The sequence below is a fragment of the Protopterus annectens genome, chromosome 2.part0 (genome assembly GCF_019279795.1).
Source record: "Protopterus annectens isolate FY-2018-M chromosome 2.part0, PAN1.0, whole genome shotgun sequence".
In the NCBI taxonomy this organism is placed as follows: Eukaryota; Metazoa; Chordata; order Ceratodontiformes; family Protopteridae; genus Protopterus; species Protopterus annectens.
Genome location: NC_056728.1, coordinates 1,069,283,636 through 1,069,427,814, shown reverse-complemented (window position 1 = coordinate 1,069,427,814; position 144,179 = coordinate 1,069,283,636).

Sequence of the window (144,179 nt, the reverse complement as noted above, 5' to 3'; positions counted from 1 at the left end):
GTTACAGGATATCACACTTATGTGTGAATCGATAAAACAATTTTAAAGGTCAACCTACTTATACCCTGAAATTTAAGAAACTCAGTAGTGATTTATTGAGTTTAGAAGAACAATTAAAAGAAAGGAAGAAAAATATATTTTTGAGGGATCTTGTTGATTATAAGAGTGGTGATCCATTCTCACAAAATCAGGCCAAACATGTTAGGTTTCAACAACCATTTAAATATGTGTCTAGGAAAAAGCGACCACGATCTATTCTAAAGAAAATGTCTCCTATGAGTCATGATTCTACTGGAGATTATCCATCTTCTCCCATTGAGTCTGATGCACAATGTACTACAGGATCCCCAACACCCAAAAGGAATAACAATGTCCCTTTAGAATTAAACAGAAGCAGAGGGGGCAGGAAGCACAAATGGGTTGAACAAAGGGTTATTGAAAATGTTAGCACAGAAATAACCAATTCAAATGTATTAAATATCTCTACATGTGAATTGTTTACTGCACATTTGAATATTTTGAATAAAGGATTAACCTTTATACCTGGCTTTTTTGTTGCTGAGGACAATTTTGCTAGTGACATTATTGCCTTTTGCAGAACTCTTAACCTATGTTTGTTTTTTCAGGATCATGATTCCCAAGGGGTTCAGGATGAATTCAGGTACCATAAGTCCACTTTTACACCACCTATGAATTCTACTGTTCAGTTGTTTCAGAACAGTGTACTTAGGGATATTCATTTTTACTCCAGGGAGTCTGTTGTCGGTTCGAATAACCTCTCAAAGATTGAACTTCAATGCATCAAGGAATTGGCTGATAATCATGATTTGGTTATTTTATCTGCCGATAAAGGAGGGGCCGTTGTAGTACAAGATTGGTCTCAATATAATGTTGAAGTATTGAGGCAACTTTTAGATGGGCATTATTACACGTGTTTACCTCTGAATCTGACCCTGACAGATTGATGCTTTCCTCTCTTTTGCTAAAGATGAGGGAATTATTTAAAATCATACATTCTATCATTTATCTGTGCCGGACCTCCTGTTTCAATATATTTATTTTCTCCCTAAGATACAAAAAATCTCACAGAATCCTCCCGGTAGGCCTATTGTTTCCAGAAGAGGCTCTTTGACGGAACCACTATCCCAATTTTTGACTAAATACCTTAAACCCCTCCTCAAGTTGGTACATACACATATACAAGATACCACTGAGTTTCTTCAGATTATTTCTGAATCACAACTAGAACTGGGATGGTTACTTTGTACCCTGGATGTAACTGCCCTATATACTAATATTCCTAATTGGGCAGGTATTGATGCTTTGGATTATTGGCTTTTGAAATCCATTTTATATCCACCGGGATTAAATATGTTATTATTAGGATTAGCTGAACATGTCCTTACCAAGAATGTATTTTTATATCGGGATGCTTGTTATTTACAAATCCAGGGAATGGCTATGGGGGCTTCTTTTGCCCCTATATATGCCAATCTGTTTATGGCTTATATTGAAGAGCAGATCATCTATGACAGCTCCCATAATATATTCTTGGAGGACATGGACATATGGAGGAGGTATATGGATGATTGCTGGTTGGTGTGGAGATTAGGTTCAGAATATCTTCATGAGTTTGTCAACTATTTAAATGAAAACAAGTGGGGGATTCATTTAATGGTAAACTACAGTTTTGACAGCATTACTTTTATGGATGTTGTAGTCATTAGACAAAGTGACAACACCCTGAGTTCTGAGGTTTACCGTAAATACCCTCAATATAATTCCTTTCTCCATGCCACCAGCTTTCATCCTCCTCACATATGTAAGAATATTCTAAAGTCTCAGTATATGAGGATAAAACATATTTGCTCCCAGGAAACATCATATGATACATACAGAGATGACCTCACCTCCCATTTTCTAGATAAGGGTTATAATTTAGGACATGTTGTACATGCCAGGAACACTGCGGATTCTATGTCTAGGGATTCTCTCTGGGAATATGAAAACAAGCCTCAGGAACAAGAGTCAGTTGTTCACTTTGTAACAACTTATAGTAGGAATTCAGCCCTTTTAACAAATAGTGTGCAATGACACTGGAACATTTTGATGGCAGATAGAAGATTATCTGATTTTTTTGGGAAACTGATGTTGGTTTTCTTTTAGGAAGAGCAAGAATATGGGCTCTATTTTCAGTCACTATAAACATGGACACCGTTATGACAAATCATTGGTCCAATCCTCTTTACTAGGGGATCAACTAATTGGTTGATATCCATGTGGTCATTGTATATACTGTCCCAAAGTTTGCAAGACCAAGGGATTTAGTAGCAGGAACACCAGTCAGGATGATCAAATCTCTTGTTTTGTTAATTGTCAAACAGACTGGGTTGTTTATTTAGCTACATGCAGTTGCTCTGCATTTTATATTGGGCAGACTTCATGTCCGGTTAAGTTTAGGATCACAGAGTACTTCAGTGATATTAAGCACCATAGAATAACCAATGCTCTTTACAAACATACTGTCACACATAATAAGGCGTCCTTTCACTTTACTATTATTGATTGGGTCAGGGGTAACAAATTAAATAAGTCTGGATGGCATCAGATTCTTAATAATATGGAAAAGAAATTAATTATTAAACTGGGGGGTTTATTCCCCCCCCCCCAGTTTGAATGAGCACTTTTAAGCTATGTATTAGCTAATAATCAGGTTGCGTTAATGAGCCTTAATTGCTGACGATATAAGGGAATTTGTTTATGCCACTTGGATGTTCTATGCACTGAAGAAGGCTATTTGTTTTTCAGCTGAAACAGGGTTGCTTTATATTCCCTTTGTTTTGTGCTTTTTAGCACAACATTAGTAAAGATTTTTCATATTTGCCACAGTCTGCTGGTCTGCGTTCTGGCATTACTGCAGAGTTACCAACCACTGATTGAGGCATTGACTGAGCCTACACAGTTGGCAAGGGCTCTTTGGTAAGTTGTGTTTTTTTCCTAGGTACTGTGGGATATGAATCCATTGGAGAAGGGTAAATATCCATGCTGTGACCAAGGAGGATGTCAAAAGTGGAATGATTTGTTGCAATGAGTCATTTGGAAGGTAAGTTGTCAAGCAGTGTTCACAAACAGCACTATTACACTTGCACTCACAAGCACAACCCCCCAACCCTCAAACACAGTAATATATAAGCAGCACATTAAATTCTTGTCAGAAACCTTATGTTTCAAAACTCAGCCTGACAGAAAAAAAATGGTAGATAAATTGTTGCACAATAAACACAGGCACTAATACACCCTGTAATAGTTTCTGCCCAAATAAAACCCTTCTCCACATTAAACTTTCCAATAAATTCATAAAGTTTAAACAAGCAGTACATTTTCTCAAAAAAATCTATCTATCTATATATATATATATATATATATATATATATATATATATATATATATATATATATGTATATATATCCCTCAGAATAGCTTAAAGCTAAAAATAGTGGTCCCTGACAGGAAACTTCTGATACTAGAAAGATACTGGGTTTCTTAAAAAGGAAATACTGCTAAAAAGCCCTGATAAAATAGCATTTATTTCTTAAAAGAGCAATATTCCATGTGAATGTGTTTCCCACTGGGGATTTATCTGCCAGAATTGAAGCTAAAGACTGACTGCTGCTCCTGTGAAGCCTCTAAACTGCTTCATCACAAGGTGGCAAGAAAGTACTGAAGAAATTTTCACTCTGACTGCTGATTTCCCTCTACAGGACTGTAACAACCCACCACTGGACCAGTAATCAAGGACCCTTAATCCTCACCACTAGCACCTGTGGAGGACGTACATTGGGAGTATGACAAGTACACACATAATATTTCGAGAGGCAGCTCTCTGCATCAACTGCAATTTCCCTTAAGGGCACACAGAGATCACAGTCAGTCCGCAACTGGTTTCTTCCTTTTTCTCCAGATCCCCAATAAGACTCTCCACTGGCACAGCTATAGATTTTAGATCTCAGCTGAGTGCCCAAGCCAAGACTGCCAGCATCCTCCCTGTCCAGCCAGTGCTTCATGTCCCTGCCCAAGTAGCTGACACATACACTCTTTGAGGTTTGATTTACACACACACACACACACACACACACACACGCGCACACACACACACACACACACACACACACACACACACACACACACACACACACACACACGCACACACACCTGTGAAAGACTAGTACAGGTTTACTAGCTATGCCCCCTTTTGCCCAGACTATAAGGTAGTTATCACTGCCAGCAGGCATCTCCTTATCAGCTACTTTAAGGCCCTTAACAAAGGGTGTCCAATCTTACTGTGTAATATTAATATTAGTACAAATGGTAGTTAACCCAAGAGCAAGGCTATTATGAGTGGTCCACAGTGTCATCAAATAAATGGGTCTATATCACATCATCGAATGTACTATTTAGCGAACACTTATTAGTCGAACACTAATAATCAAAAACACTAAATAGTGAATGTTCGTTTAAGGGAAATGTTTTGCTAGGGAAAACAACTGGTCAGCCATCATCTGGGATTTGCCCTCTTCCTCACTGTAGTGCGATCTCGGAGTTGGTATATTTAGTTGGGGGGTGGGGGACATAGCCCCCCACTACAATAGGTTTTGTTTGGTGATGGTTTTCTGTGGTTCTCTGGGTTGGCCAACTGGTTTTTAACCCAATTAAATGTTTAGCTTAAAAGAACATTCACTGTTTAGTGTTTTTGCTTATTAGTGCTCAACTAATAAGCGTTTGCTAAACAGTACATTCGATGATGTGATATAGACCCCAAACAAATATAAAAGTACTCTCAAAACCTAAATATGTCTCACAAAGATCAGCTACAATAAAAGGTTTAAATATATTTAATAATAAATAATAAAAGAACAAGAAAATACTCTGTATATATTCACAGTGACTTCAGAGTTCAAAATCATAGGAAATATTTAAAACAATATTGCAGGACAGTCTCAAATAAATAAAGAAAAACATCTAAACTATGCTTCACTATACTCCTGACTGAATCTAAGAGAATTACTATACCCTAGTTAACTTACTTAAGAACAAGGCAGATGTTGTGAATGGGTCTTTAATATACACATGGCATTCAGTTCTAATACAGCTGTAACACAAGCATCTTATATACATCATGTTAATATTCACAATGACATATACAGTAATTATTTACAAAATTCCAGATAGCTGGGCTGGTAGTATCTCCTTTCTTCACAAGGACTGCCCAATCAAGAGTCAGAGTGAATGTGGGGAAGGGAGCCAGAGATTTTGGATGCTTGCCAGTTGTGTCCAGGTCAGGAAGCAACTCAAATAGCCTAGAGGCTACTATAGTAGTGGAAATAAAGAACATGTTGTCCAACTGAATGAGAATGACCTGTTCTGGTAGGGAGTCCTGATAGGTCGACAGAGTCAACAGAACTGCCCTTTATTTCCAAGACCATCATGTACAGATGAGACTCTAAAGGTGACTAGGCATGCTGACCAATCTGTCTACTGTACTACCTCCCAACCAACCTTACCCTTAAGTAGGTACATTCAAGATGATTGTGGCCTGATGTGTCTGAAAAGGCTGGAAAGGGCTTCCTGAATGAAGGATTGTGAAATTCAACCATCACCGTACATATACTCAATAGACTGAAGATTTGAACTGCACAATAAAGAGGTAAATTCAGACTATGAACTGAAGAACCTGTATCTGGAATCTGTCATGACAGGGCATAAAAAACTGCAGCTACCATAATGCCTAAGGTTTTGAAATAAGTCTCTGTTAGAACAGACTGTGCTGCCTGAGAGAATAGAGGCAACTACTTGCTGAAGATTTAATGTCCTGTTCTGAAACAGAAAGCCTTGACATACTTTATTATCCAAGATGGTTCCTATAAAGTTAAGTGGCTGAACATTTTCATTGTGTGTGATGATAATGTAGTATTTCATATCTCAGTTCTTTATGTATTATATTATAATCCATGGCTAAACAACTTTGGAGAAGAAAGAAATCCCCCAAAAATGGTGCATAACTGTTTGGAGGAATCACTTGTTTCACTCTAATACAGTGGCGTAAATGTTTTCTGTTTATAAAAAAAGTTTCACTATGTATCTAATTTCTATTTAAAAATATCACTGTAATTCGATACTAAATGCGTTATTGTATTTTGATTGTTGTTTTTTTCTTTATGGACTACCTTTGAATAAGCTTAGCTGGCCTTTCCTGCTAAACAAAGACATTACAAATAAATAAATAGACAAATATGTCTGAGCCCTCACATGCTGGGAAGGCACATGGTAGCTGAGACTGAACTGGGAGTAAGAAAGACTTTGCCAGGTAACTGTTACTGCTTGAGTGGAGTCTCCTTTCTATATGTCAGATCCTCCACTAATGGAACAGCAAGGAGTCAGCCATCTAGCTGTAAACATATCCTGGCCATCTAGCTGTAAACATATCCTGGCCATCTAGCTGTAAACATACCCTATCACCCTCCAGTTTGGTGAGCGGCTACTAGTGATATGCATCCATTGAACACAAGGAGGGCAGAGATGAGAATGAATGGCAGGGTTCTGAAATGGTGATAACCTTCTCAAACTCAAAATTGTAGGAAAGTTCTTGATAACTTGGCAATCATAATGTGAAATTAGGTGCCTTGGTACAAACAGAAAATCCAATCTCCTTCTGATCACCATTGAACCCACACAAAATGTCTGTTTTGGAATGAAGGTGTCCTGACAAAACATAATGAATGTGGGGTTCATCTCCTTTGTTTTATTTTTACCAAGAAACATTCTGGAATAATATCGTAAGTATATAAATAAACATTTTTTGGCTCCTTCTAAAACTCAAATTTTTAAATTCACAAAGGAGCAACTCCCTCAGCTTACAACCTTCAAATGTTCTTGAATCTTGAGTAAAAGCCACATAGTTGTACTCCTCTACACAACCTATCAGTTCTGATTTAAAGACTTATACACCTCATAATTATATACACTGTCTATAATACCATTTCTGAGCTACCTATCCTTAATCATGTTCAAATAATCACATATGACTAATTAGATTAAATAAGTAATTATATGCATATACATGCATGCAATACTCCTACCTCATATAAATATTAAAGACCTAATTAAATATTAACTATAAAATGTAAGCATTAAATTCTAAACCTTAAAATATTAAAATGACTTATACGTAATAAATCTGTAATAAATACTTTATAACTAGTTCACTTTTTATACGTTTTGGTTGTGTGGTTGTGACATTTCAAACACAACAATAATCTATGCTTCTTTCTCTAACAATACCTCTGTAACATTAAAAATTATACGGGACAAGATAATGAAGAATTTTAACAAATCAGCATTCTGGCAATGACACTTAAAGTGCAGAGACACTCAACTTCTCACAGCTCTACTGTAGATGTCCCTAATGTGTTCCAGTCCCTTTTTTAATCTAGCATGTGATATGTCCAATGTAAAAGTTATTACAAGAAAACCCTAATCTATACACTCCTAGCTCCTGATAACAATTCTTATTATTTACTTGTCTAAACAAGTTGTCCATTAATATTAATAAATGAATCAGTTAATAAATAGGAACACACCAAATGCAGTTTGCATTCTCTAGTTATATGTTTACCCACATCTTCTAACAAATGTATTATTCTATCTCTATAATATCCTGTGTATCTCTGATTAGATGGGATCTCTTGTTTGGCTCTTTGTACAGAGAAGCCTTGAGACCTACTTCATTGCAGCTTGACTTTGATGGATTTTTTGATGTAGATGGATATCTGGCAATAGTAGTGACAGGAGGTTTGGAGAAAAGAGAAATGGTATTGTACAACCTCTGGATATTTTCTCATTTACCTGCCTATGATTTGCAATCCACCAGGTGTTCAGGTGAATGGAGAATCAACACCCAATTGTTTCTAAAGAGGGAGAGTCAGCAAAGGTCTCAGAACTGATGCTGTCTGCCATGGAGGTGACCATGGCCTCCTGGGGAGAACCAAGAACTCTGACTTAAGTAGGACATGTTAGAGAGACAGATATGTTTCTCATAGAATTCTCAAACTCTGGAACAGGCTCCCCATCCATGTGAATCAGAGTTCCTCCCTATACCTATTTAAGAGCAACTTGGACCAATAAATGGGTAATTTGAATTTCACCCCTGCTCTGGCGCCTATGTATGTCTGTGATGGATAGTGACAGTAAATCACCCCATATATAAATCAAATGTGTGGGTCACATTTGGGTTGTACAGCTAGGCTCATAGGGGCGCCAGTGTTTGTTAGTATAGTACACACCCATGAACCAATGTATTTTTATTTGTTATTTATTTATTGATAACTGGACAAGTGGAGGGGTGTAGCAACCTTTTAGTCATGGCATAGGACATCTGGCAATGCAATTAGTGTAACTCATCAACAACAGGAATAGGCAGTTGCAGGAACAATTACAGGGTAATACCATGAGAACACATCAGCAATAGTCAATACAATCATAACTTAGGAAATAGTGTTTAAACATGTACTACAAAACAAAATAGTAAGTTCAAATATTAAATACAGATGTACATAGTATAACAATTTTTAGAATATCAGGGTGCACTTAAAGTCAAAGAGAAAAAAATAACCCCCCCAGACATAATTATTCTTTGAATTGTTAGTGTAGCAGAAGTCTCTGATAAAAATAAATTTAAATGTTTTTGTTAGGTGATCTTTCAGCAAAGTTTTGAGTTTTAGAAAGTTATGTAAAGCTTATTTATCATTGGATAGACTGTTCAATATGGAAATACAAGCTTATATAATAATTATTCTTGTATATTGCTGGTCAGAATTGATGTCTGTTTAGTTGGATGGCTGTGCTGTTTCCCACTTGATAAGATGATTGTTGTATTTGTAATTTGTTTGCAAGTAGAGTTCAAAAGTTTTTATTGAGCAATTTAAAAGTGAAAGTGTTTGGCAAGAAACATGCTCTGGCATAACTAGGCAACAATTTTCCCTTTGGGTGAGAAAATATGATGTTCCTGGAGTTCGTGATTTTAAACATTCGACAATGTGGTCTCACTGTTATGAAAGTCAATGAAATGGTAAGTTGATGTTATGAAGTAGATCCCACAGCACATACAATCTGAGTATATTCCCTTTAGTCTAGATTGCATTACAGGGATCTCAACAGTGCTATAAATGGAGAAGTAAATTGTGCTGTAGTTTATTAGCAGAATCCTATGCGAGTCTCCCACAGAACGGGAGCTGTCCTATATACTTTATTACTGACTGTCCCTGAAGGGCTGAGTTGGATGGGTTCACCATAGGTATGAAAGGGAGGGAAAGGACTCTTCTTTTTTTTTTTTTCTTCTTGAAGCTTTAAAACTTCAGAAGTATGAGTGTTAGAGCTTGAATGCTGGTCAGGTTTAACTTTCATGCTGCCTCCCATGAAAGTTGTACCAGACAGCCTACTAAGAGAATGGTCCAGGATAGACCCTGGACAAGCAGGATGGAATACATTCCTAAACTCACTTGTTAATGCATGGGAATTATGCAGAATAGGCTAGATACTATTTCTGGGGATAAGAATATCTGCTATATACTGATCAGCTTGCTACCACTGTGATCTTTACCAAGATAGTGATTTAGAAAATCAATAGATATATGTTCAGGCAGATTTTGTTGTTTCATAACCATCATCTCCCAGACCAATGTGGTTTACAGTTACTCCTCTAATATTTGGAACCATCTCAGCCCAAGTGCCCGATGGGTAGCATTTAATGATTATAATCAAAATATGTTTAGCACTTTTTCCCTCCAAAACACTATTAGGTTTTCTTGTAGACTGAGAGTGTAAATTTAAGTTACAAGTCCAACAATTTCTACTCCTTGGATCACATAAAAATGAGGTGAGTGAGTATGTGTGAGTATGCGTGTGCATTTATGTGTGCATGTGCATGTGTGTGTGTGTGTGTGTGTGTGTGCATGTTCTTATGTTGATATGCTTTCATGCACATGCTCATGCCTGTGCTGTTTTTATATTTTTTCGCCCTGCAAATACTCATTGTAAACCAATAGTAAGCATATGCAATTTACATTAAAATTAAGTTCATTGCTTGTTACAGTAACTACCACCGCATTCCACAACACTGTACTTCAGTACCCAAAAACTGTGTTTTTCAGCAAATGTTCATATTCTTACCCATTCATTCATCTCTGAGTTTGACTATCTGTTTATTTATTTATTTGTATATTTACTTATTTGGCCCCCTGCATTTCAGAAGACACATAAATATATTCCTGTTTGCAGGGGAACACAGGAATGACATCCTATGAGGAGTAAATGGGGATTAGTTCTCATAAGTTAACACCTAAGACATTCAACAGATGACATGAATTTCCACAAACAAATCCCTAACAATATACATAGCTTTACCATCAGTAATGAAAGCATCATATGCTGTAGGAATAATGCAGACCTGCATGAAAGCATAGATTGTGATCAAACTGATCACATGCAGCAGCAGCGTGGAATGACACATACACAATGAAGTATATTAAAAATGCCATGCATTACGTAAGTAGGAGCAAATAATACATAAAGTATATGTGGGTTACACATTAGGATGGATAGACAGACAATAACCTTTAAACATTGTACCTAGTTCCTGGTGAAAACATATGATATCATTTACAGAAATCCATACACATCTTTAATTAATGCTTTAGACATCCATTATGGTCAAGGGCTGATTTAGTTTCATACCAAGTTCTTAGTAAGTTTACTGATGGGAAATGTACTTTTATAACATGACTTAATTTGATACATACAAAATTAATTAAGAAATAGTCAGTTTCAGATCCATAGCACCCTTAAATGAAGAATTTCCTTTGTTCATTTGTCCTTGCTGCAAAATTTTTACTTTGATGAGTAATAGCAAATGTGATCTTCCTTTTTATATTCAGTGTCAGGTTCACTAAACAGCCTTTGGTCTTGAGTTATATCTTCCATAATTATTTTTATCCCTGACTCATTCTGAGGTCCTTCATTCTGTCTTAGTAGGTTGTGATGTTAGTCACTGTTTTCTTTGCATGTCTACGTTCTCGTTTTTCTACGTTATTTACTTTTCTGACACGTGACAGCTCGGAATAGAAATGGTTTGCTGATTTAAATATGCTCTGCAAAAGGACATTTATAACTTTCAGTTTATTGATGTAAACTTGCTGAAAAATGCCCCAGTAACTTCAATAATTAAGAAAAAACTACCAGCACAAAGCCACTTTTGTTTAAATGTGGAAACTTATCAGCAGGTATGATACTGAGAGAAAAGTTATTCAGCACAACAGTGATGTATCTATATACTCTAGCTCAGAGTAGTTCATAATGCTTCTAATATGTATTGACCTATTATTTATGACAAGTTATTAGAACATTTTATTGTGTGCTGTTTTATCAAACACATGTTGATTACATGGTACTTGATAGAAAGACACAAATGAATAAAGAAAATATTTTAAATGGTGGATTGCTCTCCCCATTATGTTTGAGGTTATCTCTTTCATTCTCTCTTCTTAGTATAATCAGTTTCAAGACTGCAAAATCACAAGGGAAAGAATGCTTTCTTGATGTGGTCAGTTCAGCTAAAAGTGTAGTTGCTGAGAGATGTTTCATGAATTGCACAGTGTTGAACTTTGACTCTTCAAATACAAATACTACTTGAATGAAAGTACATTATGTGTTAGGAAATGGGCTCAAATCCAGCTGGCTGCCAACCATGTGTAAAGCACATACTATGAACTACAAACAAGTACAATATACAGCAGACCATGTTACCTGACTAGATGGCACCCCTCAGGTACAAGCTAAGGTCTGGCACTCCTAAGAAGCATGGTCTCATCCTTTCTTGGAAAAAAAAAAACTTGTAGTGATCATTTGTTACAGTTACACTAGATTCCACTAAGTGATTTAGTGCTCCAGCCCTGAAAGCAGTTACAGTACTAGAATTCATTTCTGAATGCCGTTACTGCAATAAAGGGCCATCAGCAATAACTGCAGATGAAGTGCCCAAACACCTTGTACCCATCAGCAATGAACTAGATTTAATAAGCTTAATCTGTACCAACTGTAGCCTCATACATATATGATCAGAAATGCAAACTCTAAAACAGTTATATAAATAAATAGAGCAGAACAGCAGGCAGCGATATAGTTCTATAACCATATAACCATAAACATAGGGCTTGTGTGGAAGGTGCTTCATTTGAGAGCATGAAGGCAGTGAGTGGAGTCCCCCACACCTTTGTGCTGGGACCCCTCCTTTTCAGCAATTACTTCACTGATCTCCCAACCAGGAACTAGGAAATCCGGTTAACTGAATTTGTGGATGAGTGCAAACTGGGTGTTATTGTCAAGATCCCATCTGACACTTATCCCCTTCAGAAAGAACTTATTCTAGTAAATGCCTAGTATACTGCAAAAGAGCACAAATTAAACACAGCAAAGGTCAGTATTATTATACTTGGCAAACAACCCCTATCCTCAGCTTTTAGTAAAGGCAATGCCACACTTTGTACTTTGGGATGACAATTCCCCCTCCTTCTATCATCACATATCAACTATAGTCAGTAAGTTCATCTACTTAGCACAACTTTCAGCAAATGGTATATCATCCAGACTATGATGGCAATTCACTGAAGAAAAGTATAATTTAAACATAACTCACCAATAAAGGTCACCAAAAACCCCATATACCAAAAATAAACATAAACACAGCCACTAAGTCAATTACATAGTACAGACTCAAGCAACAAAACTACCTAAAGCAATAAACCAGAAGTATACAAACCTAGGCATACCTTACAAACTAAATATCTGTACCACACACTCAAAACATAACTACTAACACACAGCAAATAACAAATACCTACAAAATAAAAATGCATCATTTTTTGCAGGTGGGCCAAACTCTGCAACTTATATATACTAACTCTAAGATCATACAACAGAAAGAAAAGGGAAACTATATCAGTCTCCAGTATATATCAGTCTCTGTCACTCACACACACACACACACACACACACACACACACACACACACACACACACACACACACACACACACACACACACACATACCAGCAAAAATAAATACTGACATACAGTGATCATCTCAATGCTATGCCACTAAAATAAAACATTCACAACCTAAAAACAACCCCTCACTTAATACTATATAAAATAACAGTTACACTGTAACTAACTGAAACACATCACATACTGAAAACCTTAGTTTGATAACTTGTCCATTTGCACACTGCAACATTCAAAAAATTTACGTCTGTCAAAACTTGGATATACGTGCAGTTTGACAAGCTAAAGGGGACAATCATTCTGATCCAAAGCAGCTATTATTCCCTCATATTCAGCATTAATTAGACCAATCATTGAGTGGTGCTCCCTGGGGTGGTACCACACTAAACATATAAAACAACTAGAGAAGACCTAAAAGGTCCTAACTGGAAGATTATGGGATTAAAGATCTTGCCCTACCAAAAAGGACTAGGAGCTCTGTCTTTTTCCTTAGTATCTTATAGACTCTTGAGGAATGTTTTGTGTTTTTACTTTGCAAACATTTCAAGCTTCTTGGATACATAGTTTTTTTTGTGAACAACTTATACACTCTAACTATTATTGTTCAAGCTACTGTTCAACAAGAAGGTACTTGATTAAAGAATTATGGCATCTTATTACACCTTGTAGTAACCAGGAAGTGATGTAACATGTTCATGTATTTATATGTTCAAAATGTTTTGGCGCCTTTTTGAACATTTTCTCTGAAGAAGCTTCTCTTGGTGAGCAGCGAAAACGCTAAGTCTATTTTAACTAATAAAACAGCGTTCAGGATACCTTTTGGCTTTCAGACTCTTTGCTGTTCCGAAGTGTGAATTTATAGACTCTTGAGGAATGATTTGTGCCTTGCATTCCATACCAGTAGAGACCTTGTTATGCTCGTATTTCTTTACAAGTCTAATAGCTCCACAGTTGTCAGAAACAGGGACTTATGTTTTCACCAGCAGATAATTAGAATGCAATGGAGAGAGAAATTTATTATGCAGCAACTCTCCATCTCTGGAATAAAAACTGGGTAAGCAGTTTGACATCAGCCTTCAAACAACATGATGATTAGATGGGTGGCCACAAATTTGCCCTGATACTGATTGGTATATCCATCTCCAATAAAGGGTGCACAGCCTGAAGGTGGATATTGGCAAGACATTAATGGTCATGAGACTGAACTGCCTTGAAATTCCTATGAATCCTATAAAATTGTACAACAGCACTTTCCATTCAGTATAAAAAAAAGTTTGAAATAACAATAGTCTGGAAAATCATGACTTATTCCTCTTGCTATTTGTGCAATAATTTCTGCTCTCCACTGTTAAACTTGGAACACTGATTCAGAGTTTTGACTCAACATCAAGGTAATAAATGCAAAGTCATTATAAGCCTCTATATTTTTATGGCATATAGACAGGCATAGAGACAGAAAGATAGATAGATAGATAGATAGATAGATAGATAGATAGATAGATAGATAGACAGATAGATAGATAGATCTGCACAGACAAGGTAAAAATCATGGCTTGCTAATTACAGCATAAGCATCATAAGGACCTGAATTGTATGCTAATCAACCAATCCAAGATGGAGTAGATATTCAACAAACTATAAAACAACTGTGTAGAGTCAGTGCTGGTTTTCCCTGCAAATTCCAAAACCTACTGGAATACAGCCACGGAAACTAGGGTACATGTAAAGAATGTTAGGGACTGCTGTTGCTTTAATTCATATGTGTGTGCAACAGGCTAAAGTTTGTGCTGCTGCTAATAGACCAAGGCCAAGAAGGACAAGGGTTTCCAGATCCTATTTACCTTATCATAACCTACATGATGACATGGCTGATAAAGTAGCTAGGCATCAGTCACTTCCTCTAGTTAAATTCTCTTCTCACATTTCTATTTCTATGCACTCTTCTAACATTATACTAAGCTACAGTTAACATAAACAATATAAAACATATGTACTGTTCCTATATTTCTACACTGAGATAGCGTTGGCATTCTTTTTCCATCCCGGTTGACTTATTTGTTGTATATTCTGCAAACTGTTTTATAGTATACTGCTAATACATCCTCAAATGTCTTCACAGAATTGTATTCTTACAGAACTATATACTCCCAGTGTAAATAATATAATACTAGGGCTTTCCCAAATTTATTTTAGAAATGTATACTTAGAATCTCTAGTGTGAATTTATGTTATGTTGTGATTCCTGTTTGTATTATCTGTATACATATTATTCATTGCGTGTTTTATTTGTAAGTTGGAGCTTTTCTTCCCGGGCCTCCGCTGAAAAAGGACATGTGTCCAGTTGGACTTTCCTGGTAAACAAATGTAAAATAAATAAATAAATGATGTGGAAGTTGTAGAGGACTAAAGGGTGGATAGAGATACACTACAGGAATTCTGCAACCTCTGTCATCCTCACCTCAGAACCAGGGCAAACCGACGGGAACCTATGCCAGTGGTGACAATGGTATGTGTATCACTTAGAATCTTAGCCACAGGTACCTTTCAGAGACCAACAAGGGACATGCTGGGGGTGTCACAGGCATCAGCATCCAGGATCCTCCATCAATACCTGAATGCTATGCTTCAACATGCCAGTGACCACATATATTTTCCCTGTGTTCATGAGGATAGGGCCAGAAATGTGCAGGGGTTCTACCATACATTGCACACATATAGAAATGAAGGCACCACCTGGTGGAATGAACCACATAGGCTCAATGCAAATAGAAAGGGCTTCCACTCTATTAACTGCAAAGTCATGTGTAATGCCAAAAGAATCATCTTGAAAGTGTCTGCTGGCATCCCTGGTAGTTGCCATGACTCACATATCTGGCACACCTCCCAATTGTATCAGATGTTCTTTAGGGGGAATATCCCACAGGATCATTTACTGGGGGATGCAGGTTATGCACTGGAACTTTGGCTGAAGACACTCATCAGAAATGCATACACACACACACACACACACACACACACACACACACACACACACACACACACACACACACACACACACACACAGAGACACTGAAGAATGTTATAATGAGACACACTCTCAAACTAGAAATATCATAGAGCATGTGTTTGGGCTGCTGAAGTTATAATTCCAGTGCCTAGATACATGTAGGGAGTCCTTCAATACAATCTACAGACATGTACTGAAACACTCACAGTATGTGCCATGCTACATAACATCATCCTGAGAAAACAGCTTCAGCACGATTAGGAAAGGGAAAGAGCACACATCCCACCAGCAGTGCTAAGGTCACCTCAGCTACATGCAGATGAGGAGTCAGAGGGGGAACCAGCAGCTGATGTGGATGTAGGCAGATGCAGGCATGCTCAATATGCCCTTGCATTGCATAAGAGACAATGCATAGCACACTCAGTCACCACCTAAGGGCCTAAAACCTTCCTCCTACACAAATACATATACTAACATCAATGCCAGGCAACTTTCATAACCTTTACCTATACATGTATTGGCTGTGTACTGCTTACATCAGACAGAGTCAGCCCTGAACTACTGCATTTACTAGGTAAGTATTGAACCTGGAGTGTACTGTGTAATAATATGAATGAGTGGCATTCCCTTGCATTTCATGACTTGGTACTGTAAGCAAGTAAAAGGTGGGAGATTTGCACAGAAATGACCTTAACATGTGACAGCAGAGACTTTTTTTACTTTTATTTGTCCTTTATTAAGTAGTAGGCCTCAGGCATCAAAGATTCACACAATCATACCTCTCAAAAGTACTGATGATCACTGTATGCCCTCAGTTTAGCACCATACATTTGTACTGGAAAATCATTAAAGAGACAAGTTTGAAAGTAATCATACTCATTACACTTTCAGACTTCACAACCCTCACAAGATCATTCTTAATAAAGTTTGGAAATTTTGATGCTATCGACTGTCTAACTTTTTAAGGCCAATATAAGTCAAAAATAAAGTTATCAGTTTAACATCACAAATACAGATATACTAAGCACTAAGTCAGCTATGCACCCTGAGCATCATACACAAAGCTTATGTATTCCTGAATCCAAAAGATACAAAACAAGGATATGGCACAGTTACCATCACTTGCACAGGGTGTTGTGTGAGGGGGCAGGAAGCTTAGGCTGACACAAAAGGTCAGTGAGTGTGTGTCTGTGAGTAAGAAAGAAAAGCAGGCAGAGATATGGATAAACCAACAAATGGCCAGGGAGACAAAATGAGTTTTAAGCTGCATGGCTGAGCCATGTAACTGATGTGTGTGTGTGTGTGTGTGTGTGTGTGTGTGTGTGTGTGTGTGTGTGTGTGTGTGTGTGTGTCAGTAGGGGACCTCCAGGTGAAATTAGTGTGTGAGTGTCTGCATGAACACATCAAAGCTCTGTGCCAGCTCTCCATCTTGATATGTTGAACAGGTATGAGCCATGCATGTAGAGGTGGCAGCTCATTGTTGTCATCCCCAGTCATGAGAAATGGTTCTGCCAGGAGTTGCAGTGGCACATCCATGCCCATGGTTAGATGGACTATTGCTGCCTGAATGTCACTGATGTCTGCTGGATGATCTCCCTTCAAGAGGACACCCAGGACCACAACCTCATGGCCTGCCATGTCTGGGTGTGGACAGCTCACCCACTGACAGAGCAGTGGAAGTGCTGCCACTATGGGAGTATGATCAGGCATGGGCACGTTGGCTAACAGCAGATGATGTGGCTGACCTATGCCCATGAGGATGCCGTTCATCTCCCAGCAGATATTTCATCACAGACACCGTTCATTCCATCACAGTCACCCCTTATTCCATGTCATTTATCCGATCTATTGAATTGGCAACACAGCGGAGGCCGTCACACATGTCAGCTTTGCCACATTTACAACTCTAAGCATTTCTCATGGCTCAACTATGGGAACATGCCTGTGCCTCCATGATGGCCCTAAACATATATTGAGTGGCACTGGCAGAGACACCTGGATCAGGTGGAAGAGGAAAAGCAGGTTTCCTCCATGCACACAACAACCAGAGTCAACAGACACTGAAGCTGCAGTAACCACACTTACCTGATCAATGGTCCCACCCTCCACATGTTCAATATCTGAAGGCTGACTGGAATGGGTAGGCATATGCCTATTGGCTGTATCTGATGGAGTTGCAGAGGAGGGCTGTATGCCAACTTCAGTGTCATATTCAACCTTTGTATCTCCCCTGACTGTGCCTCTGTATAGCCACCATCATCATCAGAGTCTGCTAATAAACTGACATCAGGTGGTAGAAGTCCCACACTTCCACTGTCAGGATCACCAGTGGAAAAAAAGCAACAACACAGAAACAATTATTACCTAAACTACTATGCTCTAATATATTCTAACAAAACAACAGTGCTGCCATTATTAGACAGCACAGCAATACACACAAACGTTCTGACATCAGTATCACACACTAAAGTGTTTCTTTAAATTGCTCATTAGTACTGACATAAAAATGTTTGGCTTACCATCTGCAGATAAGGTTATCCTCTGCAAGCCAGATGGTCCTAGAAGAAGTTAGGCAAAAGGTAAGGGCAACATAATCACAATTAACAGTAACAGAGGAGGTAATATTTTTACCCCTTTATATGTCTGTGTCCATTAATTATACTTTCAACAAGAACTTGGATGATGGCTTCAGCCTAAGCTAATCAATCAGAATGTGTTGTTAACTGTAGCAATCTTTAATCACTCCAAAAAATTGTCTGACACAGAGATAACATATAGATTTCAGTTGTTATACTACACAAGAGTATTCAACAACTGAGATACCAAAGCCTACCTGGAAGCTCTGCCTAGGACATGCTTGCTGTCCCTGAAACTGTTCCACTGATGCTGAGGACATGCTGTTCTGTACTTTTCTGGGAGCTGTCTGGATACCTGACAGTGGACAGAAACTATTTATTTGGTGTTAGCGATGGGTTTATAGCAGGCCCTCCCTCAGTACCCATCCAATCACAGCCCACTGCAGCTGCTCTCCTCCATGCAGATGTCATCATATCAGTGACCCTATGGCACACCTGCTCATACTGCTTACTGTCCATTTCTTGTCTATGACATGAGATTACATGTGGAAACATAACAAACTGAAGGCCCTATCTGACAATATGTCACATATTTACAAACTAGCCATGTGCTGCATCACCTCAAGCACTACAACCCCAGTATCACAGTACTTTCTCCACACATATATCACCTACACTACAGAAATTAATATAAAATGTTTTGTGATATGCAATGCACATTGATCTGGTAACATGCAGAACTAGAACTATTGACCCATAAGTCTAGAAAAGCCTTATTTGCAAGTCTAGGTAAAGAATCAGCATGGACCTTATCCACAGGGACATAAGTGACCTTCAACATACTTGACCCGACCCATGTTGGTTTTGTCAAGTGTAGATCTTGCTTCTTAAACCTAGTGGATGTCTTTGATACTGACCCCAAAGACCTGGATGAGGGATAACAGGACATACTGCTTAGGATGAGTTATCCAAGACCTTTGACACTATCCCCCATTCATGTATCATAGAAAAAGTTTCTGATATGGGAATTAACCCACACATTACTAGATGGATAGCCAACTGGCTCACTGACAGAATACACACTGTCAAAGTTGAGAACTGTACCTCCACCACTAGACCACTTACCAGTGGAATTCTACAGGGATCTGTGTTGGACCCTCAACTGTTTGAAAATATTTCTCTGAAGCCCACGCAATGACAGATGGCCTCTGGTTTACCAACTCTGCAGATGACTGTCAACTGGATACATTCATGTGGAGTCCTCCAATGATGAAGAGTGTTAGCGAGGAGCTCTGCCAAATGTAGATTGGAATCTTATTCCAAAGCATGGGAAGTCTCTGGGACAGGAATCTATCCCTCCAGCACATCCTATTTATTGTTGTGGTGAGGTTTAGATCCCTAGAGCATGTGGCTCGAGGGGATAAGGTTTTCTTTAGGTGGAGCATGTCAAATAATTCTGGCTTGGACATGGCCTTGTATGTCAGGCAGAGATCACCTCTGAGTAGGCAGTATGCAACAGAGTACAGCTGGAGTTTCTTCAGTTGAGCTGCATAGGGCATCTGTTTGAGGCCAGTGATCCCCTTGGTGAGGTACTTCTGTGGTCTTTCCAGCTGTTGCAGATGTCTTGTAAGGTGCATCCCAAATGGGGCGTTGTACTCTATGATGGGTCTGATGAGTGAAGAGTAGGGGGGAACAATGACATCTTTTGTTCTGGATGTGAACCCTTTTGTGATTAGGTGTGCCACATAGAAGGATTTTCTAACCGCTTTGGCAATGTGATTATCAAAGGAGAGATTACTATCTACTTGGGTCCCCAGATCCCTTATTACGTTTTCCGTATTTTGGGGACTACCACCTATGTGGTAGTTCATAGGTTCATAGGTTCATAGGTAGGTACTAGGCTATCAGCCCTGGGGCCTACACAAGCCCAGCCAAAAAGGTACCCTGGCTTTTGCCACCCAAGAAAATTATTTTCCTGTGCCACTGTTGAGCAGAGTCACAGAGGTGATCCCTGGGTGAATTTCCTACGTCCCATCCAATCATCAAGATTTTTCTTGAAGAGTGCTAATGAGGAGCTTTGTTTGATATAGATAGGTAGTTTATTCCAGAGTATAGGAAGTCTCTGGGACAGGAATCTATCCCTCCGGCATGTTCTGTTTATTGTGGTGACAAGGTTTAGGTCCCTAGTGTGTAGCTCGGAGGGATTAGGATTTCTTTAAGTGGAGCATGTTCAACAGCTTTGGGTTTGACATAGCTTTGTATGTTAGGCAGAGATCACCTCTGAGTAGGCGATATGCAAAGGAGTAAAGCTGGAGTTTTTTGAGACGGTCTGCGTAGGGCATCTGTTTGAGGCCGGTAATCCTCTTTGTGAGGTATTTCTGAGGCCTTTCCAGTTGTTGTAGATGTCTTGTGAGGTACATACCAAAAATGGCGTTGTACTCTATAATGGGTCTAATGAGTGATGAGTAGAGGAGAACAATGACCTCTTTTTTTCTAGATGAGAAACCTTTTGTGATGAGGTGTGCCACGTAGAAGGATTTCCTGACTACTGTGGTGATGTGATTATCAAAGGAGACACTGCTGTCCACCTGTGTCCCAAGGTCTCTTATCACACTTTTGGTGTTAAGTATACTACCGCCTATGTTGTAGTTCATGGGTACAAAGTTTTTACCAAAGGGGATGACAATGCACTTTTTGGCATTGAGCTTAAGGCCATGGCTTTGTCACCAGGCATCTGTCTCAGTGAGGCCCTTTTGTAGGATGTCCACATTGTTAGGAGTTTCGATTATGGCTCCTAGTTTGCAGTCATCTGCTAACTTCATTAGCCAAAGACCTTCTGTTTTAGCCTGGACCTCAGAGAAGTAGATACCAAACAGGAGAGGACCCAGGACTGAACCCTGTGGTACTCCACTTGTCTCTGGTCTGAAGTCGTATTTGGAGTTTGCTACTTTCACAGTGTGGGTTCTGTCAGTGAGCCAGTTGGCAACCCATCTTGTGACATAGGGATTTATACCTAGTTTGGTGAGTTTATCTATAATTCCAGAGTGGGGGATGGTGTCAAAAGCCTTGGCAAGATCTAGATAGGCTGTGTGAACCACCTTACCCTTGTCTATGACTTTGGTGACTGCTTCAAAGAAGTCTATCAGGTTTAGGAGACATGATCTGCCTTTTACAAACCCAAACTGGGTGGGGTCCAGAGTTTGGAAATTACTAATGTTGTTCCAGGGGTCCATGGTGGCTCCCTCCTTGTGGAGTGGGACAACCGTCGCTGTCCGCCATTCAGCAGGCACAAAGCCTGAGGTGAGGCTATGACTGAACATGGTACTTAGGTGGGGTGCCAGTTTGTTCTGTAGTTCATGTAGAATGCAGCCAGGAATGTTGTCTGGTCCCATGGATGCTGTGTTCTTGGCTTTGGAGAGTTTGGTTTTTACCTGTGCAGCCATGATTACAGGAACTTTGCATTCTTCCGGTATAGAGATGGGGTCTTTAGGGGGTGAGAGGGGGGTAAAGTTAGCACTGAACCTATCTGCCAGGATGTTGGCAATATCAGTTGGGTCTGTATATTTAGTGGCATTGTGCTGTAACACAGAGCAGATCTGAGTGTTGCCATTGAGATTCTTGACATAGCTATAGAATGCTTTGTGGTTGTCTTTAGAATCAGTGGCAATTTTGTTTTCGTAACTAGCTTTGGAGGATTTTATCAGGGATTGCAGCTTCTTACTGAGGCTGACCAGGGAGCTCCTCCACTCATAGGATTTTACTCTCTTTTGCAACAGTTTCTTCCTTCTGTTGTACAATTTGTTTATGGCAGGGGACCACCAGATTGGCTTCCTTTTTTTGGAGGATAGCGTCTTGGTTCTGTTTGGGATAGCACGATCCATGCACTCATGTAAGTGCTTATAAAGTGCAATTGTGTAGGATTTAGTAGTCATAACTGTATTGTCCATCTGCATGGGTGTCATGAAGTTCACCACTTCTGTCTTAAGAAGCATGAAGTTGGCTTTTGAGAAACTTTTTACCATGGTTTCCTTAATGGAGGGTGGGGGCGGGATGTGGATATCTAGAGTAATTAGCTTATGGTCGGATAGGACCAATGAGGCGTTGACTTCAGGTGTGGAACACCGGTCAGTCATGTTGGTAATGACTAGATCTAGGATATTGTTGCCCCTGGTGGGGGTGTGGATAAGTTGATCCAGGGCATTGGAGTTTATGAATTCCAGAAAGCATTGAGTGAAGGAATTGGTACGAGTAGTTTTCCCAGCTAATGGTGGGGTAGTTGAAATCGCCCATTATTAGGGTGTTTGGTTGAACCCTAATATTTTCCAGTACATCAAGAAAAGTGGAGTGGGAATCCTGGGGCATGGTGGGTGATCTGTAGCAAGGTACAATTTGGATTGCAGTTTTGCCCAGAGTTAGTTGCATTTGGATAACATCGGCTGCATTATGCTGAGCAACTAGCCTGGAGGTGTGGATATCCTTAATGAATATAGACACACCTCCACCTTTGGTGCTCCGGTCCAGGTTACATGACCGAAAAGTGTGGTATGAGTTATAGCCTGGTAGTGCAGGGGTGCTCTCTGGAGCCTTGAACCAAGTCTCAGTCACTGCACAGATATCGATGTTCTCCATTTTAAGGAGTGCCTTGAGTGAGTGCATTTTGAGATTTAGACTTCTAGCATTGAGTAGCATCACCCTCAGTTTTTGCTTGCCTGTTCCTGTTACAGAGGTAAATTTGTCATTTGAACCTTGCCTAAAAAAGGCACTATAGGGGCGGCAAGAACCTTAGCCAGTATCCGGAATCCCAGGGGTGACAGGCGCAGGCCATCTCTGGCAAAGCATTGTGGTCTGTCGACCATGTCATCCCAGGCAGACAGATACTGGATTTATTTTATTTTTATTTATTTGCAGTTGGTTTACCAGGATAGTCCATTGGGCCAAATGAACCCATTTTCAATGGAGTCCTGGGGAGAATGGATCCCTTTAGAATGGCACCAGAAGCTTAGCCAATTGTTGAAGTCACTCATTTTGTCCTTGTACTGTGGCATCATTCTGAGTGATGGCAGAATGCTACTTACTTGCCTGGGCTACAAGACTGGAGAGCTCTTTCATGTCTCTTTTCATGTAGTCCAGGGAGGTACGTCTCAGGCTTTCACACCAACATGGGCAATGACAGAGTCATATTTGTACTTGTTGTGGAGTGACCTGAGTGCGTGGGTTATGTGGCGGGTCCTGGCACCCGTCAGGCAGCTGACAGTAACCTTCTCCTTGTTTAGCCTGGTGAGTGGGACATCAGTGTGCCTGACTATAGAGTCACCTATGACTAGTGTGTTGGGTAAGTTGTTTTGCCTTATTGGCTGTGGTTGAGTGGCACACTGAATCTGCAGGCTATCTGTCATTTGGGTTGTGTTGGGGGGGGGTGGAGGTTGCTTGCATTTCTGCTTTGAATGGCTCCGTTGCTTGAGCAGATTATTATTGAGAGCCTCCGTGAATGTTTTTGTGTTTCTATGTGTGGATTTTGGTGGTGTAGATTTAGTGAGACTATGTGATGAGTGTGGTGTGGTGCAAGTGTTTACCTTCTTCTCTTGACTGTCAAGTTCAGTCTTGATTGGAGAGAGCTTTACTTACAGTTTGGCTAGATAAGTGCATCTCTCACAGGTTGTAGTGTTGGGTGGTAGGAGGAGAGGGTTGTCTGTGTACATGAGGCAATTTCTACATTGTCCCAAAATGCCCAGATTCATCAGATAGACAGGAGAGAACACTGGGAGCTGACCCTTGGACATGCCTGAATAAAAAACTATTTTCCTCTAGATAAGTGAGGAAAGTGAGTACAAGAGCTGTTTTTCTCTAAGCAAGTGAGGAAAGTAAGTACCAAAACTGAGTTGAGTGCTGTAGTAATTAATAGGGTTTTTAGTGCTTACAAGTTCTGAACAAGTGCTGATCACGAATAAGCAAATTCAAGTGCCAAAACTAAAAATCTGTATCTGGACTAAACAGTTACAGGAAAGGGAAGAAACCAATGCAAATGCAGGCTTCCAAATCAGAAAGTTGAGAGAGACGGAAAAACTGCCCAGGCGGCCAACAACCACAACCCCCGGGCCAGAACCACTCCCTATGCGGTAGACAGGCCACCCAGGGTCCACCACTCCCACTGACAAGCCAGAAGGCCTCCCTCCAACACAGAAAGCCTGGGGGGGCTCAGAAGCTTACACACAGCCCTGGACACAGCAAATCTGAATCTGGACTACACTAGCCACAGGAAAGGTATATATATATATATATATATATATATATATATATATATATATATATATATATATATATATATATATCCAGAAAAGTAGCTAAAACAGCAGTAAAAACAATTGAAATGCAGTGCAAGCTAGCACACTTGAGTATGTAGCAATGTTAGACCAAACAGTTTAAAAAATGCAATTAAACTAAAATGACTAAAAACAAGTGCAGAAGGAGTCTATTAGGTAGAATGAGGTAAAGAGATGGGACTGGGGGGAGTGTCCCAGATCAAGTCTACAGTGGGGGCGAGCAACTGCAAAAGCCTCCAAATTTAAACAACAACACAAACATAGGGAGGGTGGGTATGGGAAAACCAACACCTACAGCAGAGATCTGAAAAACTATACAGTGAAGCAAAAATAACAGTGCACAACTCTGAAGTCAGCCAGCAATGATATAAAATTAGTCAAACAACAATTACCAGTACAAATATACTCAGCTCTGTATATCTCCAAATAGTTTGAAGAGCACTCTGTCAGGACACAGGAAGGCTCCAGCAATGATATGCAGACTTTTACTAAGAGGGTCTAATTTTATGCAAGTAATCCTTGAGATAGTCAGATAACACACAGGATGTAAAACCAGTTATACCAACTTAAGACATAGAGAAATAGGGGGAGGGGGGAAAAACACTTTCAGCAGTTTGTGGGTACTTTGTTTTTTCCAAAGGGGATGACTATGCACTTTTTGGCATTTAGCTTGAGGCCATGATTTTGACACCGGGTATCTGTCTCAGTCAGACCCTTTTGGAGGATTTCTGTGTCAGCCGGATAATCAGTTATAGCCACTAGTTTGCAGTCGTCTGTGAACTTGGTCAGCCATAGTCCTCCTGTGCTTGACTGTACCTCTGTAAAGTATATGCCGAACAGGAGGGGTCTTAGGACTGAGCCCTGGGGAATGCCACTTGTAACTGGTTTAGAGTCGGACGTAGCTCCCGCAACTCTCACCATGTGGGTTCTGTCTGCTAGCCAGTTGGCAACACATCTTGTGATGTAGGGGTTTATGTTCAGGCTGGTGAGCTTGTCTATAATACCAGAATGGGGAATGGTGTCAAAGGCCTTTGCGAGGACTAGGTAGGCTGTATGTACCACCTTTCCCTCGTCTATAGCCTTGGTAACTACTTCAAAGAAGTCCACCTGGTTTAGGAGACATGATCTGCCCTTAACAAAGCCGAACTAGGTAGGGTCCATTGTTTGGAGGTTACCAATGTCTCTGTTAATGAGTTCCATGATGATGCGCTCCATAGCCTTGTAGACCAAGCCAGTCAGGCTTACAGGGTCTGTTGTGGCTCCACCTTTGTGGAGTGGAATAACCATTGCTTTGCGCCACTCTATAGGTACGTAGCCTGTGGAGAGGCTGAGTTTGAACAGTGTGTTTAAGTGAGGGGTTAGTTCGTCTTTGAGCTCATGTAGGACGCAGCCTGGGACACTGTCCGGTACCATTGATGCTGTGTTCTTGGCTTTGGAGATGGCTGTTTTAACCTGGGTGTCTGTGATTTCATGGGCTCTACATTCTTCTGTTATGGTTATGGGCCCTTTTGGGGGTGAGAGGGGGTGAAGTTTGCACTGAACCTGTCTGCCAGGATGTTAGCAATATCGGTCAGTTCAGTCTATTTTGTGCCATTCTGCACTAACGTCAAGCAGATCTGAGTATTGCCACTTAGATTCTTGACATAGCTAAAGAATGCCTTGTGGTTATCTTTTGAGTCTTGGCAATTTTTCTTTCGAAGCTCGCCTTGGATGATTTTATGAGGGATCATAGTTTCTTGCTGATACTGATCAGGAATGTCTTACCTTCTTGGGATTTTACTCTTTTCTGTCCTAGTTTCCTCCTTCTATTGTATAGCTTGCTTATGGCAAGGATCCACCAGACTGGTTTCCTTTTCTTGGAGGAGTGAGTCTTGGTTTTGCTTGGAATAGCACGATACATGCATTCTTGTAGGTGCCCGTAGAATGCATTAGTAAAGGATTTTGCAGCTTGGACAGCGTTATAGGTTCATAGGTTGGTACTAGGCTATGGCCCTAGGGTCTGTACAAGCCTAGCCACAACAATTCCTTGGCTATTTCTTCCCACACTATTTACTTCCCTGGACCCCTCTCTAGCAGGGCAACTGACGTGATCTTGGGGTAAATTTCCTATCTCCCATCCAGTCGTCAAGGTTCCTTTTAAAGAGGGCCAAGGAGGCACTCTGCTTGACACGTATGGGCAGTCTATTTCAGAGTATGGGGAGTCTCTGGATCAGGAACCTATCCCTCCAGCATGTTTTGTTCATTGTGATGACAAGGTTTAGGTCCCTGGAGCATGTGGCTGTGATGGATCCTTTAGCATGGGGGCTTTGAAACTTTCCACCACGGTCTTAAGTAACATGAAGTTTGCTTTTGAAAAGTTTTTTATGGTGGTTTCCTTGTCCAAGGGTTAGGGCGGAATGTGGATATCCAAAGTGATTTATTTATGGTCAGATTTAACCAGTGAGGGGTTGACCTCCGGCGTGGAACACCGGTAGTCCATGTTGGTGATGACCAGGTCCAATATGTTGTCAGCTCTGGTAGGATTGTTGACCAGTTCATCCAGGGCATTTGAGTTTATAAATTCTAGGAAATGTTGGGCAAGGGAGTTAGTACTTGAGTAGTTCTCACAGTTAATATTTGGGTAATTGAAATCACCTAATATTAGGGTATTTGGTACGACCTTTGTTTCCCAGTGTTTCCAGAAACACGGAATGGGGGTCCTGGGACATGGTGGGTGATCTGTAGCAAGCTACAACTTGAATTGCAGTTTTTCCCATTGTTAGTTGCACGTGGATGATCTCTGAAGTATCGTGCTGTGCCACTAACCTGGAGGGGTGGGTATCCTTGATGAATATAGTTACGCCCCCGCCTTTTGTGTTTCAGTCCAGGTTCTGTGGCCGAAATGTATGGTATGAGTTGTAGCCTGGTAGTGCTGGGCTGCTCTCTGGAGCCTTAAACCAGGTTCCTGTTACTGCACATATATCAATTTTCTCCATACTGAGGAGTACCTCCAGTGTGTGTATTTTGAGGTTTAGACTTCTGGCATTGAGTAGCATTACCTTTAGTTTTTTGTTACTTGTGCTATTTACGATGGTGGGTTTGCCTTTTGAGCCTTGCCTAAAAAAGGCACTATGAGAGTGGCAAGAGCCTTGGCCAGTATTCGAAAGCCTAAGGGTGACAGGTGCAAGCCGTCTCTAGTGAAGCAGCATGGCTTGTAGAGCAAGTCATCCCAGGCAGACAGACACTGGATCCCCTTTGAATGACACGAGAAACTTGGCCAATTGTTGAAATTGATAATTTTTTCTTTATACCATGGTATCATTCTTGGTGAGGGCAGGACGCTACTCAGGGTCAGGGTCATACTGGCCTGGGCTACATGATCAGAGAGCTCTTCCATGTCTCTTTTCATGTAGTCCAGGGAGGTACGGCTCAGGTCATTCACACCAACATGGACAATGACAGAGTCATATTTGTACTTGTTCTGGAGTGACCTGAGTACTTGTCTTATGTGGCAGATCCTGGCACCAGACAGGCAGCTAACAGTAACCTTCTTCTTATTCAGCCTAGTGAGTGGGACATCAGTGTGCCTGACTATAGAGTCACCCATTACTAGTATGTTGGGTATGTTATTTTGCCTTAAGGGCTGTGATTGCGTGGTACACTGCTTTTGTGAAGTATGTGTTTCATGGTTTGTCTTGGGGGTGGAGGTTGCTTGGATGTCTGCTTTGGAGGTCTCTGTTGCTATTGTAGATTTTTATTTAGAGCCTCCGAGTATGTTTTCATGTAATTATGTGTGTTTTTTGCCGGTGCTGTCTTAATGGGTATATGTGAGACTGGTGGTATGATGCAAGTATTTCCCTTCTCCTCGTGACTGTCTGATCCAGTCTTGGGTTGAGAGAGCTTAGCTTCCAGTTTGGCTGTATAATTGCATCTCTTGCATGTATTAGTGCTTGGTGGTAGGAGTAGAGGGTTGTCTGTGAACATGAGGCAGTTGTAACATTGCCTCAAAATGCCCAGATTCACAAGTTGGACTGGAGAGTACACCTGAAACTGCCCTTTGGACATGCCTGGATAGGTACAGTGAACTGTTTTACTGAATGGCTGGTAAGGTCGAATAGAGAGCCTTGTCCTTCTGTACAGTATGGGGGGGTCTAGTGCTAGGGTTTATAAGTGCTTGCTATGAGTTTTGTGCAAGTGCTGGGCTGAGAATAGAATGGCTTGAGTGCTTAAGTTGAAAGTTTGTCTAGTTCCAAGGGAAAAATTGAAGAGGAGACTTTGTGGAGCTGGGAATAGTTATACCCTAGCTAACCAGCGTTACCCGGCATGCAAAACTGGGCAAATGCTGTTTTTGTAGCAGGGAAATGAAAGAGATAGAAATTAGCCCAAAAATGGCCAATAAGCTACTAATTTCTAGGCTAAAACTACTCCTCCAGGGACAGATAGGCTGCTCAAAGCTCCCCTCTCTCACAGGTGAACAGAAAAAGTTCCTTCTATCCAAGTAAGGTATGGGCAAACACAGAGATTTGTAACACAGCCCTAAATTCAGCACTAACCTGAAAACTGGACTATACTAGCTTAGAAAGGTGGGAAACAAGTTTTTTTTTTTTTGTTTTTTTTTTCAGAAAATAAAGCAGATACAATAAAAAAAACAACACTTTAAATGCACAGAAAAGGATACTTACTGTTATATATCTCAGATCAGAGTTGTAGTTAATGCCCCTAGTAATAAAGTAGGAAGAAACACAAATACAGTAAAAGCAGGTGAATAAAGTGCAATTATATATATATATATATATATATATATATATATATATATATATATATATATATAAAACAATAGAAATGAACAAACTGATTTAAACAAGTTACCCAATTAACCAAAAAAAAGCTCAAAACTGAGCCCTGTTCCAGCAGTCTTCAATCAGATAAGTTCTAACTGCACACTCCTGCTACTAGGGTGCAGGGGAACCTTCTCCAAAAAAGATAGCCTGGATCAGTGATCAAGTTATACAAACAAAGCTAGATTCAGCAGGCCTGAATCTGGTCTATGCTACAGCAACAAGGCATACCAATTTCAGAAAGAAACTGTTCAAATAAGCAGGCACAATAAGCCTGTGACCAGAAATTCCCAGCTCAGAAAGGCAGAATCCAGCCTCTCCTCCAACAAGAGTGCAGACCACAAACCTTCTTAATGTAGAATAACTGGCTTGAAGCCCAAGTGCTTAAACCAGAAGTAATACACTTTTAGAATAGCAGACACTGAGACTTCAATCAGCAATTCCCAGCTTAGAAGGATGTAAGCTACCTGTCCTGCCACAACAGTGCAGACCACAAACCTTCTTAATGTAAAACAACCGGTATGAAGCCAAGTGCTTAAACCAAAAGACTTAGAATAACAGTTACAATTTAATCAGGCTACTACCAAGCAGTAATAAATGCAGCAGAATAAATAAAACTGAGTACTTTTAAAAAGAGGCAAAAGCAAAATAAAGTAGGAAGAAACACAAATACAGTAAAAGCAGATGAATAAAGTGCAATTTTTTTTGTTAGTAAAGTGCAAGGAGAGAGGAAGGAAGAACCTAAATGGGTTGGCCTTCTCAAATCTTCTCTCTGTATTAAGCAGAGTGAACACTAGACTCAGAATATGATCTCACTGTACTCAGTTAAGTGAGCAAATGAGATGGACTCAGGAGGAGTGTTCAAATATAGACTTACAGGAGGGGCAGGCAATTCCAGAGCCACCAACACTAACACCAAAAGAAGAACAGGGAGAGTGGGTGGGGAACTAACTGCAGAGAGACACACAGCACACTATATTCAGTGAAACACACAATTAGGTAACAGAAAAAAATTAAATACAGTACTTTTAAAACTGCAAGTTTGTACTTAACTTCAGCTTCTAATGCAGGTGATTGTAGCCAACCAAGACTCTCAGACGTTGAGCATAAAATGATGGTAAAAGTTCTGATTTCTATCTACATGTGTTCCCAGTGCTTGCATCACTGGGCTTCAGCATAGCAAGACTGTTTTCAGTGCTGTCATTAGTATGGAATTCCACTTTTCAGAAGGACAACATCAAAACAAATGTCTGACTTTATTTGTAGATTGAGTGGCTTTGTCACCAATCATTTGTCCATTAGCTCCTCCTGTAGCATGTTATCATCATTGGTGGATGGACTCAGTGATTGCACCCAATATGTAAGAATCAGCAAACTTGGTAAGCTAAAGGCCATATACTTTAGCCCGGACTATGGAGAGAGTCCAAACAGTAAAGGGTCAAGTACAGTTCCCTGCAGTACACCAATGGTGACAGATCTACTGGTACAGGTTGATTCACCAACTTTCACAGTATGTGTTACAGTGAGCCAATTGGTTTTCCATCTAGTGACATAAGGGTTAATTCCCACCTGGGAGAGTTTCTCAATGGTACCTGTGTGGGGTATTGTGCCAAAACCCTAGGCCAGATCATAATAGGCAGGATGCACTGTCTTACCTTCATCCAGGCCTATCACACAGAATCGATGGGCTGTGACAATATCAAAGATTGCCTATGGTGTGACTCAGCACATGCACCTTCCTGATACGGTTGAATACACACTTCAACACACCTTCCACATGGGCTATGTAGAAGGATGTACAACATGCATGCATCTGAGTTGTTGGGACAGCACCTGATGTATGCACGTATAGACACATCCTGACACTTCTCAACTGTGAGTTAGACCAACATGTCACACATAACTTTTCTAAATGGACAGTAGTAATATTCCAGCTGTGTGCAGCAGACCTATGTCAGCTGTTAATGCTCATCATGTCTGTTACATCTGATAGATGTCCTCAAAGAGGTCATCATGCACGATGACAACACTATTATCTTGTGGAACTTGAGCAGATCAAGGCATTTGACACAAATCTACACTGAGGTATTCAATCAACACTGTGAGATGTGGACATAAAGAGCTATATCACCAAGTCAGTAGACCAGTGTACCACATACATGTCATCTCACTATGTTGAAATGTGTGAAGTGACCTATATCTCAGGTCCAGTGATCAGGTCTATACATCAGGGCTGCCTGCTAGTCTTTTTTCTGTCCATGTTTTTAAGTGACGGACATCGCAGATGATATACGTGTCCAAACACCTGCCTAAAGGACTACTGATTGTGAGCAATTATTGACTTCAACTGTGTTATTAGTATAATATCAACAGATAAACACATACCAAAGATTGCTGTCATAGCCATGACAACACCTGCACTAGCAACAAAACATAAGTGGATTTGTTAACTCAGGAAAACAAGCACACAACTCAAGTATAATGTGGACATCATGCCCTATAATTAGACCAATAGGTATATGACCTGTGTTCCTGGTGTAGATGGTAAGTAGACCATCCACCAGCATGTGGTCACAGTACTTCTCCCTTGTATTTAACACAAGTACAGAGTATATGAAGGACACCCCCATCAGAGGCCATAATACCTCTGTAGTTCCCAGCCTTCATCACACCAATAACTGAGAAAAATGCACCCTTCTTCATGTAACTCTCTACAAATCTTCCATTGATGTGTAACTGAAGTATACCACCTTTGTCACAGTTAACTGTCACACAGCTTATTGGCCACACCTAGGTGTTCTTTTTGTGCAATATACATTACTGTCTGATGGCGTGGAACATCAATGAAATTGTTAGACCAGATGCAATGTGTGCTACTTGTTCTGCTGATGCACACACTACATATATAGGCGTTCGACAACATTAATGGCATGGATATCATTCATGACAGTGTGGATTGTGCATATAGATATATGCCATGTACACCAGTCAACTAGCCTGTATTGCTCATAATGTCATATATGGGTATAGCATTGTGTATTATAAAACACATGAGGGACCACACATTTTATAGCTGGTGGAAGCATGGCTTATGGAAACAGTTTTGAATTGAGATTTATTTGATGACTCATTAGTGGTGGGAAGAGTTGGATAGTTGGTGACAGGAACACACATACAGACATACTAAGAGATTAGTCTATGGGTTATTTCTGCACATATTTGTGTTGTGTCACTGTTTACTTTGTCATCATAATTATTCAGGCAAGACCTGTACAATACAAGCTTCAGAATAGGGAGTGAGCACATTAACACAGCAGCTGGATAATGGTGTGTTAAGGAAAGGTGTAGCCAACATTTACACACAAATGAATCATACAAAACACTCAAAAACTCTTTGGCAGACATAAGGATTTGAACCTTGACAGCATTCCAAAACAAATCTACAGATCTGAGTATTACATAACCATACCACACAGAAGTCCTACTTCACAAAATTTAACTATGACAATACACTGAAACAAAGTTAAAAACAGCTCTCAACCTCTTAGCACAAAAAAATCTGGACAAAGCCAAAATTAATAGGGGGGGGGCAAAGCCTCAAAATAGGGACAGATTTTAAATACTGCTCTTATAAAATTAGAAAGTTGCTAGGATAAAATGTCTTGTGTTACCATGCATTTTCTGAAGGACATGAAGTCTGACACTCAAATGACTGTCATTGTTTACTGAATGCATTCCTCACTGATTTGCCACAAAAATCCATAAAATCACAAATTTTATGAGGAACAGAACGAAAATATGAGGCAAAAATCTGGACATTCTGTGAAAATCTGTACAGTTGAGAGGTATGAATACATGCATTAGTTTTTGCTGCACTCATGACAATTGTAAAATCCTATAATGTATGCATCATATCCAGTAGCCTGATAAGTATGAAATAGCAAAAAATGATGATACAGAAGTGGGAATGTATACAGACATTCCAAAGGAAAGAAGAAAAAAGCAGGTACTGGCCACCACGATGAGCAGCTTTAGAACTTTTATTTAAAACACAATTGAAATGAATGAGCACTTTCGGGACCAAGCCTTTCTTCAGATACAAAATTCAAATGAAACTGCAGTTTTTAATATAGCTCTTCAGTTAACATTCAGTACCGCACCCTCCTTTTATAGGTTCATAGGTTCATAGGTTCATACTAGGCTATCTGCCCGAGGGCATTTACAAGCCTAGCCCATAGTTTTGTGGCTTACGCCACCCCTTTAGTATGGGGAACTATACCCATTATTTTAGTGCAGGTCTTAAATGTATAACCCCATTTAAACCTAGGGTTTTGTATGCTGCTAGCTCAATGATCCATTTAGTTTCATTCAACTCTGTCTCATTAATCAAATCACCTCCCCTTTTGTTTTTATTTACACATTGTATAACCATAAACTTAAACTTATGATTTTCATACTTAGAGATGTGCTGGAAAAGTGCATTATGTCCATGTTTTAATCTTACAGAGGACAAATGGTTCAAAATTCTATTTTTCAGAATGCAGTTAGTTTTTCCTACATAAAATGAGCTGCAGTCTTGACAGACAGCCAGGTAAACAACATTCTTTGTTCTACAATCAGCATACAAATCAAAACAATATTGTTTTCCTGATACAGGGTGTACATAGGATTATGCCTCCACAATGTGCTCACATGCTTTGCAATTTCTTCATTTTCGTGTACCTGCACATTGTGAAAAATTGTTCCTACTTTTTTCTGTCTTCCCTTCATGACTTAATAAATCCTTCAGAATTTTATTTCTTCTAAAGTCAAAAACTGTTTTTTTCTCCCACTACCTTGGCTATTTTTTCATCTGTCAGCAAAACATTCCAATTCTGTTTTATTATATCACATATTCCCCCTATGTTATTACTATATGTTCACATTAGCCTCACATTACCCATCTCTGAGGCTCTAGACTGAACAGGTGCTCCATCCTGTTGTCTATGGGAGAACCAAGACCTAGACCTATTACTTCTGTATTTCTTACTCTTTGTAATAGCATCTTTAACTCTATTTTCATTGTATCCCCTTTGACAGAGGTTACTCTCTAACTTGTCTATTTCTTGTTCAAAATGTGTATCCTACATACATATATGTGACATTCTATCAACCTGCCCTCTTATTATACCATTGAACGTATATCTTGGATACATGCTGTCATAAGATAGCATGCTGTTCTTCCAACAGTTTTTTCTGAATAAGGTCATGTCCAAAATTCCATTCTCATCCCTCAGCAATTTTATATCCAAAAAATCCAAAGCTCTACTGGAATACTGCATGGTGAATCTAAGGAAAGTGGTAGTTGATTCCAAATATTCAACAATTTTTTGTAAATCCACGACCCCCTCCCATAAGAAAAAAAGTCATCCAGAAAACGCACATAAAAAATGTACTTGTCCTTCCATGGATGTTGTCCTCCATATATAACTTAATTCTCCCAGTAAGCCAATACTAAATTTGCATGTGTTAGCACAGGGGGTGCCCATGGAAGGACAAGTTAATTTTTTATGTGCGTTTTGTTTCCAAAGGGGAGCAAGCAGGGTTCTGAAAGTACAACCATGACTGAGACATAAGTAACTTTACTTGTTATGGTTTGAAGGGACAGTCACAAAACAATGAGGTAAGGGTGAATGTAGGCATCAGGATTCATCACAGTAATAACAATTTTAGCATTACGTAAGGTGTACATTACATCCAGAGGCATACTAAATGATGCAATGCAGAAAAACCCCCTAACAATATTTAAAATTGGAATATCCAACATTGTGTACATTCAGCTCTTCAGCTTGATCCAGAGAAAATTAGCTTGACTGTACATTGCTAAGCAAAGTAGCATGAAGGGCACCAAAGTAATGCAACCAAAGACAAAAATGCACAAGATTTTACCAAGAGCTGTGCACTTCCATTTCTCCTAAGGTACTGGTGCTGCTCAGCGGTAGGCATTACGCAACTGTTGAGGAGACAGATTTGTGAAATAGAAGTGGGAAAAGACATAGAACTGGGGAGAGGAAGGCAGGACGCAAATAGATGATGACGGAATGGTGGCTCAAAATAATATGTCAACAACAGCTACACAAAATAATGTATCAAAAACAGTCAACAGCAGTTTGCATGTTTCCGGATTAGAACCCTTGAAAGAAAATAGAAATCAGTCTATAAATCTGAGCATTACTTCAGCACACCAAAAGTGCCTCCTACTCCACACAGTTTAAATTACACAACTGAAGCGGCAGTAACAACTTACTAAAGCAGAAGGATTGAACAAGGAGAGAGAGTGAAACATGGGGAGAGAAACAGCAAGAGTTTAATTTATGGTACATTTAGGATCATCTTTCTGGTGTGTTATGCTTAGGTTTTTCCTTGTTATTAATCTGCGATGCTCTGTAAAATAAAGTGCTTGCTAGAGGGAGCAAGAAGGGGGGTAGGAGAGGAGAAACAAGATTAAGACATGAGCAGGATAAGGGGATTTACTAAGTGTTAATGTTAGAGACAGAATATTGTTTGCAAATGCTTTCTTGCTAAATGTGTAACTGGAGACAAATACAGACATTTGCAGTTAAGCGCATGACAGGAATATTAAATCACATGAAATAATAATTTGACATACTGCTGTAATTGAAGAGATGACACTACAAAAACATCAGTCTACGAGTAGGGCAATTATGTAAACACACCACATAGGAACTTATAGTTAATTACATCCAGCAGCCTAACAGCTTTTAGAGCAACTATTTCACAATGCTGCCTTTATTCTGCCTTCACTCTGTTTTCCTATAGCACAGCTGATTTATGTACATTTGTTCAAACTGAACATTACTAGTGTGGCTGAAATTAAAATCTTCAGCTTTTGTCATAGGATGTTAAATGCCATTCACCATCACTCAGCATTGGTGCGTGACACCAACCTCCATGCAAATGCTCAGGAAAAAAGTGTGAAAAAGGGGTTGATAGGACAGTGGAGAATAAGGCAGGACAAGCTAAGGGAAGGATACAGTGGAAAGAATAAAGGAATTTGCAAGACTGTGTTGGGAGCACAACAGAGCTATCCACTTTTTCACAACATAAATGCAGAATTGTACAATAAATTTCATGACTTTTGTAAAGTTAATACAAACAGAATAATGTTGCATACCTAGTTTGACCAAACCAAGTGTATCAAGATGACACAAAGGCAAACTGGAGAGCTATGTATGGGGTATTTTTTTTTTGTGGGGCAGATACCATTTTTTATTTTTGGTGAGGCAGATGCACATTTTTTTTTTTGGTGAGAGAGGAATGTTGGGGTATGTGCTTAGGAATAAGAGGGTCAGGAAGTATGGTAGGTCAGGTAGCAGGTGCAGACATACAGGACATAAAAGACAGACAGGGATGGTGATGGACACAAAAGGTTGGGGACACTATGATTGGGGATAGGTGGGTGACATGGGAGGTGTACCCACTCTAGTCCCCACCCTCAAAAGTCTCACAACTGTCTCCAGTGTCAGTTGCCTGGGGCAGTCTCGGATGTGGCATTGTTTTGGCAATACGATGAGGACTTTTCAACCCAATCAATTTGTGTGCTCAGTCCCCTGTCCATTAAGCCCCACACCAGCCCTGTCAGCCCCTGATGGGTGACAAAATCATCACATCCACTACTATTGCTCCCGGAAGGTATTGCTGCTACCTGACACAGCTGGAGCATGTAGGGCAGAGGTTGTGATGGCAACACTGACAGGTTGTGAACCAGAAGTGCTATGTGACTGTGCTGCCTATGCTGGTGCCACAGTAGCCACCTATGGAGGCATGGAGGGTTGATCCATAGCACTCAGTCTAGCTCCCTGTCCTAATGGTCATTTTCATATCTGCAGCAATGTATTGTAAACAAAAAAAAGTAAATATATATGAAAAATAAGACAGATGGGGTTGGAGAGATAAAAAAGAGAGAATTAGATCAATGGCATGTCACAGTACTTTTTTATTTCAATATATAAACCAGTATGAGCAATAAATATGTACATGTTTGCCCCATCCAGATATGATGGGGGGATTAAAGTGTCATCAAATCAATCAATCACAATGGTATGATGTGACTAATAAAATCATATATTTGACTATGCCATATCAGATGTATGCTTTCAAAGTTAATAAATGCATTTGCAAATATCAAATTGCTAATGTCATGCAGTATTACAGTTAATATTTTATGAACACTATCCTTTAAAAAATCTATTTTCTGTTTTTGGGTATTGAACCCATACAGAATTAATCTGATGTACCCACTGAACATTGTAATAACCAAGAGCTATTGGAGCAGGCATGTATGCTAATATAAAGGTAAGTGATGCCTGCTCAAGATGATACAAAGTTATGGACTGAAAATACTTCTCTGCCTTGCACTCATACTCAATGCATACTAACCTCATGCCTTTCTGTGATGAGTTAGTCTCTCCTGATGCACATCACAGTTTTCTGCTATCTCTGCTGCAGCTCTACTGTAGAAAAAAGGGAAAAAAGATATAGGAAAACATAATGAATAAGTGTGTTGGCTGTCTAATTAATGTCACCTCGCAGACAGGTGATGGGTCAGTATACTTACACAACTGAGGGGTGCTTGTAGTCTTAAATTTATCTCCTCATCAGCTCAGGCAGTCCTGCTTTCAGCTCTTCATGTAACTATAGTGGTAATGACATTGGTCCCCAGTGCTTGGGATTCTAGCTGCACTGGAGACAATTTTGGCTGAGATATCCCAAGCTTCAGCCTTAAATTGAGACCCGATATAATTCCCCTGCAGCAGCCTACAACTATAGCTCTTCATGAGGAGAGCCAAAAATATCCTGGACTCCTCAACACCCCACCTTTGTGTTTTAAATGGAACACCATCACTACCTTTCAAAGCCATATCTGAAGATGTCACGCTAGAAATATTGGTCTGAACTGGTGCCCAATTCAGATGTCATGTTTAATGGTTGGTGCACAAAGATACACAGTCTTGACAGCTGTATTTCTGCAATTGGAAGCACAGCAATGGCTTGGCAGACATATTGGCACTGATTATATCAAAAAGTATAGATAGTGTGAAATATGGCGGTGAGATTTGGCCATGTGTGGTGCTCAGACTATTGATACATGTTCCAGTGTTAACACTGACATGCTTTATGGTGTTTGTTATAATCATCACTGGTTGCAGGAAAAATGGTATGACTTGTGACATAGTGGGCCATTGGGACTTACATGCTACTGAGATTGAGAAGTATCATCTGGGAATCAAACCCATTATAAAAAAAGCATAAAATGTTAAACTTTGCTTATTAACTGTCAGTGCCACTGGAGGTATAGTGATATCACAATGACTGGAGATATATTTCAGAGATGCCTGTATGTCTGTGACTTTACTTAGTCATGGGACTGCTTTTCAACATAAAAGACAGTATTTGTGTTTGTAAGTGCATTTCAGATGCAGGCTTTTGCATACCCTGATTAATACATTGTGGTTTAGATTACATATATACTTCAGAAGACATACTATCCAAAACATGTAGTTATGATATGTGATATCTCATGAGAATTATAACAAAACTACTGTGGACATCATACCTATATGTGCATTCTACATTAAATGTCATCATTGTCATGTTTAACATAATTTACATTCATTATATTAGGCTTCTATAGTAAGCATTAGTGAAGCATTTATTGCAATAAACATAGTTATGATTCGTATTTGCATTTATTGTTAAATTTCAAAAATATTGTTACAAAAGTCATTCTTACCCCCTCTGTAAAAGTATCTGTAAACTGGATTTAAACTGCATCAGCTGTCCTCTTTCTCTAATCTCACTGCTCTTACACTCATGCCACGGGGAAAGCTACCTGACAGATTAATTTTCTGAACTGACTGCTATCCATACTACAGATGTCCATACATCAGCACCAGGCACATCTGTGCTACAAAAGGCAGTCCAAATTGCATTTTTCACTTTTTCCCTTAAGAAGAGAACCTTATTTACATGCTGCTGAGTGAAGTGCAAATTCAAAAGACGTAAAAATAGTAAAAAAGTAAAGGAAAATAAAATCATTCAAGGGCGTATCTAGCAACGGCTAGAGTAAGAAGTGAAGTACAGTGACCGATTCATCCTTTGCATAACTCCTTTCCCCAACAGAATGTTAATTTCTGGCACAAATTATCAGGATTTTATGTAATGACAAATAATGGGAAAGTGGGCATCTTGTTAGCAATAATGAAAATAGTTGAGTTTTAAACAACAGCAATAAAATGATGTATCAAAATGTGTGTAAATTTACTCTTCTAGAGAAGTATCTATAAACTGGATTTGAACCATGCAGCAGTTGTCCTCTTTCTCTAAGCTTACTGCTCTTACACCTCATGTCATGAATACCTAATTGGTTCATTTTCTACACTGAGTATTATCTAGAGTGCTGACTGCTGCACACTGGCACCAGGCTTGTTTGTGATGCAGAAGGCATCCAAAATTTAAATTTTCACTTTTTTCTTTAGGAAGTCAACTGTTGTTCACTACTAGGGACCACTGCCAGTCAAGAGTATGCAATGTCAAACAGCATGCGAATGATGAGTATAAAAGAAAAAAATACTTTACTAGAGGAAACATTATGAATGAAGGAGTTAAAATGTACAGTCCTGATGTTTTCTCAACTTTGTTGTATTGCAACATGAACATATGCTCCTGAAACATCAGTATGTTCACACAAACAGCACCCAGTCAGGATATGAACTTCTTCATACCATGGCATTTACAATACATTATCAGTATGTGCCACATTTACTCAGTGTGGTCATAAACAATTTATACATAAGTTAGGAATATTGCTTTCCAGAGTCAATTAATGCACTCACAGACTTTCTTGTAAGTCTCTCCTCCCTGACACAGTCTTGGTAAATGTGCATCAAAAAGTACTGTCTATGAAACCCTGATTTTCCTGCACTCAAACTATTCATTTACACTTGCATGCCCTTAGCAGGTAACACTTCTTGGTACTTATCCCTGCACTGCTAGGGCATGTGCACACAATCATGCCATGTTTACCTGTTCTGAGCCTAGCGCAGATTGTGGAATTCATGAATGCTAATAAGTTCACACCTCATTTGCATACTCACAGTACTAAGAGGGCTGAATCTACACTTTATAAAGGTAATCATGTAGGTAAGGATTTTGTATACTAGTGGAGGAGACTGGGCTCAGTACTGTAATTTGCTTTAAAAACTTGTTTGTAGCTTAACAACTGACTTGCTGACAAGGTATGTTGCAGTTTTGTACAAATTAAGGTATTTTAACCGTACTGATGAGTTGCATTTCACAATACAGTAACTTGTTTACCATTTGCATTCTTTCTCACTAGCAGTTGGCATAGCCATGTATATCGGTTATTTAAAGATGTTTGTAAATAAATGTTATCTGACAGTTAATGCACACTTTCATTTGGGAAGCTAACCACTTAGTGCAGAAGACCATTATATTACTTATTGGCAAATGCAGTTTTTTTGCATTATTAGCGCACAAAATTGTGTTAAGCCAGTGACCCATACCTGGCTACCCTCCACAGAAGTGGATATTACAAAACAGTGTTATTCATTTTTCTTTGAAAGGTGTACATTATATTTGCTAATGCTGCAATGCACTTCAGAGTTACAGAAATGTAACCTTTTTTTATAAATTCCCCTCTTTGTTTGGCTGGGGGGTTCTGTATTAAGTTGTGTGTACTTATATGGAGTCTTACATTTTCATTTATTTTGTGTATGATGGGTGGATACATTCACAGATATTTTATCTTAATGATCATTTTTGGATTACTTATGTATTTTTCATTCTTTCTGTGTTTCCTCTCATACTGGGTTATGCCACTCAAGACATCTGCACCATCTAAACCACTACACAGTGACACTGAGAATGAAGTGATCATTCAGGCTCTACATTGCCATGAGTCATTCCTATTAGTGAGATGCAGAGGTGATCAGCCCACCCATGATCATGCCTGAGAGCAGATGGTCAATAATGTGAGAGGTCAGGGCATACATATACCAAAATAATGCATAGGGCCAGTGATTTGATGACACAAGCCAGACATCAGCCAGCTGCAATTGCCAAGGAATGTATGGCTGCAGGAGTAGTCCTGCTATTGAACCACCAGTGACTGAAACAGAGGAGTTCCTGTCCACTGTCAGAGATCTCAACAGCTCAGCCCAGGGTTCATACTGAATGAATGATGTTGTGGCTGATATGGAAGACAAAAAAGCATGTCTAGTGCAGAACTTGTAGGTATGCAATATAATTAAATGGTTCTTATTATAGATATATGGGGAACAAATGGAGAGATGATGAATTCAACGAGAAAAGGAGATAAGTAGTGCTGGAACTGAAGTCATCCTCAATTCTTGGTGAATACCTTCACTTGGCAGATACTATTTTCACAACATCTCACCAAGACAACACTGTTATATAGATTGCATGTTATATAGCATAAGACAGAGGTAGGTTAAAAAATAAAAAAATGACAGCTGGGTCCACAAGTCCAACTATAAAAAAGTCCTCAATCCCAGTGTGTGTGGACTTCTGCCAAGACTGGAAAAAATGGCAATGTAGAATCTATAAGACACAGAAATATTCCTACAATGGGGCTAGGCCAGGTTCAGGGGCAGGATGGCCCCCTTGTTGTAGAAGGAAGTAGTAGTAGTGTAGACAATCCAGCTCAGGTAATGTAACAACATGATAGAACAATGAGTCCCCAAAGTAAGAAGTCACAGGTGGAACAGGAAGCATCTGATCACTTGGCACATGATGATACTCTGTAGCCTTTAGTAGGAAACCAATGCAAATGTTCAATTGGAGTTATACAGCAAGGCAAGAAGCAGGAAACAGTGGCAATTCTGACACAATCAATGCTGTGCAGTGATAGCCCAGTGAGTCTCCATATGAAAGAGCAATGGATGACTCAGGATGCAACTGAAAAAGCATATGTCACAGAAAGATGTGTTTTAACTTACAGTTTTGGTGTAAAATGCCTGCAGGAAGCGGAGAACAAAGAATATGCCCTTAGTTTAATGGAAAATGATCTAAGGGAAGAGTTGCTTGATTTAACAGGGATGGATAGCTATAGTAAGACAGATGAAAGAATTAAATTATAGAAAGTAAATAAGACCCAAAATGTTAAGTCTGATAAAACAGATGAGCACAGTATTCAGGAATATTAACAGAAATGCATGTGGTATAACAAAAGTAAATCGGATATTCTTCTGTGCAACTAACCTAATAACAGATAAAGTCTTACCACAAAGTAATAAGGGAAAGCAAAGAAAGAAATAAAGTGCAATCATTGAAGCATCAAGTAGAGAAAACGAATAAAGCAATTAATACAAGGAGTGTCACTCTTAGAAGAATACAGAAGAGGGAAAGAATCAATAAAAAATAGAAAGAAATTATAAAAGCAATGCAGAGTATCAACACAGACCAGGATTTATCATACACTATTTCAAATAATAAATTACAGATATCAGCACAGGCAGAAAAACTTGATATGCAGATAAATGATTAATATAAAGAAAAAAGTACAAACTAAGCAATTCACTGATGACCCAAAAAGTTTCATATAAAACTGGAAAACAAATCAAAAGGAATAGACACATTTTGGAGAAATATTTATGAAGACCCTATGGAACATAACAAATGCTGAATGGATAGAAAAATTAAAAGAAACAGTAAGGAGTTTAACTGTACAGATTATAAAATAGGATGAAGTAGCACACAAAAAAGCTCTCAATGCGAAAACTTCAGGCAAAGATAGACTACCTAACTTCTGCTAAAAGTATTAACACCTATACACAAACATTTATCCCTGATTACAAACTACTTATATGTGAGTCTAGAATAAACACTAACCTGGTTAACAACCGGAAAAATGATAAGAATGAGCCCATAAACCATTCTAAAACTATAAACTAATAACTTGCCCTCCAACACTATTCAAACTATATAATGGAACTAATGCAGACAGAGTTTATAGCCATTTAGAAGTAAAGTTAATCATGTCAACAGAGGTAATAAAAGAAAGTCATATGGAACAAATGATCATTTGTGCTAAATAAAGCCATAATGGAGAATTGTAAAATTGGGAAAAATCTAAATATGGCATTGATAGATTACAAGAAGACATTTGACAGTATCCCTCATTCATGGATAAAGGAATGCTTACAGATGGATAAGATACATCCTACATTGATTAATTACATCACAGTGACCATAAAAGAGTGGCAAACCACTTTGCAATTAAGCAATGACAAATGAAAAAATTATTATCCCGGGAATAAAAAGTCAAAGGGGGATATTCCAGGGTGGTTCTTTGTCACCTTTCTTGTTTTGTCTTGCACTTAACCATTAAGCTGTTTACTTAACAAATTAGGTCTTGGTTACAATTTGGCCTCCAGAAAACAACCTTATTTAAAGGCTTCTCATCTGTTTTTTTGTGGATGACTTAAAACTGTATAGTTTCTCAGATGAGGAGTTGAAAGCATAACTGCAAGTGTTTAAAACTTTGTTAGATGATATAAGAATAACATTTGGTCTTGATAATTGGCCAAAAGCAATGTGTAATGCAAGAAAGCTGCAGTACCAAGAAAATATCAATCTAGAACAGGAATGTGCTATAAGAGAACTTGAGCAAGAAGGAGTGTATAAATATTTTGGAACTGATGAAGGATTGGCAATAAAACATTAATAAATATGAAAAAACTAAGTAAGGAATATTTCAGAAGACTAAAACTAATACTGAAAACAACCTTGTATTCTAAGAATAAAGTCCAAGCTATAAACCAATTTGCTCTTCCTTGTTTTAACTTACAGTTTTGATGTGATTGACTGGCCCCGAAATGTATTGGATCAGTTGGATAGAAAAACAAGGAAAAATGTTTACTCTTATCAAATTAAATATAAAAATCAGTGTATACCAAGATTATATATTCCATGTTCTGTACGAGGTATGGGCCTCCTCAAAATTGATTACATGCATAGATCTGCAGCCATGGGCCTGCATACACATCTGCTGACCTCATCTGATCCAAACATAGTTAAATTTTTACAACAGGAAGAGAGGATATCTTAGGTGACCCTCTGCTTAGTTTAGCAGAAACATTCAGGTGCCAAGTGGGAATGGAAATCAAACCAAAAATCAGTCAGCGAATTAGTGCACCAAAAAATAAACAAACAAAAAACGCATGTAAGGAGAAGATCAGATAAGAAGGGGAAAAAGTGGGAAAGTCTTGAATATAGTGGCCAATTTAGAGATATCCTGGAACTACCTAATGTCTATCAGGATTTGACCTAGGAGTGATTAAGGAGAGATGAACTGAAACTAAAGGGTGAAAGGTTAATAATTGAAGCCCAGGACAGTGGTCTATGTGCACGTTGCTTTACAAAGTCCATTGAACATGTGGGAGAAACAGACAAATATAGGCTCTTTAAGAAAGAATTGGAAGCAGTCACACACCTTGTTTCTGGGTGTGATATACTCATGGAAGAGGACCTGTTCACTAAAAGGCACAATAATATGGCAGGACTGTTGCACTGGGGATTGTGCAAACACTATAATATAGAAGTAGCTGAGAAGTATTGGAAACATTATTCACAAAGCATTATAGAAAATGATGAAGTATACATCACATGGGATCACCCATTACCAACAATTCAAAAAAAAAGATGCTAGAAAGCCAGATAAAGTAGTCTATGAAAAAAGACAAAAGTAGCACTGATCATTAAAAGTGATATACCCAGCGATTACAGTGTCTCATGAGCAGAGAGACACAAAGTTATAATATATCAAGATTTGCAGGCTGAAATGAGGGCAATGTGGAAGGAGGATACCCAGACAGTTCCAACAGTAGTAGTAGTAGCAGCAATGGGTCTAATAATAAAGAATTTACAGTCATATTTAGATATGCTACTGATACATGTAAGAGCATCAATTGCAGGAGTCAATCTTGGGACATTGTAGGTGCTGCGAAGAGCGTTGATGGCCATACCTCTCAACTGTACAGATTTTCACAGAATGTCCAGATTTTTACCTCACATTTTTGGTGTGTTCCTCCTAAAAGCTGCACCTTTCTGGCAAATAGCTGAGGAGTGAAGTCATTAAATAATGACAAACATTTGAGTTTAAGACTTCACATCCTTCAGAAAATTCATGCTAATGCAAAACCTATTATTATATCAACTAAGTTTGTAAGAGCAATATTTAAAATCTGTCCCTATTTGTCCCCTCCATTACTTTAGGCTTTGTCCAGATTTTTTCCTTTAAGAGGTTGAGAGGTATGCTGATGGCTAAAATCAAAGACTGAAACAATACTAATTTTACAAACTTTACTCATACCCTTAAGAATAGGGTCCATTTACTTCATGGTTTTAGCAACCAAAAAGATTTGGAGAAATAAAAAAAATTGATACATAAATGTCATATGTTTATATATATATATATATATATATATATATATATATATATATATAGATATATACACACACACACACAGAGAGGGAGAGAAAGACAGACAGTGAGGAGACACTGAGGGAGAGAGGGAGAATGAAGGAAGATGAAGGAAGGAGACAGGAATGGGTGAAGGCAACTGGACAGTACAGTTTGGTATGAGATGCATCTTATTTTGCAGCTGAAAAATGAATTGTTTTCTGTTTCTTGTGTGATTTGCTTTGTGATGTTTATCATCTGTGTTTCATCTCCATTTCTAGTATGTAGGCAGATCTGGTTTTGTTTTTACATGAGCACCTGCACATGGTGAGCACACCTTTAGTATTATATTAACATACAAAATGTAGATGTATGTGTAACTAAAAGTTATTTTTTTGTTGCATTCACATCTCAATTTTTAATATATATTTCACATAACATAGGTTTTATCATTGTTTATTCTATTTCTCTCCTTGTTGTGTTGAGTACTTGTTATCATAGGTGATTCTTCCAGTGCTACTGTGGAACTCCTGCTGTCAGAGGGTGAGTGGCCACTGATGATGATGGCAGTGATGAAAAAGCACAGTCAGGGAGTGCAAAGGGTCAGTCTGACACTGAGGTTGTGCCTCCAACTTCTCTTGCCCCTATTTTGGACATTGTCAGGATGCCTATGCATACCCATGACACAGAGAGCTCAGACACATGATAGACTGAGAGTGATACAGTTGATCAGGGTAATGCGGTTACTCCAGTTGCAGAACTGGTTGATTCTCCCTGTAGCTGTCATAAGGGTAAGGTGTAACACAGGCTGACTGGTAGAGGTGCTCAGAGTAAACCTGCTGTCCACTCTCCTCCTGATGTTGGTGTGTCAGTATGTGCCACACAATGTATGTGTACGGCCACCATGGAAGCACAGGCATGTTCCACCAGGACCTCAGAAGAGACAGTGCAAGTACTAAACATTGTGCATTCTGATGTGAGGAATGGCGTGAACTGTGTGGATGACTTCTTGTACAGGATGGATGACACACTGGATTGGGCTCTGTCTGTAATGGAACATCTCCTGGAGGAGGGTTGGCATCCATGTGTTCAGAGAGCTTGTACACTGTCCAGTGTTAGCTGATGTGGCCTTGCAAGATCCTGCTTCTGTAGTAGTACTACTTCCACTGTTCCATCCACACCCAGACATGATAGCCCACATGGCTGTTGTCCAGGATGGAGTTGTGATGATTTATCTAGTAGATATCACTCACAATCAGGGAGCACCCACATTACAGCCAGAGCCATGGAACTAACAGTGTAACTCCTGGCAGAGGTAGTTCTTGTGGTTACGGGTAATGTTGCTGAACTGACTAGTTTACCTTGCATTGCTCACACCTGTTTGAGAGGACAGAATGTAATGCTAGCATAGTGTTTGCTTGTGTTCATGTAGGCAGACACATTCAACAAATACTTGCCAAAACTACCCCCCCCCCACACACATGCATACAAGTTATCTAAACACTACATTTGACTGCTACACGTATCTTGCTACTGGTCCTAAAAATTAGATACTTAAGGATTACATTTTTGTTTTAGTTGCACGCACTCACTTCTCTGGTGTCAGGCTTGCACTTCTGTACTCCCCACTTTCACCCTGGGAAAGTGATGGTGACTGTGCCCTTCCCTTTGCACACTTCATTGTGACTTTGAGTTGCATATATGTCTGATGTACAAAGTGGGCAGCTAATGCTTGCTTACTCACAAGCTTCCTTTAATGTAAATGGATTGCAGAAGAATTTTCTTATTCATTATTCATACTCGGTTGTGAATGATTGTTTATGTAATTGTTGACCCTTATTGCATTTCTGTTAGTACTCTTAGTAATGAAGTCAAAATAGATATTTAAGTATTGCTTATTGGTATACTTGTAAAACTGATGCTACTATTCACCTGCTCACTTATTTATATACAGTGGTCAGCTACAATGCCTGATGCTCAGTATTGGTATCAATACTACATTATACTATAGTATCCATAGCTGTATATTGTAAACATCATTCATAATCTGTTATTGACATTACTGTGCATCTGGGACATGTTCCACTTTAGGATCATATATAAATTTGCATATGACAGTAATTAGTTATATAACTCTATTTTTCTATAAAGGTTACAGTCTTATTTCGTTAATACTACAGTAACAAGATGTTTCCTTGGAGGTTGTCTCTGTGTGATGCTAACAGAACAGAACCATTGCATGGCTAGGTAAAGGTTGTGCAGTTTTGTAGGCATCAGTTTTAATATTTGTATATGCTTGAGCTCTTAGGTTTTTACATAGGTAGTCAATATGTGTGCTATCCTTACCTCTTAGCCAGAGACATGGCATATTGTGCATGCTTACACCTGCCGGCAGCATTCGTGGCTGGTGATTCTCCCTCAGACATCTCATCTGTAGCTGCTGGAGCTGCTGGGAATTGTGGTCCTGCATCTAGGTGGCCTTTTTGAAGTTGTTTCCTGAGAATGATTTTGTGCAACATGGAACAGACTGCAAGCATTTCAGCACAGGCTGCTTGGTCTTCCTGCAGGGTACTACCTGAGGTGTCTAGACACTGGAACTTTTATTTCAGCAAGCCAAATACATGTTCTATGATATTCCTAGTTTGAGCATGGGCATCTTTGTATCATTGCTTAGTAGTGTTGTATGGGATTATCTTGGGTGTCATGAGCCAAGGTTTCAGTGCATAACCTGCATCCTCTACTACATGCCCTTGTGGAAAGTCACCCCTAGCTTAACTTGTGTACAACCTGCAGGTGTGCCATGTGTGCAAGTACTGAAAACTGCTTGGGCTACCTGCACAGACACTACAGATGATCTCTTGGGCATTACAGACGCCCTGACAGTTTATAGAGTGGTATAATTTCCTGTTATTGTATGTGCCTCCTTTGCTGTTCACTGGGTGAGGCATTTATTTTTATGTGTGTGCAATTAATGGTCCCTATAACTTCAGGGAAATGTGCTAGTGCATAAAATTCCTGTGTGATTGTTGATCTATGATCTGAGATGTGTGTGGAACAGATATGCTGCATTGCATTTTGAAAATGATATAATATTCTAGAAGCTGAAAGCTGTGACACCCCTAATATATCCCCAGTGGGTCTCTGGAAAGTACCTGTAGTTGGTATACGTAAGGTTACACATACCTTTGTTTCCACTGGGATAGGTTCACCACAATTTCCCTGGGGCCTAAGGTGGGGGTGACAGAGGCTGCATAGCTCCTCTAGTGTTTCCCTGCCCACACTGTATTGTTCTACAGTTACTGTGTCATGCAGTCCAAGGTAAGTCAAAAAGAGATCTAAACACTATTCTCCTTCTTGGTTGAGGTCTGGCAGCAGCAACAGAAGAACCTTAAATTAAAGCCTGTTGGACATACAGGTTAGTGATGGTAGCAGCAACCCCTAAATTTTTTTTTCTAAGTGTAACTGTAGCTGTAATCCAAAAAGTTTTAGATTTCAGATCAAATGGCTACACAGAATGTACATGAATGATTTACAAGTTCCTGAATAGCTGTGCCATGCTGTATTGGTTAATTAGCATGCAATTCAGCTACTTATGCTTTCATTAGTATATTCTGCTATCTAGCCTTATTTTGAGCCTCTACAGTAAGTGTTGTCATTTAATTAAAGACAAATAGTGTGCTCTTACATGATACCTGCACTTAGTGTAGCCATTTATGAATTCGACCCTGCATTTTAGTTCTGGTCAGAAAAAAGCATAACTAACTCAAGCAAATTAGCTTCTCTGCTCCTCTTTCTCCCTTCCAGTTCATTGAAGTGATAAAAATCAGTAAAAAGTAAATTGGTGCATTGCTGGAGCAAGGACTATTTCACATCAAAATACAATATGAACTCTGCAATTTGCATAATTCTGTAAAGCGTTGTAGAAATTACATCATAAATACAGCTGTCTGAGTGGTACATGGATGGCACTTAGCAGAGGGATGGCTTCCCTACATTGCTACATTTATTAAGAGTTGATTTTCCATATAAAAGTGTGATCAAAGATGACTAATAAGAAGCATTTTAGGAATGTGTGTGTGTGTGTGTGTGTGTGTGTGTGTGTGTGTGTGTGTGTGTGTGTGTGTGTGTGTGTATGTAGGCTGTATGGATTTTACAATGCCAGTCTCTTTGGGAAAAGCTGCGGAGGAAAAGGAAGATGGTCATGTGGTCAAAGCTGGAATCGGTACTGATAATAAAACTAAAGGCGTGATTAAAAGGCTTTCACCTAGACATGATATTGCTGAACTTGAGGATATGATATCAGTTTGAGACTTCCGGTCAGCTAAACCATTCTGAATGGTATTAGAACCTTGTGAGATTAATAATGATAATATACTGAAGGAACAATGTGATGGTATTTCCGCCGAAACAAATGGATAACAAAGTGTGTCATAAAGTGCCTGAAAACTATGGCCATATGCCATACATTGAAAGCCAGTTGTTTTCTCTTAATGTGAGAAGAAGAAGAAGAAAGGACATACATTCCCTGTGTATTTTCATCACTTGTTAGGTGAGAACATAAAGCGGTCTCTTTCAAAATAAAACTAAAACCAAAGATCCCTTCCACCCAAGGTACCTTTAGAAAGTTCTTTGAGACAAACTATTTACTCCTAAGTGATACATTTGCAAGTTTCAAATGCCCCCAAACTCAATTAATTCCAGAGAATACTCAGAAACACACACATCACTGCACTACAGCATTATGTAAACTGCTGCATAGATGCAGCTGTACCCCATAGGAACAAGTGCAGGGCAAACACAGAAACAAACCCACATGGTGGAACCATAATATTAATACACTTTATAGTAAAAGGAAAAGATCTTTAGCCAAATGTGTAAAGAGTAATTCCCAGAATATGAATAACCAAACAACTCAGGAACTAATTAAACTCCAAAAGAAAATAAAAAAACAAATCTGGCTCTATACCAACAGTAAAATAAGCAAATGCAAAAACATAGTCAGTAGAAACAGAAGCTGTTGTAGTAAATAAAATAATACTTTAATAAAAAATAAAAATAATAAAATGATACAGGATGAGCACTTTCTCAATGTAGTTCTTCTTCAGATCTAAAAACTATAGAAATACATCAGGTTTAAATGATTCAACCAGTTAAACAATTAGCACTTCAACCTCTACAACTTTAAAGCTGGTCTTAAACGAGTATTGCCATTTAGCCCAATACCCCTATTAGCAGCCAAGACAAGAATCCATTTAAGTTCTAAGAACTCTGTCTTAGTCCATACATCTCCACCTCGTATGGTAGTACAATACTTCTTTATAACCAAAAATTTAAATGTATGTAATACCCCTTCATTCATATTATCCCTGTCAAGTGCATTCCTGGAATCACCTCTATTAATAGCATAAATATGCTCCCTTATTCGATCCCTGAGACACCTATTAGTCTTTCCAACGTAATGCTCATTACAATAGCCACATATAGCTAAGTAGACAATGGGCCGGATTCACGAAGGCTTGCTCGGAGTCTTAGAGTAGAGTAAGACTCCATGCAGCCATCATGTCCGACAAGCGATCCAGGAACAGCCTGTAGGGTCGTGTAAGAGAGCTCCTAAAATGGCTCTTACACGGACAGGGCTGGGACATGCAAATCACCTCAATTGTAGGTGAAAAGCATGCAAATGAGGTAGATTTGCAATTCAGGAAACCCGAACCTGTCCGAGTAAGAGCAGTGTTATTTGCAGAAATGTACTCAGTTGATCACCGTTCTGCAAATAGCAAAACAGAGCCGTGACAGCTCCAAATAAAGGTTGCATCCAGTGCAGGAAGCATGCCAATGGTGAAATATATGGCTATTGGAAATGTTCCCTGATGCAAAATTAAAATAAAAATAATTTTTTTTTATGCCGATTTCCGATGTTTAAGCGTAGCGCAGTGCCACACAAATGGGCTGCACTCTAAAACACAGAATACTAAAAATTATAACCCACAAATGTGGATTTTATTGAAATTGTTAATGTACAATGCAAGGGAATGGCAGGCTGAAGACAACATGGCCACCGAGTAGAGGTTGCTAAGGGGGGAAGCTCAGTCTAAGACATGTAACCAAGCATTAGTAGGCAATCCTATGTAAATGAGTGCTAGGATAGTGAATCGCTAGTTTACATTGCAAATGAGCACAGTCAGTGGAGTGTAGGAGTAGGATATGGGGAGTAACAGAGTAGAAGATAGGTGACATCATGAGGGGAGTATGTTTGAAAGAAGTGAAGCTCATTGGAGCAGAGTGGCATGTGTCCGCTGTCAGACACCATGGAAAGAGGTGTGTCAACAGGTAGGCTAGGGAAAGCCAAGAAATGGAAGGTGTATACCGTGGATAACACCAAAATTTCTTGCTGAGCGTGCATGCGCGTGTGTGCACGCCTGTAAACCTGAGTAAGACAGAGTGCGCGCGTGTAAGCGTGAGTGTGCACGTTTAAGCCGGAGTAAGCATGTATAAGGCTGTTTAAAGAGTTGTAAGCATGTTTGCACTGGTGTGCACGCGTTTTAACCCGAATAAGCAAGTTTTAGTCCGTGTAAGCATGTGTGCGCGCATTAGCAGCTGTGCGCGTGTTTGCACTTGTGTGCATGGCGCTCCCCCCTGAGGAAACAGAAAGGAAAAAGGAAGCACAACAAATAGTAGGAAGCTACCAGGGACTACTAGCAGAGCTAGCAGGTGAAAACAATCAGAATCAGGTAATTACACAGGCAGTACACTAACCCAGCCCAGCCTAGCACTTAAAACTCTGCCGACAACAGTCCATTATGTTTCTCACAACAGACACTGCAGTAAGCTAATAGAAGTGAAAACTGCAAAAGCTTTACTGAGACAAAGAAATGTTAGGGGCTGCCATTGCTGTTATAAGGCGACATATGCAACATGCTGAGGGTGGTGACAATGGAAATGCTGCTGGGCAACCCACAGTGAGGAGACGGAGAAGAGTGTACAGGCCCAGGGTAACCTACCAGGGGCTGCATGAGCTGGAGATAGTGGAGCGCTATAGAGTGGACAGAGACCTCCTGAAGCAAATTGTTGAGCTGTGCAGGCCACGCCTCACACACGGAACCAACAGAGGGGAACCCATCCCAGTGGAAACCAAGGTATGTGTTGGCCTAAGAATATTAGCAACAGGTACCTTCCAGAGACCAACTAGTGATATGATGGGGATATCACAGGCATCAGCATCCAGGGTACTACACCAGTTCCTGGATGCCATGTCAGCACATGTCGGTGATCATGTATATTTCCCCAATTCTCATGAGGTATTGGCCAGCAATATGCATCTCTTCCAACAAATAGTGGAATACCCTGAGGTAGTGGGTGCAATAGACTGCACCGACATATGCATCAAAGCACCAGCCGGCGAGAGGGGTAGGGTCTACTTCAACCGCAAGGGCTTCCCCTCCATCAACTGCCAGGTCATGTGTGATGCCCAGGGCATAATACTGAATATGTGTGCAGGCTGCCCTGGAAGCTACCATGATTCCCATATCTGGCATCTGACGCAGCTGTACCAGACATTTGCCAATGGGGGCATCCCACATGGTCACCTAGTGGGGGATGCTGGCTATGCACTGGAGCCGTGGCTGATGACACCCATCAGAAATGCACACACACCTGAACAGGAACGCCATAATGAGGCACACACACAAACACGTATTATAATAGAGTGTGTGTTTGGGCTGCTCAAGTCACGGTTCCAGTGCCTGAACACATCTGGTGGATCCTTGCAGTACTCACCAACTACATGTACCCAAATTGTCATGGTATGTGCTATGCTACATAATATGATCCTGTGAAAACAGCTGCAGGAGGACCAGCATAGGCCTGGGCCAAACAGCCCCCCACCATTGCCAAGGCCATCACAGACAGAGCGTGACTCGGAGGAGGAACAACCTGAGCCTGCCCCAGTAGGCAGAAGGAGGCGTGCCCAGTATGCTTTGGCCTTGACAAAGAGGCAAAGCATAGCACATACACTGGCTCAGTAGGAACTCTGGAAATGATACCCCTCTCCGACTCGCACATAAAGTAAAAGGGATGCCTAAGTTGACACTACCTGCTTCCAAACATGTGCAGGGAGTGTAGTATGTGCATCCGACATAGGCAGCCCTGCAGCACCACCTAAGGCATGAATGGCATGTGTTAATCAATATAAAGCAGTGCTAAACAGCAATTACCACCATGTAGTATATGCAAACAAAATCGCACACACCAACTAGCACAACTGTGGTCAATGTTCAGCAATACTGGGCAATGTCCAGCAATGTTGGTGAATATTGAGCAATGTTGGACAAGCCTGGTCTAATTAGGGCATAGCTGAACAAAAGCCAACATGCTCATATTTGCTTAACAGGCCCTTAAGCAGTCTGGTCTGCTCAGTATGAAAATATAAAGCAGTGATGGGCCTCGAACCCAGGATACTGTGCACTATAGCCAAAGTACTAAACCACTAAACCATGACAGTATTGCAGTGGTCCACCTGTATGACAGAATGTTGATAAGTCTATGCAAAGTATTCCATGGAAACACTGCAGGCACAGCATAATCCTTGTTGAGTTATGAGACAAAGGTGAGTCCTGCAGTGAGAACAGAACCTGACTTCCAGCACACACAGTATAAATGTTAATATTGGTCATCTTCACACACATCAGCAAATGTAGTGGACCTCAGATAGCAACATACTGAAGGTTCACACTGGGCATGCTCACACACTTGAATAAATGAGACAAATGTCAGGCAACAAAACATGTAATGTCAGAACTGGGCATGCTCACACACTTAGGCTATGTCTGAGTACAGCAGTGGGCCACGCATATCTGGCAGTTGCATGTGTTAACCCAGGAACCTGTCACTATACAGCAGTCTGCCCTGTGCACACAGTTATATGACAACAGACACATCCATAATATAGTGGAATCCTGACATAATCAAATATGTTCTGCAGATACTGAAGTTCTTCATGGAAACTGGTAAAGCAAAGATGATAAAGACCTGCAAACAGTATCAGCAATAAACATTGTGCATCATGAACATAAGCATAGGTTCAGAGGTCGATACAAGGCTATCTGCCCTAAGGCATGTACAAACCTAGCCAGAGTGTGTTTGGCATTCGCAACCCTGTCACATTACTACACTGTGTGTGTGAATAGTAGGTCACACAAGATAGCCCATGTATGTTTATGCTAGTGTGCCTCTGTCTAGCAGGGACACAGAGGATATTCCAGGGGTAAACATACAATCACCCATACAGTTGTCAAGATGTCTCCAGTAGGTGGGCAGTGAGTGGCTCTGCCTATGTGAAACTGGGATGACATTCTGTAGTGAGTGGAGCCTCTGGGATAAGAATCTGTCCCTCCACAATGTCCTATTAACATCTGTGCTGAGGTATATGTCCCTGCAGTGTGTAGCTCCAAGGGAGTTGGATATCCTGAGGTGGAGCATGTCCAGTAATACTGGTTTGGGTATAGCTGTAAACAACAGGCACACATCATATCTGAGTAGGTGGTAAGCGACTGAGTAGAGCTGGAGTTACTGCATCTGAACTATGCAGGGCATCTGTGTGAGTCCCTAGATCTGCTTGGTGAGGACCGTCCGTGGCCAGTACAGTTGCTGCAGATGTCAGGTAAGGTACACCCCAAATGTGGCATTGTAACAAAGCATGGATGTGATGAGTATAGGGGCACAATGACCTCACTCGATCTAGATGTGAAACCATATGGGATAAGGTGGCACACATAGCAGATGTGTCCAAACACTTTGGCAATGTGAATGTTAAAGGTGACAGTATGAACAAGTGATGTCCCCAAACCCCTAACAACTCCTACCATATGTAATGGAGTACTACCTATGTGGTAATGTGTGGGCATGTTGTTACTCCCAAAGGGGATGACTATGCAACTAATGGCATTTAGCTGTAGGCCATGGCTCAGGCACCAGTCATCCATCTCTGTGAGATCCTGGTTGAGTATGCATGTGGCAGCTGGAGAGTTGATAATGGCACCCAGTTTGCAGTCAAGTGCAAACATGTTCAGCCATATTCCCCCTGTGATAGCCTGTACGTAAGACACATATATACTGAACAAGAGAGATCCAGGACCAAGGTATGTGTGATGCCATGTGTAACTGGTGTATAGTCAGACATGGCACCTGCAATCCTGACCATGTGGGTGCTATCCCTAATCTAGGTATCAATCCATTGTGTGAGATATGTGTCCAAATTGATGCTGGTGAGCCTATGCATAATGGCCCAGTGGGTTATAGTGTTGAATGGTTTTACAAGGTTCAGGTAGGCTGTGTGGATAGCCGTCCCTATGTCGATGGACCTGTTAGCCATTTAAAGAATACCTACATGTTCAAGAGGCAAGATCTGCCCACAATAATGCTGAAATGTAGGTTCCCGATGTCTTTGTGTAGGAGTCCTATGACAATATGCTCCATAGCTTTGCAGAACAGGCCACATAGGCTTATAGGGCAATATTGTCTGTGGTCCATTGTGGCACCAACTCTGTGGAGCAGGACCACTGTCGCAGTACGCCATTCCTTGGGTACATATCCTGTGGTAACTCCGATAATGAACAGTGATGTAACGTGAGGGTTGCGTTTGTCATGATGCTCGTGTATGATGCAGGCTGGGACACCATCTGGTCACATTGATACTGTGATGTACGCTGTGGGGAGGGCAGCACTCACCTGTTACTGTGTGATGTCAGGGAGGTTATACTCTGTTGGGATGTATAGTTGCTCCTTAGGGGGGATGGGTGGGAGACATCTGCACTGAATCTGTTTGTCAGGATGAAGGCAATGCCAGTGGGTTCAGGGTAGGTTTAGTCAGTATGCAGTAACTCACAGCATATCAGTGAGTGTCCACCCAGGTTCCTGACATAACTGAAGAAGGCCGTGTGATGGTCCTATGTGTCAGGTGCAATTGTCTGGTAGAAGCGGCCCTTAGAAAAGTCCATGAGTGATTGTAGCTGTCTGCTAGTACAGATCACAGATGCCTTCCCTGTCTGGGATTGTGCTCTATCATGTAGTAGCGTCCTCTTGACGTTGTACAGCTTATTAATGGTTGGGGTCTACCAGACAGGTCCCCTGCCATTGTAGTAGTGGGTCTTGCTGTTATTTGGGAGAGCACAATCCTAGGTGTCCATAGAATGTGTATGTAAAGGATGCAGCAGTGTGAGCCGTATATGCCACTGTCTCAGGATCTCTGAAGGATACCACCTTGCTTCGGTGAAGTGAGATGTTGGCTCATGAGAAGTTCACCAAGATTACCCATGATGGGTGTGGAGGGTATATGTATGTCCTGTGAGATACATGTATGTTCTGACCTTACCAATGAGGGGTATATCGCTGGTGTGGAACATAGAGTCCCCATGTTGGTGATGAGCAAGTCCAATATGTATCCCCCCTTGTGGCTGTGCTGACTGGTTGTGCCAAAGCATATGAGTCCACAAATTGTAGTGACTGTTGGGTGAGGTTGTCGGGGCTTGAGTAGTATCCCCAGTCAATATGTGTGTATATGAAGTCACACAATATAATGGTGTCTGTGGAGACCTGCATATTCTCCATAGTTCCCACAAAAGCCGAGTGTGGTTCCTGAGTTTGGGAGTGTGTTCTGTAGCAGGCAACAAACTGAAAGGCAGTATTGCACAATGGTAGTTGTCTATGTATGGTCTGTGATGCTTTGTGCAGTGTACTAACCTGGAGGTGTGTGTATCTGTGATGTATATGGATACTCCCCCTAGCTGTGTTGTCTGTTCCAAGTCTTGTTGTCAGACAGCATGGTATGAAACATAACCTGGTAGTGTTGGTGTGCATAAGCGAGCCTGAACCAGGTGTCTGTCAGTGCACAGATATTGCTCTCCTCCATACTGAGGAGAGTCCTGAGTGGCCACAATATGAGGTTAACACAACTGTTGTTGAGCAGCATTACCCTTAGTTTAATTTAACCTGTAATGTCTATGGAGGTGGGTTTGTCTTCTGAGCCCTGCGTAAAAAAGGCACTCTGGTGGTAGCAAGAGCCTTAGCCAGCATACCAAAGTCCAAGGGTGACAGGTGCAAGCTGTCCATAGTGAAGCTACGTGGCATGTTGAGCATGTCACCATACGCTGACAGGCACTGTATCCCCTATGAATGAAACAAATTTGTTAGCCAACTGTTAAATGTGATATGTGTGTCCGTATACTGTGACATCATAATTGGTGGGTGTAAGATGCTAGACAAGGTCAGGGTCATACTGGCCTGGGCTACATGATCAGAGTGTACCTCCATGTATCATGTCATGTGGTCCAGGGAGTAACGTCTGAGGTGACACACACCAGCATGGACAATGATGGTGCCAGTCTTGTACTTGCTTTGGAGTGACCTGACTGCCTGTGTTATGCGGCAGATCCTGGCACCCAACAGACAGCCCAAAGTGACTATTACCTTGTCAGGGCTGGTGAGTGGTACGTCAGTGTGTCTGAACATAAGTGTCGCCTATTACAAGTGTATTAGGTGTGTTGTTTAGCCCAAAGGGCAGTGACTGTGTGGCACACTGACATTGTGAACTTAGTGATATGTGGGTATTGTAGTGGGGTAGCAGGTGTGTGTGTGTGTGTCTGCTTTGGAGGCCTCTGCTGCTTAGGTAGAGTACCATTTACAGCATCCGAGTATGTCAATGTGTGCTAATTTGGTTTGATTGCTGTTGCTAGAGGATATGTGAGACTGATATGTGGTGTGTGTGGTTACCTTCACTACCTGATACACTGTGCCAGTCATGGGTCAAGAGACTTCAGCTCCCTGTATGTCTATATAGGTGCATCTCACACATATATCTGAGTTTGTCGGGAGGAGGAGAGGGTTGTCTGTGTACATGAGGCAGATGTGACATTGTGTCAATATCACAATATCCACCAGCTGGACTGAAGAGTACACACAAAACCGACCCCTGGACATGCCAGGATATTATCATGACATACTCTGTAGCCTGATCACAAAGGAGCAGTAGGGTGTTAAGCGTGTAAAAGAGTATAACAGGGATTAGTGCTCATGTTCGTTAGTGTGTTGTAAAGAGGAGCTGAGAAGGAGTCCAGACTGAATCATGTCACCTCCTTCAGCTATGTCATAAATATCAATGTACACACATATATGTCCTGAGTCAGGGCCAACTGTACCTGAGTGTCAATGCTGACATCATGACAGACAGGCCCATATGTACATACCCATCCCCACTGACAATAGTCCACATCATCATACCAGGAGATATCACTTGTAGAATGGATGAGCAGCTACCCCCACTGCCAAAAGCATGGCAGCAGGTGGAATACATTGATTCCCAATATGTGTCATGCACAAACTTCAGAACAAACATATCATGCACCTGAACAGTTAGCTGAGCCACACCCCCTACACAGGATGAGGAACTGTTGAATGTGTCACAGCTACATATGGCACTCCCCACAAGTGTTGGTGCACAACACACCATGGGAAGTCAAGTCCAGTACGCCTATGAGGTGTGATCTGCAAGGTCATGGAGTCCATCATGGTTGCAGTCATAAACAGAGCTATTGGAAGCTGACACACACACAACCCTACCATCTGTGGTATGTTCATGTGCGGATCATGGTTCCCAAACATACTAGACTGTTTGCAAGGCAGCCACCCAGGACATACATCAATGAACACATCTACACATGTGTCACATAGACTTTGAATAGCCCTTTATCAACATCCCAGACACATGTAGTATCCACAAAAACCAAGAAGCTGTGCATAAATATGTGTTGACATATGACAGAATGTCAATGTGTCCACAGATAGATCACACAAGGTAAGGATACTGAGGTCATGTTCAAGCTGTTGACACCTGCTGACCCACATGGACCATTCCTGGAATGGCATAAAACAAAGTGTACACACATCACCATGTCCAGTCTGATGATGTCACCATCCTATAAATAAAGCAGGAGAAGCGAAACCAGCTAGTAAAGCAAATAGCGTGATGTGTTAAAGCCTCACTCTCTAGTATCATAACATAATTAGGTAGGGGTTTGAATCCTGCAAACAGTGTGTGTGTGTGTGGGGGGGGGTGTATGTGTGCAATTGTCTTTGAAAGGAGTGCCCTTTTTGGAGAATGGGAAAACACACTCGAAGATGTTCATTCCTCTTTGGAAAGACTGATGATGTCATCATCCCAGAAATACAGCAGGAGAAGGAAAACCACCCAGTAAAACAAACAGCGCGCTGCGCTAATGAGTCTCTCTTTAGTATCATAACATAGGTAGGTAGGGGTTTAAATCCTATAAATGCTGACTGTGTGGGGTGTGTGTGTATGTGTGCAATTGTCTTTGAAAGGAGTGCCATTTTTGGAGACTGGGAAAACATACTAGAAGATGTACATTCCTCTTTGGAAAGACTGATGATGTCACCATCCTAGAAATACAGCAGGAGAAGAGAAACCACCCTGTAAAACAAATAGCGTGCCGTGCTAATGCGTCTCTCTCTTTCTAGTATTGTAACATAGGTAAGTATGGGTTTGAATCCTGCAAATGCTGAGTGTGGGGGGGGTGTAAGTGTGCAATTGTCTTTGAAAGGAGTGCCCTTTTTGGAGACTGGGAAAACACACTAGAAGATGTACATTCCTCTTTGGAAAGACTGATGATGTCACCATCCTAGAAATACAGCAGGAGAAGCGAAACCACCCTGTAAAACAAATAACATGCCGTGCTAATGCGTCTTTCTCTCTTTAGTATCGTAACATAGGTAGGTATGGGTTTGAATCCTGCAAACGTTGACTGTGGAGGGTGTGTGTATGTGTGCAATTGTCTTTGAAAGGAGTACCCTTTTTGGAGACTGGGAAAACACACTAGAAGATGTACATTCCTCTTTGGAAAGACTGATGATGTCACCATCCTAGAAATATAGCAGGAGAAGAGAAACCACCCTGTAAAACAAATAGCGTGCCATGCTAATGCGTCTCTCTCTCTCTAGTATCGTAACATAGGTAGATATGGGTTTGAATGCTGCAAGCACTGACTGTGGGGAGTGTGTGTATGTGTGCAATTGTCTTTGAAAGGAGTTCCCTTTTTGGAGACTGGGAAAACACACTAAAAGATGTACATTCCTCTTTGGAAAGACTGATGATGTCACCATCCTAGAAATACAGCAGGAGAAGGAAAACCACCCAATAAAACAAGTAGCGCGCCATGCTGATGCGTCTTTCTCTCTAGTATCATAACATAGGTAGATAGGTGTTTGAATCCTGTAAACGCTGACTATGTGTGTAATTGTCTTTGAAAGGTGTGCCCTTTTTTGGAGACTGGGAAAACACACTAGAAGATGTACATTCCTCTTTTGAAAGACTGATGATGTCACCATCCTAGAAATACAGCAGGAGAAGGAGAACCACCCAGTAAAACAAATAGTGTGCCATGCTAATGCGTCTCTCTGTAGTATCATAATATAGTTAGGTAGGGGTTTGAATCCTGCAAAGTATGTGTGTAGTTTCCTTTGAGAGGTGTTCCTTTTTGGAGACTGGGAAAACCCAGTAAAGGAGGTACATTCCTCTTTGGAAAGTCTGATGATGTCACCATCCTACAAATACAGCAGGAGAAGGTAAACCAGCCAGTAAAGCAAATATCATGACGTGTCAATGCGTCACTCTCTAGTATCATAACATTGTTAGGTAGGGGTTTGAATCCTGCAAATTCTGACTGTGTGTGTGTCACTGCTGGCCAACATGGTGTGGGTTTTGCTTTTACTATGGTATGACATAGTATGATGACAACAGTAAGTGCATTGCAGACATCAGGTATCTGCGTGCCAAATATATATATGTGTACATGTCCCCTCAATCAGTACATAGGTGTGAAGCCTGCATACTACATGAATACATTTGTTTCCATTGACAGGTTGTGCCACTGCTACTCAGATCGTATGTATGTGACATGGCCATCCACTGTCATGTTCTGTGACCAAGGTCATCTGTGGCACACACACCCATGACAGTTACTTAAGAGTAGTGTGAGTGAGGGTATATGGCTGGGGTATATGTCAGACATGGTCATACACAACAAAGTCTGCCAAGAATGGACATTCTTTATAGGTGAACGACTGCCTTGTGGATATGCATTCAGGCCTCTAATGTCTGTGATACACCTTGGGACTCTACAATATCTATGGATATGTGGATACGAAGGGATACATGACATAACATGGGTCTGTATGTACACAATGGTACCCGACATACATGTTGAGGGATACCATCGGTGTGGTACTGACGGGATAGTATGTATAGTACATGAGGATGACTATGCCATAGTCGGCTTACTGCTATACAGCATGTATCACACAACAGGTATCTGTCTGTATGATACCCTTGTGTAGGATATGCGCCCATCCAGGGAATGCATTGTAGGCCATTCCATGCATTCCCAGATTTGGATGGAAACATCCCTAGTGTGTCTGCATGTACCTAAGGGGGCTATATGACACACAGGTGTGGTCACAGTAATGGGTGGTGGTCATCACCATTGGTTAGTGTTATAGTGTAGCACCAGAAGGATCCAATTGATACTGGGTTCCCTACTACTGTGAATCATTTGTCAGGACATCATCCAATGATTGCTTATAGTCATGCTGTTGAGGTTGTGTATACTACCAGACTGCAAATCATTGACTGATATTAACGGTATCACCCGGAGCATAGTGTCAACCCATGTCATACACACGTCTACCCATGTTAGTACATAACTGTAGTAGAATGCATACTGGCCATTGAAAGATGCAATGGGATGTTAATAATGTGTACGACAGGGTATGCCACATGTCCCATGTGTCCACTATGCACGTACATCTAGACAGTGCGCACCCACCATGTTCACAGATGTACACTTGCTAATCTGTACTGCACACATCACACACATACTGTCCACTCGCTAACACATGCTGGCAACACATCACACATCTGCCAAGTGGCACATGGGTGGATAATACATAGTCAGACCTAACAGTGGTGTAAACAATGCTACATTGACAAACAGAGCTTTGATGCATAATGTCTGCTCAGGTATACCTACAAGGATGTAGTTAGACTTCCTTGTTGACAACTCGCTATTATTGCTACACTGCTATAGTGTCACCCTGTGCATCAGCACCATGTTAGCCTGTCCCTCCATTGATAATGCAGATGACAGGAGGCGGCACAGGTATCATCATATGCACAGGGCATTTTGTTGTTTGCCAGAGCCTGACATTGACCCATCCAATCGACATGTCTGTGTGTGTGTGTGTGTGTGTGTGTGTGTGTGTGGGGGGGGGACAACAGTACAGCATGGGCCAATGTTGATGTAATGTGTGTGTGCGTGTGTGAGCCCTAGTTGTTTGCTTAATGTGTGTGTGTGTCTGCATGCACACAGCTCCACCATGTGGCTGCCATATATGGTGGTTTGTGGGACAGCCACAGACTGTACCTGCTTGGCTGTACAGATCACTGTCTCTGGCCACAGACACAGTATCTGTGCTTAGCAGGGGTGCTACGGACGGTATCGGGTACCAACCCTGACTGGGTACTGTCATCAGAGGCAGAGGTATGACGACTGGACCCATGTCCCTGCTGGGACTGGCCAGAGCCACGTGCACGTGGTCTATTGGAATGGTGAATGGACAGGCCAGCCCCAGCATTGCTGGGGCTGGTACTGCCACTACAGGAGCGGCTGTGAGCTGTGGTCCATCTGCGACCACTGCCAGCTGTTGCTGGCATGCGTCCGCATCGACGTCGCAACCGTCCCGTATGTTCCTGGCTTGAGGAAGACATATTGTGGAGGGCACCTATTGTCTCCCTCCAACGTCTATCAATAACCTCGGTGTATGTCCGGATGGCACTGGCAAGGTCACGGATGCTGTCATTGATAGCGGTGTTATATGCCCTCTACACCCTAAGTCCCTGCCTGGTGTACTGTTCCATACGTGCCTGAGCCTGCATTACAGCCCGGAACATAGTGGTCGTCATAAGACCTGTGAGGGCACGCCTGCCAGGGGCAATACGTCCAGTGGTGCTCCCCCGAGAACCCCTGGACCTCCGCCTATGTGGTACCATTGTGGGTCTACGGCTATGGCTGCTGTGAGGGGATGCACGTGCCATGGGTACCACACTCTCCTGGTCAATGCCAACTGTATGCTGTCCCTCCCCTATGGCCATTGGTGGTGAGGGATGTAATGGCAGTATGAGTGTGCGCATAGATGGGGTTGAACGCTGTGTACTGTCGATTGGTGGACCAACGGCAGACCCTGTCAAATCTTCCTGTGCCAAAATACATGTTTCATCATCACCACTATCCGTGGCAGTGGCTTAAGGTCACCTGCTGCTTTCGCCAAGCCCTACCTCAGCACCTGTGAGAGGAAGACAGAAAACACATGTTACGGTCTGCACATGCACATATGCACACATGCACACATGAACACATGCACACATGCACAAATGAACACATGAACACATGCACACATGCACACATGCACACAGGCACACAGGAACACAGGAACACATGCACATTCCTCACTGCAGCAGATACACACAACAGACTTCCAAATCATACTCAATACTGGTTGAAGGTGGGTAACGGTATCACAAGGCAAACAGTCATGCACATGTGTCAGCATGCAGAATAAGTGTTGATCAAGTCCATGCAGTGTGAGTGTAGACAACCATAGTTGATGACAGTGTACATGGCTGTGGTGCATGTGTGTACATGTTCAGTGATTGCCTACACCCTGGAACACAATGTGTACAAGGACACGACATTTCTGTGCAAGTATTATAAGCTCTGCAATGTCCTGTGCACCATCACACACAGGTATACATACCATGGCTGCGTGTGTTATCTGTGTGTCACATGGATTTCCATGTCTGATTGCAGTGTCTGTGTCTGTAGCAGATAATTGTGGACACAGGTGTAGCACATGCATGCTATGTACACACACGGGATGGGTGGTGCATGTATACGTGATGGGATACCAATCCTGGACATGGCCATTGTAACAGTATCGGGTGTAGGACCATTAGCCATCATCATCATGCATCATGTGGTCACTCAAGGCCACTAAAGTGTGCTAGACCACCACTTAACAAGCTGTACCTGAACCGCAGTGCCGTGGCTAACTTCACAATTACACAGCCACGTTGCACAAGGGTGTGTGAGGTGTCCAGTAGGGAGCATTGCCTAACATGACTGTGTTATGTATTGAGGAGTGTTGCACAGCCCCATGCTAGGCCCCTACCCCTCAGGTATGGTATGTGTGGTGTGTGGATGACATGTGGGATACTGAAGTGTGACCTGGCAGCGGGTGTCCGGTTACACTATGTGTAGCATGTTGAGGTGTTCTGTGTATGACAAACGTGTTATGTTGTGTACATGTGAGTCAACTATGCCTATCCAATGTGCAGTACAGTGTTGCCACATTTGTGTCTGATGCTCTGTGCATTGCATGTGAATGAGGCAGTTACTGACATTACTGAGATGTTTCATGTCTCACAGCAAACATGCACAGCATGCATTATGCGTAGGCATGTTATGTGTACATGGCCTACACCTCACCTATGACATGCACAGTTCAATACCAAGTTTAAAATGTTAACACAGTCACCAGCATGTAACGTCTGCCCTGCTGTCACACCAGAGGGACCTGCAAGAATATGACACAGTTTGTCAGTGGCCACACCTGTGGCATTGCTACTGTGAGTGTGCTAAACTACAGTAGAACAACAGGCATAGATGTACAGATACTATTCAAATTATCAGTATTGCACACAATAGGCAGCACAACTGCTAACCACAGTACACATCTCACACATGCATAATCTAACAATACAGGTAACAGTAGTCTACAGCTAGGGCATGTTATCTGCATGCTCCATGTCACTATGCTGGGTGGCTCCGGCCTCCATGACGACACATGTGTGATGTTGTTGCTGTAGGCCAGGAGCCACCACACTTAGCAGCAGTTCCTCTACTCAGGTGAGGGGGGATGTATGGCCACCTCACCACCTGTGGCAAGCTGTTGTCTGTGGATATCAGACACACGCCACCGGACATGTCTGATTAAATCACTGCAGTGATGGCGTACCTGCTCATATGTCCGGTTATGCATGCCTATGTCATTTACCCGACGAACAAGTTCTTGCCACAGTGCAGTATGGTCCTGCTGGTGCTGGCTGGCCCTTGAAAACAGCAGGGTATAGTGCTGTACCAGGCTGTGGTGGATTTCCTTTTCCTCTGCAGCTGTGTAGCAGGGGTTCCTGTGATGAGCCATGAGCCTGGAAGACAAGTAAACAATATGTGTGAGCAAATCATGTGGCACACTTAACATTATACAGTACAGATATCAGTTAACTGCCATATATACATCTGTTCGTCTGTCAGATGATACACACATTCAATACCACATATCAGTGCACAGCCCACAACTGGCTGACAGTGCCTGCCACACTCCATATGACACACCGGTATACACCAGTACTCGGCTCACTGTTTGGGATCCAATGCACAGCCTTGCCAGGGGGTACATATCAAGCTGATGCATGCAGATATATGCCAACCATTGCAATGAATGTGAAGTACAGTTACAGTATAACCATTAACCCACCCTAGTCGTTGATGCCATACCCCTACCTAACATATGTGCACAGTTGTTAATATAACTGGCATACTGCTGTAACAGAGTATACATGTTTCTAGGTACACACGCAAACCCTGCATCACACATGTGATTGCAGACATGGTACAGGCATCATTACACACACATCAGACATTCATACCATACACAAATGTACGCTAACACAGATGAGCATTTGCTATGTACCTTACAGTACTGTGTGCCCCTACTTACAGATACCTATGCCTGAGGAATGTAATCTGTGCAGACTGCAGGAAACACACAAGACAGTGTTACCAGGGAATGTGAACATACACCATACTGTGCTGTTTACGCCTAAAGATTCAGGTGGTACAACAGTTCTAATGTCGGATGGATTCACCAGCAGTACCACTTACTGAGCATACATGTATTGTGTCAGCCTATGATGGGACACCACAGTCATACACAAGGACCTACGTCACAACATATACCATCCTACTATGTCTGCATCCCAATAACTGACACATCTTTCTCTGGCCTCACACATAGGACACAAACGACCATGACGGAAACAACCTCACTCCTGGCTATCACACCGTCACAGACCTTGCACACATTCACTGTCACACTCATTCCACCTCACATAGCTGGTATTGCACTGTGTACATGTCTGTGTGCATTGTGTCATAAGTAGGTAATACGCTATTGTCCCTGGGGCCTACAGCAGCCTAGCCATATGCTACACTGGCCTGTGACACACATGTAATTAGATTTCACTTCCTCCTGTCAACCGGATACACAGAGGTGATTCCCAGGGCGTGTTACCTATCCCCTAGACAATCATCAGGGGTATGTCTGACATCTGCTACTGAGGAGCCTTGTTTGTTCATGCTGGGTGGTTTACTCCAGAGTATGGCATATTTGCCAATAGGAGCCTATCCCTCCAGCATGTGCTGTTTAGTGATGTTGCGGGGACTAGTGACCTAGGCCGTGTAGCCCGGTGGGATTGTGAGGTGTTGACATGGTGGTTGTCTGACTGCTATGGGTGTGGCATGCCTCTGTATGTTTGGCAGAGGTAACCTCTGGGTGGCCGGTATACAACGCACTGTAGCTGTGGTTATGTGAATCAGTCTGCATAGGGTATGTGTATCAGGGCAGTATTACCCTTTGTGAGGTATGTCTGTGGATTTTCCACTTGCTGTAGTTGTCATATGAGGTACATACCACATGGGGCATTGTGATAAGTACAGGGGAACACTGACCCATATTTCCGTACATGACACATCGTTTGTGATTACACGTACCACGTAGACAGATTACAAGACTAGTGTGGCACTGTGAATATCAAAGGGGAGGCTACTGTCCACCTGTGTCCCATGTTCCCTTCTGACACCTTCAGTATTAGTCAGGCAACCACCTATCTGGTAGTTAGTGGGTAAAGTGTTTTGGAATGGGGTATGGCACTGCAGTACCAACACTGGTGTTCAGTCCACGCCTTGGACACCAGGCACCTGTTGCAATACGTCTGACCCTGTGTCTCCCTCTCTCACTATATATATATATATATATATATATATATATATATATATATGAATATTTATATACATATACATTTATATATCACTCTATATATGCATATCTATATATATCTATATACATATATGTATATATATATATATATATATATATATATATATATATATATATACATATCTATATATATATCCATAGATATCCATATATATCTGTATATATCTATATATCTCTATATATATCTATATCTGTATATATCTATATATCTATATATCTCTGTATATGTATATATCTATATATCTACATATCTATATATCTATATATATCTATATATGTATATATGCATATATCTATATACATATATATATATATATATATATACATATATATATATATATACATATATATATATATATATATATATATATATATATATATATATATATATATATGTATATATATATGTATATATATATATATATATATATATATATATATATATATATATATATATATATATATATATATATATATATATATCTATATATATATATATATATATATATATATATATATATATATATATATATATATATATATATACATATATATATATATATATATATATATATATATACATCTGTCTATATATATATATATATATATATATATATATATATGTGTGTGTGTGTGTATATACACATACATATGTATGTATATGTATATATATATATATATATATATATATATATATATATATATATATATATATATATATATATATATATATATATATATATATATATATATATATATATATATATATATATATATATATATATATATATATATATATATATATATATATATATATATATATACACACACATATTTGTAAACAACCACTGCTGTACATATACATACACATATTGATAGACTGGCCACTTTTCATGGTGGGAATATCAATTATGGAACAGTTGTGAGACATATTATTATGTAATAATATTGCACAGTGTTGTGCAGAATGCATTTCGCTATCCTCAGGCCGTATAGCCGTAGCAGACCTCACTGGCTGTAACTCAGTCCCACAGCATTTAACCACCACATGACATATACCTGCACTGCTTGCTGCTTTCAATGCCACACACTACAACCTACATAGATATGTGCACATAGCAACCTTCAAATACATATATATGTCCAGCCTTCACTAACAGTTGCAGTATGTCCCTTTCCCTATGCACATCTGCATATACATATAGATACGGACTGCTACCACATAAGGAGTGTTCACAGAATGTAGAGTACCCTTAAGACACATCATTCAGATGCCAGAAAATACATCTGTGTTACATACCTTACCTTTGTATTTCTCACCTCAGTCTGTTGTACTTGTTGATGTTTTTTTATTTTTATTTGTTTAGGTCGGTGTCCTCCACTGCCTTTGTTTGTTTTATTTTTTGGTTTGGTTGGTTGGTGTCTCCAACCGTCTCTGTTTTTTTTTTTTTTGGTTTGGTCTCTCCAACTGTTTGTCTGTCTGTCTGTCTCTCTCGCTCTCTCTCTCTCCAGTTGCTGCAATGATATTATTGCATGTGTGGACAGCAAGTACAGGCTGCTTTTTTAGGTATCTGCACATGTGCATGTGATGGCCTCTGCACCAATTGGTGTCCACCATTTAGTAATTTCATGCAGGCTGCTGTGTGGTAATTGCAGTTCTCACTGTGATTTCAGGACACTGCTATAAAATGATAGGTTAGGTAGGCATATGCCTTTCAGTTTTGCAAGGTGGGGACCATGCTTGTTTGCTGTGGACACTGTTGTGTCAGTCAGAAGGTTGGTATATGTCTCATATCTGAAGCTGGGTTGTAGCCAGTGAAATGCATGTTGTACTAAAACCTGACTGTTGCTTCTTTAAGTACACTCTTCTCAGTGTGTAATTTACTCACACCACTGGATACATGGGAGTGTGTACTTTCTTTTGGAATTAGGGAATTAACTGGCATACAACAGTAATTATTGCAATGTATTCCTATGGCTTTCCTATTTTCCCTTTACATCCAGTCCTTGTAATGCATGTTATATTTCTTTATTGCAATGTATTCCTATGGCTTTCCTATTTTCCCTTTACATTCAGTCCTTGTAATGCATGTCATATTTCTTTATTGCAATGTATTCCTATGACTTTCCTATTTTCCCTTTACATGCACTCCTTGTAATGCATGTTATATTTCTTTCAGCACCAAGTTATTGCATATATGCTGTGGCTTAGTGGTACATCATGCAGACTGGTGAGTCCAAGCTGTGGGGTTTGAGACTGACAATTGTATTTTATTTTGCTGCTGAGCAATACAAGGACGTTGTCATACAGAAAAACAAAAAAAAAAATGCCAAAAGGCCAAGAGACCAAACCAAGAAGAACAGACTTCAGGCAAGGAAAACAATCCAAAAGATGCAACATGTAATAAAGATGCCAGTAAAATGTGTCGAGTAATGAATGCTTTAATAAATAAACATTATTAAAGCATTCATTACTCGGCACATTTTACTGGCATCTTTATTACAAGTTGCATCTTTTGGATTGTTTTCCTTGCCTGAAGTCTGTTCACCTTGTCATACAGAGTGACAAAGGCACTTTTAAGCAGTTGTAAGTGAGTTGGCACAGGTTTGCGCGACGCTTAGCGATGCTAAGCGATGCTTAGCTTAGCTTATTGTATTTTAGCAATAATAAGCTAAGCTTAGCTTAATGTATTATATGTTATCAATAGTAAGCTAAGCTTGGTGGAGCTTATCATATCTTAGCAATGCTAAGCTAGGCGCACAGATGCGCACACTGGTGCAAACCCGCTTACTACTGTTTACAAGTGCTCACTCCTGCTAACCCTCGCGCTCATTTCTTTGACAGAAAAGTAAATGGGGAGATAGGAATGTGGTGATAAAGGGTGTTCAAAGAGGGGAAGACAGTAGGGGAAACTAGCTTGGAATGTACACGATGGGTGTGGAGAAGGTCCATAGCTGCCCATTTCTTTACCAGCAACAGATGTGCATATGCAATACATTAGGTGGGATATTTGAAACCTTCCACCCCTGAGAGAGTGGTGAGGACATCTAAGTATGTTGTACTACCAATTATGAATATCAGGCACATGCACTGTTTGTGAACAGCTATAGTGTCATTAGTACGTTACTCACATCTGAACAGTTTGTGGTTTGTGTTGGCATTAGCACAGTCTGCTCAGGACTACTGGACATATTTCTGTATTGTGTATGCCTACCTACACCCTTGGTTGTGCCTGACTACACGGGTATATAGTACCTTTGGGTAGGGGTGCAGAACTGCAGTGTGCATTATTTATTATCGTGTGATGTTTATCTTGCTGAACATGCAGAGTTGCTGTGTACCTGTAAGTCTATAAAGGCTGTCTGTCTGTGTAGCTCCCACCTGTGGACATATCCAGATGGTAGACAGAGGTCAGCCTAGTATTATTTGACTGTACACCACAGCAGTCTTTTCAGCACCTGAACTATGACATTGTCACAGGTGGTTGCTAGCAGTACATGGCTACATCTTTTGCTATTTCTGTGTTGTACTTCTACATAATGGCATGCTTGTGGGATTCATTCTACAGCTATTTGCAGAGTGTGTAACAGCAGACAAGCTGATATACCTGTGTGTTTCTGACTCTTCCAGGACTCAGATACTCTCACGTATATATTTGAACAGCCTCAGGGAAAGGTACATATAACTGGGATACACCTGTGATATAGTTCTGACATTTTTCAGTTCAGACTTTGGGTGATTCAGAGCATTTCTATTACTACACCTTTTCTGACGTGCAAGCGGTGTCTACTCTCACTTATTGACATTTTTTATGAAGTGAGATTCAACAACTTTCTGCCTACTGTTAGTTTGTTTACTAATCAGGGTCATCACTGTAGAGCATTCACTGTTGGGAGGTCTAGCCTGTGACCTATGCTAATATGCCAGTGTGTATCCTGCTCTGATACTGTGTGGGGTTTGTAAGCTGCTACTGTAACCTTATTCCCTACTAGCATGGCTGATTCTCTTTTCACAGTCATGTCATGCAATTCAACAACACCTGCTGGTTAAGGCCCACAGAATAAGATTTGTGTTATGCCATTCCTATTTTCCCTTTACATTCACTCATGGTAATGTATGCTAAATTGCTTTCAGCACTAAATTATTGTATATCTGCTGTGGTTTAGTGGTACTTCGTGCAGACTGGTGAGTCCAAGGTCCCGGGTTCGAGACTCACAAAGGTATTTTTATTTTGCTGCTGAGCAATACAAGGGCCCTGTCATACAGAGTGGCTAAGACACTTTTAAGCAGTTGTAAGTGGGTTTGCATGGGTTTGTGCAACGCTTAGCGATGCTTAGCTAAGCGCACACAAGCTCACACTCACGCACCCCCGCTAACTACTGCTTAAAAGTGCTTACCCTTGCTAACCCACGCTAATTTCTTTTAAAGAAAAGAAAATGGGGTGATAGGAAAGTGGTGAAAAAGGGGGCACAGGGAGGGAAAGACAATAGGAAAACAAGCTCGGGGTGTGCAGGAAGGGTGTAGGGAAGGCCCATAGCTGCCCATTTCTTTAACAGCAACAGCTGTGCATATGTTGAAAATTTGGAGTGAGTTTTGAGACCTTCCACCCCTGAGAGAGGGATGAGGACAACATTGTTGCACTGCCAATTAGAATTATCGGTGTATATGTCCTATGGACATGTGTGCAAAATGGGAAGCTATATATGGGGCATAATTTTTTTTCGGGTACAGATTGCCCATTTTTTTTTTTTTCAGGTGAGAGTGGTAAGTGAGGTAGGGGAAGTAGGTATATTTTGGGAGGTAGGTTGGGGAGGTAAACAGACAAGACAAACAAGATGCATACAGGGGCGGAATCTGACACATGGGGTGGGTGAACACAATTGATGGGGAAGGTTGTTTGGAAATTGCAAGCCCATGAGCCCACAGATGGTAACAGTGGAACTGAGATCCCCACCCATGGGCAGTCACCACTGCACCTTCACAGCCCCGGGTGTAGCTGTGCTGGGGGCTGAGTAGGATGGGTAGGCTCACTTGGGAGAAGTGCCACTCTCGTCTCAAGCTGGCGTAGGGGATCAGCAACTGAACGCTAGATCTCCCTACGCACCACAACCCGGACCCTCCGAAAGGTAACGGGTGGCCCTTCTCCACCCATGCTTGCACGGGGGGGGATGAGCCCCATCCCCTGCAGCGCTTCCACACAAAGGTGGCACAGGAACAATGGAGGAGGGGGATCCGGGCTGGGCACCAGAGCCACTGGTGCCAGGTGCACTCACCAACTGAGGAGGGATAGGTGGGTCCGCTGGGACCGGCCTTCCCATACGTTTTGTGATTAGGTATGTTTCATTACAACATAAGCAACAGCATTCCAGATTAGTTGTAACAGCATGCAGTAATATTCCCATTAACCCAACACACCACAGTTCCAACAGTTGAACAGCAAACATAACACATGCATATATTGAACAACAGTGGTTATTCCAAACGCATGCAGGGATGATTGGTAGCAACAGGCCACCATGAACGTGGTGTTTGAACAGGGCACATGCATCAACATGAGTGCAAATATTTATAGAACATTTGCACATATATCCCAACAAATATTTAAGATTACACATACCCATTGAGGTGTGGAATTGCATGGTTTATGCACAAACAGTAGGGTGTAGAAAAAAACCTCTGTTAACATCTTATAAACAGTTTTACTCTACACTACATTCCTAGTGACTGCAGGTGCATATTCCCTACATGTATTATTACACTTGCCACCATGCATTAGGTTGTGTAGTGGGTTTGGCTAGTTCAATCTATACTTGACCTATATCTTGCATACTAACTGTCCAGGATGCAGATGTTACTGCTACATATTTCATGGTTGCATTTATATTCCTTTATCTACCTATCTGGATGTTTTCACATGACATTTTCACTTTAAATTGTACAGAACCCTGCATTTATTGAAGCACACTTACATTTCTGGGGAACATATTAGCATGCTACTCGTGTGCCAGATTTACTTATGCATGCCAGCCAGTAACTGACTGTTGAGGACTGTATATTTACTTCACAGCTACTAACACTTCCATCACCCACTTTAGATGGGACTGCAGAACTCTGGGTTGTCAGCACTTTCTAGCACATTACTATTTGTATAATGCAAGGGTACAACAACATTTCATACTAAGTGAAACAGACACACTCTGGGATTTAGACCTTTATTAATGACATTACACACCTTTCCACAGGCTCACTCCTTTATTTGTTTTAACGGTATATATGGCAGGCATGTTCACGACATATTATACCTTTATTAATAGGTTAGCACACTCTTTTTTCAGGCTCACTCACATATTCTTTTATATGACAGTGCCTGCAGAGACATTATTCCAGACATTTGTTAACTTTCTTAATGGGTTACTACACGCTTTTTCTGCATCCAGTACATGCAGAGGACTTATTCAGTCCATTTTATGGCTGTATTATTGGACTACAACACTTTCTTTCATAATCTCTCCCATAGTTTATATAACAATACATGCAGAATAATCGCTAACCTGCCTGGCGGCGCAACCTTAGCAGCCTATCTTCATAGGCTTGCTGATTCGTAATGCGGTCACCTGCAGCTGTAAAGTAAATGAAGGGATATTAAGACATTCCTATCCATTATACATACTCCATTTTAAATCCTTACATACTACTTTCCATGGCTACATACTCAGTTGTGGGGCATCCCGCATCCCACGGGCCTCCTCTATCCACTGGTTCAGGCGGTCCTCCTTTCATCTCTTCAGGTCCGCATGGCGGTGACGGACCTGCTCACCAGTCCAGGGAACGCCTGTGGCACTGGTGAGGTCACGAGCTAACCGGTTCCAAGCCTCTGCCTTGTACTCCATCCCTTGGAACTGGCCCTGCAGGAGTCTTGCCTTGTGACGGTGGACTAGGAGCCAAACCATGTATTTGGACTCCTCGGTGCCCCATCTCTGCGCTCGGGAGTGCACTCCCTCTCCAACACCAGACATTCTGACCACAGATTTGAGCTACAATCAGTTATGGTGTGTATTTCTGCCTGTGGGGCTTAAATATGCCGCATTTACTGCACTTTTTTGTGATTGGCCATTTTGTAAAATTCTCGGCTGACTGCAGACCTGCTTAGTAATGGTTAGACTACCATTCCTAGGTTTATGTATGTTAATAGTGGCTGTTTCCCCTATGTTGTCATGGCTTAGTGGTTCTGTACTTTGATTATGATGCAAAGGGTCCTGGATTCAAACCTTGTCATTCTTTTATTTCAATACTGTCTAGACAGGCTAGGGGGTATGGCTGCGTTTAAGCAACTTAGCTCTATGTTGCTCCCCTGTGCCCTATGGTGCCCTGGTTGGCGCAGTGCGCACGTCTGCACAAAACACATTGCGCTGGGTAAAGTGTTTTTAAATATTGGGCAATTCTATTGCGCTCGGTAAAGCATTATTACACTATGGGCACCTCTGTTTAGCTGGGTGAAGTGCTATTAAACTATGGGCAACTCTGTTTAGCTGCATAAAGCGCTATTAAACTATGGGTACCTTTGTTTAGATGGGTATAGCGCTATTAAACTATGAGCACCTGTGTTTAGCTGTGTAAAACATTGCTTAATGGCAGGCTATTATATATCTGGGTCTTTTAAAAATATATATTTTGTTCGCTGATTCATTGGCGATGTCACTGCTTTTAATGAAATTTTAATCATATTTGTCTGGTATTATTTCAAATACTGATTTAAAACATAAATAAGAAGGAGAGTGGTGGGACTCGAACCATGAATGCCTTCTCTTTGTGCATATGCTCTACCATTACGCTATTGCTATTTGGATTAATTTGCATAAGTAGTTCTTATATGCTCTTCATTATCACAATTGCTAACTGTGGTTAAGCAATGGGCACACCCGTGCAAACAAGCGCAAATATGGGCAGCTATATCGTGGATTTAAAAAAAAATTAAATTTTTCCGTTTTATAACTCTGATGGGGGTTTACAGTGTCAGGGAGTGTGGTGTTGGGTGCAAGTACATTTGAGCGGACTCGCTCTTGTCTCTTGACATTATGCTTTTTAAAACCTTGCAGGGGCGTGGACCTTTAGACTGCTCGGCAGTCAGACACGCCCCCTGCTTGCCTACTCAGTCCGTGTAAGAGTTACGGATGAGTCAGCGTGCCCTCATGAATATTCATGACACTCTGACGTCATACCGTTCAACTGCAGCCTCCGAGTAAGACATATTAAGTCTTACACGGAGGTTTCATGAATCCGGCCCAATATCTTTCGTATTGCAATCTGCAACGACATCAAAAACAAATGTTTGTCCATTCATAGGGTTAACAAAAATGTTATCTACCTCAATATAAGTACATATATTGCAAGCACCATGGGAATGTGTACCTTTCTTTTCATCCAAATCTTTCTGGGGATGAATCTGGGATTTATAACACAATAACCTCTTCAATGATGGATTACTCTTTAAAGTAAATCGAGGTTCACTACCAAGCATATCTTTACATTTATTATCTGACATAACTTTCCAGTGCTTTTTTACAATACTACATATTTCATTCGAGTCACTTGAATATGTCAGGGATATCCTCAGAAAATCATTATTATGGGCGTGGCCAAGGATGAACACAGGATAGCAGCAGATTTCTTCAGCTCCACCAATTTCATTACACTGACAGGAATTAATTACTTAAAAAATTAATTTTTGAAGTAATTTTCTTTCTAAATACGTTTGTTTTATATAGTTCTTGAACTATATCTAAAAAAGAAAGGAAATCTTAACAATATTCCTGTCAGAAATCACTGTGGAAATTTTCCTGTCAGTTTATCAGTCTGAAATGAGTTCCAGTAAGACAAATTCTCAAGACTCCAGCATCAAGAAAGAACTTCAGTCTCTGATAATTATAATCCAGCAACTTACTGCTAAAATGGATACTAAAATAGACACCTTCATAGAAAAAACTACAAAACAAATAGACCTGTTACATACAGACCTGCAACAACAGAAGAACCAGATGACAGGCATAGACGAAGCTGTGAATGACATGGAAAATAGAATCCAAGAAGAGGAAATCAACATTGAGTTTCTGCTGAAACAAAATACACATTTACAAACAAAGCTGGATGACCTGGAAAATAGATCTAGGCGCAATAACATTAGGATTTTTGGACTGCCAGAAAATATTGAAGGTAACAATATTACTTCTTTTTAACAACTTGGCTCCCTAAAACTTTAGACTTACCAGAAGCATTCTCTTTTGGTATCGAAGAGCACATAGATCTATAGCTAATACTAACTCTAACAAAAAATATCCTAGATCAGTTATAGTTAGATTTCTATCATCTTTTGATAAAGAGATGGTTCTTAAATCTGCTTGGGCTAAAGCTCCTGTTAAGATTAATGAGACAACTGTGCGTTTTGACAATGACTATTCTTCCATGGTAATAGCTAAAAGAAAAGTTTTTCTGCCACTAATAAGGGAGCTTAAAAAGCACAGTTTAAAACATACCTTCTGTTTCCTGCCAAGCTTAAAATCTTCCTTCCTGATGGTCCTAAGGTTTTCGATGATTTAGACTCTGCTTTACTGTTTGTCAAAGATAAAGGATTTTGGATAAAATAGAAGAAATGGAATGGGCTAGTTCTTCATTAAAGAGATTTGCAACTGAAGCTTCGTGGAAGACTTCAGAGAAGAAGAAGAGACTAAAAAACAAATGATTTGTTATATGTTTTTTTTCTCTCATCATTTTAGTTCATTATTAATCTTTTGAATATAGTTCCTGCATTTCCAGAAAGCCACAAATATTCTGGAAAAGATTTAATCAAAGTTATTCTCTATGTGCAAAGAAATGTTTTGTTTCATAACCAGTCAAAATACCTGAAGATTTAATGGCAAGCTGTGATTCAATTTGTTTCTCTTTCTGAAAAGAAGTAAGGTTAGTAATTTGATACATTTTTTATCTTTACCTTTTTTCCTTCTCCTTTTATTATTTTCTTTGTTTAAACAATGACATTCTATATAGCTTATGTAGTGAGTAAAGTGTGGGGAGGGCAGGAGAGAACAGTAATGAAAATATCATTAATAGAATAATAACATATTTATTCCTTGTAAAAGTTTTATAAGTTCTTCAAATGCTATTTCTAATTATACTTTCTTGATTATACTGCTTATGCCTGTTTGTAAATAATCTGTTATGCTTTAACTAATAATAATCAGAACTAAATAAGAGTAAATAATATGTTTTATTTTAACTCTATTAATATAAACAGTAAGTAACATTCCATTCTATATACTTCTTACAGCTTTCTCTTACATTTTTTATTTCTGCCTCACTCCCTTTTATTTTCTACTCTCTTTTCTTTTCTTTATTAATATATAGAAATGCTTTTGATTGTGTGGGCACAGTGAATAATAGGATTTGTATGAAAATTGAGTTGGGAGAAGAATGTTGAGTTTTATTGCTTGTTGGTAATTTTGGGCTTAATTTCACTTACATAGAGGCTGTAATGATCTGTGGAATACATTGTGAAGGTTTTGTCATGTTTAGATGCATTTACACTGCTAAATGAATGTTTGTCACTAGTTTTTAATAAGTTTCCCACCAAAATGTTAAGAGAGACAATCTGAGATGTGGGCTGTCTCATGCACAGTGTTCATGAGTTACTTCAGAAGCGTCAGCTCACAGAATTCTCACAGAGAAACTGAAAGCAGTTAGTATAACTTTTGACATAGTTATCACACTGACACACCACAGATTCAGGAAAATACTCTATTCATAAAATATGTCAGTTATAATATTTTGTTTCATAACCAGTCAAAATATCTGAAGATTTAATGGCAAGCTGTGATTCAATTTGTTTCTCTTTCTGAAAAGAAGTAAGAGGCTGTAATGGTCTGTGGAATACATTGTGAAGGTTTTGTCATGTGTACATGCATTTACACTACTAAATGAATGTTTGTCACTAGTTTTTAATAAGTTTCCCGCCAAAATGTTAAGAGAGACAATCTGAGATGTGGGCTGTCTCATGCACAGTGACCATGAACTACTTCAAAAGCTTCAACTCACAGAATTCTCACAGAGAAACTGAAAGCAGTTAGTATAACCTTTGACATAGTTATCACAATGACACACCACAGATTCAGGAAAAATACTCTATTCATAAAATATCCCAGTTATAATGAGTCTAAATGATGTAGTTTCTTGTAGTAAGAAAATGTCTTATTTTAGAAGGCATAGAAAATGAAACATTTATTTAAATGTTTTTGAAAATCTACTTAACAGCAGCATAATAATCTGTGTTAAAAATTTGTGTTCCAAACATATACTTTACTATAACTCATTTAATTCATCTGATTGACAAGCATAAATAATCTTATAACTCTATTCTGGAAGAAATGTCATGTGATATATTTTAAAGCAGTAGGTTAGCATGATTGTAAAATCTGGTTACTAAAATGTGTTTGCTGTGCATTATTTTGTATAAAGCAGACAGATTTATTCTAGGGACAGCAAGTAGGATAGTGCTCAACAAAGACACAACTCAGTGAGATCAGATATATATATATATATATATATATATATATATATATATATATATATATATATATATATGTGTGTGTGTGTGTGTGTGTGTGTGTGTGTGTGTGTGTGTGTGTGTGTGTGTGTGTATGTATGTGTATGTGTGTGTGTGAGTGTGATGGCTTTTTTTTATATAATAATGCAAGTGTTTCTGAGAATCTGCATAACTATACAATATGATTTATAATAATTTCTATGAATACAATATTTTACTCTATTGACAAAATGAATGTTTGCCACAAGTTTTAATAAGTTTCCCACCAAAATGTTAAGGGAGACAATCTGGGATGTGGGCTGTCTCATGCACAGTGTCCATGAACTACTTCAAAAGCTTCAACTCACAGAATTCTCACAGAGAAACTGAAAGCAGTTAGTATAACCTCTGACCTAGTTATCATACTGACACACCACAGATTCAGGAAAAGTACTCTATTCATAAAATGTCAGTTATAATGAGTTTAAATGATGTAGTTTCTTGTAGTAAGTAAATGTCTTATTTTAGAAGGCATAGAAAATGAAACATTTATTTAAATGTTTTTGAAAATCTACTTAACAGCAGCATAATAATCTGTGTTAAAACTTCTGTTCCAAACATATACTTTATTATAATTCATTTAATTCATCTGATTGACAAGCATAAACAATTTTATAATTCTATTCTGGAAGAAATGTCATGTGATATATTTTAAAGCAGTAGGTTAGCATGATTGTAAAATCTGGTTACTAAAATGTGTTTGCTGTGCATTATTTTCTATAAAGCAGACAGATTTATTCTAGGGACAGCAAGTAGGATAGTGCTCAACAAGGACATAACTCAGTGAGATCAGATATATATATATATATATATATATATATATATATATATATATATATATGTGTGTGTGTGTGTGTGTGTGTGTGTGTGTGTGTATGTATGTGTGTGTGTGTCTGTGTGTATGTGTGTGATGGCTTTTTTTTTTAATAATGCAAGTGTTTCTGAGAATTTGCATAACTATGCACTATGATTTATAATAATTTTATGAATACAATATTTTACTCTATTGACAATAATGAGTTTAAGTAAATGCTCATATACAAACAATTCAAGATTTTTTTTTGGAAGCTGTTAATAGTATTCACATGACAGAAAATAGATGCATCTTAATATATGTAATGTCTGAATCATATTAGCCAAAGTTTTTGATTTAAATGAATGTTAGAACCTAATTTTCTCTCCTCTTGATTTCTAACATCAAGATTATTTGAATGCTATTTGAATACAAGTGTTATATATTACATAGATCTATATAGTAGTATGAACAGTTTAAAAAAAAAAAAAGTTTATTTTAGTTTATATGATGCTGTTTTACCAAATGTGTAGTTTTGTCTTGATAGATAATTGAATTGAAAACTGTTAACCTCAGTTAAATATAACTAGTATTAAATTGATAAGGTGGTAGCTGAGGTACTGCTGCTTAGGGTAGGGGTTAACTTGAGTAGTAAATACTACTCTAAGTTGGAGTTTTCAACTCCAGGCTGGATGCAAGGTTTAATCCTTACATTATTTTCACTTGTTCATTGTTATATGTATATAGTTTTGACATCCACAATATATTTTGTATACTCATTGTCACTACAAACAAAATTGAATCCTATACAAAATCCCATAAGAGATTTAATAAATACAGCTATATTTAAAGGTACACCTAAAAGAGGAGATGTAACATTATTTATCTTGTTATTTGTTATTTCGATCATAAGATTCTTGAGTTTTAAAAATGCCAAATGACATCTTTAAAAGGAATTTCTTTAAACATTAATGGATTGAATAATCCGTGTAAAAGGGCAAGCCTAATAAGATACATTAATTTACACAAGGCCAATCTAGTCTTCCTGCAAGAAACCCATCTCTTGAAAAAAGATATTGATAAACTAGCCACTAATAAGTATACAGTATTGGTTATTTCAGAGCACACTCAGAAAAAAAGAGGAGTGGCTATTTTATGGAATAAAAGTATGCCCATTCCTAAAACCATTAAGTCTTTTCAGGATGACAAAGGAATGTTTTGTATGATTACAATACAAATTAATGGGAAGACTTACACTTTAATTAATGTATATTGGATACCTGGAATTGGTATTAATACAGTGAAACATCATATTGATAAGATCATATCATTCTCTATAGGGATATTATTTTAGCTGGTGATTTTAATTGTATACTACATGAAAGTGATACTACCACTATAAGGAAAAGAAGAATTACATCTAATGCAAAACATTTAAATGATTTTGCTAATTCTTATCATTTGAATGATATTAATAATCAGATAGATTCAAAATCATTACCATACACCTTTTTTTCTAACAGATACAAAACTTATTCAAAAATAGATAGGGTCTTTATTTCTAACCAGATGGTAACAGATTTAATTAATTCCAAAATCATTTCATGTCCTATATCTGATCATAACTCAATTGTTTTTGAATTCATGATAAAAAATACTCATAATGTTCAGATCAAAAGGATACCAGCATACTTAACTCAGCTAAAAGACTATAAAGAATATATACTTTCAGAAGTACAACATTTTCTAGACATAAATAATACTCCTGAAGTCTCTATTGTCTATGTTTGGGATGCCTTAAATCATATCTATATGGACAAAGTATCAGATGGTATAATAATAAAAGGAAATCTTGGGATAAGGAATTGTTAGATATTCAAAGTAAATTAGACTCTTATAAACATAATAATAAAGAAAATATTATGGACAAGAAAGTTATTGAAGAAATAAACAAACTAAATGAGAAATACAAAGAAATTTTAACTCATAAAGTTAAAATAACTTTAGAGAATACAAGTTTTGTCTTATTCAATAAGCCCCAAATACTTACATAGACTTAAAAATAAAACAAAAGATTGAATAAACAAAACCATATCAAAGAAATCTTTTCTCTAAGGAAAAGAAGAATGTTTCTAGTATACCAGAAATACTGGATGAATTTAGAAATCACTTTCACAAGATTAACCATAACAACATTAACATGGAACCTAAAGATAAAATAAAGGAGTTTATAACCACAAACATGAATAAAAAGCTTAATAAACAACAGATTAAACTATTGGACAAGAGTATTTCATATACAGAAGTTATTACACAAATAAATAAGCTTAAATCAAACAAAGCACCGGGTAATGATGGTATTATACCAGAGATATATAAAATCCTTTCTAAAACTACATATTCATTAATACATAAGGTTTTTATTTTGGCCCAAACTGAGTTAATAACCCCCCCATCTTGGCAATATGCATTTATTTCACCAATTTTAAAACCTAATAAAGATCCAACTAGATGTTCTTCATATCGACCCATCTCATTACTTAATGTTTATTATAAAATGTTTATGAGTATTTTTGCTGATAGATTGAAGACAATCATCCCCGGCATTATAGATATAGATCAGACGGGATTCATTGTAAATAGAAATACTTTTGATAATATAAGAAGAACTTTAACATTAATTGATTTTGCAAATAGGAAAAAGAAAGATTTAACTCTTATTAGTCTTGATATAGGTTCAGCATTTGATTCAGTAAGTTGGGACTATCTGTTTACCTTACTGAAATGCACAAACTTCTCTGATGCATTTGTAAATTTAATTGAGCATTTATACAAAGGAACGCTGGCTTATATTAAGGTAGGAACATATGTTTCACAAAAAATACCCATTCTTAAAGGTACAAAGCAAGGATGTCCACTTTCTCCACTATTATTCACTTTAGTAATGGAGCCTTGGGCTAATTTGATTAGAAACAGTACTGACATAGAGGGTTTTGAAATAGACGAAAATACAACATCAAAAATTCAACTTTTGCAGATGATGTTCTAATTACATCAGCAGGATCTAATTCTTCTATGCAGTCTTTATTTGATAAAATGATGAATTTTAAAAGTATTTCTGGTTTAATATTCAATGAAGAAAAACTAAAATACTACCTATATATACACGAAAAATATTCTCATTAGTGATTTTACTAAATATGTACCCAATTCAGGTCAGATAACTTATTTAGGTATAATACTATCTAAAGATATTAAATCTATTATATATAATAACTATAATACCTGTTTTCTTAATATACAAAATCTTTTTAATACCTGGAATAATATGTTTTTACTATGGAGGAGAGACTTACAATTATTAAAATGATAATATTCCCCAAGATTTTATACTTAATACAATCAATAATACTTTCACCTACAAAAATAATTATCAAGAAACTGAATACACTAATGTTAAATTTCTTATGGGCACCTAATAGACCTAGGATTGCATTAAAGAAACATACTAATAGCTGGTCTCAAGGGGGTATTTCTTTTCCAGACTTTAATTTATATATTATCTCTTCTATTATAAAAGTTATTACTTTATTAATAGATCATTCATATATCGCAAAATGGAAAGATTATTGGGAGCTAATTAGTATGCACTTCATGAAAATCTCCTTAACACATAAAAATATGATTGTAAATAACTCCATGTTGTGGTTGCTAAAGGAATTTTGTACTTCACCTATTACACCTAAACATATGGTTTGTTACCCATTAAATATTATTATTAGTTATCATAACTTTATATTCATGCACCCTAAGTATAGGGAATGGAATTTTATTGTATTCCCTATAATGTATACTCAGGGTATGCTTATGTCATCTACTTCTGAAGGAGCTCATTTAGCTATAGATAATGATCTAAAGTACTGGTATCAGCTGATATCTGATAATAAAGTTAAAAATCTAGATTTCTTAAAACAAGAATTTGATCTCAGAGAAACTTGCTGGTTAGAGGTTCAGATCTTTAGACAACATCTCATTGATAGAATAGATCTAATGTCTATAACAGTTAAAGAATCTATTCCAAAACTGATTGATTACTTGATATTAAATTTACAGCATAAAGTTTCTGATAAAGGTAAACTTTCATATATACATAAAATTATCAGACAAGAAACTTTTTACAGTGTAGATTCATACTGGAATTTTTTCACCTCTATTAATGGGGACCCACCAACTCAACAAGATAAACAATATATATTGAAATCTGCTTATAGAACTACATCTTTCATTGTCTGGAGACTTTATACATGGAAATTTTTACATAGATCTTTTTCTACACCTTTGATGATGAATAAAATAAATAATAAAGATAATCTATGTAAGAGATGTAATGTAGAAATTAATGCTGACTGGGCTCATATGTTTTATGACTGTATGAAGTTGAAAGAATACTGGAAGTCAATTAATGAATTTTTGCAGGCTCTTTTTACAGATAATTTCATTATTTCTAAGTCTCTTATATTATTCAACACACCTGTACCTCAATGTGTTAAAAAGATTAAGCTTCCCTTGTTATGGTCTATCCTAGCAGTGGCCAGGAAAATAATAACTAGAAATTGGATTTCAGATACACCTCCTTCGTTCAATGAATTTAAAAATGTTATGAATATAATGTGCCATATGGAAATAAGCACAATTAGAATGAGAACAACTAGAAAAACATAATATTATATTGTATGGGATAATTTACAAAATTTGTTTAAAAAATTCTAATTTCAATAGCATGGTATTTTAGTTTAATTAATTGATCTGATTGTAGTGGATGTCTTTGTAAATACTTTAGTTGTTTTGTTGAATATTATAATAATGCCTATTTTTAATTACTTGTATAAAATTGTTATGATATTTCTTTTATATGTTAAAACAATAAACCTGTTTTGAAAAAAAAAAGAAAATCATTATTATGCCTGCTATTAGCAGAAGGTATATAATCATCATCAAAATATGGTCTAGCTCAATCATATCTAAATGACAGAACTTCGTCTTGTATGCCAGTAATAACATGATCAGAATAACCACGTAAAAAAGGATCATCTACAAAATGACTATAGTGTAAATTTTTCACAAAAAAGGGGTTCATTGAATTAAAAATGTGTAGCCTCCCAATGTGTGAGCACCATGTTGGCATAACTATTTGTGCACATGGTGCCCATAGCCACAACTGTTCTCTGAACAATCTATCTTTAAAAACAAAAACATTATTGGTTAAAACCAATTCCAAAAGAGAACAAATCAAATTTATCTTATAAAATAAAAAATCCATATGTTGACTCAAAAATAATCTAACAAATTCAATTCTAGTATCATTCGGAATTACAGTAAATAAAGAGACAACATCCATTGTCACCAAAAGATAGTCTGATGATATGTATTCCCCAGACCATCGAGCCAGCCTGTTTAAAATATGCTTAGTGTCCATAAGTACATTATCCACTGTTTCTATAACAGGATGTAACTGTTTCTCTACATATATTGAGAGGGGCTCTGTTGCCCAACCCCTCCCAGATACAATTGGCCTCAGGGGGGGATTAAGTAGGGTCTTATGAACTTTAGGAAGTCCATAAATAATTGGTAATAAAGGACATTCAGCTGTAAAATATTCAAGTAATTCTTTCCTAATAGACCCTTCTCAAAACAGATCATACAGCATAACTTTCAATCTGTCAAGCAGCTTATCTACATCACTATTTCCACATTCATACTAAGTAGATGAATCAGACAGCATAGCCAGCATAGCATTCACATAATCAACAGTATTCATCACAGTAATCGCACCCACTTTATCAGTGGGGCATATATAAATATCATCTCGGTGAATCAGCTTATTCAAAATTTTAAACTGTTCTCTTCTTAAATTAAAGAATGAATTTCTATGCCACTCAGTAAAAAGCTGATATATATATATATATATATATATATATATATATATATATATATATTTATATATATATATATATATATATATGTATATATATATATATAAATATATATATATATATATATATATATACACACACACACACACACACACACACACACACACACACACACCTATATATATCATCTTCGCATAGTTTTGAAAACGCTTCTACTAAAGGAGGATTTGGAGGCACAAATTGACTAGGTTTCCATATACTTGATACATATTCAGTCTTTCCAAACATCAACCTAAGTACCAAAGTATGTACAAACATGTTAAAGTCTAACAGAACATCAAAAATGTTAGCTTTCTTTGCTGGCACAAATGAGAGTCCTAGTTTCAATACCTCTTTCTCTAATACAGTTAGTTCAGTCGATGAAATGTTAATAATCAAGTCTTTGGAATTTTGTGTCAAACCGAGGGCCCCAGCTCCAACTGACCTTGTAGCCGTGGTCATTTCCTCGAGTATCTGTTCCTGCTCGTAGAGTGCCCACTCACTTCCAGTTTGCTTATAATTACCTCTTCTGGTAACTGTATCCATAAAAAAAGGTTGATTGGTCGATGTGGTGTCAGTCCCTTGATTGGAATGAGGGAAATTCAATGATGTACTATTATCTTGCTCAAAAGTATTTGCATTAGAAAGTGAAGTTAAAGCATGACTAATAGAATTATTAGAGTTCACCTGATCAGCCACATAATTCACTTGTCTAGCTGATCTAACATCTTTAATCTGTTGACCATCAGTAGTTCTACCCTCTGCAACATTTATAGTAAAACTGTGATTAGTGATTTTCTTAGAAGAATCATCGGCTCCTAATTACATTAAAGGGCAATTTCTGGATTGTACCTTATCAGTCCTGGGCCACAAAAAGATGCTACCTTCATTAAAGTCAGAAATATCATGCATCAGTTTCTTCTTCTTGATGTCGTGTAATCGTTTATCATAAATAGAAATGTCAGTAAATAAGCTTTGCATTTTCTCAAGATAGATATCAGCCCCAAAGGAAACATTAATCAAATCCAGATCTCTTACAATTTGTGCACAAACTTCAGACTCAACAGGTTGGAAATATCTGAGCAAGAGTTCAATATATTTGTAGCTCATTTTTAGGTTCAATTGCTGTGATTCCTTCAAGAGATTAGGAAACATATTCCCATACATAGGCGTTTTACAAACACAGACATCTCAATGCAACTTTAAACCTAAGGCAAGCTTCAAAGTGGAGGTGTTGCCATTGCATCCATTTAAACTTATATAAAATACTCCCCAAGTTCTTAAATACAGTTCTGAACTCATTTGATTCAGTCTGAGGAGCAGATAAATGAGTACTTGTTGAATTTATGTCACAAGCGAACAGAGGATTTTCACTCACTTTTAAAATACGTTCGAACCATGTGGTAGACATCAGACAAGCTGCCTCTTCAGCATTAGGTATATAATCCAGTTCAGGTACACCACCTTCTGCCATGCTCCAGCTCCAACAAAACAAGCAAAAGAAAATACAACACCAAATCTGGAGCTATAACAACAGTAAAATAAGCAAATCCAAAAACAGATTCAGTAGAAATGGAAAATGCTGAAGTAAATAAACGAATACTTTAATAAAAAATAAAAATAATAAAATGATACAGGATGAGCGCTTTTGCAATATAGTTGCTTGTTCAGATCTTTAAACTATAGAAATACATCAGGTTTAAATAATTCAACCAATTAAACAATTAGCACTTCAACCTCTTCAACTTTAAAGCTGGTCTTAAAGGGGTATTGCCATTTAGCCCAATACCCCTATTAGCAGCCAAAACAAGAATCCATTTAAGTTCTAAGAACTCAGTCTTAGTCCTTACATCTCCACCTCATATGCTAGCACAATACTTCTCTATAACCAAAAATTTAAACGTATGTAATACCCCTGTATATTATTATTTTTATTTTTTATTAAAGTATTGGTTTATTTACTGCAACATCTTCCATTTCAACTGACTCTGTTTTTGACTTAACTTATTAAAATCCACCAAAGCCAGATTTAAAGATAAAATAGCTTCTCAAGTCAAAGACAATCATGAGGCAGATTTTAGTTATATTCATAATTTCAAAAGCATAACACAACAATGTGCTGAGCTGATTGTGAACAATGTTACCCATACTGAGGCTGAAGATGCAGTGAACCTATTAGCTTATAAATTTAGCTCTAGCTTTATCCCTCTCTCCTCTTTGTCTGTTCCTCATGATATACTTGAAACTGGCATGCCTCCATGTATCACACAAGACCAAGTCCTAAAAGTGCTATCAAAAGCTAAAAGTACTGCATCAATGAGTCCTGAAAATATCCCTAGATGCATTTTAAATAATATGAAACTCAACTTAGCCACTCCGCTAACAACACTGTTCAAGCTCAGCCTCTATGCAGGTATTGTCTCAAGTGAATGGAGAACAACTATAGTCATTCCCCCTGCATAATGGAGGACCTTCTAAAGACCCAGGCAATTACAGACCCGTGAGTCTGATTAGACTCGTATGCAAAGCCATGATAAAACTTACTATGGAGCTAATCGATCAGGACATAGGGGATCCTCCAAACAATGGAACTATCTCAGTTTCGATTCATAAAGAGAAGATCATGCTTACTCAACCTTGTGGACTTTTTTGAAAAGCTCACCAGAGCAATGGATGAAGGCAAAATGGTACCCAGTTGCATACCCTGACCTGGTCAAAGCTTTTGACAGTTCTCCACTTAGGCATAGTAGAAAAGCTAAATAAATGGAATATGTCACCCACTAGATTGGTAACTGGGTCACAGATTAGATGCAGGAAATCAAAATAGGGGAAGTTACATCCACAAACAGACCAGTCACTAGTGGATCCCCACCCCCCACCCCACAGGGTTCTGTGCAAGGACCTCTCCTGTTGCACAGATACTTTTCTAAAGTAAATACCAGTACCAAAGGGCTCTGGATGAAAAACTTTGCAGATGATTGCAAGCTAGAAGCTGTCATTTTATCCTCAAATTACCTAGCCATCTTTCAGAAAGATTTGTCTCAGATAAATAACTGGTTCCAAAATCATGGACAGAAACTAAATGTCAAAAAATCCATTATTGTATCCTTTCAGAAGTCATTTATCCCAGGGAACTCTCACATTTACAGTAATACCTTAAAAATTGACCTAGTTTTTTGGGATTTGAGAACTTAAGTGTGCAGTGACATGACTTATGACAAACGTGTCCATTGTTATAAGAAAGTCCTTCTATATTGTGCAGCTTCTAAAAAGAAGGGATAATGTCTAGATCAAGGGATGTCACTGTCCCCCTTTATTCAGCCATTGTTAGACCAGTCATTGAATATAATGCCCCCATTGGCATGTATCCATCCAGACACATGCAGCAGCTGGAATGCCCGCAGAAATACCTTACTAAAAGAACACAAGGCCTAAACAACACATCCTATATGGACCGAGTCAAAACCCTGTTACTACACTCAGTGTTTTATACTGCTAAAAGATGACTTGTGTCTGTCATGCAAGACATCTCCAACCCAGTACTGATGGATTTGATGCACATTAGCAAGTCAAATAGCATCAGAAATACTATGGATCTAAACCTCTTCTGCAAAATCAGAATAGTTTGGAGGGACAACTATATCACTCAGAGGATTCTGCTGCTCTGGAACAGACTCCCCATCCACATAAAATAAAGTTCATCCCTGCCCATATTCAAGTACAATTTGGATTGATGGATTGAAGACAAAAAATTTGCCCCAGGACTGCCTCCTGTACTACTAGTGGACAGAGGCAGCTCCTAATGCTTTATCTCATGCATGTGTCCCCTTGAATTATTTATAGTACGGTCCAGTTAATATATAATAAGCAACCGTGGGATGGGTAAGGCCAATCTCAAGCAGAAAAAGGGAAATTGGCTAGGCTTAAAATGTCCTGCAAGGCCAGCTAGCCTAGTACTTACCTATTAACCTATGAACCTATAAGAAATCTGGGACAGTATAGAATTTTGGAAGGAAAAGATGGTGTTGACTGTCTTGATTTTCTTAAAATCAGAATGGCACAGTAGAGTTGATTTACAAGGAAAGGCATTTTGCACTGATTGCCATCAACTTTGGTTATCCAAGAATGTGGGTGAGGATATATATTTGTGAGGGGTGGTGCACTATGAGTCTGTATGATTAATGTTATAGTTAAGAAATTTGTAGGGCAGCTGCACTGTGAAAATGCATGCGTTAATGTTGATAATGCTGATAATTTCCAAAAGATTATTCCAGAAATATGGATGCCAACAAATTATTCCTGAGACATGGATGCTAGTAGTCTTCCTATAAGAGAATGAAATGATGGCTCTGAATGAAGTTATTAGTGAGTCGACTTGTTTTTCCTTTCAGGTTGTTTTAGCTCAAATTGAGAGATAATTTAAAAATGTAACAAGTGGGTTCTTGCTAAATGGTTTGTAATAATGGGATGTTACTCACTTCCAGTGTGCTTCTCTAGAGATACCAATTTTAGTACTAAGAAGAAGGCAGAGTTTTTTTGCTGTAGGTATTTTTTTCCATTTTTTTTTATTTCACTTTGATTAGATGACATGATGGAGGGAATGAGGTGTGAATTGTAGCACATAGTTGTCATAGTGCAGCTAGTCAGACAAAGGTGTGGCTGTTCACAGTTTCCATTTAAAATGTTGGGGAACATGGACTACAAACCTCCAAAAATAGCCTAAAATCTACTCACTTTGCTGCCATATTTTTGGTCTTTTGTTTTGGTATGTTGGGACACAGCAATCTGAGCTTCAGTGTTTCAATAGGTAACCATACTGACTGTGAGTTATAATATGGTAAGTAAAAATCTCTAACATGGACAGAAGTAAGCAAAAGATGAATGCAATGGATTTAAGGGTAATATAACTAATATTAACTTAGAAAATTCTGTTAAATGAATAAAGAATGAACCGTGTCTTAAGATGGAGAAAAGAATTAGGATACAGGGATGACAACTGCTGAATGACTTTAAAGCAGATTATGGTGCTTATCTTTAAATATGTATGTATGTACCTCAAGGGTCTATCCTAGGGCCTTTACTTTTTAATATCATTACTGATCAGCTCTATACGTCCTGTCCTCATTCATCTTTAGTACAATACGCAGATGACTCTACAGTCATCACCACAGCCAACTCTCCCTCTAAGCTCTTCTCAGCCATTCAGGCATCTTTAACTTAGTTGAAACATGGCTCTCAAACAACCAGCTCATCCTTAACTTTAGAAAAACAAAGCTGTTACTCTTCCTACCTAAAACGTTCAACAATAGTAAACCCTCCTTCTCCATACAGTCTCTTAATAACACTCCCATTCTGGTAGAATCCAGTACTAAGCTTTTAGGTGTAACCATCGACGATCATCTTAAATTTGACTTGCATGCTAATAACTGTATCAAAAAGACTCATTCAAAACTAGGGCTCCTTTACCATAACAATAAATTCCTTACCTCTGAAGCCAAGATTACTCTCTCTCTCTCACCTACCTTCTACCCAGTCTAATGTACAACTCTCAAATTCTCACAAATCTTAACTCAGCACTCCTGACCAAACTCAAATCTACTTACAACAAGGTAGCTAGATTTGCTGCCCCACAAAACTACAAATACCATCACTGTCTCTCTCTAAAACACCTAAACTGTCTTGAAGTACCCCACCAGCTTCTTCTCTCTCAGCTCAAGATCATTCATTCTATCCTATACCAGCCTTTCTACTGCCCATCACTACCCCCTCTCATCTCCCATTATTCTCCCTCCAGACCTCTCCGAAGCTCTAACCAAGACCTACTACAAATCTACAAACCCAAGTCTAAATTTGGATGCAACATGTACAGCTATCACCTCACTATTGCCTGGAATAGGCTCCCACTAGAAATCAGGACCCTTACACATCCTAAACAATTTAAGACAGTCACCAAAGAGCACTTTAAAAGTCACTGGTCCTACCACTGCACTCTCCCTCCTTAACATCCCCTACTTCTGATACCTTAATCTACTTTCTGCCCTTAACTCACTCTTCTCACTAGCTCTTTCTCTGATCTGCCTTGACTACTCTTTCTACTGTCTTCTAAAATCCATTAAGCAAATTGCCTCAGAGAAACATTCTTTTGTAATTGTCTTGCCTTCATGCATCTCTATCATTATAAAAAATTGTTTTTGTAACAACTTACCCCAAAAACTATACTCATCTTAATGACATATTTCTTTTTATACATCTTGAAATAGTTATGCTATACTCTTGATTATTAACACTGTACAACATTGCATTGCTACTTAATGTCTTGTAATAATCCTGTAACATTGCTGTTTAATGCTAATTTATAATGAAAATTGTATAATATGTTGGAGCTTTTCTCCCCGGCCCTCCGCTGAAAAAGGGCTCTTCAGCTCAGTCAGACAATCCCGGTCAACAAATGTAAAATAAATAAATAAGTAATAAATAAATGTTATATTTAAATGATAGAGAACTCAGAATCAATCAGGCATATCATAAAGGTTGTTCAATAACATCTACCAAGTTCTACCTTAATGAGAGGTGGCAAGTTAAAGCAAAAAATGCTATAGTAACAGAAGATAGAAGCAGAATGGGTAGGCAGGTGATTTGTGCGAAATTAAATGAAAAAGAAGATCACAGAAATTCATGTAGGTGTTTGGAAACAAGAAGATTCCAAATGTAAGATAGGAAAATGAAGTAGAATGTGATTAATAGAGTTCAAGAATATGACGAAAGAGTGCGAGTGATACATAAAAAAAATAATGTTACAGAGAGGGTAGAGGAAATTATTTTTTTGAAAGTGAAAGGAAGGAGACTGAATTTCAGAAGGTGTGGAGAGTGGTTAGCACCTCAATTTTGGAAGGAAAGGCAAACTTCTAAACTCAACAATGAACCATTTTAGTCTGGGATGCTTCTAAAATTGCATAGTTGTTGTTTTTATTTTTCAAATGTAGTGCTACAAATGGGCAAGCCTAGGCCAGTTGATGAAAATGTATGCAGCAAAAGAGGAAGTTTGTTTTGGGAAGAAGCACCAGAGTAGAGTAAAGCTATAGGGAAAACAAGAGAGGTTCAAAAAGTAGGAAACAATGAAACAGTGAGAGTTGCTGGAAGGAGTAGTGAGCAGATGGGCATTCATCTATTCCCAGAACAAGAAGCTGTTTAGGAAAATGGACTGATTTTTTTTCTTCATAAGGATGTAAGAGAATGAAGTTACAAGTCCTATTAATAAGAGTATAATGTTTTACAGATCTGCTTGAGGAGTAAGGAATGACCAAAGAGTGTCCATATTTCAGTTGTGGGAAGGGGACTCTCTTCCCTAGGTCTGATCTTTTTTCAGGTGAAAAGAATTTGATGATGTTATACAATAGCTAATTAGAAGGATTATTTCACATTATACCATAACCCCCCATTAATATTCCAAAATGTGCACGCTGATTGGCTAGCGTGCACGTTGTAAATCGACTTATACTAATGGAAAAAGGTCCGGTCGCCCGGACTTTTTCCATTAGTATAAGTCTCTTTTAAAACACTGTCTCGCTATGTTAAAAGAGTTTAACATAGCGACACAGGTTTAAAAAAAGCAACGGAGATCTCCATTGCTTTTTTTAAAGCTGTCTCACTATGTTAAACTCCTTTAACATAGCAACACAGTGTGTAAAAAGCAACAGAGATCTTGCTTTCTCCGTTGCTTTTTTTTTAAACCTGTCTCGCTATGTTAAATGGGTTTAACATATGAGACAGCTTTAAAATAAGCAATGGAGATCTCCGTTGCTTATTTTAAAGCTGTCTCGCTATGTTAAACCCATTTAACATAGCGAGACAGGTTTAAAAAAAAAAAGCAACGGAGAAAGCAAGATCTCCGTTGCTTTTTACTGTTTCACTATGTTAAATGGGTTTAACATAGCGAGACAGCTTTAAAATAAGCTTATTTTAAAGCTGTCTCGCTATGTTAAACCCATTTAACATAGTGAAACAGTAAAAAGCAACGGAGATCTTGCTTTCTCCGTTGCTTTTGGCCACAGCTCTGATGTACTGCGTAGTCATGTGCAGTACATCAGAACTGCCGCGGATACCAGACAGCTGCGGAAGGGCAGCAAAGAGGCATTATACAATGCCATTATTTAAGACAAGTAATTATTTCTTTTCTTAAATAATGTCATAGTATAATAGCAATAACCAACTTCTGGGTGTGGGTAATGCGGGATTTACCCACGGTTGTCTTTGTTTGGTCCCTCGGGCTTCGCCCTCAGGACCAAACCACGCCAACCGTGGGTAAATCCCGCATTACCCACAACCAGGCGTGGGTTATTGCTATAGTATTACATACCCACATGTGGAAGCTGCGGTGGTGCAGTGGTAGCATTGTTGCCTCACAGCACGAGGTTCTCCTGTTCGATTCTCGGCTGGAGTGCCTTCTGTGTGGAGTCTGCATGCCCTTCCCGTGGTTGAGTGGCCTCTGAAAGACATGCGTGAATGGGCGTGCCTTCACTGAAGGTTGGGCATCAGGCTGGCAACTCAGCACCGTAAAAAAAATTGACCACTGTGGCGACTCCTAACCGGGAAAAGACAAACATTACATACCCACATGTGAGAAAAAGAGATTACAGGGCAAGGCCATATTTAGAGTAAATTAAAAGTTTGAGCTGTTTTTACTTTTAAAAGTATTTAAAAAGCATTAGTGTACAAATGGACGTGTCAAGTAAAAATTGATTGTTTTTGTGTGAGCTATGTCTTTAAACGGAACACTGGAAATGGCACCAAAAAGTGTTTAAATAGGTTTAATTAAACCTTGTAATTGATTCTGATGAAGTCCGCATGTTGGTGGATGAAAGCACTTGATCTGTTAGCAGTTATGAGAATTGTTTTGTTTTAAAAGTTTTTACCTTCACTGTTGTGTGTAGTCACCTTTAATAAACAGGACATATTATTGCTCCAACTGTGTGCTGGTTCCTTCTGGATTGCAATAGTGACATTTATACGTTGTTTCTGTTCACTATTATTTTGAGAGGTGTTAGTTGTGCAACACAACTAAAACACTCCAAACACCTTTCGCTGTGGGCAAAACTGGACCAAGGCCACACCCCTCAAACCTACCATAATCCACCCATCTCCTCCCATCGCCCCATCCACATTCCACCCATTCTGTAATATCATCATCATGTCAGGTGAAGGGGAACACCCTCTTTTTCCACTTACAATGCTTTTTTTCTGGCAATTTACTGTTTTTCTCTAAAAAAGCATAGCAAAGTCACTGATTTAACAAACTCCTATAGTCTGTTTCTTTTTTTGAAACAGAATACCAGAGTTTATGCAATGTTTTCTGGACTACTGGACAATTGGTTTGATTTCTAGATAGTCTGGAAAAAATGGATAGCTGGCAATGCTAGCTGCACTCTTGCTGGAACTAGGTTTGACCTGTATTATTGGATTTGACTCCTTTCTTCAATTCCTTCAAACATCAGAAAAGTGTGCTTTGATTATTTACATCTTTATTATAATAGCTGAGAAAACATGTTTTTTTTTCTGATTTTACTGCATATTACTAACTAGACATAACTTAAAATTGGTAGTGATTATCTTGTAAGAGAAGATAATTTGATGTTGTTCTGGGAGTTCAAATTACTACTGGTCTGGTAGCAAATTATATTCTGATTGGCTGTTTTAATTTTTGCTTTTTATTTCAGCTTGTGGGCCTTGCCTTTTGTCTGAAGTGCTATAAGCTGTGTATCTGTCTTTTAACTGACTATATCTACTTTCTTCAGTCCCCTCAAACACCAGGGAAATGTGTTTTATTTTCTATTCAAGAGCTAAGAAAGCAGGTTTTTGCTGCCTTCAGTGAATATTAGCTAGATACAATGTAGTCTGGCAATGTTTTGGTGTCAGCTTGAAACATTGTTAGTGATTACTTTGTGAGACAGAGTAATTTGTAGCTTTTCTGGGAATTCAAATTACTGTTGGCCTAGTATAAGGTCATATTCTGATTGACTGTTTCAGTTTTCTGTTTTTTATTATATATTGCTCTGCTTTGTGCATCATGGCACACTCTGCTACACCACTGTCACATGTGACACTACACACAGTAGTTGGTTACTGCTTTTCAGCAGTAACCTTAAGATTGACAGGGCAAACTCGGGTGTTTGACCATTGGCTAAAAAAGTTATTGAGTGTGTCAGTGTATCTACATTGTAGAAGGTTGCTCATGAGTACATGAAGCTGCTATCAGTTGCTAGATGAGCATTTTATTACCATGGTATAATTGTAGATTGAGAACATTTGTGCTTGCAAATCATTACTTGGGTTCTGCATTGCTACTAGCTGGGAAGGCTCTGTTTTCCTATAGTTGCTTGTTTCCCTTCTTTTGTCAGCCTTGTAACACTTGGTACTCCAAGACAATATAGGAACTGCTGTATGCTTATAGACAATGAAATAGTTGTGTCTTTCAGCTTATCCCGGTTAGGGGTCGCCACAGCGGAACTCCGGTCCGCTAATGTTTGGTAGTGGATTTTTACATGCCGAGTTACCAGCCCTGATGCACAACCTTCAACGAAGGCACGCCCATTCATGCATGCATCCACACAGAAGATGCTCTAGCTGAGAATCGAACACGACAACGTCTTGCTGTGAGGTGACACCGCGACAATGAAATAGTACTTGACACAAATAATTAAATTTGTGAGAGGTGCAAATATCTATGCAATCTGCAGGCATCCCTTTCACCCTGTAAAACAGTCTGTAAGCATTAGCCACCATCAGCACCAACATCTCATCACAATCACACTAAACTGACTTATACCTAGGCTGTAAAAAGTGTCTGTGGAAGCCACCTAGGAATAAGAAGATGAGGTCTCAGCAGATCGCCCCCTTCCACATCACATCATGTTCAAACATAGTAAAGGGTCACCAGGAGGTAGACTTCAAATCACAAATTCAATACCAAAAATTCCATAGGTAAAGACCATGATGTCTTAGTAATTGATGAGTGTATTGTCAAGCATGCTGATTCTATGGTAACAGCACTAGACAAACACAGGGTTACACTTAGGTGTCCTTCTGGTGCCAGAATTCATGACATCACAAGGGCTTTAACGACCATCTTACAAGACAGAAATGATTACAGTCTAGGGATAGTCAAAGTGGGTTTAAATGACTGGAGGCGATTTACCCTGAAGTCCATATATGGAGACATGTTGTACTGTGTCATGCATTTGTCCAGTGCAAGCAAAACACTGATCCTGAGTGAAATAATTTCTTCACCCAGAATGACACCTACAGTATATCCAAAGAAAATATGACTGACTTCAACATTTGGCTTGATAGTTGGTGTCATTCTAGGGAGTGTCTATTATGTGTCTTTGACTTCTACATACTCTGTAAAGCCCTTGCTATCATCATAATACCTTTTTAGGCAGAGTATGGCTAATGGACATCCCAACATAGCAGATATAAATGTAGCTATTTGCAACCCTAAATTGGACCATATCATGGTACCTCTTTTTAGTGCCAGAAGTCTTAACAACAAATTCCCTAATCTTGTGGTTCTCTTGCAACTTTAACATGTACACATTTATGCAGTTACTGGCATTTTGCTTCAGTATAAAACTAGTGCTCCATCCATAGCTGACTTTTGTGCCTACCATGATTTAAGACCTGACTGAAACTGAGGTGTCATTTTCCTACTCATCAAAGACCACACCACCTCTAGACAGATTCCTGGAAATCCACAAAGTGAACACACTGACTTACCATGAACAAGACAGACTATTTACTTATAGTCTCCTATAGGGCACTTCCCATCTCCCCAGATGATAACTAAGATTCCTATGCGCACTTGAAGGAACTGTCTTCTACCAAAATGTTTTCATAACTGGAGACTACCGCTAAATAATCTGTACACCTAAACCTCCAAAGTCAAGTATGTTCAGAGATTCTTCAACTTAATAACTAAAACTTCTGTGGAACATATAGTTAACAAATGAACTAGCGGACATGATATTCTGACCATCTACCACATACGCCATCTCTTTAGTTTCTACATCCCTGGTTAAGTCTAACAATAAACTTGTAAACATCTCTTTCAAAATAACAGAAAACAAAATTATCACTACACACTGTGAGTAATCAAGTCCAAAGACTAAGCAAAAACCAAGATAAAAAACAAAAGGACCCAATGAGGAGGCTGTAGTTTCCAGTTTAAAAACACAGTTTTAATCCACAGAAAAGAAGCACAAGCACTTTCGTAGGTACAAATCCCACTTCTTTCGATGCTAACAACTATTCAAACAAATATGGTTTAAATACACACACAGAAACAACTGAAATAATTAAATAGTGACATCATCTTAAAGCTGCACTCATATAACAATTCAAGACCAAAATACTATACATCTACCTGCCTATATTTCAGTTACATATTTAAATACATTACTTAAACTTTAAAAGTGTAAAAACATTGCTATAAATACTCTATAAAATGTATGTAATTATTTACTATGTATACACATTACACATATTTTCACCTGGTAAAAGGTCTTTTCTTTAATACAGGCTTGAAGGGAACATACTCATTCATTCCAAAATCAGCATTGGCTCTCAACCTTACTATCCATTCTGCTTATAAATTTTCTGTGACACTTCGTGTGTCACCACCTCTAATACTCTCAGATGCCCTACTAATAAATAAAAACATAAACGTGTGTTCAGAATTAGTTTCATTTACATGTTTGGCTAAAGCACTTAAATTATCCTTCTTATTAATATGGTATAGATGCTTCCTGATTCTGTCTCTTAAGCACCTATCAGTTTTCCCTACATAAAACTTTTTACATTCTAAACAATGTGTTAAATTATCCACGTTTAGTTTCACATGTAGCATACAAATGAAAATGATATACTCTATGTTGGTAGGGGTGTGTGAAGTGTGCACATGTATCTATGAATCTGTAAAATGAACAATATCCACATGGTCTAGTACCAACTCTTATTGGAGTTCCAACACTGCATTTTGGATAACATAGTCTCCTTACTTTTCAGAAAACAGGAAAGAATCTTTGAATAATAAGAACATTGTCACTAAGTTGAGAGTACCTTTAGAGTATTCTTCAAATGTAGGCATGTATATGGATATTGTAAGGAAATATTGGGGAATTTTAACCAGTGATAATCAAGTTAAGGAGATGATAGACGTGGAACCAAATTTTTTGTTCAAGAACAATTTGTCCCTGAAAAGGGGATTAATTTGAGACTGTCCTACAATGTTGTTTTAAATATTTCCTGTGGTTTCTAAGTCTAATGTCCCTGTGAAAATATATTTAGTATTTTTTTTATTTTATTATTTATTATTAAATATATTTAAATCTTTTATTGTGGCTGATATTTTTAAGATATATTTAAGTTTTGAGAGTACTTGCATATTTATTTGGTGACATTGTGTGGGCCACTCCTAATACCCTTGCTCTTGGTCAAACTACCATTTGTATTAATATTAATATTGCACAGTAAGATTGGACACCCTTTGTTAAGGGTCTTAAGGTAGCTGATAATGTGTTGGCTGGTGGCACTGATAACTACCTTATAGTCTGGGCAAAAGGGACATAGCTAGTAAACCTGTGCCAGCCTTCCCCAGGTGTGTGTGTGTGTGTCTGTGTTTAAAAAAACTCTAAGAGTGTGTGTGTGTGTGTGTGTGTGTGTGTGTGTGTGTGTGTGTGTGTGTGTGTGTGTGTGTGTGTGTGAGAGAGCTACTTGGGCAGGGACACAAAACACTGGTTGGACACAGAGGGTGCTGGAAGTCTTAGCTTGGCCACTCAGCTGAGATCTCAACTCTATAGCTGTGCTAGTGGGGAGTCTTACTGGGGATCTGGAGAGAGAGGGAGAAACCAGTCCCAGGCTGATTGTGGTCTCTGTGTGCTCTTAAGGGAAATTGCACCTGATGCAGAGAGCTGCATCTGGAAATATTATGTTTGTACTTGTCATCCTCCCAGTGGATGTCCCCCACTGGTGGCAGTGTTGAGGACTGAGGCTCCTTGATTACTTGTCCAATGGTGGTTTGTCACATTATTGATTGGCAGTGGTGGGATCACTGCATCACATATTGAGATTCAGTGGTGTCTATATTGAACTCCTGTAGCCTGTAAACAGTGGTCATTAAAGAAGGTGTTTGTACTGTCAAGCAAACTACACATTGAACATTCAGAGTTTCATATCACAATAGTTTTATTTATTTTTTGTTAGCTTAGTCAGGGAGAGCAGGCAAGGATGTCAGCAGAGGATTATGACAAGCTGACAAGGAGCCAGTTGGTTAAGATGTGACAAGCCAAAGACTAGTGCATGTCAACCTGATTAAAGCAGAAATGATTGCAGTCTTAGTCACAGCTGTATCACAGACCAGCAACCAGGAGGCCAACCAGACTGGCCTTGGGGATGAACAACTCTCAGAAAATATACAGTTCAACCTTGCCTCAGAGAATGTAAAATTCCATCTGGAGTTAAAGAGACTTGAACAGGAGACCAGTCATTTGGAAATGGAATCAGCTGGGTGACTGCAGTGTTTGGAGGCTGAAGAAAAGGAGAAACAGAAACAAATGGAATTAGAATCAGCAGAGAGACTGAAACATCTGGAGGCTGAAGAAAATAAGGAGCTGAGATGTTTGGAGGCTGAAGAAAATATGAAGCAGAGGCAGCATGAAAAGGAAATACTGACTCTTCACCAGGGTCATGGAGGCAATGGGGAAGGGAATAACTGAACCCCAGAAGCAACAGAAGTCAGTAATTTTTTTCTACAATTTACAGAGGGTGATAATTTTGATAGCTTTCTTCATATGTTTGAAAAGGTATGTAGACATTATAATATTGACCAAGGGCTCTGGGTACGGTTCCTGACCCCCTTACTCCATGGTAAAGCTGTAACTGCTATTTCTAAATTGTCTGATACTGATTGCTTACATTATAATACTGTTACAAATTGTTTATTAGAGTATTTTAAGTTAACACCTGAAGCTTATAGAAAAAAAAAGTTTTGTGAGCATAGATGCAAGGCAGATGAAAGTGTGTGTGAATATATTGCTGTGTTTAGCACTTATTTTCATAGATGGGTGAGTGGATGTCAGGTCACCACTTTTGAAGGGCTGGCAGACATTTTGGTGAGAGAACAAGCCCTTAGCACTTTGCCTGAGGACACGAGAATCTGGTTAGTAGATAGAGAATGTAATACCGCAGATGATTTGGGAAAAAGGGAGACCTACACCTAGCAAGCAGAGCATTACTGCACAGGAAAGGGATACCCAGTGCTACACAGGGGTCTAAGGGAACCCATGGTGGGCAGCCTAAACCACCCCAACAGAGTCTGTCAGTAACAGGGGAAGCCACTAGAACAGGTACATGGCCAGGATCAAGGGTTACATGTTTTAGATGTAACCAGCGGGGCCATGTAGCATATAGATGTCCATGGAGGCAAGGTGGGTAACAAAAGATAGGAGAGCCAGTTAGTGGGAATGACAGAATGCCAGTGGTACGTTGCCTGCAGACAACAAGGGTACCAAACTACCACAAGAGGTTATATCCTATGTTAGTAGATGGGAAACAGGCCACTGCTAAGAGAGAGACAACCTCCGACCTAACCATTGTGAAGCCTGCAATGGTTAAAGAGGAGCACTACTTGCTTGGGCAGTCTACTCCAGTCAGAGCTTTAGAAGGGACCCCATTCCAAATACCTTTGGCTAGGATTCACATTAACTGGGAGCATGGAAAAGCAAGCCAGCAAGTAGGTGTGTCTGAGGATATCCCTGCAGATGTCCTGATAGGGAGTGATTTTGATAATGCAGTACCTTGTGTGCATGCAATTACACACAGTCAGGCTTGGTGACAAGCATGTGCATCTGGTAGCCTGGGGGGGGGGACCTAGGCAGACTGCACACTTGAAGCCAGGACAGGTGAGATGGTTACTTCAGGGAGGGAGCTACCCTGTAGCAGTGAAACTGAAGGTGAACCACAGCTGCTTGTGGGTACTGATGTTCCCTTGGACAGAGTGACTGCAAGGGCAGAGGTGAGTAGTAGTACCCAGGCTGACACTGAGGCAGCACTGTCAGAAGATACCAGACTTCCTGTGGAAGGGGCACTGGGAAGGGTTACAGAGGGAGAGAGTTGAGACAGGCTCATTTCTTAGACCCTACATTACAAGGCTTGAGGGATCTGTATATTGGGATAAAGGGTTACTGTAGAGAGAGTGGATTACACTAGTTGGTAGTGCCCCTAGAGCCTACCATCTGGTACTTCTAGCCATAACCCATGACATTCCCTTTGCAGGTCATATGGGCATAAAGTGTACAAAGAGACATATTATACAGAACTTTTATTGACCTGGGATTTCCAGGGATGTAACAAGGTACTGCAGGACCTGAGATCAGTGCCAAAAGGTAGGCAAGGCAAGAGACAAGGTGAAAGCTCCTTTGATTGCCTTTGCCTGTGATGGAGGAGCCATTTCAGAGGGTAGCTATGGATATTGTGGGGTCACCGACTACCCCAAGTACTACAGGGAAGAAGTTTATCCTAGTGGTGTAGTACATTATGCTACCAGATACCCTGAGGCAGTCGCTCTGTCCTCTATTGAGGCAGAAAAGGTGGCAAATGCTTTGTTAGAGATTTCTGCAGGGTAGGTTTCCCAAAAGAAATACTGACTAACTGAGGTGCCAATTTCATGTCAGACCTGCTGGCTTGTCTGTGGAAGCACTGCAGGGTGAAGAACCTAAAGACTACCCCTACCATCCCCAAACAAATGGTCTAGTGGAGATGTTAAACTCTACACTAAAGACCATGCTACAGGCATTTTCAGACCAGTTTAAGAGGGAGTGGGGCAGATACATGCCCCATCTGTTGTTTGCTTGTAGACAGGTGCCCCAGGAATCCACAGGTTTCTCACCCTTTGAGTTACTGTATGGGCACAGGGTGAGGGGATCTCCAGATTTGATTCATGATGAGTGAGAAGATGAGTGTGAATCCCACAAGGAGTCTGTTGTGGTATATGTCCTAAACCTCAGGACAAGGCTGAGGGAACTCATGATCTTGGCCCAGGAGAACCCAGCAGAAGCTCAACAGCAGAAAAAGGCCTGGTAGGACAGGAATGCTCAAGCGAGAGAATATGCTGTGAGGCAGCAGGTTATAGTTCCCATTCCTGTTAGACACAACAAGCTGCAGGCAGCTTGGGAGGGACCCTTCAAAGTGGCAAGGAAGGTCAGTGATGTTAATTACATGGTAGAAATGCTAGACAGAAGGCAGGGGCACATACTGTACCATGTGAACATGATGAAACCTTACCATGATAGGGAGACCCTGGTGCTATGTATTTGCTGCTATAGGAGGCAGGAGGAGTCTGAGGGGGGTCTATGGCTACACCAATCCAGCCTGCAAAATTCCAAGTTACTATGGTGGGGCCTAAGATTACATGCATATGATATGACAGTGCAGCTCTGTACTGGGGCCAGCAATGGAAAGGCAGCTGGGATCTCAAGACAGCATATGGGGTAATGTATTCCCACATAGGATCATCCCTCTCAAACAACGTTTGCCAAGGGTCACTTGAAAAACTAGCTTAAGTCTTCAAGGGGGGGGTGACATAGGGAGATACTGCCAGCACAGCTATCTGGAATTTTGCATACAATTATATCTCATTTGTGAATATCAACATGATTTATATAAGCTGCTTTGTTATATCTGTATTAGAACTATATGTCATGTGTATGTCAGACTACTCTGTGCAGGTGTTTGTGCTGAGAAGATATTTTGTAGAGTGTTTGAGATGTAACCACAGGGTGCCCTGCTAGAAGAGAACATAAATGTACATGCACTATTATAACTGTTTAAATGTATATATTCTAACAATGGAAACTGGAACACAGGAGGTTAACTTCAGTTCAGCAAAACTTCAGAAAAATAGCTGAAATTAAATTACTTTATAGACTACGCAATAAAAGATGATATATTTCAGTTTTCAATGCTGCTGTAGACACAGTGTCTGTGCTGAGAAGATTTATGTATTGGCTTTAACGTGAAATAATTTCTAGTTTTTAATTTTGAAAGAATGCAATTGTTTTATGACTTCCAGCAACTGCCAAAGATCTGAGATCTATGTATTTTCACAAATAAATGCTAAATACTGCCAGATTCCAGCAGTGGGGGTTTAAACCCATGTGGGATAGAGTCAGATGACAATATATGATGTCATTCTGCAAGCTATCCCAGCAGTAATATTTGAGATATTAATTTAAGAGGTCTCTTAGAGAGACACAGCATTCTGCATTCTGTCTTGGACCTGACAACAACAACAACAAGAACCATTTGCCACATCTGCCTTGCTCTGTAAGTAAGTTAACTAGGGTATAGCAATTCTCTTCGATTCAGTTAGAAATATAGTGAAGCATAGTTTAGATGTTTTTCATTATTTATTTGAGACTGTCCTGCAATGTTGTTTTAAATATTTCCTGTGGTTTTGAACTCTGATGTCACCATGAAAATATAGTTAGTATTTTCTTATTCTTTTATTAGTTATTATTAAATATATTTAAATCTTTCATTATGGCTGATATTTGTAAGAGATATTTAAGTTTTGAAAGTACTTGCATATTTATTTGGTGACACTGTGTGGGCCACTCCTAATTGCCTTGCTCTTGGTCAAACTACCATTTGTATTAATATTAATATTACACAGTAAGATTGGACACCCTTTGTTAAGGGCCTTAAAGTAGCTGATAATGAGTTGGCTGGTGGCATTAATAACTACCTTATAGTCTGGGCAGAAGGGGTCATAGCTAGCATACCTGGGCCAGCCTTTCCCAAGTGTGTGTGTGTGTGTGTGTGTGTGTGTGTGTGTGTGTGTGTGTGTGTGTGTGTGTGTGTGTGTGTTTAAGTGTGTGTGTATGTAAATCAAACCTCAAAGAGTGTGTGTGTGTCAGCTACTTGGGCAGAGACACGAAGCACTGGTTGGACAGAGAGTGTGCTGGAGGTCTTGGCTTGGTCACTCTGGTGAGATCTCAACTCTATAGCTGTGCCAGTTGGGAATATTATTGGAGATCTGGAGAGAGAGAGAGAGAGGGAGAACCCAGCCATGGACTGACTGTGGTCTCTCTGTGCTCTTAAGGGAAATTGCACTTGATGCAGAGAGCTGCATCTGGAAATATTGTGTGTGTACTTGTCATCCTTCCAGTTTATGTCCCTCACTGGTGCCAATAGTGAGGATTGAGGCTCCATGATTAGTGGTCCAGCGGTGGGTCGTCACAAATTTACTCTGGGATTGACTTGTTTTGCCCTTCTTGAGAAGGGAAGTAAAGCATAAGAGTACACATTGGAAAGGTGTATACTGTCTTGTGACTCATTTGCTCTGTAATTACTTTGATCCTGCTATAATGCACTGATGGGTTGTGGCATTAAGGTAGCACATGACAGGACAGTAAAGTTTCATAAGTTACCTTCTTATCACAGTTTGTTGAGGCCTTGCAACTCAAGGTATGACTGACATTTGTGATTTGACTGGGCTCAACTAGATGTTATGTTAGATTTCTGTCAACCAGAGTTTGTGACAGGGAGATCATATTAGCTTTACCAAACATTAGATATGATTTCTGTCAAGGTTAGGGATGAGGTAGCCCAGGCTGGTAATGACCACTCTGGATCCTTTGGAATGAAGACAATATTCTCAGGCAACAACTAATTTGTTGTAGAAGTTAGCTGGTGGTTGTCAGTGTGGGGGGGGGGGTTCACACTACATGGTCTTTGATTACTTGGGTACATATCAGCCTCATATATGCTTAGAAAATAGTGAAATTAATCACTATTTAACATGTTCCCTGTGCCTGCCATTTTAATTGCCTGGTAAGCATCACACATTTTTTGAGCAAAGTACCATAATGGCATCAGCTGGGACTTAAAATTGTAATGATATCTACCTAGTTTAGTTTTTGTCATAATTTTACTTAGTGCATTTTAGAATTAATACTCTCAGCATTAAATAGTGTAAGCTGAGTCCACATTAATTTCTGTGAAAAGTAAGAAAGACAGATATGGAACAACAACTAAGAATCTTATTTTATGCAGGGGATTATGTGGTTTATTTAATAATTCTTTTGTTAATAAGTTGAGATAAGTATGTAGACTGGTAAAAATTAGAAAGTAAATCTATGATGTACTTTTTTATTCTAAATGGGGAAATATAAAAGTGAGTAAAAGATGCCAGTTGGAAGATTGACTGGAAAGATATTGGACTAGCTAGTGAGACAATATGAGGCATGACTAGGAAAGTAAGCAGAGGAGGGTATATTCAGCACTTGAAGGTAATATAGAATGTATAAGTGGGTAAATCGGGGTATGAATCAATAAGTAAGATGAAGGAGCTCCACAGAAGAGGAATGGCACAGGACTTGTGGAACTGTGTAATGAAACAGACTGGATACATGCAATGGAATGGAGGAGAAAGCAGAGAAAGAGCATGGTCTGCTTGTAAAGGATGAGTGGATGGTCTGGTGTAAACTGTAAAGAAAAAGAAGTCACGTATTCAGACTGCAGTATGAAAATACATGAAGCTATTTGGTAAGTATAAAGAGGTGACTCATCTTAATTGTGACATGTGACTTATCAGAGTCAAATAGTTTGCCATAGGGCCACAAAGGATATGGTGGTTACAACATGACAGCATGGCACTGATACTGAGGATGTAGTGGGAGAATGAGTAACTGAGAAACAACAGTCACAGATAAACAGCAAAGAAGGGTAGAAAGTCAAGCACTCAGGATCATAATCTGAAAGCAGCTGCTAAAGATATTGGGAAAACAAAAAGGAGGGGAGGAAACAATGAGATAGCAGTATGGGTGGCCTGGCCTGAGTTATTAGAAACAGATATTATGAAGAACTAGACAATAACATGTTGTAATCACTCACAAATAAAAAACTGCAAAAAAATGGTAACTGTCAGCACGATGATAAATCTGTGATTGAAGACTGTAGTAAAATGTCACCATCGATACTGCACAACATTTAGGCGAGTCCAGGAAACTGTAAAACACCATGGAAATTGAGGTGTATAGCTAGAAAATCAAGCTGCAAAACAGATGGCTTTATACCATTCCTGATACTAGAACTAGTACAAGCCTTCTGTGTATAAGGCAGTGTGCAAGCAATATATGAAAAGGGCTGTCAGATCATATCTACATATGCCAGGCAGTACAAACACAATCATAGATTAGTAACCTGATTTAAATATCATTTGTGATATCACATGATTATGATAGCATGTGTGAGAATGCAGGCATTGTATGACTATTCAAATATTGTCTGAAACCAACGGACCAAATGAGGTAATGCAATGTTTCCATTTTAGTACTGAGTCTACAAAGCATAGAAGGAAGCAACAAAACTAGCAGAGGTCTGTATAGTAGGGTGTCCTTATAGGATTCAAATAACATCTGCCACTTAATTAAGCTGTGCTGACCGCCATAGTGACCACTGCATATTACTGTTTACAGCTAGAGCACTGCAAATCATTAACAGATCTACCATTCTATTTGATAGTTTTACCTAAACATTTCTCCATCTTCTTAACATCTGCCCCTACTTTACCTCAGACTTGGTCTATATATCCATTGTCAGCTGCCACTAGCTTTCTACTCAGGGACCATTAACTTATTATTTTGTCTGTTTGTTGACCAAGTAAGCCCTCTCCACACACTGTCCATTTTCAGGAGTAACTCTTAAGCACTTTCTGGTGAAGTGACCTGCTCAGGATCACATAACAGACAAGTGAAGTTGGAAGGAACCAAACCCTGCACCAGGAGCCAAGAAAGCAGCTCATTAACAAACAGCTCAGAGCTTTAGTCCTCAGCACTAACTGTCAGCCAGCCAGCCAGACCTTACTAAGCCCCGCCCAAACACACACACACACGTACCACACACTTTGTGTTTTGTTCAACACTAAGAGCTTTCAGGTCAGTGCATCTTACTGCCTAGAATGCTATGCCATCTGAAAGCAAATATCTTTCCATCCTCATACATCATTGAGAAAGCTGTCTACAAATGTGCATACTAAAGTCTTTGCAGAGACTCTCAGAGGTACGGTATTATACAAAGTGAATTGCTCTTCATAGCAACATATTTTTCAGACCATACAAGCCCAGCAGTAAATTCCATGTATTAAGAACCAAGTATAAAAAACATGTACGTATGATTCATAGATGGATGTGTTACATAGTGAAGTAAGCGTAACCAGGTAGCCAGTGAATCCTGTGACTGGTAGGCAGGTTTTGTATCCAATTCTTTAATGCTGCTGAGTGCTCCTCTGGGTATGAGCCAAATGGGATATTAACACTAATTTTCTTACTCAGGGCTGCACCTTGATGTCCATCTGGCAGTGCTTGTATGGAATGATAAACCCACATATTCCATAAAGAAGTACAGCTGGTTTCTGGCTGCTCAATCTCCCTGCCACCTGTGTAGACCACTGGTACCTCACTTACTTTAAAGAACTGGATCATAATGGTGGATGCAGATTTGGGTAATCAGAAGCAAAGTTCAATAAAATGTTATACATCCCAGTACATTTCTGTCTCAAAGATGGTTGTAGATAGTCAGGAGTGTCTGTATGTGTTTGTGTGTGTGTCGGGGACACCCCACATTAAAGGAGTCTGTGGATTTAGTATTTAGTGAATATTGTTTCAACAAGTGGAATTTGAATTAGATTATATGAATTAATTTTCCTCATAAGATGAATTGGTCAGGTGACTGTAACATATCCAAGTATGGTTTATAAAGATCTACTTGCAAAATGACACTAACAAAATTTTAGCTAGCTTACACTAATTTCAGCAGTTAACCTGACATATTTATTAACAACTAATCTATCAAAAATGCAAAAAAAAAAATCTTTTAACTTACATTCTGGCCATGCTAATAGTCATCAGATCTCTTCCATTGGAATGTTTTTAAATTTAAAGAGCCCTCTCCAGTTTGTTTCCTATAACTCATTGACAATTTTTTCTCAGATATAGATGTGTTGTTCTAAATTCACCATATTGCCTTCATTGTACACTTTGCAGAACAATTATGCATAATGGCAACAGTGATTGAACCTTGATGTTTCTGCCTTCTACTGCAAACTAATATAAAGAATAGAAATACAGACAGCATGCATTCTCCTATAGAGCAAACCTGTGTAACTTCTGAAGGCTAAATAAACCTACCCTATCATCTTTTTTCTCATGTGCAATTACTAATCAGCATGGTTAACATCTGAGTTCAAACACCTCTGAACTTCTACAAATGTTCTGTTGTCACAAAGTTAAAAGCAGTGTGGTTTTCTAAGTACATTTTATGAATGCAGTATGCAAAATTATGGATAGAGCTGCTAACAAGCTTCTTCTGTCTGAAGTCTTGGGTTCGATTTTCGCAGTTTTCATTTGCTAGCTGTATAACTCTGATAGACTCATATAACCAGACAGTACTCTGAAGTCACACCTCTGATACTGGCATGTGTGCCTACAGGCTTATCCAGTTAATAAATAAATAAATGAAAATAAAATGGATTTAGATTTTCTGACCATGAGCTAAATACTTTCTGTACATTAAAAAACTGCATACATCAATATACTCCTGGTATCTGGCCTCTTTACAGTTCTATGCTGATTTTTCTAGTTGTTTTCCATGTATCTTCATCCCATTCAAAGGAAGATAATTTCTAGAAGCATTTCTGAATTCAATACAAAATCAATATTTTGCTAATGCTGTTTTTCTCTGCTTTGTCTTCGAACAGCAGTTCAGTACGTTGTGTTTGCAAATTATTTTTGCTGTAGTTTCACAGCATTTCTAGCACATTTATGTAAAAGTGCTTATAACACAGAATACAGATTCCGTGATGAATTGCACATACAATGATTCTGGCACATACATGTGCACACACATGCACAAACACACACACACACACACACACACACACACACACACACACACACACACACTCATTCGCTCAAAGGCAGAGCTCATTTATTACCAGATTGTCATATAGATGATTTGTGAAAAGAAAATCCCATGAAAATTAATGACAAATGATGTAATATAATGTATGTCTAGAACTTGGGAACGAATATAACCCAATTTACTAGGCAGCACATGCTGGAAAGTTTCCTCTCCGGTTCTCATTACTGGAAAGAGTTGTATTAAATAGAAAGAATGTCAACTGTGAATAAATAGCCAGAGAATGTTTCTACAATTGGTTTGTAGAAGATTCCATGACAATGACAGATGCAGCCCTCATTTTTACAAATAATTTGAGTTAAATCAGTAGACAATGGACAGAGCATTTCTGAGTGCATGGATCTTTGTTAAGCAACTCTTAATCACTTTCTGATTTAAGCAGGATACCCTTCATGGATTTTATGATGATTTCTCTGCAGGAAAGTATAAAAGAAACTACAGAGGACATTGTCTTAATGGCAGAGTCATTTGCTATGATCAAGTACCATTCAAATATTAGATGAAAAATTGCTGATAAACAGCAGTCTTTACAGGAAGATGGAATAGCTGTAGTTACCTTTTGACATACAGTAAAAGATGAAAAAGCAATGTGTATATTTCCTGAGTGGCTAAATTATTCGCTGAATGTAGCCTTTAAAGCCTTTCTTTGTGCTGCTACTTCTTTGGTCATCTTGTTAGATTTTGCCATTCTGAAAGCATTAACACATGAAGAATAATATCTTGGTCTGCTAACCTTTTCAGAATTTTTATGTGAAGGTTAATGTGGACATGTAAAAAATAAGAAGCATACGACAGTTATGCTAAAGGAAAAAAAACTTTTTAGAAAGTTTTTATAATAACAAATATGAGGCAAGACATTTTTATAAAGTAATATAACACAGAGATAAAGAAGACATCATTGAACTTTATACTATTCAGTTCTACAGATCTACATGAGAGTTGTTCCATACAACATAAATATTCTTATGACCTTTTATGCATCACTAGTTACTCAGTGAGGCAAAGAAGATACAACAAGCAAGACCATGTATCATGAGATTATATTTGTATAAGATCTTTTCAAACAGTAGTTTGAATTTCCTCATCAGAAATGTTTTAAATTATGAATGGGCTTTTATTTTCTTTAAGCAGAAAGTATAATAAAATAAGTAATTAAACAACAATGGAGATACAATCTACCTTGTCTATAAGGAATTAATCAGATTTTAACAAATGGAGGATTTTCAGTAGCATGTGGATGTGTTGCAGATGTAAAAGTCGGAAAATGTTCATTTTAAAATTAATGATGAGAGATATCAATTGTTATTTCTTGCAATGCTGCTTTGTATTTCTGTCTTCTCTTGTTCTATAGTCCTAAGGCCTTGGGTTAATGTGGGGTTCAAACACCTAGCCAGTGTGACATTTCCCTGTGGTACATTTGGATGGGGACACATGACTGAAATGACATTCAGCTGCAGAGAAATACGGCTGTTGTGACTTTCCTATGAGCAAACAGAAGAATGCGGTGCCATGCCCACAATCTCAATAACCAAATGTACAGGGAGAAAATAATATCCATGGACCACAAGGCAACACTAGACAGCAGGCAGTATGGCAGGCATCAGCAGCAGGCTGGCCGATGGACATGTCAGTAGCAGTAAAAATGCAGTTTACAATTGGCAGTGTCTTTATACATGGTGTGTGTAAACCACTACCCCTTTCACAGTATCTAGAGAACATTACCTAAAATGCATGCCTTAAGGTGACTACGCTAGCATCCGGGACATTCTCCATGTTGTAGCACACTCCTACATGCTGTAGTTACACAAGCATGTACTGTACACTGAGCACAACACTCATTAGTTCTTCTGCCCCATGCACTTGACTATTAAAGCTGTGGGCAAGGCAGTGTGTGCTTCTCTTTGCCCACAGGTAATTCATAAAAAGATGTCACTTCAGCCATGTGTCCTCAACCAAATGTACCACAGGGAAATGTCTTGCTGCCTAGGTGCCTGAACCTAGATAGATAGATAGGCATCTATTCAGTTGTTTACGCTGTAATTAGAATGCCAAGATGTTTACCATGTTTGCGTGGTTCTACATGGCATGTAGAGCTGCTTACTGAATACAAAATGGTGTGCTATCATTTGGGTGTCATGGCGTGATGATAACATGGTTTTAACAGACCATGTAGGGTTTATTGAATCCACCATCTCATGTCTAACTAAATAAATATATTCCAGAATACCATACTTTTTTCTGTCATATTAGACTAATATGTAATACTAAGAAACTTTTAATTATATGCTGTCATACATAAACAATGACAATAAGACCCAAAAAATACTAATCCTCTAGTTGCTTAGTAATCCATTTACATGGCAAAACCTCTCTTTTTGCTTAACCTGCTGTTGCTATACTATTTAGAATCTGTTAATAGTTACTAATAAGCAGAACATCTGGTATTATGCCTCTTGATATGGCAAATTAAGCCCCCACAACCAGCAATTATAAGGAACTACTATGAAAACTGCCAAACACCTGCTTATGTAAAAGTCATTTTATGCCCAGTCTCTTAAGTCTCATAACTGGAACAGAATAGGCTTAAGTTAATTTGACATTGAAGAAATGTACAAATACAGGTTTAGGAAGGTAGTCTACAGTGTGGAGTATGGGGAGATTGCAGACAAGACTGTCATGCATGTATAGTGTAAAATGAAACCTAACCAATGATGATAGATCAACATTCTACATATGTATTCATGTATGTGCATATGTATGTGTGCTTGTGTGTGTATGTGTTTGTGTGTGCGCGTGTGTGTGCATGTATATGTGTGTGTGTGTGTGTGTGTGTGTGTGTGTGTATGTATGTGAGAGAGACTGTGTGTGTGTGTGTGTGTGTGTGTGTGTGTGTGTGTGTGTGTGTGTGTGTGTGTGTGTGTGTGTGAGAGAGAGAGAGACTATGTGTCTGTGTGTTTGTGTGTGAGTATAGTCAGATCAACACATAGACAGATAAACAGATGGGTGCAAAAGCTAAAAGCAAATGCTCTTTTTTTCTGGTTTTCTGTCTGCCAGTAGCTCTGAATGTCATTTCAGTCATGTGCCCCCAACCAAATGTACCACAGGGAAATGTCACACTGGCTAGGTGCCTGAACCCATCTATCTATCTATCTATCTATCTATCTATCTATCTATCTATCTATCTATCTATCTATCTATTTATCCAGCTATTCAACCAGCTATAAAGCAGTCATGTAGACTCTGTGTAGGTTTTCCTGTGAATTCCAAAGCTTATTGGAATATAGTTACAGAAACGTCTCTACACAGAAACAATGCTAGCAGCTGCTGCTGCTCTTATTCATGTGTATGTGCAGCAGGAACACGTCTATGCTGCTGCTGCTGCTGGTAGACCATGATCAAGAAGAAGGGTGTTTAGACTTCATTTAACATTTCATGGTCTGCATGAGGTGGAAATTGTAGAGCAATAGAGGGTGGATAGAGGCACACAACAGGAACTCTGCAACCTCTATCATCCTCAACTGGCAGCAAGGGTAAATGAAGGGGAACCATTACCGGTAGAGATTAATGTATGTGTAACACTTAGAATATTAGCTACAGGAACTTCTCAGAGACCAACAGGGGACATGCTGGTGTTGTCACAGTGGGCTATCGTCGGAGATTTGTCCTTTTCCCCAATGTAGTGCAATCTTGGAGTTGGAATACTTAGTTGGGTGGTGTGGGGGTCTTAGCCCACCACCAGGGTGGGTTTTAAATTTTGCATTTTTTTTCATGTGGTTGGTAGGTTGCCCACTGTTTACTTACCATGTGAAAAACTTTGTGGAAATGATCATTTGATATTTTCAGAGTTTGATGAATAGGGATCGATGAACAGGTGTTTGATGTTTTGTGCTTTTGATTATGTGATATAGACCCCATTTACAAAATGTTTGCCCTATCACAATGTTTATTGGAAGAGGAAAACATATTGTGATTGCCAAGTTTCTGACATTTAGTGGTGTATGATAGGTGGATATTATGTTTTTAATAAGACCTACATTTTTTGGATGTTTTTTCATCATTTTTTTGATTGTTTCCTTCTTATTTTGTATATAGACATCATTAACATAATTATTATTGAACAATGTTTTGTCTTAGTATGATATTATATGATAGTATGATATTAATCATACAGTTTTGATCTAACCAAGTTTATATTCCACAGATGAACGAGGGGAAACATTCTGTGATTGGCTCATTCCAAAACTATGAAGTTTTGACAGGCTCGTAATGTGCCTTATTACGGTGTTTATCAGAAGAGGAAAATATACTGTGATTGGTTGATTCCCAACACTTGGAAGCTTATGATAGGTGGTTATTGTGTTTTTAATATGATCTATACTTCCTGGATGTCCTAGACTGAACAAGGTATGAAGTATTTCAATGGGTGAGAGTTAAACAATGTGATTTGTCTACCAGTATATGTTTAATGCATCTAATAGGGGCAGTTGTATCCTAGTATGATTTTTACTTTTCAAATGAACTGGACCAGTGAAAATTTTTATTTTATTTTAACTGGTGTGAAATAGATTGTGATTTGTTGTTTTTTAAATGTAAAATGTCTGATAGGTGGCTTATATATATATATATATATGTTTAAAGAGATTTGGTCATGTTTGGAAATGTTTTTTGGTCTGAAGAAGTTGTTATTCCGACTGTGAACGCACTAACCTTTGATAAAAGTTTTATTCTGAAGATTCAGTTGTGTTTCAGTTTATCCGCCTTTTCATTTTACAATGAGCTATTACTCACAATATTTTACTATATAATAAAATGTTATAAATTAACATAGGGAAGCTTACCTGGAAGTTCATCCTGGGACATACTTGTCCTCCCAGAAGCATCAGCACCAATATCAATCAGATCCTGTTGTGCACTGTTCACTGAGCTCGCTGGATCTCTGACAGTGGACAGGAACTCTTCATTTGGTGTCAGTGGTGACTCTTTATCAGGCAGCCCCCATAGCCACCTGAAACATGTCACACTTGATTATAAGTCCTGCTGCACCCCCTCTACAACATCGACATCATTCACTATCTGGTTCCAAATCTGCATTCTGTCAGACAAATCCCCAAGTCCTCTCTCAAGCAGAAAGGCACCATATCATCTAAATGCTTGGACAATGACATAATTTATGGAGTCACTGAAAGAGGGCTTGTGGGGATTGGGATGCTTGGGATCCATAATCCTAGGTGACATAAAACAAAAAAGCAGGCTACAACACATAAATATCACACACACACACTCACACACACACACACACACACACACACACACACACACACACACACACACACGCACACACACACATTATATTTTCACTATTACTCACTGAAGAAACATGGTTCAAGTATTAAAATATAAGGTTATATGGTTGTAACATGTCACAGACACACACAAACCAATGCTTGATCCAAAAAAGGGTTAATAAGAGGAAACCTATTTAAAAATGTTGTTGTAGCAACACACAAATAGAACTTGGCTTCCCCACCCTGAAAAAAGCAAGTAAATGACAGCTTGCACCAAGCAAAGAATAACACATTAATCAATTGTCATGAGTGCATTCAAACAATTCTCACAAAATGTGTACACATTGTCATTTTTATATGATTGCCAGTCACCTCTCTATGTGCACAGCACTCCCCTAGATGTGTCTATGAGCCATCTTAGAAACATAACACCCCTATGTTATTGGCAGTATAGGACATTTACATTTCACTGAAATAACATAGAAGAGTGTAAGATAACCAGCTGTAACAATAACACTTGTGATGAAAGTTAACATGGCTGTGTATCTAAGAAAGCAAAATGCTTTGACAAAAAATGCCTGTGCCAACAGTGAACTTCTATGAGGTGCATACAGTTCCATTTTCATATATGGGTTCCATTCAGAATTTCAAAGCTCAAAACTTCAAATTTCATATGATCGAAGATCATATGTTCGAAGTTTCAAAACTTCGAAATCCTGAATGGAGATTGGCATACAGTGTGAACCAAGAGATTTCCCTTGTCTTCACTGTAGTGCAATCTCAGAGTTAGTATATTTAAGTTGCGAGGGATGTGGGGGTGCAGCCCACCACATTAGGGGTGCAGGGGGCTTGCCCCCCCTGCATACACATGTTTTAGTGTGTTGGGTGGTGTTTTGGGGGGTTCACAATTTTGAGATTCCAAGATCTCGAGATTCTGAACTCAATATTCTAAAACTCGAGATTTTGGGATTTTGACATTTCGTAGTGAACCTATATATATATATATATATATATATATATATATATATATATATATATATATATATATCGGGCTGCGCAATGGTGCAGCAGTTAACATTGTCGCCTCAAAGGAAGAGGTCCTCTGGTTCAATTCTTGGCTGGGGTGCCTTCTGTGTGGAGTCTGCATGTCCTCCCTGCATTTGCATGGGTTTCCTCCGGGTACTTCAGTTTCCTTCCACATTACAAAGATATGCGTCTAGAGCATTTCTCCCCAGGCATCCACTGAAAATAGACTCTGTCCAAGTTAGACTTTCCCAGTTAACAAATGTTAAATAAAAATAAATAAAATATAATATTTTCCTTGTAACATGTGACCAAATCTAGTATGTAATTGAAAAATTCAATCATACTGTATCAAGATCAGAAGTCTTCTGTGCAGATAAATATAAATTAATAGCAATCTTCTTCTGCATTGTCCACTTACACAGTTCTCCTCACCTTTAGGTGCCCTAGCTACATGGTTAAATTTTTTATAGTGTAGATTCAGGCCTGTGAGCACAGTGAAGATGCAATTGGTGTGTGAACTCATCAGAACTGCTGAATCCCAAAGTTTTGATTTCATGTAGCAGGTGTAAACATAGTGTAAGGAACACCTCAGTTTTAATGGATTGCAACTGTGAATAACTACTGGTAGGGAGAAGGAAAGCGCAACAGTAATTCAGACTCCCTTACCTGCAGTGGGGGTTTCACCCAGATTGCATTTACAGAGTGTAAGAGTAATTGTATCAAGGTTTTAAATAGAAGTGAGAAAAACACATTTCTCAGTTTTATTTCGCTAATAGCAAAACTCCCCTGCCTTTGTTGAAAATTGCATGTTATTATTTTCATGTAATAATTTCATAGATTTTAAGGACAATGATGAAAAATACCTTACAGAGTACATGGCTGTGATTACAGCACAGATAAGAGAAGAATGACAGAGCTGCATTGCTGCAAACAGTGCTCATAAATGGTTGTGTGATCAGTCAATGCACTAAATATGTAATTGACACATATACAAACAACTGAGAGTATATATGTGTTATATGTCTTGTTAATACTGTGGATGAAATGGGACTTGCTTGTATGCACAATGATTTGCATTCCTGCTGCAAAGCTGTTTTTGTGGCAAAGAGGGATAAGACACTCTTACTATATTGTGTAGGTTAATTAGTTTGACAGTTCAGTTCCAGCGATGTGTAAAAATCTGTAATGTGTGCTAAGGTGAGATGGATAAATAAATTAAATTTTATGTAACTTACTTCTGTGATAAAGACTGCATAAATTACACCTGTGAATAAAGTGTGTGTGTATGTGTGTGTGTGTGTGTGTGTGTGTGTGTGTGTGTGTGTGTGTGTGTGTGTGTGTGTGTGTGTGTGTGTGTGTGTGTGTGTGTGTGCGCAACACACCTGGTAAACACAATGAAGAGCAAAGTATATATTATATTTAGATCATGGTTCAAGTCCCACATTTATTTTTTAGTAATGAAACATAAACACGTCTTAGAAGAATAATACAAGGTGAACTTTGGCAGTCATGTTTGCACATTGCTTACCTTCATGTAAACATGGTTTAATGGCCAAGACAAGAAGCAGACATTGTCATTTCAAAAAGGATACATTGTTACCTCTTTTGATTTCCATTGCACAAACCAGCTAAGTGGTATTGGACAATGGTCAGCAAGCTTCCACAACACCAGCAGGTCCAGAACACCTGCAGACAGGAAGCAGACAGTAGTCAATTTCAATAGGGATACATTGTTAGATCTTTTGCTTACCATTGTACAAACTAGCTAAAGAGGCACTGCATGACAGTCAGCAAGCTTTCATGACACATGCAGGTCCAGAACATGTACAGACAGCAAGCAGACAGTAAACAATTTCAAAATGGACACATTCTATCATGTGTGGTTGGCCACCATGCAAACATGCTAAGCAGCATTGTGTGGCAATCAACGGGCATACATCGTAATGAATGTGAAAATATACAACTGCTCCTAGTTGTTACTGTGGCAACTGTTATAAGTTAAGGGTTATAATACAGGTGATCCTGGGTTCTAATCCAGTAAAGGCCATTTTTTTCTTAGTGATGTTACACTTTATGTAAAAATTACTTATACATAGAAATACATAGGATATCAGAGATATATTACATGTGTAACTGTGGGTATCAGTATTATTATGGTTCTACAATTACACATTAATTTTCTGAACATTCATGTCACTCACATACATGGTTAAACACTTAACTCTTTAATGTATATGTATAACTAATGAGCAGTTCTGACAAAGTCTCAGTTTCAATGCGCATTCTGCACAATAACAACTGTATAAAAAATATACTTGTAGCCTAACCTTCCCTGTGGTAATTGGTATAAGTTAATGCTCACAATACAGGTGAGCTAGTGTTCTAATCAAGCACACTCCCAATTTTAAAAACAATGTAAACATAATTATAAATACGTAAGTATAGCACTGGAGCTCATATGAGTTATATGTGTGACTGAGGGTATAGTGACAACTGTGTTTCTGTAATTATAATTGTCTTTTCAGTGGCAAGGATGACAAATCACCTATATAGAAGAATATGTTTTGTCTATTGTGCATAAGTTTGAATCCTACATTGTACAAATTAATTTTATCAGTGTGTAAAACTACACAAAAATTATTCCAGGTCATAAAATTTATAACACCAATACATGTTTGCAAAGTTAAATCAAATAACAGTTACAGCAACAACCAACTCATAAAGAATGCCTATTGTCAGATTAACCTTCCTATTTCAAAAACTGCTTTCCTCTCTGTTTGGCTCTTGCTGTCCACTTAATGTTGTGCAAGGCTGGTTGGCATGGTTACTCGGGTTTGCACATTGGCATTTGACATTAAACTTGATAAGAATTGGAGGGAAAACACTCTTAACTGTTGCTTTTTGACCTGGAGCTAGAAGGGAAGGTGACCAATTTAGGGCTCAAATGTGGGGTGAGGAGTAGTCCAGAATCTTAGCAGGACTACCAGGTCTCAGTACAAATATGAGGCTTGAAATAGTCTGGTCAAGGCTGTCTCCAGTGTAACTGACATTTCATGCACTGGAGAGCAATGCAGGCACCACTATAATGACCTCAAAAGGAGCAAGCAGAATACATTCAGTCAGAGGTTGGATGACTTTAGGACTGCTGACATCCCATCATTGTGTAAGTAGAGTAGTATAGATAACTTAAATTAGATAGAAAGCTGGATATAGGCAAGACAGTTATGCATAATGCTCTTCATTTAGAAAGACTTAGGAAATCAAGAGGTATTTATGCAGCACAACATAAGTATCATTTTATCTAAAGTATTGCTCTTCTATGCAGTAGTAGCAAATTAAGCATGCATATCTTAACTGTAAAATCAAGCATACATGCTTCAGTCTGTAGATCAAGCCAACTGTAGGACTGAATTATAATACTGAATTCAGATGTTGTGGATACAAAGCCAACAGGCAACACATATATCATAAAATTATTTAAAAGGATTGCAGAATAATTTCAACAAAATTGGCATACATGACATGCTGGTTAATTCATTTGTATTATTTGATCAAGCATATGTGCAATATATGCATATTATAAGGATTACTTGGAGCAGTCATAGTTTGAAGTTGTTAAAAAGTATACTTAATGTAAAAGTGCAAGAAAATTATTTATATTGTACTAAGTTATTGCATGGCACATATGATTATACTAATTATAATTTTTTGTCTCTTACCCCAACATTTATCTCTCTTTTTTATTTTTCTGTGTGTGGTCACAATGTTTTGATGTCATCCATTTCTGACAACTCACAAAATGATTTACAGCACAGGGAGGTAGGCCGACCAGTGTGTCTCAGCCTGCCTCCTGTCAACTGGCTGCTGCACCAGTGCCCACCACATCTGGGACCCAACTTAGTAGAGCTGCCTTTGCAGTCCCTGCTCTACCTGGGTCCTTCACATCAGGTAGTACTATCCCTGGCAGCTAGTGCAGTAGTACCATCTGGGAGTATTGACAGAAGTGGGGATTTTGTCACCTGTCAGGAGATTCCAGGCATGGTGCATGAAGTTGTGGAAAGCACCACTGGTGCATACCTCAGCCAGATGGAGAAGATGCTCACCAAAATACTTGGCAAAAGAAAATGTCAAGCATTCCAACAGCAAGCTGAGGAGGGGGACAGTTCTGAGGGTGAAGACTAGATTCTCACGGTCCCCACTTTTGACGGTCATGGGCATCCAATGTCTCTTCTCTTATCCCCAATTATGGTGTCCCTTAACCTGTTGTGTCCTTCACCGGCCCTGTCTCTTGTCTTCTTCATCTTGTTAGTCTGCATTCACTTCCTTACCTACTCTACTTACCTGACCCTGGCATATCTAAATCCTTTACCCAACCTTCCTCTCTTACTGAAATAAAAACTTATAAACAGGCATCTATCCCCCCCAAAAGAAATCACCCCATACATAGCTCTCCACTTTGTAAGTGCGTCTTTCGATGCACTTGATTAGGTCCAATTGGCTATACAACATGATTGTGATGTTGTCACCCATCTTTGTTGTGGTGAGAGTCCAAATTCAGCCAATGTTTTATACATATTCATTTTATGCTGCTGAAGAAGTGGATAGCTATGGTTCTTTTGTAATTCCCTCCTGCATATTCCTATATTGTTTCCCCTTTGCTCTTCCCATTTCACTACTTTCCTATCTACCCCATTTTCACATCTTTAATCAGGTCAAAAATAGAATCACACACCACGCACATAAATAAGAAATCTCCAATGAAGCCATTCACTTTTTATCAACTGTGTTTGCACAGAGTTTTACATCACACACCAATGCCAAGTGATGGTGAGTGGCTCTTCACATCCAAAAGCATGTTGTGGTTACTGATGCAATGCTGCTTAAACCTGCTGTGCTAAGGAAACACACAGTTAAAGCAGAATCAAGGCACTTATATTAAAAATTTCATTTAGATAACTATTTTATTTAGCTTGGTGACTCTATCAATATGCAACTCCATACATGTCCTGTTGACATAAATCACTTAAGAACTTTTTGTTTATATACAGTACTTCACTGTAGTTATTCCCTCTCACATTTCAAATGGTTAACATGTGAAATTATTTAATTACATCATGAATATGTACTTAAAAATATTACACAGAGCTAGATTCAAACCTTGTATCATCTGGGCTCAAAATAAGGACTCAGTGCTCTTTCACCTGTTGCCACAGAGTCAGCTAGGTAGCAGGTGTAATTCTTACAATCAGTACTATCCAAAGTGCTGACTGCCATGTCTCTATGTTTAGCGTGTTTGCACAGAGGAAAGCAAACAAACAGAACTCTTAAAATTTTATCAGTGAATCAGAGACCCATGTTTACTCATCACGTAACTACATGAAAATGGGGAAGCAGTATAAATACTCTTTAAAATTATACAATTTATGACACAACATTTCTGATATGAAACAGTTACGAACACCATAATATCTGTTAGCTTTGTCTACAATAGCCAGTATGGATAAGTACTTCTCAAGTTCAAGTAGGAGTCATTAAATGTGTATCTCACATGCGCAAACACTTTGCTGTCAATTGTGCAAACCAGCTACTCTGCTGTGTGCTATGGAAAGGGCCTATTGACATATATTACTTATGTTTACTGTATAGTTAATCTTCGTCCCATTAAAGTCCATATAAAACACAACCAGAGAGAAGACACTTTTTAATGACTGAGCACATATTTACATTGTAGTCATGTGTTATGTGTACCCATGCACTGGAAACTTGGTATCTCAGTACTTGTCCCCAAATATCAACTACACTACAAAAATAAATACCAAAAATTTTTTTTTACATACCATGCACATTTTTATACTGACTTTTAAAGTATACCTGCACATTAGAAACACAACTACTTTGCACACCACTCTCATAACAGTATATGTCAACCAGATGATACTCTGACAAGGTAAATGCATACTTTAGTTGTGTTGCAATCATTACAGTGTTTTACAGATGGGAACAAAATAGTTACATATGTGATAGATTAGCACAGCAGCCACATTATGTGTGTGCCTCTATTTATGTGTAAGTGTGTGTGCATAGTCAGAGTAACATCAGTGTGTATCCTACTATCATCAGTCAGTACCATGCAGAACTTTAATATCTTAATAGTCGTACATAGCTACCCATCCATTTCATGCAGGACTCCCAACATCTTCTCCCAGACACCCAGTGATGACGTCATTCAATATAAATTGTCCAGCAGCATCATAAAAGTCAGACTTCTGTCATAGCACTTGCACTAAATACTGAGTTCTCTAGCTGGTGTACTTAGGGATTCTAATCTCACTGTGGTCAACGTGTGTGTGCGTGTGTGTGTGTGTGTGTGTGTGTGTGTGTGTGTGTGTGTGTGTGTGTGTGTGTGTGTGTGAGTGTGTGTGTGTGTGCACCCAGAAGAGTGTAACTGTTTTCTACAGTCCCATGGAGTACAAATACTTTGACAGTTACACATCCATTTCATTCAGGCCTCCCATCATCTTCTCTCAAACATCCAGTGATGATGTCATCAACTACAAATTGTCCAGTGACATTGTAAAAGTCAGACTTGTGCCATGGTACTTCTGGTAAATACTGAGTTCTCTAGCTGGTGTACTTAGGTAGGGGTTCTAATCTCACTGGGGTCAGCTGGAGGTGTGTTCACTGTAGTCAACTGGGGTGTGTGTGTTTGTGTGTTCACTTGGTTGACATTTGAGAGAGCATTTTACACCAGCACGTGTGACACTGCTATTACCATCTTCTCACCAGACCCTGCTAATGTCATCAGCTTAAAATCCAGACTTGTGGTGTGATGCTTGTGTTAAGTATTGTGCTTTATGAATAGTTAGGTGGGGTTCTATTCTCCCTGCAGTTAAATGTGTGTGCATCCAACAATCACTATGGTGACAGTTTTAAAACATGTGAATCCACAGCTATGTCAGACCCTCCTCCAAGCATCTTGCTGTAGCATACACTGATGATGTCAACCTGTATAACATGCACTCTGACAGTATTTAAGACAAAGCTGTGCTGTGGCAGTACCAGCTACTGTGTTTTCAAGCTACTTTACCTACACATGTCGGAATTCCAATCTGACAGCAGGCAACCAGTGTGTTTATACGTACAAATATCAATTATGAGACAATTTTTTATAAGAATGTGACTCCACATCCATGTCCTACACTCCTCTCAACATGTTCTCCTCAACATACAATGATGATATCATACTTCATTAAGTGCAATGTGACAGTGCTATTGTCAGACATATGTGATGTTGCTACTGTGATATTGCATGGCATTCGTCTTCTATACCTATACAGGTATAATGTTCAAATTAGCCCCAGTTTACTGCTGTGTATATGTGTGTGGTTGGGGTTACATTATGATCATTGTATGATCTTTGGAATCACTCTTCATTTCACAACCACTCGGTGAACCTTTTGCATAGCCCCATGCATCCACCATCCTCCTTTTTCCACTGGCCACATGACATCCTTCCTGCAGAGGATTGGAGGATGTCCTCATGTAAAATATGCATACGCACATCATGAACCAGAGTCCTTCCATGAGCCTTTGCAAGCCATTTCCAGACAACTGAATGCATGATTGCTAATTCTGTCATGATGGGGTGCATATGTCCCATATGAACCATGGCAAGATGTAATGCAATCCAACAAATATACACATATGCACAATATACCTCTCAAACTCTTAGAACAAAAATCTGGGCAAAGCCATAAAAAAAAGTGGGACAATGCCCCAAATATAAGGACAAATTTTAAATATTGTTCTTACAAACTTAGAAAGTTGATGAAATAACAGGTTGTATATTAGCTTGAATTTTCTGAAGGGTATGAAGTCTGAAATACAAATTTCTGTCATTATTTCCTAACCTCAATCTTTAATGATTTGCCACTAATTTGCCAGAAAACCATAAATTTATTAAAATGGACCAAAAATATGAGGCAAAAATCTGACCATTCTGCGAAGATCTGTACAGTTGAGAGGTATGATGTACAATGTCTTAATATCTTCCACAATATAGATATAGGGGTGTTTTTTTTAATTATCTAATAATGGCTAGGATGTCATGTGAAGTTGGCCATTAGCCTAAAAATGTCTTATGACTATGCACAGATTACATGTCAATGTTGCTGCCGTATTGAGATGTGGATGCACAGTATGACAACAAGACAGTATTACAATCTGTGATGTGAGCTAATGTATTGATAGCCATAGTATTCCGTTGCATTATGTGCTCCTTCTATAACAGCTGTTGTAATATGCCTCCTGAGAACTACTGACATGGTATGACACACTTTTTTGTATATTGCTGGTGTATTAAGACAAGTGTTTTTGTAGTGGAGCAGATCAACCATCTACACAGGTCACATTCTGCCATCACAGTGACCCTTGCAGTATGGCACAGGTGTGGATGTGTCTACATACCATCATTTAATGTTCTGTGTCATACATCAATATAAATTCATATTGTTTACTTGGTCACATAAGTCTTGTTTCATACACATGTTGTTATGTGGTGATATACACAACCAGTGTATCACATGTTTGGATTCAATTGCAACTTTGTGGAATTATTTGCATGTGCAGCTGTGTTACTATACCCAAGGATAAATGAGGTGGTTAGCAGCACAGCAACACAGTGTGACTATTAGTAGATGTGTCAGGAAATGTGCTGCATGAGCCACAAATAACTGACACTGATCTCTAATGTGCCCTGATATGGCAATAGCCTTCTCAAATACAGCTTGTCCATGAAACACATGTAGGCGTATTTTGTGCAATTGATGTAAGTACATGACATTAGTACAGTTGTATGACTGTGTGCATAGTACCAGTGTGTGGAATATGATGAATGACCAAGGTTGTATTTGGAGGTCATTTCACAAATTATTTATTCCAAATGTGAAATGTTAAGGGGAGCTCACAACTAAGCACAACTCTGAATGTAGATGCCAGCAGACATACCCAACCAGAGGAAATAGACAATCCACTAGATGACAGTTTGTCTCACATGTCACCACCCTGTCGCCACTGGCCATCATCCAAGGTGTACATGCAAATACTACTCAGTTTTTATTCTAAGAAGGGCAGCTCAACTGTGTATTTTCTATAGCTAATAACACAGAACCAATGGTCCCTGACAACATCACATATTGTCCATAGTGTGACACAAAACATAACCTACCAAACACAGTTGGATCCATACTTGAAAATAGCTTAGAGACAGCTTATGCTCCTGTAGAAGTGTACACATCAACATGCATCGTAATGACTGGGGGTGTCCATCACCTGATGCATAGTGTTATGGCCCCATCTTGACTATCTTCATCTGTGAGGTAGACCAGCAAGCCATCATGGACCTTCTCTAAAAGGACACAGGTAATATCCTGACTGTGTACCAAATTCATGTGTGATTTGTTTACACTATATTATGTCTGTTACATCTATTTGATGTCCTCAGGATGGTCAACAAGGGTATGCATGATGACAATACTACCATCCTGAATTACTTGACCTGGCCAAAGCATTTGACAGATAAATATGCTGAAGTGTGTGAAGTGACCTATATCTAGAGTCCAGTGAGCAGGTCTGTACCTCAGGACTCTGTGCTAGGCCCATTCCTGTTCATAATGGAATTTCCAGGCATCAAGACTGACTTACAGATTCTTTGTCCAACTAGCTTTGAGGATGACTACAAAGTGTGAACAATCATTGAATCCAAGGGTGGTATTGGTATACAACAGACAGTATCAATATACACAAAGGATTGCTACCACAGCCATGGAGACACAGTAGATGAACAAAAATCATGGGGGGGGTTAGTTATGTTATAAAATCAACTACACAAGCTAATAATAATATATACAACACACCTTTATGAGCAGACTGTTAAGTGACCTGTGTACTCAAGTAGATGGTATATGGAACATCCAAAAGCATGTGCCCACAGTGGTGACCACCCATTGTATGTAGCACAACTCCTGAGTATGTGCAGGACATTAACACCAAAAGGCATTATATTTCCATAGTTCTCAGCCATCATCACACCAATAATTGAGTAAAAGACACCCTTTTGCATGTACTTCCCAACATATTATCCAGGGATGAATTATTCAAGTGTATCAGTTTTGCCAAAACGAGCTCCCACACATATTATCGACCATGCCCAAGTATTCTTTTTGAAGCATAACCATTAGGAGTTGACTTTGCAGAACCCGCTTCAAGGTTGTATACAAGATGCATGTGTGCTACGTGTTCCTGTGATGCACACAGTAAATACATAGCTGGTTGACAGCATTGATGGCATGGGTTGCATTCATGAATTCATGAAAGTGAGGATTGAGGCGCATATAAATAAATAAATATATATATATATATATATATATATATATATATATATATATATATATATATATATATATATATATATATATATATATATATATATATACATAGACATACGTGTGTGTGTGTGTGTGTGTGTGTGTGTGTGTGTGTGTGTGTGTGTGTGTGTGTGCGCGTGTGTGTGTGTATGTTTGTGTGGTTCCCCTTTATCATCTCAAAATACTGAACTCTAGAATTTCAGTATCCCGAGACCATAAAGGCGAATTTTTAAAATAGCGAAAATGTATAATAGCGAATATGAATATCTCAAATTTGCGGTTATGGCTTTGCTCTATATTATGTGTGGTGTCCAGTGTAGTGTGTAGATTTAGGTGTGATTTAAGGTAAGTGAGTGTTTTGTTAGGGTTTTGGGTAGGAGTTTGAATGTAATGAGTGTTGTACGTGTGGGTTAGGGTAGGCAGGTGAAAGTATGAGTATGTAAGTGTTGGATGTGATGGTGTTTGTATATGTGTGTGTGTGTGTGTGTGTGTGTGTGTGTGTGTGTGTGTGTGTGTGTGTGTGTGTGTGTGTGTGTGAGACGGACTTTAGAATGTCTGGGTGTGAGTTTGCTGTCTTTTTCTGTTTGTGCAATCTTGGAGTTAGTATATATAAGTGGGGGGGGGCTTGCCCCCCTGCTTATATGTAGTGCAGGTGTAATGATTTGTGTTATTGTGTTTGTGTATGTTTTGTTGTTTGATTTGTTGTAGTGTGGGTAGGATGGTGTATGTGTTGTGTGTTGTATGGTGTGTTAATGTTCGTGATTTTGTGTTTCGCTGTTTTGGGGTTTTGGGATTTTGAGCATTCGCCTTTATGGTTTCGAGATACTGAAATTTGAGATTTCAGTATTTCGAGATTATAAAGGGGAACTATATATATATATATATATATATATATATATATATATATATATATATATATATGCCATGCAAACCTGTCAGCTAGCCTGGACTGAGGTGTAACAGTGTCCCCTCTTAACACCTCCAAAAGATGTTAATTTTTGAGGAAGGTGTGCTTTTTTCCCCTCACAGATTACTGACAAATCATGAGAGTTGTACAAGTTTGCTCTCACAGAACCATGTATAACAACTCACAATCACATATATTATGTCAGTGATACTGATTAATAGTGGTATTATTTTGGTATTGCAAAACAAAAAAATAGATCTCAAATGTGAAAGTTTTAAATTATTATATTTTTAATAAAAGACAAACAAGCAAAGCTTTTGGGATACTTCCCTTTCTCAGTGCATAATAAAACTACTTCTACTTCATCTTCTAATATATATAGCACGTCTCTAAAAAACAATCAATATCATTCATTTTCAAAATTTGTGTTCATTCTCTCATATTTAAAGCAACAGCATCTACAATAATAATGATATTAATAATCATCTACAATAATAATGATATTAACAAACATACACATGAAAAATATGAACAATTATATTATTGTAACACTCAGGGACATAGTAGCAGATATACTAACACATAAAAACATATATCTTACTTACAGTTCATTTGCCTACTTTTTATATAGGTTTCAGGCTGACAGATGCATTCAGTGTTGTTTTTTGTCACCCTGTAATCTTAAAATCCACTTGTACTCTGCAACCTCGGTCTCATTAAAAATACACCCCCTTGTTTTTGGTAAGTCTTCTGTATTTGAACCTAAATTTGTGTAATAAACCATCATCGTCTACATGTTTAGCAAGGGAATTAGTCATAATCCATCTTCTTATCTCAGATAAGTGTTCTGAAATTCTTTCTTTTAACTTCCTATTGCATTTTCTTGCATTTTTTTACATAAAAAGGTTTGCAGGCATTACAAATAGCCTGATAAGCTATATATTCTGTATTGCATGTTGCAAAACAGGTGAACTCATAAGTTCTTTTGCTAGTAGGATGCTCATAAGTAACATTTGTTAATATGTTGTTGTTGTGTCTTTCGGCTTATCCCGGTTAGGGGTCGCCACAGCGGAACTCCGGTCCGCTAATGTTTGGTAGTGGATTTTTACATGCCGAGGTACCAGCCCTGACGCACAACCTTCAACGAAGTTACGCCCATTCATGCATGCCTCCACACAGAAGATGCTCTAGCTGAGAATCGAAAGGGACAATGTCTTGCTTTGAGGCGACAACACTACCACAGCACCACTACCGCGGGTATGGTTACAAAAATGTGCAATTATAACATGGGAAAGGCTCTTTCTCTCAATATTGATACCTCCAGCTTTACTCATATTTATTGCCTAATAACATATTCTTAGCTTACGTTTTTGGCATTTCTTATAGGCAAACTGTAGAGTCTTGCCTATAAACTTAGTTCTGGCAGAGCAGAGAATAGGCTCCAGTTCTTCCTTATGTTGATAATCCCATTGGTGTTGATACTATAGCTTGTAATACATCTTACATTAGTCTTCTGTTTCCTATCCGTTATAGTTCCTATCTAATAACAATGAGTGAATTATGGTTTGGATTGCCCTTTCTTTCTTTACTGACATACTCTGACATCTCATTTAAAAGACTGTCATCATATTTCTATCTTGAAACTCTTGCTTTATTCCAGTTATCTGCTGATTAAATAACTCAGAGTCAGACTGCATCAATGGGCCCAGACAGTATCACAGGATGCCTTCTAAATAGCACAAAATATCACCTATCAGGGCCTCTGGAATTACTGTTTAACTGTAGCCTCCAAACAGGCTTCGCACCTCATGAATGGAGAAAGTTAACAGTCATCCCTCTGTCCTAAGGTGGGCCATCTACAGACCCTGGAAACTTCAGACCCATAAGTCTCACTAGTCTTATATGTAAAGCCATGGACATAATTATCATGGAGATGATCAACAGAGATATAATAAACCTCCAGACATTGGACCCAACCCAGTTTGGATTCATCAAGGGCAGATCTTGCCTACTCAACCTGATGGACTTCTTTGTGAAGGTCACCAAAGCAATGGATGAGGGCAAAATTGTTTACACTACCTACCTTGACATGGCCAAGGCATTTGACACAATACCGCACTTGGGCATTGTTGATAAACTCAAGAGGTTAGGTACAAACCCATATGTCACTTTGGTGGATAACCAACTGGCTCACAGGCAGGACCCAGGAAGTTAGAACTGAGGAGTCCACCTCTACAAAGAGGCCAGTCATAAGTGGAGTCCCTCAGGAATCAGTCCTTGGACCACTCTTTTTTGGCATTTACTTCTCAGAAGTCAAGGCCAATGTCAGTGGTGTCTGGCGTACTAAATTTGCAGATGATTGCAAATTATGAGCTGTCATTGAATCTTACACTGACATGAATGCTCTACAAAAGGGTCTGACACAGACAAACAACCAGTGTCAGAACCATGGACTAAAATTAAATGCCAAGAAATGCATAATAGTATCCTTTGGGATGTCATCCATCCCTGGTAACTATAATTTTGACAACACACCCCTTAGAGTTGACCCAATAGTCAGGGATTTAGGGACATACATAGATAGTAATCTAGCCTTTGATCAACACATGTCTACAGAGGTGAAAAAATCATTCTATGCTGCGCAACTTATAACCAAAGGTATGGCATCTAAGTCCAAGGAAGTCATTGTTCCACTGTATTTGGCATTCATCAGACCTGTCATTGAGTACAATGCCCCCTTTGGTATGTACCTATCTAGGCATATCCAACAACTGGAACATCCACAGAGGTTCCTCACTAAAAGAATACTGGGTGTAAGTAATATGTCTTATGCAGACCACTTCAAGGCCCTATCCCTATATTTTGTCTCCTACAGGCTATTGAGGGGAGATCTATGCCTGGTATACAGGGCATTGTCAGACCCCACTATGATGGACCCCCTGCATATTCACAAAACCAACAGCACCAGAATTACCTGTTCTAAAGAATTAAACTTTGCCTGTGATATAAATAGGACCTGCTGGAGAGATAGGTATGTATATCAGAGACTACCCTGTCTATGAAACAGGCTTCCCATCCATGTGAAGCAAAGCTCCTCCCTAACACAATTCAAGTGCAACTGTGACAATTGGATGGGAAACCAGAAATTCATCCCTGATTTGACACCTATGTCTCTAATGGACACAGGTAACCTGTAAATGGTTCATCTCCCAGGCTCATGCTTACACTTATCAAGGGTAGCAGAACTTGTCAGAGATGTTGGATGCATGGCTAGGCTTAAAAAGGCCTTTGTGGTCATTAGCCTAATAAACAACAATGAACCTATGAGTTGTCAGTCTATTGATTCTCAAAAACTGGCTTTTAACAATACCTTTAAACAAATGTCCAGGGTGCATGCTATGTCTTTGGAGGAACCTATTGGCTTATACCTGTTTTCTAAAAATACTAGTCGATATTTGATCTTCTTGTCTCATTATTGTTATAGCCAAGAAATTTAACTCCGCTCTAGAATATTTCAATTTAAACCTTAAGAAATCAGTTGTATTGTCTAAAAAAAAATGTACTCTATCAAACTAGAGTCATCCCCTTTCCAAATAAGAAATACATAATCGACAAAACATTTATAGAACAAGACATTCTTAGTATATATTCCAGAGGGGTTGAACACATACATACTTCCCACTGACTGAGTGCTATATTGGCATATGTATTTGCCATTGAAGTTCCCACTGCTACAGCCAATACTTGATGGTATATGTTGTTCAAACAAACAAACAAAAAAAACATTACTAATTAACACAGTTTCTAACAGAAGGCAAGCACTTTCAATTTTTCTTCCTATGAATCCAATATTCATACACAAATGCTCCCTGCCCCAATACAATAATGATTGGAAATTACCGTAAATAAAGAATTAACATCCAAGGTTTCTCATACCATTGGTATAACATTTCCAGAAATCATCATGTATGTAGCTTTGGACATTTTTTAAAAGGTTTTAACACTTTATCTAGACATAGTGATAAAGGCTCAGTAACCCATCCTTTACCTGAGACTATAAGTCTCATTGGGGGGGGGGGGTGATATTTATCCTTATGGATCTTAGGTAATCCATATAACATAGGTATGACAGGGTGTGCAACATATAAAAATCTGTAATTTATGTGTAATTTCATTTTGAAGCTGCAAATCATAAATTAGATTTGTGACTTTACAAACAATATCATTCATACTACCATTACTAATGACTTTAAAAACATTTTCATCGTTTAGAAACTCAAACATAGAGTCTTATAATCTTTCAAATTCATAACAATGGTGTCCCCTTTGTCAGCTTGTTTAATTACTATATCAGAATTCCTTTATCAAGCAAAGAATCATGTTCTGATATTGTCCACGATTCTGCTTGCTTCTGCCTACTGTTGTCCATGAGCCTGTCTCTATGTGTCCCACTTGCCTGAGACCTATGCTGATATTACATGCATATTCAGGCAACTCATTTTGCACATATTCACAATATGCACCTATCCCCTATTGTATAGATTGTCCTTGATAAATGTCCTTGCCAGTGATCATGTCAGCATGCTTATATCACAAAATATATTCTCCATTGATATTTCACCTTGTGTAACAGTCACCAAATATACAATAACTGAGTGGTGATATGACTATACACACACAGGAGGTGTAAACACCAGTACATACTGCATCACATAGATATGTGATTACTGTTCATATTACAGCTGTCTTGTCTCTGTGGTGTATGTACATTGACATGCTCTCATCTGCTGTACATTACTATATTTCACATGTCCTCTTCCCCGTGTTCATTCTTACAGTTTGTGTATGTCCCTTTTCAGTACATACACTTCCCCTGAGTACTTATTTCTAATGCAGTCTATGTACCCTTGCTGATTACTAACAAAACTTTTATTTAGTATGCATAAAACAGGTTTGCATACTACTCTGCACTGACTACACTTTCATATAATGTGTTAGAACTGTATACATTGCTTTATGTTAAACCCTGGTAGTCATGGTGGCTTTCTGCATAATCCCACAGATCTAGTCTGCCTGTAGGTAAACAGGTTTGATGTCAGAAGGTGTTCACGCTGCTTTACATGGTTCTCTGGCTGGCAGTACTGTAGCTAGTCATGAAACTGTGGTTGTATTCATGTAATTAATGCTGCTGCCCATCTAACATGTAAATTCCATGTAGATTTCGCGCTAAGCCTACACAGAGTTTATTAAATCCACAGAATTGTCTTTTAACACAATATATGACTTTTAATGGAAAATATTTGATTTTTATATTCTATTTTTACTGAACCACCCAACGAGCATGCATATTGCATTCAGAGACTGTTTTCACATGCATATAATGCAATATAATTCTGCAAACATCAGAGTTTTCTTTTCATATTTCCCCCACAGTATTTTAATTATATAAAATGAGCTAGAGAAAATGAAATGGAAGTAATTTAATATTGAAGGAGATAGCAGATTTATGATCCAGGGAGAAAAACTAGAGAAGGCAATAAGGATGGAATGTTAATGTCCCATTTCACTGCATTTGTGGTGATATCAACTCCATGCATATAAAAAGACTATTCTTATAAGTAATTATCTTTGTTTTTCAGTCTATCAATTACCCATACCTGTTTCAGAGTAATGCAGAGGTATTACTCATTTCTTAAACTAGCATTTTTATACCCGTGCCTCAACAGGTAGCATGTTCACCTTTAATGACAGGAGGATCAACAGGTGCTTGGTTTCCTGTCCCAGTACTAACATCACAGTTTAACATAAGAGGAGTACTGCACTCCTGAGTGTCCCTCTTTCATATGACATATTACATTTACATCCCATTTGCCTCAGTTTGTGGTAGCTCAGGTAGATATGAAAAATCTCATTACACTTACCAAAAGAATAAGAGAATTTCCCCAGTGCCCTAGCTAAATTCCCCCTAAATACAATCATGGATTCCTCTTGCAAATAAGCATTGCCTAGCAGGATTAATGTGGCCAAATAAAAATGTAAAATGAAATAAATAAAAGGCTGCAGTGATGTTAACCTTGTACAGTGCACTGCTCAGTACAAATGATGTAACTCCAGAGTGCTGAAACGTGAAGAGAGAAGCCTGCAGTGAGGTGTAAGACTTTAAGTTTACAATTGACTTTATTCATCCCATTACATATGGCCTGAGCTGTAAGGATCAATACTTACAACTTTTCCCTCACAGTGTGCAGCACACTGATGAAAGGATGGCGCTGAGTAGTAAGGACATTAGAGCTCTGTGCTGTAAGCATTCAATATCGTTTTAAAAATGTGGGGCACATGCAAGCAAGCAACAGCAAAATACCGTGCTATACTTTCATCACAGCACAGCATGACACCTTGTCAGGATGCTACCAAAAAGGCATCCTTAAAAAAGTCAAACCTGAATTTCCAAGTAGTTGCTGCATAGCATCGCTAGACAAATTTCCCATTCATTTCATAGATACGTTGCATGTTGCTTAAGCATTTTACTACTGCATTTTTCATTTTACATTAAGAAGAAAAAATGCAAAATATAGATGAAGAATGTGAAATTTTGAATATGTAGTTTACTATAAAATGGATAATGAAAACTGATCAATCAAATTGCTAGTTACCTGTGCATTAAATCTATTCCACATATGGGAAAAAGCTGGGGCAGTCCAACTGAACATCACATTTCTTCACAGATCTCTGGTCTCTCACAGGCTTCAAAATCTAACATGTTGCCACCAAGTTAAAAAATAATTTAGCAGGGAAAAACTGTCAAACAAAGAAATACAAAAAAAGTCACCCAATAAAGAAACAATATATAACATTAGAATTACGCATTCCTAATTCAAATGTATCACTAATTCTGCATAAATATAAAGAAAACATAACAGGAATCAGGACCGTGGCACAACTTAAACACATTTTATAGAAATAAAAATACTGAAAACTCAAATTTAGTTACATTACTTGATGAGGAATAATAATATAGGGTAAATATTCTCCTTAAGAAAATAAAACTATACATTCCAGAAAAAGAAGAAAATTGCGGATAGCAGAGCATAACGAAGACATCAGTGCACCAGCAGCAGATGTGATTCCATAAAATATGCTAAAACAAGACCGAGTAATTATCTATTCAGTGTAGGATAAATACAGAACTCCACACATGCCTGTTGGATTCTAAACACAACGGGTGCAACCATCACAAGTTAAACATGACAAAGTACTTCCCTGATGATATTCTGAAAGCACTCAGCTGAGGCTATATATCTTAATATCACTATATTCCACAGATTCACTGGGAATCCTGCAAGATCCACAAACATTTCTTAAAAAATTGCAGCCAGCATTTAACACACTACAGCAGGCTGGTGTACTGCAAGCCATACTAGAGAATGAGCTGCAAATGCATCCCAGAAGGCATCACGCCAGATGCTGAGCCAGGCTACATTTAAGCCAGCTCTCTGACCAGGAAATAACAGATTCAGATGAAACAAGAGCTGGTACAGGCTTTGGGTAGGATGTGTGCACCCCACATGTATGTTCATGGTCTGTGGGATAACCCAATGCCAATAGAAAAAAAGTGTGCCTGAGTCTAGTTATACTGACCTCGAGGACATTTCAGCAGCATACAGGAGACATCCAAGGAGCATCTCAGACAACTGCTAGTCATGTCCTGTCATATTTCCTGGCAAGAATGTACACCAATATGGATGAATATAGCCACTTCCTGACAACAGTCATGAAGCACAGGACTGCCACACAACAGTTCTGTGCCATAGCCAACTTTCCCAGTATTCTCTGTGCAATAGACTGCACCCACTTCTGAATTAAAACCCACCTGATGCTGAATGGTACATCAATAGAAAGAGATGGCCATCTTGCAGTTGTCAGATGGATTCATTACTAATATCATAGTAGCATGTCCCGCTAATGTGCATGATGCTGTAGTATGGAAAGAAATTGGTCTGAGGGACTCTTTTCAACATGATGAATTTTATGAGGGACTACTACTTGGTAAGTATGGGTCCACAGCTAGAATGTAATTAAAATACAGGCCTGTCAGCATTAAAGTATGAGGCAAAATATGTGATATTTCCTTCCTACAAACAGGTGACTGGCTAATGAAGCCATACAGAGCCCCATCAATCCCTGCTGAGGATGCATATGCATGCAACAGAGTACACTCAGCAATGCAAAATAAAGTTCAGTTTTTTTTTGGCTTGCTGAAAGGGCATCACAGATGGTACAGTGTGTGCCATGCTAAACAATATGATAATAGCAAAACATGCTGGCTTGCCAGCCACAGGTGGGGGTGACATCACAAGAACCCCAGATGTCTGATGATGACATATCAAAGCTGTCACAGGATGATCAGGAGGGCACAGGGGTGAGAAGAGATAGGTGTGAGTGGCAGAAGCAGCCATATGTCCTAGCGCAGGCAACACAGCAGTATTTGACACAGAGCTTTGTGTCATGACAAGCCACACTTACAAATGTCCACAAACTAAACAGTAATATTCACACGTTGCCCCACAACAGCAGCACAGAGCATAACTAATAGCAAGAAACTATCAGTTGTCAACATTGAACAACATACATAACAGAACCATAAGGTACATGAGTAAGAACATACACACAACACTCAGAAATATCAATCCAGGACGTCCCTCTACAAGGTACACCACCAAAGAGGAACACACAGGCAAATATGTGGGATGCAGGAGGTGTGCTCAACATAAGGTGTCATTGGACAGGTAGGATATCAACAGATAAATAACATAGAATGTTGCCCATAAAAACAGCCATTGACACAAGAAGTCTAGGCCCAGGAAGCGTATGGGAATCTATCAACACACACATACCCCAAAACAGGGGCCATACATCAACACTGATGCATAACAGATAATAATAGTGTGTTATAATACTGCAAAACTCTTACAGCAACATGAGTAATTGCTAACATCTCAAGGACTAGCCGAAAAGAAAATAAATACAAACAAGCATCGCATCCCATGCCTGAAATGAAATATCACACAGAAGGCAATGCTACAATGTACATGCTGCAACATGATTCAGTTTCTAGTAGTAATATGTGCAAACAAGCAGATCATCAATGACAGTGACTACATATGCATCAATGTTGGGGGCACAGCAACACAGGTATATATATATATATATATATATATATATATTTATATATATGTGTGTGTGTGTGTGTGTGTGTGTGTGTGTACGTGGGGAATCAGTAATATAAGAGAATTACATATCGGCATGAAGACTGAAAATGAAAACAGGTACACAGAATTGCAGTTAGTGCTGAGGGTAAGGCATGTATAAAGGTCAGGAACATCATTATCTCAGGTCTCCCTGGATCTGTTGTGACTGCCTACAGCATTGATCATATTTGTAAAGTCTGTCTATACTTGATTCCTCCAGTCAGTACTGCCCAGCCATCCAAGAAGGTTGTGGCCATGCTGGAGCAGAGCCTCGATTATTATATCTTTCTCTTTATGTGAGAAATTGTCTCCCCTATTTCTGATCAACATCTGGAAGTCAGGGAGATATGCACACTTCAGAGTTTATATTGCAGCTCACATATTGACATGATAATGTTAAACAGCATATGTCAATTGAATTGCTCGCCTTTCATTTTCAAATGCATAGCTATGCAAAACAAGCATAGCTTGAAACTAGGCTCATTAACCAATAACTCTGCATAAGTGTAAGGTGCACAGTGCAACTACTTAATAGTTGTCATTAAATGGGAATATCTGTAATACATGCTCAATGTCCTCCAATAGTCTGCTGACATCCTATATGTGCCAACTTTAAAATGTCATATTGATACATTTACTGCTCATACCATTGCTACCTTTAACTAAGTGGGACTTCCACACTTTTTGGGAAGCATTTTTCCAAAAACTTTTAACAACAATAGTGAGGATGTCAACCAAGAGGAGGCTTTAGCATGTCTGGGTGCCAAACTGCACTGAGGTGGAGACCACCCATATGCTTACTCTCTATGCTGGACATGAGCAGAGGATGCAAGCATGCCCCTTGAACTTTGTGATGATTGATAATATGGAACCATATTGCAGGGCAGCACCAAAGATGGACTGGGATCTACTACACTGATGTGCACGTCTGCCACCGCTATGATGACTTACATTGAAGGGACACACAGGATCTTTACCAGTGGGTCATAGAGGTCCAATGACAGCCATCAGATGCCTACAGTAAGTTATATAATCCACACTTTAACACCTACATTATCATATACGTATTTAGTAAGCATATTTGTTTCTGTGACTCTGGTTCTCAAGTGTACTCTGTTGGTCTCTGTATTGATAATAGCAATGCAAATTTAGGAATTTAAGTTCCAGTCATTAACGTTACCATTTGTTGTATTCTGAGGTTATCCACAACTATACTAGGCCAGTGTACACTTTATGCAGGACAATTGATTATAACAGTGTATTAATACAGACACATAATAACAATTGCTGATTTTCCATAATATTTGTTTTTATAATGTGTAATGAAATGTGATGTCCCTTAATTCAAATTGTAAGCAGTATTGCAAAGTGACAGCTGTTCTCTTATGTGTGGGTTCAAATCCCATTGTAGCCTATTTTTTAATATATTTACTGTTATTCATATACGTTTGCACATCACATCACATATGGAAGACCTATGGCTGGTTGATAAATTATCCAGTACAGATTTTTACACATCTAGCATGGCTGTGGTACATTGACGCCTAAGGTGCTGAGGCCATGGATGACTACGTACTTCTTCATTATCCTCAAAGCTTCTAGAGATGCATCTTACAATATACTAATGTATGTGCAAATGCTTAGTAATACATATATTAGCAAGCTTTACATTATTGAAATCACAGACTTATTTTAATATCCATGTTTGTTCTACTCACTTTCGTGACTGTAAGACCACTACAGGTCAGCATGGCTGAAATAAGTTTTGAGTCTTGCAAACACAAATCAAGTGCAAGAAGTGTGGATCTGTAATCCTTATACTGTGTTATGGCTGTACGGTTAGCACTGTATGTGAAGATGTAGTAATCAGTCATGCAGATGTGCACTAATGCCATTAATGGTTTACTCTTTTTCAAAATTACCTTCTAAATTTTTGTTTTGTTTTGCAAACTATGACAGTTAAACTCTGCTGCTGATGTTATAAGGTTGATAAACGTGTATTCCATAGTTATTTCATACAGTTTTACAACATTAAAAGAAGTGTGATATCAATTAGCTCGTGGTTAAACAATAGGGCAATGTCATTGTTTCATGAATATGTGTGGATTTGAATCTCTGTGTAGTCTGGTTTTGATGATATCTTTGCAGTTCAAGTTTTCTATTAAACAACAGATATAGGAAATCAATACTTGATCAGTAAGTTATGCACTACAGATTTTTCAACATCTAACATGGCTGTGGTGCATTGATGACTATAGTGCTTAGCCTGCAGATGACTATGGATATCTGTAAAGTTTCTAGAAACATCATACTTCTGTTAATTATGATGTATGTTTTAATGTTAGGTAGTTCATACATGTGTTACCTATACAATTTGAATTACGCAACTTTATATTATAATCCATTATTTGTTTTCATTGACTGCACATGTACCTAAATCACATGTGTATGTATTAAATCCCACAGTTGAACAGTAATACCTTTGATGTCTGTTTATGTGTTGCAAAAGCAGGCACATGTTTCATTACAAACTATGACAGCTGGAACTCTGATGTGTTATAGTTGTGGGTTATTGCTGTGAGCAATGTGATGACATGCAGTCACAAATGCACACTTTTGTTGTTCTAATCGACAGCACATTTTATTGTGTGTAATTATTCCCTGAATACTAATAGATACAAGTTGTTTAACTTCTATCAATCCATGCAATCATAACCAAGTTTGATTAGATAGGTAGGTAGGGCTCTGGTTTGTAGTTCCACTATTGCTTATAGGATCATGCTTTAATTGCAACATGCATTGTTCCATATTGGTGCGGGTGCTACTCCTTAAATGTGTGTGTATGCGTGTGTGTGTGTGTGTGTGTGTGTGTGTGTGTGTGTGTGTGTGTGTGTATGTGTGTGTGTACTCCTATGCATGCAGTGCAGCATAATATTTTTATGTCCAATATACTAAGGCCCTGCATGTCATAGAAATAACTGTCTACTTTCCTTTGCTGACATTACCTCACTGATAAGGGCCTGTGTTGTCCATCTCCCTTCCCCCTTATAGCTTTGGCCTGTTTCACATATACATGGCATATGCTATGTGTATGCTTACCTTCCTATGCATTGTCATTGCTGTCATGTAGATGTACTGGTACAATACTAGTTTGTGTCACCACGTTGGATATCATACACATACAAGGTCTATATGCACACAGGGAGGTAGCAATTCATTTGATCTCATTACTGTTCATGTTACACTTGTGTGTCGAGCATTATGCAGAGATTTGTATGTTTACTTTCTATGCACAGGTTGTTGTTCCTTAACTGTCATTGCTCACAGATGTATCATGATTTACTTTATATTCCATGTCATTGGTGTGTGTGTGTGTGTGTGTGTGTGTGTGTGTGTGTGTGTGTGTGTGTGTGTGTGTGTGTGTGTGTGTGTGTGTGTGTGTGTGTGATTAAACTTCTTTCTGATTTGATCATGTTATTGGATTGCATGCCACACATATACATTGTATACCTGACATCCTATCTGTGTTACCTCTTGCATGGCATGTATCTTTGGCATATGGATCACATTTTGCCTGTGCTTGCATTGTGTGTACTTATTTAGTTACACATCAACATTAATCTTTTGCTGTGGTACTGCTGTCTGGCACTGTGCTTTGTAGTTTGATGTTTGCATGCAGGATAGAAGGTTTTAGTTTGTTTCTGCATTGGTTTGCCTACATCTATTCATCTTTGCTGTTGCTTGGCTTACACTTGTACTGCTGACAGCCTGGTAAATGACTGTATCTGATATCCATCGCATACTACAATGACAGTAACTCCCCATTTAGTGTTCTCTATCAGAGACACACACACACATACACACACACACACACACACACACACACACACACACACACACACACACACACACACACACCTACCATTTGGTACATATGTATTTTTGTGATTCACCATGGCTGGTATTTATCCCTATCCTGTTTGTCAATTTTCCTTCACCCGTGTTGTATAGTCTGCATGTGTGTTGTCTGTTTGCCTTACCTCTCTTTTATGTATATTTCCACATAAAAGTCACAGTTTTTGTGCTGAACTCTGTGTAATTTTATGGATTCAACTGGCAGTCTAAGAAGAGACAGTATGTGAATAGGATGAAGAAAAAGCAGTCATCATAAAAATGGAAAGCAGCTTTTCTAAGTCAGGAGTCAAATTACATACATAAATACAGTAGAAAGAGAAATGGATTCACGAAGGCTTGCATGGAGTCTAAGAGTAGAGTAAGACTCCATGCAGCCAACATGTCCGCCAATCCAGGAACAGCCTGTAGGGGCGTTCAACAGAGCTCCTAAAACGACTCTTACACGGACAGAGCTAGCATATGCAAATTACCTCAATTGCAGGTGTAAGCTATGAAAATGAGGTAAATTTGCGATCCAGGAAGCCCGAACCTGTCCGAGTAAGAGTAGTGTTATTTGCAGAAATGTACTCCATTGACAACTGAGTACGGTTCTGCAAATAGCAAAACGGAGCCGTGACAGCTCCAAAAAAAGGATGCATCCAGTTGAGGAAGCATGCCAATGGCCAAAAATATGGCCATTGGCAATGTTCACTGATGCCAAATTAAAAAAAAATATATTTTTTTTTTATCCCGATCACCGATGTTTAAGCATAGTGCCGCGCCACACAAATGCACTGAGCTCTAAAAACCAGAAAACCAACAATTAAAATCCACAAATGTGGATTTCATAGTAATCCATAATATACAATGCAAGGAAATGGCAGTCCGAAGACAACATGGCTACCGAGTAGAGGTTGCTAAGGGGGGAAGCTCAGTCTAAGAGATGTAACCAAACAATAGTAGGCAATCCTATGCAAATGAGGGTAAGGATAGTGAATCCCAAGTTTACATAGCAAAAGAGCACAATCAGTGGAGTGTAGGAGTAGGATAAGGGGAGTATCAGAGTAGAAGATAGGTGACATCATGAGGGGGGTATGTCTGAAAGAAGTGAAGCTCATTGGAGTAGAGTGGCATGTGTCTGCTGTCAGTTACTCATCACTGGAAGAGGTGTGTCAACAGGTACCCTAGCTAAAGGCAAGAAATTGAAGGTGTATGCTGAGAACAACACTAAAATTTCTTGTAGAAGTGCCTGCAACGTGTATGCGCGCATGTGCGTGCCTGTAACACTGAGTAAGCCTGTGTGCGCGCGTGTGCGCCTGTGTGCGCGCATTTAAGCCGGAGTAAGCAAGTGTAAGGTTGTTGAAAACTGTGTAAGTGCGTTTGCATCTGTGTGCACGCGTTTTAGCAGGAATAAGCAAGTTGTAGTCCGTGTAAGCATGTGTGAGCTGGTGTGCATGTGTTTGCATTTGTTTGCGCAGTGCTGCACCCTGAGGAAACAGAAAGGGAAAAGGAAGTACAACAAATAGTAGGAAGTCAACCAGGGATTACTAGCAGAGCTAGCAGGTAAAAACAATCAGAATCAGGCAATTACACAAGCAGTACACTAGCCCAGCCCAGCCCAGCACTTAAAACTCAGCAAACAACTTTCCACTGTGTTTTTCTCAGAGACACTGCAACATTGCAGTAAGCTAATAGAAGTGAAAACTGAAAAAGCTTTACTGAGACAAAGAAATGTTAGGGGCTGCCATTGCTGTTATAAGGTGACATATGCAACATGCTGAGGGTGGTGACAATGCGAATGCTGCTGAGCAACCCACAGTGAGGAGATGGAGAAGAGTGTACGGGCCCAGGGTAACCTACCAGGGGCTACATGAGCTGGAGATAGTGGAGCGCTATAGAGTGGACAGAGACCTCATGCAGCAAATTGTTGAGCTGTGCAGGCCACGCCTCACACACACAGAACCAACAGAGGGGAACCCATCCCAGTGGAAACCAAGGTATGTATTGGCCTAAGAATACTAGCAACAGGTACCTCCCAGAGACCAACTGGTGATATGATGGGGATTTTACAGGCATCAGCATCCAGGGTACTGCACCAGTTCCTGAATGCCATGTCAGCACATGTCAGTGATCACGTATATTTCTCAGATTCCCATGAGGTATTGGTCAGCAATATGCATCTCTTCTCGCAAATATAGGAATACCCTGAGGTAGTGGGTGCAATAGACTGCATGCACATACGCATCAAAGCACCAGCTGGTGAGCGGGGTAGGGTCTACTATAACTGCAAGGGTTTCCTGTCCATCAACTGCCAGGTCATGTGTGATGCCCAGGGCATAATAATGAATGTGTGTGCTGGCTGCCCTGGAAGCTACCATGATTCCCATATCTGGC